Raw genomic sequence first — 122,089 nt, 5'->3', positions numbered from 1 at the left:
AGGAGGGGTGTTCGTTATTTGTTAAACTGATTATTACCTAAAACATCAACTGATGCTCGGTGTTTTATCCGAGACAGACTTATTTACGCCGTAAACAGATTTGATCTCTTCCTGTTGATTGTTGTGTTTTTGTTGTTTACAAAAAATGTGTGTTTACATGTCAGCTGATGTCTGACAAACAACAACAACACATCTCCATCTGAGTTCTACATTCTCACTGATCAGGATTCTGCTAGTTGGAACTTATTCTAAGGAGAAATGGAAAAAAATTCAAATGAACAAATTTGCACAATCTGTCTATCTGGATCCTCATTTGCCCGAAGGGGACAAATAAAGTTTTTTGAATTTAATATTAATAATTAAAAAATAAATTATGATTATTAATAATAATAATAATTAATATTATTCATAATAATAATAATTATTCATAATAATAATAATATATTGCTAATAATATTAAAAACGATAATAATAATAATGTAATAGTGGGAAGACCAACAACAGGGGGCGACATTCCGCTCAAAACCGTCCCGTGTTGATTTTAAACGAAGAAGAAGCAGCGGAAGTAGAAGAAGCGCTTCCGTGTGTGTCTGCGCTGGTTTGTTGTCCTCACACCAGCTGTTAGCTACCATTAGCATTCATCATGTCGGCCACAGAGGACGACACGGAGCTCACGGACCTGCTGATCCAGAACCTGGAGAACACTGGAGTCCTCAACAAGCTCAAGGTCCGGAAACGGTTCCACTCGGTCCCGCGTCAGCGCCGGTTCGGCACCGGGAGCTAATGCTAGGCTAACAGTAGCTAGGAGGCTGACAGGCGAACAGTAGCCGGTAAACGTTGACGTCAGCTCGGGTGTTTTGTGTTTTCCAGCAGCTTTAACACAGTTGTAGGTTTTATAATGACTTTATAATGTTCACTAGAAGGCAGGCCTAGCCGTATGCTAAGCTAACTGTGCTATCCAGCTGATCCTCTCTCAGCTTTACTGGCATTTAGTGGACAGTTAATTGATTTTCTGCTGTTTAACCCTCATATCAAACGCTTTGAGCTCTTTTCTGGGGTTTTTATTTGTTTGTTTACTTCTTCATCTTCTTCTCTGACTCATGTTTGCTCCTGCAGGCAGAAATGAGGGCAGCAGTGTTCCTGGCGATGGAGGAGCAGGACAAAGTGGAGGTGAGTACCGACATTAACCGAACAGAACCGACATTAACCGAACAGAACCGACATTAACCGAACAGAACCGACATTCACCGAACAGAACCGACATTCACCGAACAGAACCGAGCCGCTGGCCTTTCTCATGCTTGTTTCTGTCCTCAGAGTAAAACTCCTCTGATCAATGAGAACCTCCGGAAGTGCCTGAACACCAAAGAAGGTCAGTGGGAGCTGTTGTAGTTCACAGGTGTGTCCGCAGGGGGGCGCTGCGGCATTACGAACCATTATGATGGACGAGAAGCATCAGAACCAGATTCCAGTGTTAGACTTTCCAGATGTTCTCACGCTGCAGGAGCAGTCACGTGATCGTTAGCAGAAGTTTACGAACACGTCAGTAGCAGAAGAATTTAATAAAGTCTATTCCTATTAATTCGAATATAAATACGTCGTTTGAAGTTATGTCGTTCTCATTAAACGTCGCTTTAAAAAAGAAATAGTAAATGACATAAACTTCATTCATATTTTTCTGTGTATATATATCTCCCACCTATATTTGAATAAGCTCATTATTTTATCATTATTTACTGTACAGTGCACCTTTGCACATCAACGCCACCTCATCGCGGATGTTTGGTAGACAGTCAGGTGATACTGTACGCACATTCTATTGGCTGACGGCATCCTGATGTGTGCTACGTTCCGTCAGTCTCGGACTTTGGTTAGACACAAAAGTGTTTTAAACAGTCTATCAGAGTGTTTTCAAGGTAATACAGATAGAAGGTGGTTTAATATCAGTATGGGGGGCGGTCAGAAACGATTGAATTACCGTAAATACTAAAATAGTAATCTTCGGAATTCTATAATCATGTGGTTCCTGGAAGGCATTAACCCCGAGAAACTATGGCGCACTGTACGTCGGTTTAATAAAGAAAGACAGAAAAATACGAGTCGAGTTTGGGTCATTTTACTGTATATTTATATATATATATATAGTAGTAGTAGTACCACTACTATATATATATATATATACACACATATACATATATGAATGAATGTGAAGACATCCTGCTCTTCCTCCCATCAGGCCGTCTGGCAGCGAGTCTCGTCATTGACTTCCTGCAGGTCTTCAACCTGGACTTCACTCTGGCCGTGTTCCAGCCGGAGATCAACGCGGTGAGTGACCCCATGACCCCACCGCTGTGTGACTCTGTGGTTTGTGGGTGTTTAGTCGCCCTGCTTCCTGTTCCTGTTGTTCAGAAGGTTCACCTCAGGCCGAACCATCAAACTCAGGGGTCACGTGACCCTACAGGGCCTCCCCGCCTCCTCACTCTGCTGTCAGTCGCTTTGTTTTTAAGGTGATGTGATGGCTCCGCCCACCACTGACCTACCCCCCCGTCCTCCTGTGTTTGGTGCAGATGAACGGTCTGGACGGTCGGGAGCAGATCTGCAGAGAGATGTCGCTGTCGCCGTCGGAGATGAACAACAACTCCCCCCTGCTGCTGGAGCTCGTCAGGAGGGGGCGCCACAAACCGTCTGAGGTGAGCATCGACCAATCAGCTGCAGCGGCTGCTGTGAGCACTGACCAATCAACTGCAGCGGCTGCTGATGTCCACCAGGGGCTGTTGTGAGCAGATGCTCTTCTGATTCTGTTGTTATTGTTAGAGCGCTGTGTGTGTGTGTGTGTGTGTGTGTGTGTGTGTGTGTGTGTGTGTGTGTGTGTGTGTGTCTGCTGGCTCATCATTGGAGGATTGTAGCAACTGCAGCTCTGGTTTCCTGTTTGTCTGTGTTTTGTTTTGCCGATGGAGCTCAGACTCACACACACATAGTGTATATGTGTGAGTCTGTGTATAATATAGAGGTAAAATAAGGTGACGTCGTTAACTGGTTCCAGGTTAAACAGTAGATAAACAATCCCACTTCTGTACTGAACTTTATTTATGAATGTATTTTAATAATGTTTGAATAAAATGAATTTATTTTAAACTGACAAATAAATCATATTTTTTAATATAGAACAGAAAAAACTTGTCGGTCTCGTCTTCAGCTGCTTCTTCCTCATCGTGGGTCACGGGAGTTGCTAAGGACTAATAATATATGTTTTATTGTGATCTATTGTACAGTGACATGATATTATGTGTTTAATGGTTTACCAGTGATTTACTGATTCCACTGTTTGTGGCAGACAGACGTAAAGTGGAGGAAAATGATGTAAACCTGAATTTTATTTTTCTGTGTATATAATTTTAAACCGCCGTGACTAGTAACGACGTAAACCAAGGTAAACCTGTAATAACAATAATAAATAATAATAATAATGACAATAATAATGCTCTTCTAAACATAAGGACACTGACACAGCCGTGTTTTCATGGCCCAGGGTTTCTAGTAGTCAGTAGTATTTCTTGTATCTTCTTGGAGTTTTTTTCCGCTGCTTCTAGAAATAAATCAACGAGTTCAAATTGTTACTAAAATGATGAGAAATGTTTGTTTGTTTGTTGTCAGGCTTTGTTCACTGTTTGTAGAAGCATCAGGCTGGTGGAACACGGGTCTCCTCTTTGAATTCATTAAGAAACATGTAGAACTCTGAGTCTCTTGTGGTCGCCGTGACTTCGGAGAAGAATCAGTGGGCTCGTGTTCAGATGGAGTGTTACTGGCAGAAACAGGAAGTGATGTCATGACGCTGACTCGTCATTGGCTGGGCTCCCTTCATGACGCCTTCTAGGGTTTTGTTTTGAGGTCGCTGTCAGTTAAAGGGTTAGGGTTCCCCCCTCCTCCTCCTCACCTGGATCGAAGCAGCGGTCAGGTGACCCCGTCGTCATAGTAACGCCTCCAGTGGGGTGTGACTCCGTTAGCATCAGGAGCTGAAGCTGCTATCTGTGTTGTCGTAGGACCCGGCACGCAGAGACGATCCCCAGCAGCGGATCCCCAGAGGGGCCCCTGCCGTCGGGGCCCCTGACCTCAGGGCCCCCGGCGTCAGGGGCCCCTCTTCATCTCTGAAGATGGAGGCGCTGGACCTGGAAGAGGAGGAGGATGGAGACTCGTTCTTCGACGACCCGCTGCCCAAACCTCAGAAGACCTACGGCGGGTGAGCTCCTCTGACCTCTGACCTCTGCCTGTTGTCTCCTGCCTTACTGTGACTGCACACGGTCAGAGCTAATGCTATACAGGTGCTAACACTACAGTTAATGACATACAGAAGCTAACAGAACACAACAAAAGCAAGTTATATAAAATCACAATTTTAAAAAATTATAAAATTGAAAGTTAAAAATTTTATTTATTCTTTCTTCACAAACAAACTTTCTTTGTTTCCGTTTTTTGTGAAGTTTTCCTCTCGGAGAAAAGGATTGGTCAGAGAAGTCCAGTCAGAAAGAGTGAGTACCACCCATCAGAGATGATGTCATCAGGTAGGAAGTGATGTCATCAGTTGATTCAGACGTTCCTGATCTCCAGCTGCTTTTCAGTCTATTTCTGTCTTTCTGGTTATTTCATTGATGACATCATCCAGGAGATCAATAACCACTTCCTGCTACAGCAGAAGAGCCGACATTATAAATGGAATATAATCAAACGTCTTTTCAACTACAAGTGTTGAATAAATCTTTGATAACAATTTCACAATAAAGGTCTGCCTTCACAATAAAAGCATTTTTTCAGCCACGTACGATTCCAGAGCAGAACCCAAACCGTTTCTTCCTGTGTGTCCCTCTGAGCCTGCCGTACCTGCCTGACCTTTGACCTCAGCGTCTGTCTGGTTTCTGCTTTAACGTCTGATTTCTGCTCCACTCCTAGTTCTTGTCTCCTTGTCTCCTTTCCTTCATCCTTTCCCCTCCTCCTCCTCCTCACCCTGCAGTGTCGCCCCCCCAGGGGAGGCGTGTCCCTCTCCGCCCGTTGCGTCTCCGATGAGACGAGGCCGAAGCCTCAGCGAGTGAGTCTGGGGGGAGACGAGGGGGGAGGAACGAGGAGGAGGAGGGAGAGGATGGCCGCCGCCCATTTCTTCCTCCTCTCGCCGTTACCGTCGTGTTCGTCTGCCTGAAGAGGGCGACGCTCGCATGGCGCGTCCATACGAAGGACCCTGAACGTCACACGAGACCGTCCCATCAGACGTTTAGCTGTTAGCCACCGTTAGCTCCTTCGCTAACTGAGCTAATGGTCGCTTAAAGGCGGTGAATTCAGCCGTTGTTTGATTTTTCACATTTGATTTACTCTTTCGATCAAAATATGACAAGTTTGACCTAAACGACCTCAAACTAACCCGAAGCCTCAGGACGGAATGTGTGATGTCATCAGGGATGGCGTGATGTCATCAGGAGCCTCTGATCCCGTATCTCAAACCATTTCTGCATGATCGACCGTACTTCTTTAGCTCGCCGTGTTTCCTGGACCTCCAGGCCGAACGTGACTCTTCATCTTTCCTCCTTTGTGCTTCATCATCATCGTCATCATCACCCCTCCCCCCACCCGGGCCCACCTGACCCCCCCCCCTCTGTCTGGTCTCAGTTTGTCCGTCCTGGCTGTGGACTCAGAAGACGAACCAGACGATCGTCTGTCTGAACGCAGTCGGACGTCTGAGCCCAGGTGAGACTCGTCCGGCGTGCTAACCATTAGCGTGCTAATGGCTAGCATCGCTCCTGTTTGGGGATAATGCTAATTTGGATCTGGTTGAACGTTCTGGTTCCGCAGCGACGCCCACGATCTGAGTGTCAAAATGTTTTTATTGTTTACAAGGCTAAACAGTTAGCGTATGGAACGCTGCTGGTTTAGCATCTTCTTGAAGCTGTGCTGTTTGCATCCCAGGAAAGTGGAGACGCCCCACCCCAGAGATAATCCAGCAGGTTCCCTCTCAGAAAGACACAAACCAGGAGGAGGAGGAGGAGGAGGAGGAAGCACGACAGAGCAGAGCCACAGCAGGAACGGTCAGCTTCAAACATTTAATGTCGATGTTAGCATTTAGCATTTTCCTTACAACCATAAACATCATCCTGTCCGGTCAGAATTTCATTGGTTCTATGGAGAACGTCTAGTGAGTCATGTCCCCAAAGCTCCGCCCCGATGTGATGTTTGAAATAAGTTAGCTAAAGACAGACTGGAGGCTAATTCTTCACGCTAATGAGAGGAGAGTGTCATCTGCAAACAATTCATGAATTTGTTCGGATTGTCTTTTTACGTCCTTGTTCAGTCAGATTAAAAGACCAAACTTCACAAATTAAATTCTAATCCATGAAAACTTTGGTTTCCCAGACGACGACGTTGAATACGACGACGACTTCAACAGGTGAGACGAGACTTTTTGTCTTCCTTTTTGAAGGAGGAAATGCTAACTTAAACGCACGTCTTTCGCGTGTCGGTTGCAGCCATCGGTCGGACTTCTCCAAGAGCGAGCTCAGCATCGGCGAGGAGATCGAGGAAGTTTCCATCGAAGGACCCGAAACCAGCGACAAGGTGAGGACCACCTTCTGGCTGAGCGTCACGTTTGGTCGCTTGTTCGGCGTCTTCACAGGAAGTGTTTTCTGTCGTGCAGCTTGATGAAACCACTCAGGACCTCAGCGTCTCGCAGGTCAGTCAGAGCCACGGCGCCGACTACATGGAGGAGGTGGCCTGACCGCCGCCCGTTTGGATGCCCGTATTTATGCTTAGATCATAGTTTTAGTGAATTTGTGCTGTTTTGTTTCGATTGTAGGAACAAAATAAATGTTGATTACATGTTCAATGTGGGTTTGTTTTTATTTGTGACTGTTTAAACGTACGTTTAAATTATATTCCCTCCTAGGGCTGACACGATTAATCTCCTAGTCCTGATTATTTCGACTGGATTAAGTTATTTGCTGAAATTTCATTAACCTTTGACTGATGGTCAAAGTCAAACGTTTGACTCCTCCCTCCAGAGTAACAACCTGGTCGACATAAAACATGATAAAGTCCGCTAATGCTAAAGGGGAAGCTAACGTGGACCCAAAAACTTCATCAAAGTTCCTTTTTTTTCATCCTGAAGATAAAAACAAAAATGATTGACTTCATTCCAGAAATGTTCAAACTGAACTTCTTGAAACACAATCAGATCTCTGATCGCTTCTGACGCGTCCGTCGGTTATTAGAGGTGTAGAAGCGCAGATCGTCTGCATAACGTCCAACCTCGGCGTGAATGGAGCCGCGTAATTCTGTGCGACTGCGTGAGGAGAGCAAAGAGGAAGACTTGAGCTGAAGAGGAGTGCGTTTCCCTTTTATCAGAGTCGATAGCGTGCAGACGCCTCACCTCCACCTCCACCTGCACCAGCAGCCGTTCAAACCAGCAGCCATTCAAACCAGCAGCCGTTCAAACCAGCAGCCGTTCAAACCAGCAGCCGTTCAAACCAGCCAGCCGAGCATCAAACGTGAGTTCTGATCATTTTTATTCTTCTTTCTCTGCAGTTCTTTTTTTTTAATTTACGAGGGTTTTACCTTTGCTCGTTTCTCATCTCTGGTCTTTGACCTCGTTGAGGGAAACCAGAATCCGTCACACGAGCCGATCGTTCAGATAACGTCTCTACGAGTCGCTTTTTATGTCAGTTCATATGTGAAGTTTGAAGTAATGTTTGTGTCACATGACATGAAGACGAGATTAGAAAGCACAGATTATTATCAGGAAACAGACGTGCTCAATGTGTTTTAACCTCTTAAACACTTCAGGATAAATAGAAAAGACAGTCAATCAAAGACACCGAACATTAATTATAAAAACATAAAAGCGTTTAAGTTAAAGGGATAATTCAATAGATGATCTGGTTTAATCTGGATTAGAGAGATTAAAATCTAGACACGTGTTGATGAAAACGTTGCACGTTTTAATTCTGATGAAACTTTTCTCTTGTCGTTGATTTTTGTGACGTCAGCGTCTGTCATTTCTCGTAAGTAAAAACAACGTGACTTCTGTCCTCGGTCGGGAGCCAGTGTGAGGTCAGAATGGGAGTCGGGGTTAGTGAAACCCCAAAAATAGTCCTGACCCTGGCCCTGACCACAGGTTGCCTCTCTGATCAAGTGCAAAGATCACTAAGGCCGGTTCAAAGCCAGACCGGCGTCGCTTTGGACCGGTTGGTTTGACTCCAGGTGATATTTGACATACGGGAAGTCAGAGAGGACAAACTCGTCCAGTTTGAGTTTGGTGCAGCAAGCAGAAGTAAAGAGCAGGAAGATGAGGCGTTTGAGGAACTTTCTGCTCCGTTTTTTTGCACACATGTTTACGTACGTCCAGATACACAATGGACAGACTGACCAACCCAACCAGCGCTCGCTCTTCTCTTAAAAGTTTCCTTATTTTCTCTTTCATAGTTTCCGTCTGTTGTCCTTTCTCAGTGCAAAGAGAAGGTTGCAAGTTTCCAGCAGGAGCGGTGACACCAAACGCACCTTCAGCACTTGAATGTAAACCACTGAAGCATAAGAAACCACACATTACATGAACTGGGTCACTCTTGGTTTCAGACTGAGCTGACCTCCTTTTCTTTCTGCAAACTTCCTCTGTGCGTTCAAACACCTGAGAAGAAACACATCCACCAGCTCCGTCGACCACAACTGGAGCGTCTTTTTGCCAGCAGAGCAAACTCTGATCCTCCCAATAAAACGCTGACACTTACTCTTAAGACTGAGACTATTATACATACATAAAAACGCGAAATCTGTGACTCCAAAGTGGCTGAAAATTTTTAATTTGTGCGAGAAATTTTAGCAGAAATGGACACTATCGTAGACAGTTCCATTGGCAGGGAACCATTCCATTGCAGCTAGATGGTTCCGTACCCAGGTTGAGAGATTTAGTCTTGGCCTCTTTAGCGTTGAATGGCGTCGTTGCCAATGAGTCATCTCAACTTACCGGTGGAAAAAAAATAGGTTTTTGAACGGTTTTCCTCATATTTAACATCGAGAACTTCAAATGTCCTTCAGTAAAGAAACCCTTCAATCGTTTCAAAGTTTTGATAGTCTTCATGTTCCCTTCAGTCTTCAAGTTCTTCCTGACAGATGAATCCTCAACATTTACCAAAGTCAGACCTTTAACTTCTACCACTGTTCCGTCTTTGTTTGCAGTAGAAGATGGAGATCTATGAAGAGTTCAACCAATCGTATTACGACTACAACACTTCTGACGACGTCATTGGAGTTTGCCCTCATGAGGCCACCCAGCGCGTCGAGCTGGTGGTCGGTCCCTACATCCACTCCATCATCTGCATCCTGGGTTTCCTGGGCAACAGCCTGGTCATCATTACCTACGCCTTCTACAAGAAGACCAAGTCCATGACGGACATCTTCCTTCTCAACGTGGCCATCGCCGACCTGCTGTTCGTGGTGTCTTTGCCGCTCATCGTCTACAACGAGCTCTCGTCGTGGTCGATGGGACTCATGGCCTGCAAGATCCTCCGCGGTTCCTACAGCGTGAACCTCTACAGCGGCATCCTGCTACTGGCCTGTATCAGCACCGACCGCTACATCGCCATCGTCCGCGCTCACCGCAGCTTCCGGCTACGCTCGCTTCCCTACAGCCGCGCCATCTGCGCCGCCGTCTGGACCGTCGCCTTGCTGCTGTCTGTCCCGACCTTCTACTTCTACGACCGGTACGATGCGTCCCACAGCTTCGATGAGGAGGTGTTTTTGATGGAGTCAAACAAGACCTCCGGGCCTCCTCAGTACGTCTGCGAGTTCAAGTTTTTGGACAGTAACATGGCCCAGAACACCAAGGTGGCCGTTCCCAGCACCCAGCTGGCTGTGGGCTTCTTCCTCCCACTGACCATCATCATCTTCTGCTACAGCGGCGTCATCGTCACCCTCCTGAGGGCCCGGAACTACCAACGCCACAAGGCGGTCCGCGTGGTCCTGGCGGTGGTGGCGGTGTTCGTCGTCTGCCACCTGCCGTACAACCTGGCGTTGTTCTACGACACCGTCAACATGTACGAGGAGCAGTCGTGCGAGGCGTCGGACGCCCTGCACGTGGCCAAACTGGTGACGCAGACGGTCGCCTACCTGCACTGCTGCCTGAACCCGGTGCTCTACGCCTTCGTGGGCGTCAAGTTCAGGAACCACTTCAGGAGGATTGTCCAGGACCTGTGGTGTCTGGGGAAGAGGTACATTGCCCCCCGGCGGTCCTCCAGGTTCACCTCCGAGGTGTACGTGTCCACCCGCCGCTCCGTAGACGGATCCAGCGAGAACGGCTCGTCCTTCACCATGTGAGGCGGAGCCAAAACGTGGAGTCTTCTCTGTAGAAATCCCCCAGCCGGATGTCCAAACTCGATTTCAAGTCATGTGACACTCAATCAGTTTCTGTTTTGCTGTGAAACGTTATAAAAACTCCTGAACCTCCCGATCAAACCTGAGACCTTCTGACTTCCTGTCGTTTTTCTATTTCTTCTTTCCTGTTGCTGAGATGTTTTATTTACATTTTGTTCATTGAATCGATCGGTTTAAATCATTTTACTAATAATTGACAGAATCTCTTTTATTCATGTAAATCACAGAATAAAATTTTTTATTAAATCCTTCTAGTTTTGTAAACTTTATTGAACCAACCCAGACTCTAGCGATCTGCTGCCACCTAGTGGCCACAAACAAACTGCATCTTAAAGGTCGCCCGACCTTAATTTATGATTTATTTTGAGTTATTGTCAGATATTACTGTCGCCTCTAAAATTACAACTTCCTGTTTCTTCTGTTTTTTTCTTTTCAAACTCTTGAACTGAAACACAAACAGGAAGCAGAGGAGCACTTGACCTTTGAACCAGGAGCACCTTTTATTGAAGGAGTCCGTTTTAACCTCCTTATGACGTCACAGTAGAAAAAATTAAACACGAATAAAACTTTGGTGATGACATCAGAGCGCAGACTGACAGGGGCGGGGCTAAAACACCTGTGGTGTGACAAGCCATGACGTCACCTTTCATGCTTGTTTACTGTTAGTCTAACCTGTGTGTTTATTTTATATTGTCCAATCAGCGCGACCCTCCGCTGTCAGCCACGCCCCATCTAAATTTGTGATGACGTCACGCAGGAATCGATATCGAATCGATGACAAACCGGTTTCATCTCCATCATTTCTCATTTGCTTCTGACAGTTTCTGAATGTTTATTTCTTATTTGTTTGGTCACGTGATTAAAACACGTGTCTTCACAGGAAAAACAAAAACTGATGTTAAAAACAATTTAAACGTTTTTGACTTTTTTTTTTTTTCCACATAAATGGAGAAACATTCACAACAACCCGGATCCGAACCGGAACCACCGGATCCAGCAGAAGGCACGTGAATCCGTGGACTCGTCACTCCTTCCGGTCCAGACAGAGGACGAGGGGCACCAGAGCCCCCCCGGTCTCCGTGGGGGGCGGAAGCTCCTCCGGTCGGAACCCCTCCCGCCCCTCCAGCACCTCGAACTGGAGCGTCCGGTTCCGGTTGACGCAGTAGATCCGGTCCCCGATCACCGCGCACCGGAAGGGCGACGGGTTGGGGAGCGGGAAGAACCCCCCCCCGTGCCACGCCTTCACCACTGTGTTGTACTTGTACACGCGCACGCCCGCGCGCTCCCGGTCCACGTCGAACCGGTAGACCCGGCTCCGGTGCGCCACCATGTCGCTGGACCGGCGGCGGCTCTCGTTGAACGGACACTCCTCCCACTCGTCCCGGCGGGGGTCGTACCGCAACATCCGGTAGAAGAGCGACCCCCCGGACACGAACAGCTCCCCCCCGCAGGGCGTGGCCTCATGCGCCACCGCGAACGAGCCTTTCGGTAAGGGGGCCACCGGGCTCCACCGGTCCGCCCGCGGGTCGTAGCGCTCCACCGTGAACAGACACCCCCCCCCGATGGCGTACAGGTGGCCGTCCAGGGCCACCAACCGGAGCTGGCACCGGGGCTGTGTCATCGGGCGGACCTGGCTCCAGTCCCCGGTCAGCGGGTTGTAGCAGAACACCCGGTCCGACGCCCCGGAGGGCCCCCGAAACCCCCCCGCCACGAACAGGTAGTTGTAGAAGGTGCACATCCCGGAACCCTTCTCCGGGACCTCCTCCGGTAGGTCGGTCAACACCTCCCACCGCCCGCCCTCCGGGTCGAGGCGGAACACCCGCCGGGTGGAACGCCCGCCCTCCCGGTCCAGCCCGTCGCCGCCCTCCGCCACCACCAGCACCTTCCGCCCCTCCATCCTCCGGGCCAGGATGCGCTCCCTCTCCGCCGCCGTCAGCCGGCCGAACGCCCCGGGGGCCCGCAGCACCCGCAGGTAGTGGTCGCTCATGAAGCGGTAGAGCCGCTCCGCGTCGCCCGCCGCGCCGCGCCGCTTCGCCGCCTCCAGCAGCTCGTAGCAGTTCTCCGCGCTGATCTCCTGCGACATTTTCCTCAGCTGGACGGAGACCCACCGATCCGGTCCGGTCCGGTCCGGTCCGGGAGATCCGGTCCGGGAGATCCGGTGAACGCCCCTCTTCCTCCTCCTTTGTCCGTTTTTTCCTCTCCGCGTCGCCGCCTCCCTCCAGCGGGGCGCGGCGGCGGCTCCAGCCGGGGTTCCCCTCCTGCTCCCCGGGGACGTCTGCCACGTCTCCCCGCCGAGCGCCGGGACTCCGTGCTGCGTTCACGCCCCTCTGGTACCGCAGGACGCCCCGGCTCTCCGAGGAACAATGAGGTTCTGCCAGGAGTACTCCGTTACTGGAGAGTAATTAGAGTACAGAGTACTGAATACTACGTGTTTGTAGCATAAAACAGTAATTAATATAAACCCGAGTAGGAATAAAGCAGAGAAATAAAAACCCAGCCGAACCAGAACCAGACCTGGAGAGCATCCAGAACCTTCAAGCGACACATCGACCCGTAAATGCATCTTGATGGAGACCTGGAAGAGGTTCTGGTCCTGCTGGGGGTTCTGGTCCTGCAGGTGGTTCTGGTCCTGGAGGACCTTGAGGGGCGAATGGTTTCTAGAATTTATGCAGCCAGTTTTTAAAACTGTTGCACAAAAACGAGTTTAGTGAAATGATCCGACTTGAAGTTTTTATTGTTTTGTAACAGAATAAAATTTTAAAAATTCAGTTTGAAACATTAAAGTAATATTTGAACAAATCAGACAAACATTCAGGAGACCTGAAGGTTCAGGTTTGACAGAAATTAAGGACAAAAGGCGCCATCTAGAGTCAGACCCGCTAGATGGCGCTAGATTGTCATCACCTGCTGCTGGCGTGTGACGTCACCAAAACGTCAAGTTCATGTTCAGGTCTGTGTTCGGTGGTCCTGGAGGAGGTCCTGGAGGACCTTCAGGCTGTATCTCTCTCTGATTGGCTGCCGTCTGTCCATCGTCTCGACTCTGGACCAGATGGCGCTGGAGGAGGAGAGGATGGCTCCATCCTGACGGACGGTAAACATCTGAAGGTGCAACAAACACCAACAAGTAAACATGGAGCTGATGTTTCACTGACGTTTAACTGACTTGAGAAACGTTTGAGACGCGTCGGATCAACCTGAACGCGTCTGAACACCGACGGTAGGGGCGGCCGGTGTCCAGCAGGGGGCGCCGCGGGTCCGCCAAACCCTGAAGGTCTGACGACAGCAGTGATGACTCCATTAGTGGTGACGTCATCAGTACTGATGTCATCGCTAATGATAGCAGCTGAGCTGTATTGATCAGATTGATTTATAAGCTAATAATAAAAAATAATTTAATGTATTAATTTAATTCTATTAATTTAAAAAAAATTATTTTATTTTTAAAATTCATTTATTATTGGATTTTTAAAATATAAGCAACTTTATTTCCTCAGTGACTCGTCGTTGTCACCAGATGGCGCCACCAACATGCCAGCTTCAGGAACTACACTGCCGCTCTGGACTGACTCATGATCCCATCACGTGATCTGACGCCTGATTGGCTGCTGAGGTCTCATTAGGTACCATTAGCATGGTGCTAGCACTGAAGGGTTCTTACTTGTTGGGGAGCCTCGCATACATGAAGCCTCTTTAGCATTTAAAGCTACATCATTAGCACCTCATTAGCACCTCGTTAGCAGAAGAAGAAAGATTCTGAAAGATTTAAACAAATTAAAAGGTGTTTGATTTATTTATTTTGGAAGGATGGAAGAAGAGGAAGAGGAGGGTTCAAACAAAAGTCCTTGAAAGTCCTTGAAAAAACCGGAACTCCTCCTGGGGACTCCGTCACTGTTTCCAAACCTCAACCTGAGGAACTCGTCTTCATCATTGCAGGAAAGCGACGCCGAGACATCTTCATCCTCTTCATCCTCTGATGTCAAACACTGGAGAGGAAACAGGAAGTCTTCAGGGAACCAGTCAGGGATCAGAAGACGACGTCAGCCAATCAGAGAGACTCAGGAGAGACCGGGGGTTCGGGTTTCACAGAAGACGTCCTGGAACGTTCTGGAACCAGAGGGACCGTCTGGAGGCCCTCAGGCAGGAGAACCAGGACGGTTCCAGGCGTCTGTTCAACACATGGGGCGACCCTCTGGGGTCAAAGGTCGCCCGTACCAGCAGGGTGGATCTGAGGCGCCGGTTCCTCCAGGCGCGGTTCTTTGTTCTAGTCGCTGCAGCTCCTGTTTGATCACAACTTTATTTAAACCGACGACAGGTCGGTTCATCCGGAGTTCATCCGTCGAACGTTCGTCTGAATCCGACCGGGAGAAACCGACGAGAATGGATGGATCAAAGGGGGAAGCAGCAGGGGGCGGAGTCAGTCGCAAATCATTTTGTAAACAGGAAGTGGACAGGAAACAGGGTCACGTGTGTTAGCATGCTAACGCTATTAGCTCAGACAATAATTGAATTATCGAAATATTTTTCAGCTTTCTCCATCTTGTTACCATGGTTACAGCTGTCTCCAGCTTGTTGGTTGTTCTCTGTTGTTGCTGTCTCCTGTTGTCACGGTTACGTGCTGCTGGTGACAGGACAGCCTGCCCCTCTCTCTCTCTCCTGATCATGCTTTCCTTTATTAGCTTCAGCAAAGCTAGCTGGGATAAGTTGTTGAGTTACCATGGTTACGGCTGAGATGACCATGTGATTCCGAAAATAAAAACAGAACCAGTCTTAGTTTACTTGAACCAGAGGTTTTTATTGACGGGGACGATCCAACCTTTACTTTATAATCATTATAAAACTGTACAATAAGAAAACAGTCTGAACCTTTTATTGATCGATTATCAGCTGATCACATGCTTTAAAATCAGCAGGTTTGAGGCGCCCTGATGTGAATCTGACCTTCAGTAACTTCCTGTCGTCTTTCCTCTGTTTCCTGTGGTTTTATTTACATTTCTCTGAATTCGACGTTAAAACATGAAACATTTTGGAGACGTTAAAATGACTTCATCTGTGTGGAGTCATTGATCAGCACAGCTTCAGGAAAGACGTGATGGATATAAAAACAAACAGTAAAGGTAGTTTATCAGTGGAATCATGAAGCGGAAGGCACTTCCTGATCTGTTCATCATGAATCTGATCCAGGACCAGCAGGTTATTCCTGTGCTGTGATTGGACGACTCCAGACAAAACAAAACAAAGGTTTAGTTTGTCTTGTTGCTTAAGTTTGAATGAACCAATCAGAGCTGTCCACTGTAAAAAAAACCAAAAACAGTAAAAGCTGTTTCACTGTGTGAACCTGGACTGTTTCACTGCGTGAACCTGGACCGTTTCACTGTGTGAACCGGGACCGTTTCACTGTGTGAACCTGGACCGTTTCACTGCGTGAACCTGGACTGTTTCACTGTGTGAACCTGGACTGGACCTGTGAATAATTTAGGATCAAACTGACTCTTTGTGAACTGAGTTCCTTATTTTTTAAACCAGTCTAAAGGTGTCTGATGCTCTAAATGTGCTTCAAATGTTTTAAATTTAAAATAATAATTTTCGTTGTGCTTTTTTTTAATCATCTTACATTTAATTTTGACTTTGCGTTAAAAACAGAGGTGGGGGGGGGCGGGGGAGGGTTATCTCTCCTCTCACACCTCCACTTCCTGCTGCCCCTCCAGCGCGGCGCCGGCCCCTGCGGTCGTCACGGCGATGTCGAAGCAGGTCTCCATCATGAGGCGGGCCTTGCAGACGGTGACGACGTCCTGCAGCTCCGCCGTGACCTGAACCAGAGCCTCCAGGTGGTCCTGGGACTCCGGGTCCAGGTCCGGGTCCACATCGACTAGAAGAACCAGAGAATAGACGTGACCCCTCAGAAACAGACGGCGCGGCGGCGGTCTGGGGGGGGGCGGTACTCACATTCTCCGGCCCACTTGCTGGGGTCCAGCATCAGGCGGGTCTTGGCCTCGTTTAGCTCCGCCTTCAGCTCCTGGTGTTTCCTCCTCAGCTCTCCAATCCGCTGCTGCCGCTTCTCCAGCATCCTCAGCCGGGCGTTGAAGTAGAGGAGACCCTGAGGACCCGTCAGAACCCCGACAGAACCCCGACAGAACCCCGTCAGACTCAACGCCGCCGGACGAGCGAGGGGCGGAGACTTAATCAGGAGCTGGGAATAAAATTAGCATCGGCGCTAATCTGCTGTCTGGAGAGTTAATCTATGGGATTAAGGACAAACAGGTGACGGAGAGGCAGATCACCGGCGCCTCTCGTCTTCGCTTACAGGTGGATTAGAAGAAGCCACGCCCACATGATTAGAGGGCGGAGACTCCACAAAACTCTGATTTATTAAATTTATCCTGATAATATTCTGACTTAACTGAACCGACTTCTCTAACGCGGGTTCAGATAAGTCGGATGGAGGGGGGCGGGGTTTATTTACTCACCTTTTCCACGTCGTGGAACGGCTGCTGGGGGGGAGACACAAACAAAGACACGCCTCAGGTCACATGGTTCTCACGCTGGTCGCCGCGCGGCGAAACTTCGCACGCTAATTGAAAATAAATCAGGCCTCCCTGAAGGTTAGCGACACGCTAACACAGGGAGACGACGGCCGTTAACACTGTCCGGCCAAGGCTGCAGCTTCATTCATCATGCCCCCCCCAACACACACACACACTCACACACCCGGAACAATAGAGACGGAACCGTAATTAAGTCAGTGATAAACTCCACTGGCCTTAGGCTGGATCGGCGCTAATGGAGAAGCTAATGGAATGTCACGCTATACGCTAACAGAAATGCAAGTTTATTTAGGCACCAACGCAAAATAATTCAAAATGCGTTAAAATAAAAGAATAAGAGATAAAATATTCAATTGTGACAGACATAAACAACAAAAAAATGACAAATTAGAATAAAATAACATTTGAATAATATGACAAGTAAATTAGAATTCAATTTATAAACAAATTAGAATAAAATGACAGAAATAAATTAGAAAATAATAACAAATAAAAATAAATGTACAATAATAAATTAGTATAAAATTATATAAATAAATTACAAAAAAATGACAAAAGAAATTAAAATAAAATGACTTTAAATAAATCAGAATATCATGACATTAAAAAAATTAATAAAATTAATAATGAAAAAAATGTAAAAGAAATACAGGAAGATAAAAAAGTGCAGTGAAAGCTAAAAGAAAAGAAGCAAACAGACATTAAATCAAGAGAAGTACATGAGAATCCTTTTAATCTGACTATCTAATGGACCCAAAAAGAGGCGGGGCTTCATCTCTGCCTGACCGGTTCAGTCCTCCTGAACAGGAAGCTGAGCGCGTTGACTCCGCCTCACCTCTGTTGCCATGGCCGCCTCCCTCCTGCGCTGGAGGTGGTCCATGTCGTCGATCTCATACACCTTGATCTCGAATGGCTCCTTGAGGGCGCCGCTGAGCGCCGGCCGCTCCGCCCACTGACCCCCCGCCTTCCGGCCCAGAGAGGAGGCGTCTGGGAGGGGGGCGGGGATCAGACGGCGCCGCTGGAAACCTGATGGACGGAAAATGAACAATAATTATTTGTTTCGCCCAGATGCAAACAAACTTAATTCATGTCATGACTACGTGATGTTCCGTTCGATGTCGACGCCCATTTGTGTTACTGATGAGGTTCATCCGCCGCCGCCATCACCCTGAAGGAGGGGGCGGCGTGGGTGATAAGTGGTGTCGGATGTGTAGCTGCTGCTTCATGAATTATTCATGATGCTGAAACGAGCCGAGATCCAGTGGCGTATCGCCCGACCCGCGCGGTGCCGCTACCGGCGAACCTCATGAATCACAATCAGCCGCTTTAACGTATCGCCGCGGATACGACATCGATTCAGAAAACGCGTGGATGTAGATGTAAGGATAAACAACGGCGGGAGATAAAGACGTCAGGGCGGAGACGGATGTTCCCATGGCGATAATACCTGCAGCTCAGCCGTCATGACAACACGAATGTGAACAGATGCTTCTAGCCCATCATCACACCTCATGATGGATGGAGGAAGTCATAAAAATGCTAATTTCTTGTTTCTGGAAGAGACGAGTTTCATTTTTCCGTCTGAATCAGGACGAGAAAAACGTCTGATGTCATGTTTGAGCAAAAAACGTCACGTCAAAGAGTTGCAACCTGGCCTTTGGATCTGCTAGCTGCTGTGCTAGCATTCAGTAGCTAGAACACCACAGGTTTAGCCTCTGATTTAGCATAGCTAGAACCGTCAGAGGTTTAGCCGATACTCTAGCATTGCTAGAATCATCACAGTTTTGCCGCTGTCCTAACATAAAGTAGCTAGAACCATTACAGATATAGCCGCTGCACTAGCCTACAGTAGCTAGCATAGCTTGGACCACAGATTGAGGCACCGTCCAAGCCAAGCTAGAACCGTCACAGGTTTAGGCGCTGTACTAGCATGGCTAGAATCGTCAGAGGTCTAGCCGCTGTACTGGCATAGCTACAACATCACAGTTTTAGCCGCTGTCCTAGCATACAGTACCTAGAACCATCACACATTTGGTCAAGGTTCGAGCATAGCTAGGACCATCACAGATTTAGGCGCCGTCCTAGCCCAGCTAAAACTGTCACAGGCTTAGCCACTATCCTAGCAAAACCAGAACATCACAGATTTAGCCATTTTCCTAGCATAGCTAGAACCATCACAGGTTTTACTATTTTAGGCTGAACCCAAATTAATTTTTGTAAGAATATTTCCAAATGTTGTTAAAGTCATGACCATAAAGAGAAAAACATCGTCAGCATCGCTAATCCTTTTGAACCTGACCGTCTCTACCTTCAGGTGGACTCACCATTCCCCCTTTTCTTGGGTGACTTCGACACTCTGCCTCTATTGGACAAAGACGGCCCGCTCTCGCTCATGGAGTCGTGCGCTGACGAGGTGCTGCCGGTGGTCTCGCTGTCTCGAATCATGCTCTCGTAGCCACTGCTCCCCCCGCTGTGGTAAAACAAGGCGGTGCGACCCATGGCGGGTGGCAGCTCCCCACTGAGGATGCTGCTATTGTCACTGCCGTGCCCGCTGCTGTAGCGCTGCGGTCGACGGGGTGCGGTGATCTTGCTGTAAGGCGATGGGATTGGTTGGTTGATTGGTGAACCACTGATGGCGCTGTTTCCACCGTCAATCCCATCATTCCTAGCAGCAACAGGGTCTCTGCTAAGCTGCTTCCCTTGACCACCGGTGGCCAACTCACTAACTCGGCTGTTTGCCGCCCTGCTGATGGCCTGCCTGGTGCCCATGATGGTTCCTCTTCCCATCTTGGCTCCAGTGCTTGATCGAGCCGGGGACTTTATTGTTGGAAATAAGCTGCTGTGGCGTCCGGCTACATTATCAAGAGGTTTTGGGGACAAACTCGGGCTCTTGGTACCACCAGTAGACATAGACCGCACTTTATATCCACCAGAAACGGATGCTCGTGAGCTGCTGTTACCTTTGACCTGCCCCAGTGCCTTCATTGTAGTTGCAAAGACACAGGGAGAATCTTGACAAGATGAGGCAGATGTGGAGGGTGATGCCGGAACCCCGAGTCTTGGCACTGATCTGTTGGATCTGTTGGTACCTCCTAAGGTGGCCCTGATGTTCTCCCTGAAAAGTTCAGGCTTGGACCCAGTTAAGGTTGGACTGTCACATCTCTCCAGAGACATCAGACTCTCATAGTGCCTGAAAGACTCCACCCGGGCCCCTCGGGTCTTCAGGCTCGATGTCTTTGAATGCTCGATTTTGAGACTAGAAGTCCTGCAACTGAATGAATCTGCCCGATGCCTGGTGCTCACTTCTTCATCTGAGGTTGTTTTTAAGGCACTTGAAGATACAGTTCTTGTCTTTTGGTCTTGGTTTGACTGTCTGACAGGTGGAACAGGAGGAGAGATGTTTCCAAACTTGGACATGACAAGTCCCTTCTGTTCATTTGACCTTTTTCCCAAGGAAGAAAACCTCAGGGTTCCCGTCACCAAACTGGCCTCATGACCCCATTTGGATTCAGAACTTTGGGGAGTCGAGACTGTTCCTAGAGTTGTTGCACCTCGGGTGAGTCGTGGCAGCTTGATGAGAGTGTCTCCTCTCCTGTTGCTGGACTTTTCACAACCATCCACAACTCTATCGGATGAAGAGGACACCTGTACCTTTGGTGGCCGGGGTACACTGTTGCTGTTCCTTCCACTGCTTCCCTGAAGCAAAATGTCATCATTTCTGCCCTCCTGTCTGCTGCAGCCCCCAGTTGCAGATGAGGTAGGCTTTGTTTTCCTGGAAAGATTGGAATGACTGGCATGATGGGGGACCTGGGCTGACACTGAAGCATTTAACGTACTGGCTCTCCCCTTGAGGGAGGCTTTCGGAGATGCTTTGGCTGATTCAGGTGAGGGAGAACATTTGGTAAAGGAAGGTTTGCTTGGGGTAGCTTGGTTACTGTCCAGGTCTGGGAAACAACCACTGTCATTCAACAAGCTCTTGATGCCTTGTAAAAATGGCTGCTTGAGAAATACGCTTGGAGAGGTTGGTGTAGATGCGTTCTCCTTTGCCACGTTTGTGTCCCTCATGTAAAGGCTGCTCATTGAATGACTGCTTTCACTTTTGGCTGAATCGGCACTCACCTCACCTGGCCATGAGCCAACACTTGACTCCTCCTTGCCATGTTTGGGAAACGGAATTTCCCTGGACTCACCGCCAACATCAGCCCCGGATCCCACAGCTCCGAGTTGGGATGTGTACGCGTCGTACTCGTCGTTGATACTGCTGATGATGCTCACCGGCCTGGACTCAGTGGCTGACGCCTGCCAAGATCGTTCGTTGTTGAAGCTGAGGAGGTTGGAGGGGCGGCCGTTATCCGGGACAAGACCGTGAGGGAACTCCTCTACGACTGTGAACACAAGTTCATCCTCACTGTTCAGCTCCACAGGTTGCTGTAGCGTAATTGTGGTCCTCAGAAAGTCCCTCTCGAAGTACCTCCCAAACAGAGCAGCCCGAAGACTGTCAACCTCCAAGGGATAACCGCCTGTATCCAGCACCCTTTGGGATCCCGCTGGTTGGCACATGCCCACAGGTGGAGTCCTACCAACACCCTCCCCAGGCTGAGATGCCGCCTTGGATGTCCTGGGTATGGACGGGGAGGCCGATGGCTTGGGTACACCTCCTTTGAGGTAGACCTTCTCTCGGACCACAGGCCCTGATTCCTTTGAGAAATCCCCAAAGGCCTCCTCTGAACACGGCTGAATAGGGGTGGCTGAAAGTTTCTCCCCATCTGCACTGGTTCTTTTGGAAGTGTCCATGAGGTTGTTGGCTGAAGGGGTTTGTTTCTGACCAGGATTCTTTGTGTCTGTGTCCAAAGAGTTCTTACCAGAAGTGGGTGGAGCGGCTGCTTCCATGGCTTTAACCCCGGTCTGGTTACTGAGTGCTGCTGTTTGTGCTGCTTTCCCTTCTGTCCCAAACACAGCTGGACTCTCGCTGCCGTCGATGAAGTCGAGTCGCTCCTGCAACTCTGCAAACGTGTTACACTTAAAGTGGTCCCCATCAGTTCTGGGTGAGTCTTTGACTCTCTTCCTGTTCAAGGAAGGGATGATCGGCACAAAAGCAGGCGGTCCCTCGTTGTCGCTCAGTTCCCGGTCTGAGATCGCCGTCCCCCCGGGTCCCACGTAGATGACGGTGTCACAGGAGTGTTCGCTGCTAGAGGAGTAGTCAGGATCACTGGAGGGCAGTAGCGGTGTGTCCGGGTCAAGGGCCACAATCCGGGGGTGGAAGGGCTGCATGTGAGGAGGTCGATGGGATGGGCCTTCATCGCAGGAACTCTCGCCTCCGGATGAGCTGGAGGCGTACTGCACAACGAGAAACAGAACGTTAACATACCGAAGAGACCTGAACTACATCCTGAAGGCAAATCCATATCTGGAGCATTCTCTGTCGATACGGAGGAGGGTCGAGATTAATGCCAATGAGGTTTAGAAACATGCAACCCGTGTTTCTTTACGGCCTCTTCAATCTATAAAATAAAAAGACAGCCTCTAATGAGAGTGAAAGCCTTTTCTTTCTCACCACAGAGACAAACGTCCCCCCAGGATCACTGATATTGATTATCTGTCCATCTTAGTAGATGTAAGTCTCTGATTTGTGACTGCATGTCTCTCTAAGCTGGTCATACCAAAGACACGAAGAAGACCTCAGAAAGATGGACCAAACCCATCAGCAACATCAGTAATTAACCAAGAAAAATCTTTGCGTTCATTTCAATTGCTGAGAAATTCATCCTGTTTGTACAGATTTTCTTCGTATTTCTTTGCCTTTTCATTGTCGTGCTACGTCGTTCTCGATTATATGCTGGATTTTTTTTAAAAAGATACTCTGAATAATGTTACTGGACTTGTAAATAAGTTTTTACAGATAACATTTCCAATAGCTCTCAATCTTCTAAAGTCCTTCAAAATGTTTGATTGATCTCTGAACCTTCTGCATTCAAGCAGGAATCGACCCCCTAAAACGTGTATCTGTGGGTGACCTGAAGTACCTTGGACTTCTTCTTCCTCATGCGGTGGATGCGTGAGGCCAGCTGGACGGTGGTCAGTGTCTCCATGTAGTTCGCTGGGGCGTCGGAGACGTGGGCGATCATGGTGGTTTGACAGTTGATGTTTCCCAGGGATTCACTCAGCAGCATGGTGAGCTTACTGTCCCTGAATAATACATCAAGAAACCCCTCGTTAGCCAAAAAAAGAGGAGCGGGGCTCCACGGACGAGGAACCCCCCTCCCCCCACAGGACCCGAGAAACCATTCATTACCTTATGCACCAAAAGGAATAAGAATCTCTCATCCCACTATAATGAAACTCACTTTGAACATGCCACATGTGAAGTGTCGATGAAACCCCTGTTGTAGCACACGGATCACATACCCAATCTACATGAGATATTCTTTCATTACCACGGCAACAACGAAACAGCTTTCTGTTCATGGTAGAATGTAGGTCCTGATCACAAACTTCCTCACAAAGACTCGAGGGACCCCTGATTCTTGGGGCCTCCAATGTTTGGACTATTTAACCATTGGGGGAGAAGGTTGGTTTACAGGAAGTGTAATTTAAACAAATCCAATTTATGTGAGTCGAAATCTTCAAACATAGACATTACAAATCTCTTATCCAATTCGGAATTTCAATCACTTTTGAAACACGAATTGAACAAACGGCTCACAGGCTTTTGGAGAAAAAACAAATGAGATGGAATTAAAACCCGAGATAGAATGATTAGAAAAGTTCTGCAAACGAATAGACGACTTTAGGGTTCATCCATCAGACTAATCAGATTGACCGAAAGCTCATTAAAGATGCAGCGAGTCTCATCTCTCCTGTCCGTCCTCTAAGGCTGTTTGGCCCATCTGTTGTTTTGGCACTGTGATCTTTGACCCCTACTGCCCTCATTAAAATGCCCAGAGTGTGAGCCGGTACCTGTAGGGGACGTGCTTGGCCCCGTTGGCGAGAGCGAGAATGACGTTTCCCAGAGCGGACAGAGAAAGGCACTGACCCCCGCCTCCCTCTCTAGTCCGGCTGATGTCCGACTCACAGCTCCCCAAGTCCAGGAGGTGGAGACGACTCCGGCCGGACACTGAGACCCAAAGAGACAAACAGGACTATTAGTTCTGGAGTGACTGACTGGTTGAATGAGGAAAATAACAACTGATGGATTTAAGTCGTCAATCAAGCGAAAATACAGGCAGGAAAATGTTGTTCATACATTCAATATCTTCAATAAAATCAAGTAAAATTACAATACATCACTGCTTTGAAGCAGGATGTAATCAGTTGATAGTCAGGAAAACCCTGATTGGGAGACACATTACTGCTTTACAAGTCCCAAGTCAAAGCAAGAATGCTTCAATTCAGTGCCGAAAGAAAAGTAGACCCAAGTCAGGACACAGCAAGTCCCGGTTTACCTCAAGTAAATCAAAAATCAAGTTGAACAGGTCTTAATTCAAATCCAAAGTCCAGACTGGAAGTTCTAAGTCTAAACTCCTGAGTAAGTGTTCAATCCAAGTGCTTTCAGGGCCAACAAGTTCCAAATCAAGTTCAAAGTCAAGTCCTCAGATCTCAAACTTAGACAAGTACAGATTCAATGACCCAGTCAAGACCAACAAGTCTAAAGTCTATCAAGATTGAATCAAAAGTCCCACATCAACGCCAAATTAATCATTACAAGTCAAGATAAGACTGCAAGTCACATTTCAAGACAAGTCAACTCCCAACATATGACCAACAAGTCCAAGTCAACCTGAGTCGATTCTCCAGTCTGGTGCTGAGTCTGGACCGACAAGTTCCAAAGTAAACCTCAAGTCCCGAGTCATTACTCAATCCTGAATCAATGTCTAAATCAAGGAAGGCAAGTTGAGTTTGTGGCGAAACCAAACTCTGCGTTTGTCTGGAACCCAACCGGGTTCTCTTTCAGATCCGTCTGGTCTCCTTCTGATCACTTTAAGTCATTAAGTCGGAGAAACGCTGCTGATGGTTCTGAACGAACCGGCTGCTAGCGTCAGCATCATTTAAAAAGTGCTGACAACAGCTCAGTGTGCAGTTTTTCATGGGCTGGTCCATAAACACCAGGACACGAAGACGTCAGCCTCGTTAGCCATGCAGATTTATTCCAGCCGTCCACTGACGAGACACTAATAACAGGAAATGTCTCTGATCTGATACGAAACCGATCCTTGGGTCGTACCTCACGTCCTAGATCACTTCTTGTAACACAAGTCCCGATGCTTACGGAGTTTCCAAGAGGCGGCAAACAAACCGACCCCAGCGGAACCAATCGCTTTGGTCGGAGGTAGACTAAGACGACCAAATGATGAAGTTACAGTAGTTCTACAATCGTACTCGGGTTCTCCAAATATTCAAACTAAAGGTTTAGAACTTCGTGTTGCGTTGCCCACGGCAAGATTTTTCTCAACTGACTTGTTGCCTTGTGGGTCTTGTCCAGCCTCTCCTGGTAGAGGTGAAGGGTGAACAGGAAATGCGAGTTCCTCCTCATCTCCTGGTTGCCGGGCTCCTGGTTGCTCCTCGCCGCAAGGGCGGCGTCCAGGAAGAACGCGGCTTGCTTGGCGTTGGTCGCCTGCAACTCGGTCTGGTTCTGTAGCTGATGGAGAGAATGAGGAAGATGGAGAACAAACAGAAGACAAAGACGGTAAATGTTCCCATCAAATCAAAAAGGGGGAAGCGACACCAACGGCAGGCGAGACTCCTGTTACGGCTTTTTGAAGACGTGACCGACGAGATGGAACCCAGAGCGATAACAACGCGACTTTGACAGAAGGAGGTTTGATTAAAAACGAGCGACAGCAGAATAAAGGAAATTGAAGTGAGGGGAGATAAAGCAGGAAGTATGAGACAGAAGGAGGTCGGGGGAGATAAAACAGACAGAGGAAGAAGAAGGAGGAAGGTCGGGACTAATTGGACAGACATGAACCGGGATGAAGCCTCCGGGGTGAAGAGGAGGTCAGAGACGAAGAGCGGGAAGCAGGAGGAGAGGTACCGTCAGTCTGCATATCTTTAGGAGGAAGTCACTTTCCAGTTTTATCTCCTCGCCCTCGGCTGATTGGACGCTGCTCTGAAACGTCTTCTAGAACAACTGAAGACGATGGAGACGATTTTTAAATTTGTCTTTTCAAAACTCCAGAGACTCAGAGCTGGAAAGCACCATTTTATATTTATTACATGTGTGAATTTATTGAATTTCTTCACTCTTTAAAGGAAATGTTGCGACGCTGTTTTACCATTTAGCTCCAGAAACGTTTCTTGGATGAAGAAACTTGACCTGATTTTCCAACAAGAAGGTAAGTTGACGATTATTAATTCAGAATTTTTGGGACAACAATCCCTTTGATAAAACATTTCTTCAATGGACTTCTTTTTTTTTTACCTGTTTTTAATGTTTCAGGTGTGAACGACACCAAACACCTGACAGGAAATGATTTGTTTGCCCATTCAGTTGCTCAGTTTATGCTTTTATTTTGAAACTATTTTTGAAAAAGGAAATGCCTTCAGAGTAGGTGAACTTGTCTACCTGGGATCCACAGAGGGGGTCTTCTCGCAGCGCCACTGCGGGGCCCGGGGCCTCCTGGGGGCCCCCTGCTGGTGGGGGAGAGAGTCCCGCCAGGAGGTCGGTGAGCGTCTCCTCCCGACCCGAGATCTCCACGGCGGACACCCCCAGCGAGAAACGACCCCCCAACTTCTCCCGCCGCTCCTCGATCACCTTGAAGAGCCAGGAGATGGCCGTCGGGGCCACGCCCAAGCTCTGGGTGGAGCAGTCCCGGCCAATCATGGTGTACGTCTTGCCTGGGGAGGGCGGAGCCACCACAACAATGGCGTGACGTGGCGATAAACATGCATGCGTGCGTGTGTGTGTGTTAGTAAGAGTACCCAGGTTAGCGTGTCCGAAGCAGAAGATGCAGCCGTCGGCTCCGTTCACCACCGATTGGATGACCTCGGCCACCGTACCTGAACACACCTCAGCCTATCAGGAGCGAGATCCAGTTAGCATCATCCAATCACGTTCGAGGGAACATAAGCGGTGCGAAGGAGTCATCTCACCTGTGTAGCATCGTGGGAAAAGACCGCATTGAACGCGAAGGTCTTTGGCGTGGAGGCGGATCGTCGGTGGGCGGGGCCAGGGAGACCGCCAGCAGCGGACGGTTCGCAGAGCGTCAGCTGCTTCTTCCTGCCATCCACTCTGAGCGAGGAGGCGGAGTCCGAGGACTTGGAACAGATCCGGACCATCACTCGCACCTGGAGACGATGGGTTAGCATCACGTAGCTGGCAGCTAGTAGCAGTTAGCAGCTAACTCAAAGACAAAGCTAATAAATGGTCTCTCCTGACAGTTTTAATGACCTTTACTTTTATTTTGGCGGGATAAGGACTATAATATCCGTCAGAGGTTCGAAACTCACAACCTAGCAGCCTTTGCCCTGCAGCTTCTGCCTCCTGTGTTGTTTTGTGACCCCTGACTGTTTATTGGTCCGTCTCCGGGCTGCTGAGTCGGCGTTTAACTCCGGCGGACCGAATCATCACCTCTATGGTTGCCGTGACGGCAAACGACAACCGAAACACTTCATGACCAACAGGCGCCGTAAAACTGTTTATCGCCGTCAGGGCGGCTCTAAGGCGCCTCCCGTGCAGCGTTTAAGGACCATTTATAGAGTTGTAAATAATTGATTTATCTGCTGACGCTGAACTCTCTTCCCCCAAAGAGTCCGTTCAGGTTTTTATCTCCTCCAGACTCGATGACACCCGACCTTTACGTCCCGGAAGAAGAAGGTCTGAGGTTGGATCAGAACTGATTTCCAGCACAGATTTGTCTCTCGGCTCTGATGGAGCGTTCGGGTCCAGCTCAGGTTGTTGTTTCTGAGCAGCTGGTTGGTGATCACGACCGTCGTGACAGGGTTCACCCTCAGGGGAGCAGGACGGTCCGTTCTCAGGTCCTCATTGTGTCAGCAGACGTGTCGGATGCCATCTGTTCACCGGCACAGGTGTGACGGATTGTTCTCTGGAGGTGAACCTGGACTGTTTCACCGCGTGAACCTGGACTGTTTCACTGTGTGAACCTGGACTGTTTCACTGCGTGAACCTGGACTGTTTCACTGTGTGAACCTGGACTGTTTCACTGTGTGAACCTGGACTGTTTCACTGTGTGAACCTGGACTGTTTCAGGTGTGAACCTGGACTGTTTCACTGTGTGAACCTGGACTGTTTCAGGTGTGAACCTGGTTCTGATCCGGTTCAGGGACCAGCATCTCGTTGTAGTGGAACAGACACAGACGATCGTGTTGTTTTGTCACCCATCTCCTTTATCTGATGACCTCTGACCCCGCCCCTCACACACCAACCCCCTCCCTCCTCCACAACCTGCCACCCCGTTGACACATCAATCGGGCTTCATGAGATTCCAGCAGCCTGAGGACCAGCTGATCTCCTGCACGGCATTCTGGGTAGCAATGGGACCTCTTACCTTCCCCATCCCAGGCTTGTCCTTGACCTTTGACCCGGCACGGAGGAGGCATGGTGGGATGGCTGGTGGGGAGAGCTGCAGGGCGCCGCTGAAGCCGCCGGTGTAGAGGAGGGGCCCCAGGGCCTCGCCAGGGGGGGAGGCGGGGCCTGGCTGGGACCGCCTCCGGCGAGAGAGGCTGAGTTTCTGCGCCGCCCTGGTGGTGGACACATGCAACAAGGTGGTGTTGATGATGATGATGTCATCTTCTATTCATTTCTGCTGACTCTTGTGATTTTTCTGAAATCACGTTTTTTTAATTCAACTGAACCAAATCAGCCTTGGTCGCTGTTGCCATGGAGACGAAGCCATCAGACATCAACCCTGAATTTAAAACATTTCCTGAATTCACCAGGAAATTCAATTTAATCTGCAAATTATTTTTCCACGACATGTTGTAAGTTAGCTAGCTGTTAGCAGATGACATAGCATTTGGTGAAATGCACCATGGGAGTTGTAATTACCATCCAGGTTTGGGTTTTAAAACACCTGATCAAAACATACATGGAGCCATCGGAGCCTGACTCCGCCAACGGAAAACAGAGGTGGCGCCCCCTAGAGGTCGGATGTTTCAGATGCATCCAGCCTCACCGGTAAACGATGCTAACAATGCTAACGCTCCTCATCTTCTTCCTCTCTGGAGCTGGAGGAATGGATTTAAAATCTTCCGGCGTTTGAGAAGGCAAGACTCTGGAGAATATCACCAGAGGAGCGGCGGATCGATGGGGGGGTCGAGAGAGTGTCAAACTCAGATCTGACTTGATTAGAGAGGAGCCTGATCTCCTCTTCCTCATCCCTCCATCCTCCTCACCGCGTCCAATCAGAGCGCAGAGACAGCCGAGGCTGTAATTATAGCTGCCATGAAGGACAGGAGAGTCCAGCCCCTGGGGATCCGCTGGAGGCTTCATTTAAATGCCTGAGCTCCACCAAAAGCTGCCTCCCCCTTTATTTCTGCTCTACGCGACGAAATATAGGCTGAAAATACACACTTAGCCTGAATGCTAAGCTCGTAGATGGACACCGGCGTTAATTTACCACCAGGGGGGTCACTTCCTGTGATGGCGGTCGCTGGTTCTAGGGTGAGAAACGATTCAGAGGTCTAGATCGGCTTCATGTCAGACCGGTACCGGTCCACAACCCGGGAGTTGGGGACTACTGGTCTAGGGTTTAGGGTGAAGTGAGGATGTGTGGGACCATGTTAAGATACGTAACAACCTTCATAAAGCAAAACATCCTGTTGGGTTAAACCAGTTGAACTTCTGTTACTTGTATTTAATTAGGGGGGTTGGTTAATTATACCTTCAACAAGTTGGATCCCGTCAGATAACAACTCCCAGTTTAAATTTACCAGTTCGTAGAAGTTCTAAACATGAGACTCCGTTCAACCCAATAATCAAAGTAAATCTTTCATCTTTCTCCGCCAGAAAGAAGAATCTAGAAGATCTAGAGGCAGAAACTTTCATACTCACAGTTCCTTCCAGTCCATTATCTGATGAAAGCTCTCCACCTTGAGGAGCAATCAGGTCCAAACTTGTTCTCATCTTTATTCGTCATTGTAAAAGAACCAAATTCAATCCAACATGAATGAAACGTCACAGAGGCTCAACTCCGACAGCGATGGAACCAGAAGGGATGAGGATGAACCGGCGTCCAGAGGAAAGAGGTCCAACAACCGGTTCAGACCAGCCGTTTGCTCCGGGAGAGATGTTCACGGTCGTCCATCGTCACGTCTCAAACAATCAACAGCTTGAATCGACGTTCAGGTGTTTGTTTTCTACTTTGATCAAGTCCGTCAAGTCTCACCTCTGCGCCCAACAACCATTGAAGTCTCAGGATGGACGAAGTCCTCAGGAAACAAACAAGATGTCAAGACTCGTCAGTTCACCGACCCAACGGTCTTGAGCCGCTGAGAACAGAGGATCTGCCCGAACCCTTAGGTCCATCGTTCCGTCTCCCGACTCGACTAAAGTCTGGATTCACCCGTTACACCAACTCTATCTGAACGTCTGCCAACAAGCATCAAGTTGTCCTCAGGAGGACTATCACTTCTTCTTCTGGAGGGGAAGGCTGGGGTGGATTCCAAGAACGACAACGTCACCTGAGAGGATCCAGATGTCCAGAACTCCGAGGTCAACCGTCTCTGACCTCACCTTCCTGGACTACCAAAGATACTCCGGGACATTTTGAAGACTTTCCTCGTTTCCTCCTGAACAGAACTTTTCTAATCCATTTAGAAGGGATTCCGTCAGAACCTCCTCCGTTGGTCGATCACAACAACCTGCTTGGATTCAACTTTTAGGAATCTGTAAATTAATACTTTGATGTCTGATTACATTTCTGAGAAAGTTTTCCAACACTTTTCTCAGTCTCTCTATCAAAAATCCGTCAGTTAATCCGACGGCATCGGGAAACCGTCCGTCATCCCGTCGCCAGAGTCTTCAGGGGATTATTGGAAGCGTTCCAACCCGCTTCATCCCGTGACCAGATCCGTGTGTTTGACGGGATGGGGATCGCTGCAGGAAGTTTTCAGGGACTTTCAGTAGAAGAAGAGAAGAAGAAGAAGAAGCAGAAGAAAGTCCTGCAAAGGTTCAGTTCAGTTCCGCGGTTCAGTTCAGCCCAGAAAACCACAACAGGTCCTGGATCCAAACGCTGCACCACACCTCCACCTGAACACCTCCGTCCGTTTCACTCTCCTCCTCTCCTCTCGTTCTTCTTCTCCTCTTTGCGGATCCTTCTTTTCCATCCCTCCACTTCTTTCCCCCTGACCTCTTTTCATCGCCCACCCACCTCTGGGTTTTTACCACCTTTCCCTTGACTTTCAGTCTTTCCTCTCTTTCCCTCTCCTCCTCCTTTCTTTATCTTTCCCTTCAAATCTCCTTCCTCTCCTCCGTTCTGCCTCCTCTTCCTCCTGGTTTTCTCCTCCTTCCTCCACCTGTCCACCTCCTCCTCCTCCTTTCTCGTCTGTTCTCAGTCTGTTCCTGCAGCATCGCAGCGCTTCCTCTCCACCTCCGCCCCTCCCTCCTTCATCCTCCTCCTCCTCTAACTCACACAGAGAGGGAGGGGGGCGATGGGGGGGGAGAAGGGAATCAGCGGCGGAGGAGGAGGAGGAGGAGGAGGAGGAGGAGGAGGAGTGAAGGATTAGAGGTAGAAATAAACGATTGAATGAAGAGCGGGTGGATCCTGCCTCTCGCCGCTGTTGTTGCCGGGAAACACTGGCATCACTCCAACCCCCCCCCCTGCATCCGTCCGTCCATCCGTCCGCCTCACTCACCCCCCCTCCATAGCCCCGCCTCCTCATCGTGTCCACACACACACACACACACACACACACACACACACACACACACACACACACACACACACACACACACACACACACACACACACACACACTTGTACACTTGTACACTTGTGAAGCCGTGCCTCATGAATAGTTCATGTGGGGACCGACCCCCCCAGGTGACCCCCCCCCCCACCGACATGAAACTCGCCTGGCGTGTCGGAGGAGAATGAAAAACAAAAGAAGAAACTATTTCACTCCAGGTTTGAACCTGAGAGGTGATTTGCGTCTCGTGGTGTCGCCCCCTGCTGGCGAGTCACGGAACCAGCAGTTAAAATAAAGTCTGGCTTCGTTCTGAGGCCGCCGGACGTCACACTGAACCGGGAACCATCGTGTCACGCCGTCATGCTAACATCCATCTATCTACGCTGGGAATTAATAAATTGATCGGTGATCGGCTGGGAACTGATTCCTTTAAAAATCGATTGATCTTTAACGATTCATCCATTTAAACGTTCAGTCCGACAGCAAATATATAAAAAATATATTTCTGAACCCCGTCAGGATTCTGGAAACAAAACAGTTTGGTTTTTAGTACCCGCCCACTGTGGGACACTGCAGGATGCTAACATGCTAATATGCTAACCTAAAGCTGCGAACAAACAAACAAACAAACATGTTTTCTCGACAGGATCGTTTGTCTTCATGTATTAATCAGCGTTAAATAAACAACTCGCTGCAGCTGCTGGAGGCTAATCAATGCTAATTAGCGCTCATTTTTCCTGTCACTCCCGTTTTCAGCGTCTTCACCCGGAAAATACCAGACGTGACATCCGATCGAGGCGTCGAGACAGTCCGACAAAACAACTTCCTCTCCTCTTCCTCTTCCTCTTCAAACTGGTTCCTGCTCTTCTTCACCCTCCTCTTCGTCCTCTGTGCTCTCTGTAGCATGAACAGTCCTTCAGATGGGGGGGTTTAGGGTCTTGCTGCTGACGGCGCCATGTGGGGTTTTTTGTCAGCAATAATTACAACCGAACGCCCTCAAACAGAGACGTGGCAAAATTAGCCAATCACACCCCCTCCCCCGTCGCCACGTTGACCCCCCCACTGCTGATAGCTCTGACATGAAAGCAGAGCACCTCTCGGCGCCGTCCCTCAGGCTCCGCCCCCCTCTGACAGATGCATGTTGTGAAGGCTTTGAAGTGCATGCAGGGTAAGCGGGACCCCGACACTCGTCTGAAGGGGCTTCAGCTCAGGCTTTGGTTTAATCTCCTCGCCGTGTTTCGCTTAAATGAGGCGTTAGCTGATGATGTCATCCACAGAGGCCACGCCTCTGACCACACCCGTTTGGGGCGGAGTCGAGATAGAGTTTGATCAGTGAGAAGGACTCTAAGAATCACCTGAACCCGAAGGCGTCACTCAACATTCAACGCCATGAGACGCCGCTAGGAGGGCGGAGTCAGGCTGCAGAACAGGAAGTAGTTCTAGGAACACCTGATTCTACTTGTGTCACATTTTAGGCATTTATATGAAAATATTTCACACATTTTTTCAAAAACGAAGCCAAACAAATTTTAATTAAATTGTCTTCATGTTGTTTTTTAAATTAATTTGAATTATTTTCTGAATAAAGGTGGTTCAGGCTCCAGGTGTGTGCATTCACTCACCTGATGAAGAAGGAGGCGGCGGCGGACGGGGGTCGGCTGGTTTGGGTGGCGATGCTGTGAGCCGCCGGTCGGGCGTCCGGAGCCAAACTCCTCATGGTCACGTAAATGCCGTCCGACCGCGACGCCTGGCAGACGAGACGCAGGGGCTCAAAAACACAAGCGATCCATAACAGGAAGCAAACCGCTTTTGTCTCTAATTTTGTTTTCTTTTTTCTGTTGTCATGGAAACAAATGATTTATTCCCTCAACGAATTATTCTGATGGGACTTCCTGTTGATTCAGAACCAGAACTTCCTCCAGGAGATCCCAGAGGGGAAACATGGCCGCCGCCGCCGCTCTGCTAGCTAGGCGCTACATTAGCAGCAGGAGGTGGACGGACTAAATGAGAAGGTGATTAGCTAATTAGCATTGGTCATTAGCGACTACCGGCGTCCCATTCCGCTTCATTGCAGCATGGCCATGCTAACGACCGCCGCAGTGTTTTCTCATGTTTTACGCAGATGACGCTTTAATTTAAAGTTGCTGCACAAAGTCGGCGAGTTCTGTTTCGCCGCATCGGGACGTGTCTCTCCAGTCCAATCCCGGTTTAGATCTGTCGCCGGGATACATGGGATTACCGTGGCAACAGAAGGCGGCATAGCGGGGGCCCCACGGGGCCTCGCGCTGCCAGCTAATAGGATTAGCAGAGAGCTTCTGGTTCCGGTCGTGTTGCTGCTGCTGCAGTGGAAACGGATTCAATCCGGAGTCAAACCGGATCCAGATGTTGTTCTAGAGGTCATGTGACCATCAGGACCGGTTACCGGGCTGAGGGTTCCTGCAGAAACCATGACTCTGCAGAACTGTGACCTACAGGAATGATTCATCATGTAATAACGCAAATAACGCAAATAACGATGTAAGTGCTGCATGATGGGGTTCGTTTGCCCTTCATTTAGACTCTCAGGCGACTGTTTGTACTTACGGCGTAACGATCCCACCTCCTTAAAATGCCCACAGAAGTGAAATTAATTAATTATTAAAATTTAAAGGACCAGCACAGATTTGACAGATGGTGAACTTCCTGAAGTAAAGACCACCTGCAAGTCAAAGCCCAGGGTACAAACGTTTACAGCTGTTCATGGAACGTCACAGGCTAGCATAGCTTCACATATTAAAAGTTGCATATTAAAGCTACATATGCTACTTTATGAAGCTAAACTAAGGCTACATATGCTACATAGTAAAGCTACATTTAAGCTACATTTTAAAGCTACATATGTTACTTAGTGAAGCTAAATTGAAGCTACATATTGAAGCTAGATATGCTATTTTTTAAAGCTAAATGAAAGCTAAATATGCTATTTTTAAAGCTAAAGCTACATAAGTTGCATAGTACAGCTAAATTAAAGCTACATATTAAAGCTACATATGCTACTTTGTGAAGCTAAATTGAAGCTACATCAAGCTAATTGTAGGTGTTTTTTATATCTTATAGATCCTCGTCATCAATAACTTCCTGATTCTGACCGTACTTCATTTGCATGCAAAACCATGACTCGTTTTGGCGCCTCAGACACATGGGGGCGGGGCTATAGGGCATCACCGGACCAGCCTGACGCAGATTGTCCTTCCTGTTTACCGTAGCGTGCTGCTGGTCTTCGGGTCGGGGGCACGAGACCCTCCACACCCCCTCCAGGTGGTGGCGTGCGTCCAGTGGGAGGGGCGTGACTGTCGCCAGCCCCTTAGCTCCGCCCGCTCCCAAATACGTGCTCTGGACTCCTCCCCATCCCCACAGAGCCCCTGCCCCCATCTGCTCCTCATAGGACCATCTCTGCTGCTTCACGGGCAGCTTGTCACCTCCCAGAATGCACCCTGAGGCCTGGCAGCTGCTGGCGCTGGCGGTGGCGGCGGCGGCGGCGTTGGAGGGGCGAGGCGTCATCTCCCTGTTGATGCACAGGGCGCGGCACAACGCCAGACGCCTCAGCTGGTGGGAGGAGACGCCGCAGACGTCGCAGCGAACATCGATGGGAGCATGGCGGCCGCGGCGCGGCCACTGGGGGCGCTGCAGCTTATCAAACAGGAAGCAGGTGTAGGCGGGGTCCTGGGGCGGGGCAAGAGAGGATTGGTCAGTCACAAGTTCTGGTTAAACTGGTTTTATCTGCCTTAAAATAACCATTTTTGCTAGTTTGAAGTCTGATAAGCTCCACCCCTCTGAGCTCCGCCCCTGAGCTGACCTCGCTCATCTACGGCGGGGGCGGAGACAGATTTACGGGCTGCTCCGTCTGTCGGGGTCAGAGGCGCCACATGCGGCGCATTGCTTCACTCAGACGCCGTGACGACTCGCAGCCAATCACAGGGCTCCATTATCCCTGGAGGGCGGGGCTAAAGGTGCTCAGGGTGTATCAAAAGTCTACGCGTTCACGGATTCAATGTGAACGAATGACAAGTGAAAAAAAACAGCTGCCTAAGTCACGCCCCCTTGTCACTCAGCTGACCAATCACAGAGCACCGTGGGTTTACAATGGAGCTGCATTCATCAGGGTGTCATGGCAACGAAAACTAAAAGTTTGATCCAAAGTCACAAACAGCCAAGTGGACTTTATTAGATGAATGAATGAATAAATTATTTTTATGAATTAATTCGGTTAATCTGGAACAGATTTAATCCTGATCAGATTACCAAAGATTAAAATCTGTTTCTGACAAACGTGTGAAAACTCAGCAGTTTGGCCGTGAAACAGAAACACAAATCAGCGTCTAACAGTTTTACAGCATCTTTGCTTGACCTTTGACCTTTGACCTTTGCTTTTGTGTAGCGGAGCAGCTGCAGGCGGCGCTGGAGTTAGCGAGGGAGGAGGAAAGGAGTGAAGAAGGCAAAGAGGAAGGCAATGAAAAGGTTAAAATTCTGTTAATGCAAAGGCAAACAAACACAAACAAACAAACAAACACAAACAAACAAACACAAACAAACAAACAAACAAACAAACAAACACAAACAAACAGCAGCGTAACTTTAACCCCCAGAGACGACGGCCAGAGAACGACGGACAACCGAGAAACGCAGAAGTTCTTCGGTTCTTCTCGGAGACCGACCGTCTGGACGCCGCTCCACCGACGCCGTTTGTTTACCAAACATCGCCGGACGTCCTGATCCGTAAACAACGTCCGATCGGACGGAATCGTCACGACGACGGGGCCGGGACTAACCTGTGGCGCTCGCTCCTCCGGTTCTACGATCCCGACGCGGTTCGTGCCCCTGGTGGTCTGACGGCCGTCCGGTTCTACACGTCTGGAGATAAATCCCCGCCCCCTGATGGCAGGGGGGCGGGAGGGTGTCACGCCAGCTGTGAGAGCCACCCCCTCGCCCCCCCCCCCCCCCCCCAGGCAATAAACAGGATGCGTCCTGGAGCTGGGGGGTCCTGGTGGAGATCTTCATCTCCCACCATCCCCTTCAGGTTCTCCCTTTGAAGGCCCTCCAGAGGCGTCCCAACAAGATGCCTGACTCCTTCTGAGGACCCCAGCAGAAAGAGCTGTATTATTATTCTATGTGGATGATGTTGGTCTGTTTCCTGCACTCGCTGATCCACAAAGCTAAAGCTAAAGCTAAAGCTAAAGCAGACTCCATCCTCTGGATGCTCTTGTTGGGGACAGTTCCAACTTGTTTCACATCCTTGTTGAAACTTATTGCTGTCGTCTTTGTTATTTCCTCTTTCTTTGTGTTACTGAAGATTCATTTATTCCGTTAGCGTGTCCAGAAGTCCGATTTTTCCCGCGCTGGTTAGCATCTTCCTGTGTTTTTGGTGCTACCTTTAAGGTGCAGAACGTTTCTCCGCACTGCTAGCGATCCAACATCGATGTAAATGTGTCAAACTGAAGGCATTCTGCTCCGTCAAGGAGACACGGCACGGAGATTTGTTGATGGTCTGTAGCCAATCAGGAAGCAGAACACAACACAGTGTAAAAAAAATAAATAAATCATGCAAAATTGTCCCAAAAAAGTCTGCGAAACTGCGAAGCGGCGAAATGTGAACCACGTTACAGTGAAGGACGACTGTTATACCCATGTTCCTGTGTGTGTGTGTGTGTGTGTGTGTGTGTGTGTGTGTGTGTGTGCGCGCGTGTGTGTGCGTGATCTGTGTTGTTCATGCAGCTTCCTTAATTTATTTTGCGACAGGTAATTTAACTGTCTGGTCAGTACTGTCTCTTTAAGAGCCAGGTGTGCTGTGGACCCATGTGACCTCGTTGAACAGCCATCAGGAAGTGGTTTCACTAAACTCAGTTTCAGCCCAGCATGCAGCGGATTGGTGAGTCTTTACAACTCTCTGCTGTGTGTTCACACCTGTCTGCTGTGTTCACACCTGTCTGCTGTGTTCACACCTGTCTGCTGTGTTCACACCTGTCTGCTGTCACCTGTCCAGAATAATAAATCTAATTGAGAAGAAAAAGCATTTTTACATAAAAAAAAGCATTTTCTTTGTGTCAGACTGGGAGTCTAGACGCTGTTTAAGTTTAAAAAGCGTATAAAGAACAACAGTGTTCCAAAATAAATGAATATATTTAACCGAATGCATGAGTTGGTTGAAGACTTTGTGATGAGAGAAGTCTGATCATTGTGGGGGGAGGACGTTCACAAACCAAACGGCGTCGACCCGTCAGTGTTTGTCTGATGTTTCCTTTTATTGTCTGAGAAGAAAACTAAACTAAACCTTCTCTGATGTAGTTCTTTTAGTTTTACAAATGTTTGTTGGGTGTGAATTGCCTGCTGTACGTCCTGGTTTGCTGCAGGGCATCATGGGAGATGTAGTCTGTATTGTTGAAAGCTTGAATTCACCCTTTGGATTGATTTACTGATGAATTACTCTTTATATTTAATATTATTATGACATATATTATTTTAATTGATGCTTATTATAATGTTTGCTGCATTCTATATAAAGGGCTCATATTTTGGTGCATTTCTCAAATGTTTGGTTTTATTTCAGCTGCTGCTCTGAGAAAAGACAAATAAATCAAACAAAAGTTTATTTCTGAGGAATATTCTCGTCACACCGGGTTTTCCTGGCTGAAAAAACAAAACAGTGTCTTCTGGAAATACTACATTTATCTATTTGTGCTAATCGGGGTCCCAGACTGGATTAAAATGATCTACAGGATCATTCTGCGGCTCCGATTGGCCCCCAGGGGCCTCCAAATGTGGTCGATTTAAACGTGCAGCAGAGAGTTTTCCAAACGACGAGCAGAAGGAAGAGAGTCCATCTATCAGGCGTGAAACTGAACCCATAAACACCCCCCAGGGGCCCCCGGGGGCCACATTCATCTGAATGGAGGAAACGGATTCCTCCACTCAGTTCGTTCCAGCAGACGATTGCATTCATCAAGGCGCTAAGGCAGCGCCGCGGCTAGCTGCAGCGCTAACGCCAAGCCGCGGCTAGCACAGTGCTCAATGCTAATTACTCTGTGAAGGATGTCTGGATTTACTGAAGGTAAAAGCTGAGCCCCCCCTCCCCCATCACCACCCCGTCACCCCCCCAATATAATTATCTCATTAATCATGAGGGCTGCTGGGAAAATGTCACCAAACGTTCTCTATGGGATTTATTCAGAGACGCTGCATCCAACCATCATCCATCATCCATCCATCCATCCATCATCCAACCATCATCCATCATCCATCCATCATCCAACCATCATCCATCATCCATCCATCGTCCAACCATCATCCATCCATCCATCGTCCAAACATCATCCAACCATCATCCATCCATCATCCATCGTCTAACCATCATCCATCATCCATCCATCCATCATCCAACCATCATCCATCATCCATCCATCCATCGTCCAACCATCATCCAGCCATCATCCATCATCCATCCATCCATCATCCAACCATCATCCAACCATCATCCATCCATCATCCATCCATTGTCCATCCATCGTCCAACCATCATCCATCATCATCCAACCATCCATCCATCCATAGTTAACTCATTTATTTTAGCTGACTGTACAAAAGAGATGAAGGGGGGAGGAAGAGGAGGAGGTCCTTGACCAAGGTGGATGAAATGAGTCCCGGGTGAGTTTCCCTGGAGGACACACACACACACACACACACACACACACACACACACACACACACACACACACACACACACAGATTGTGGTTCTCCTCTGGGGGTCAGCGTGTCCTCCAGATCTCCTCCGTTAGCTTGTGCGTTAGCTGGGCGCTAACATCCTAACGTCCTCCAGACGGCACAGCAGCCGCCTGGATCCAGTCTCTGGTCCTCTGATGCTCGTTAGCTTAGCGACGAGCGACGCCATCATGAGGGTGATGAGTAGTGACAGACAACCCTGACCTCTGACCCCTAACCCCTGACCCTAACCTAATACTACTGTGTAGTGATAATACTGTGTAGTAATACTACTGTGTAGTAATAGTACTGTGTAATAATGCAGTAGTATTGTATACAGTTTGGTCTTAGCAGCATCTAGTGGACGTCAGTGGAACTGCAGCAAATTGCCTGATTTAATTGATTGATGATGGTCCTGATTGATGATGGTATTGATTGGTTTGAGAGAAGTTTTGAGGAGCCGACAGTTAATCCCGAGGTCACTGAGGCAGGAAGTGAAGGTCCCGCTGCAGTAAAAGCATTGATGAGCTGTGTGGTCAGCAGAAAGGTGAGCCAGTCAGCATCAGTTTGTCACCATGACGACGGGTCGGCCCTTCATCACACGTGATTTATTTTTAACCCTAATAACAAATAAACTTCCAGCATGTATCTGAACCCTTTCACAATAAAAGAACGTAATAAATTCTCCACGTACGTCGACGACACGCGTGTCTGATCGTCACCCTGGGGTGAGGGGTGAAGAGCGAACCCGAGCCGTCCAATCAGAGCGACGGCTGCGTCTCGCTGGCGTTTCCTCGCCTCTGATCCGAAACCCTGACAGTCGAGCTCAGCGTCAAATCGGAACGCTGGAACGCCGGAGCGCCGCGCCTCGAGGACTCGTAGGAAACTCGACGACACGCGAAGTGAAGGTTTTAAATGCTGCCAAGGCTCCAGAGCATCCCAACATCCCGTCGCTATGGCAACCAGCCAGGCGTAAATATTAAGGAGCACGCAGGTGGATTCTAGTTTCATCAGCAGGAAGAGTGAACTGAACATTTAGTGGAGTTAGATTTTCAAAATGAAAGCTGATCGTCTGCAGAGCAAATTTTTGTGTTTTATTTAATTTGAAAAAAATTTATTTATTCTATTGCATTAATTTTAATAAAATTAAATTCAAATGTCACAAATCTGATTTTGAGTTTTGGATAAACTCACAACTAAAATACTTTAAATTTGAGGACAAACTTCATCAAATTAATTTGAATTAAATTAAAATTGAAAATTAAATTTTGAAATTGAAATTTTTAATTTTAATTGTAATTTTTGGTTACATTTAAATTTTAAAATTTAATTCATTTAAATTGATTAATTAAAATTAAATTTAAATTTAAAATCCTTTCTCTGATTTCTAACCAGGTGGCTTTTAGCCCCGCCCCTCCTCACACCCAATCAAACGCGTCGACCAACCCCGTCTTTCCTGACCTTCTCCGCCGAGCTGTCAGCCAGGGCGGCAGCCTGTCGCTCCAGGTGTGATGTCATCGCGTGGCAGCGGTGACACATCTTCAGCTCCTCCTCTTCCTCCTCCGGCTCGCCGTAGCGGCTCAGCTCATTGGCCGACAGGGAGCCTTCGGGGTTGGGCCGGGAGGCGCAGCTCCGCCCCTCCTCGCCGTCTTCTCCGGCGGAGCGGAGTCGCTTCCTGCCGGCGGTTGAGCCGAGAGGAAGTGGAGTCGCTCCTTCCACCACCTGTAGGCGACCGGAAGGGAACGCCCCTTTTACACCTGGGCCACGCCCACAAGTTTTTTAACCTCATTTTCTAGATCAAAAATCACGACCCGACGGCTTCAAACAGAAATGGTAAAGAGTATCATTTTAAAATAATAAAAAATTCCATATAAAATAATAATTAAAATAAAATAAAATAAAATAATGAAAAATTAAAATATTTATTTTGAAATATTAAAACAGGTAGACTCCTGACTCCGCCTCTTTCACCTGACTCCACTTCCTTCCTGTTTTACTAAATTCTTTAGGTACCTTAGACCGACTCAGACCCCCCCCCCCCACACACACACACACACACACACACACATAAAAATATTACATGCTGTTTAAACCAACTAAAATTTTATTTCTCTTGTAATTTAATTTAAACAACTTCCTGTCTGATTTTTTTCAAATTAAGAGTCGTCCCTGTGACACTCACCGTGTACCTCCGGTAGTCCGGTCTGTGACCCCGGGCCGCGTTCCAATACTGTGAGTACATCTCTGCTCACAAACCTGAAACTCCAGGTTTTTGATGATATTGATTATAAATTGATTGTAGATTCACCGCGAACGTCTCTGTCGCCGGAGCTGCTCCAGCCTCTGAGAGCCGCCGAGGAAACTCTGTTCTCTGTGTGTGTGTGTGTGTGTGTGTGTGTGTGTGTGTGTGTGTGTGTGTGTGTGTGTGTGTGATACCACTGAAGCGTGACTTTTCAGCTCAGATGAGTTCCTCTGCTGTGACACTCGGTTACATAAAGGCTTTGTGGAAAGTAATCGAGTACATTTACTCAAGTACTGCCATGGAGTACCCACTGGGTCCGGTCCGGTGACATCATGACCTGGTTTCACGTGGACCCGCTTTCTTTAACACCCTCTTCCTGTTATCAATATGAATGTATCCGGAACTTTTCACATTTTTATCACCATTATTTATAATTCTATCTATCCAGATCCAGAACCAGAACCAGAACCGGATCCTGATCCTGATCCAGAAACTAATCCAGAAGCAGATTCTGATCCAGAAGCAGATCCAGATTCGGATCTGGATCCTCTTCACTCTGAGGTGAGGCTCCAGGAATGTATTTCTGACGTCCTTTAACTTTATTGTAAAGCCACGCCTTTTCTGGGCGGGTCTCTGGAATCTGGGGCGGAGCCAAAGACAATCTGGATGGGCCAGATTTAAAAGTTAGGATTATTAGACCGTGTCTGTGTGTGTGTGTCTGTGTGTGTGTGTCTGTGTGTGTGTGTGTGTGTGTGTGTGTGTGTCTGTGTGTGTGTGTGTCTGTGTGTGTGTGTGTGTGTGTGTGTGTGTGTGTCTGTGTGTGTGTGTGTGTGTGTGTGTGTGTGTGCAAACAAGAAAACAGGTTTAAATTTCTATTTTTTTAATTGAGAACACAAACATGTTGACAAACATGTTGACAAACACAAACATCACAAGCAGCCATTATCGACGCGGATCGTTCTGATAGATCGTTTCCATGGTAACAGTCTGACTGTCGCCGCGTTCCGACCCCGATCGACACGTGTGGACCCAAGCGGGTCGGACAGGAAACAAACAAACGACCGGCGTCAGCAGATTTAAAACAACAACAACACTTCACCATAAAAGGACTTCCTGTCTGACCTTTAGCGTTAGCGTTAGCATGGTGACTCCTCGCCGCCGTCGCGATCAAAACCCACGAAGAAGAAGAAGCAGCTCCTGGGGTCCCCCGCCGACAGGCCCCCCCGGGGCCAGTGGTCCTAAACATTTCACAAATATGGATCCACCACTGTTGAACTGTTGAGAACCACTGGACCCGGGGGGGCGGCGCCGCGCCGCCGTCTGACGCCGCCGTCTGACGGGCTGCTCGCCGCCCGCGCCTTTATACCCTCAGCCTCGTCTCCCAGGCAGGAATGAAGCTCCGACCCGTCCGTCTGGTTCCCGTCGGGGGGGAAGGGGAGGGGCTTACCTGTCGGGCCGGGTGGGGACACGCCCACCCTTCCCCGCTCCCTTCACGCTGGACTCACCTGCTCCACCTGTTCGTTCACCTGGCCCCGCCCCCCCTCTGACTCACAGGTGTTGCGTTTAAGAATCTTTCTAAATGCCGTTGCCGTGGAAACGTTTGCATGAATAAATTGTTTATTTGTTTACTTCATCTGATATTTTTTTCAATCAACTTTTTTCGTCACTAACTTCTTACATGCTAATGTGCTAGCATGCTAATTTGGCGCCAAACCGACTTTTCTACGTCATCAGTGTCCTCGATTGATTTGACCATCCAAACAACGACTCTTATCTTATACTTTTGTTTGTTTCCATGGCAACAGGCTGACTTTCAGCTTGTTCAAAGGGTTGAACCTGAGCTAACGTGCTAACGCGGCGTCGTTAGCGTCTCGGTTTCGTATCGGTTAAATCGAAGCTCGACGTCCTCGACTGATTGGATCGGACGCCGTCGGCCGATAACGTTGACGAGGTCATGCCAAGAAGAGGTCAAAGGTCAAGGCAGAGATAAAACATCACGAGTTTAGGATCAGAAATGTTTTTAACATTTAACGCTAAAGGTCAAATTAAATCCTAATTAAACTGATTTAATTATTAAATATAACCTTCTAGAAATAAACTCCTCAATAGAGTGAATTAACTGAATTAAATTAATCCTGATTTAATTTATTCATCTGAACAAACGGTTAACAGATTCAGATTTGAAACCGTTTTGATTTTCAGGTGATTAAAGTTAATTTTTATTAATTTTTTTAATCATATAACATCTAGTTTTATGATTTATTTGACTTTAGAATTCACGTTTTATTCTTTTCCGATGATTTAACCGTTTTTCTACCCTCTGCCGGTTCTGATCCCATGTGGGTTTCTGTGCCCTGCGCTCGGCTGTCAGGTGTGTTCGAGGTGAACAGGAAGTCAAACCGGTTGTGGATTGGCTGCATTCTTCTGCCCGACGACAGACGAGTCATCAGGTGAGACACGCCCGCTCCTTCAGGAGGAAACGCTTGGAAACCTTTGATTTAAATCACTTAGTCAAGTGTTTCACAATTAAACGATCAAAAACTTCCTCTTTAAAATGTTTGTGAACTAAATTATTTTTTTTTTTAAAGAAAATGAAACTCATTTTAAACCGTCGTCACTAAAACTATTTTATTTCAATGTGTTCTTTAAATTTTAGCATTTAAATGAATGTGTTTTTTAAATTTGTGAAGTTTAAAAAAAAAAGTTTAACTCCTGACGTAAAAAATATTTGTATCGTATTTATTTGCTCGTCTGACAAATGTTATTTACTTTAAATCGAATAAAGTTTTTGATTGAAAATATTTGAATCCAGTTTGAGGTTGAAACCGATCCGAGGTCAGAGGAGGTGGAGGGGGCGGAGCCAACAGGTGGATCAGGGGGAGGAGCTCAGGAACGACAGGAATGAAGAAGACTGGCTTCCCGTCATCTGGTCACGTGACTAGGTCGATGTCATGTATGGATCGATCGAACCCATCACCGGGAGATTCTGCCCGGAAGTGGACAAAAAAGACTCTGACGTCACCGGACCGCTCCGACAGGAAGTCTCAGGCCGTCACGTGACGCCGCAGGAACCCAGACGAGTGACTTTCCTGACCAGTTCCGGTCCCTGAAGTCATGTCCAGGAAAGAACAGGTGGGCGTGTCGCACGTGCTTGTGGGCGGGGCTTCACAGGTAAACCTTCACCTCCACCGCAAACCGGGTCCGAACGGAACCGGAAACCATTGCGACCCGGTGCAGGTCCGGTCCGGTCCGGGTCCGGGTCTGGTGTAGTTCCAGGTGTGACCACCAGAGGGCAGAAGATCACCGATAATCAAAACGATCAGAACCCGAACCGAACGGTGTGTGTACACACACACACACACACACACACACACACACACACACACACACACACACACACACACACACACACAGCTGACTGCATGAAAGAATCAAAAGTTTTCCTCTGTAGTGGTTCAAGACTTTTATTTTGACTCCAAGGGGCTTCCGTACACTTCCCTAAGCCCCGCCCACAGTAGTGACTACATGAACATAACACACACACTCTCTCACACACACACACACACACACACACACACACACACACACACCGCTGCTGCAATAGTTTTCCGTTAGTGCCTCTGGTGAGTTTTATGTTGTTGCTTCTGTCCGTTAGACCAAAGTGTGTGTGTGTGTGTGTGTGTGTGTGTGTGTGTGTCTGTGTGTGTGTGTGTGTGTGTGTGTGTGTGTGTGTGTGTGTGTGTGTGTGTGTGTGTGTGTGTGTGCAGCAGCAGCTGCACAGATGAGTCACAGCAACTTTCAGGCTGCTTTTTGGTAACGTGGCAGCTGTGTGTGTGTGTGTGTGTGTGTGTGTGTGTGTTATGTTCACACACACACACACACACACACATCTATTAAAAACTTTCTGCACAACAAACGGGAGCTGAAGTTGTTTTGCTCTCCAGGAACTTTGATTGTTTGTGTTCTCGTTGCCATGGTGATGTGTTACTGTAGGCTGGTTGTGTGTGTGTGTGTGTGTGTGTGTGTGTGTGTGTGTTCAGGTGTTTACTTTCTCACCATGTGTCCCCCCCCCCCCTCTCAGCCATGCTAACCTTAGCATCCCTCTCGCTCCGCCTCGGGGTCTCCGGTTGCCGGGGAGGCAGGCGCTCCATAGCAACTGTCGTCTCTGGCAACAAGACGTCCAGGTGAGTGAAGCCACGCCCCCAGGGGTTGGGGGTGGGGTCTGGACGGGGGGGTTAACGTGTGGCCGTGTGGGCAGGTTGGTGAGGGAGCGTCTGGCGCTGGAGGTGGAGCGGATGAGGAGCCGCTTCTCGGGGTTCCGGCCGGCGCTGGTCGTCCTGCAGGTCAGCGCCAGGGGGCGGAGCCTATGACATCACAGCCTGTTTGTTTACGTTTCGTTCCTGATGGATAACAACCCATAATGTGTTCACGCATAAAACAAATTAGATATTTTAAAATGATTTTCTCCGTTCGGTTCTGGTGCAACGAACCTGTGATGATGTCATCAATCCCCACAGCCAATCAGAATGCTGGGTTTTCTCTGTTTCAGGTGGGCGACAGAGACGACTCCAACCTGTACATCAGCTCCAAACTGAAGGCCGCCGCCCAGGTCAGACCGTCCTTTTGTACTTCCTGTCTATTCCGTGTGCACTTCCTGTCTATTCCCTGCATACCGCCTTACAGGCGCCTTCCTTTCCCCCCCAATCTCCTGCCTGCAGATCGGGATCGACGCCCGACACGTGAGGCTGCCCAGCTCGGCGACGCAGGACGAGGCGAGTGACCAACCTGCAGTTGATGACATCATCACAAAGGGACATCCGGGCGCCGCTCTGACCACTTCCTGTCTCCTGCAGGTCCTGCAGAACATCCTGTCGGTGAACGAGAACCCGTTCGTCCACGGCCTGATCGTCCAGCTGCCTCTGGACTCCGTTAATCCCATGGACAGTGAACTCATCACCAACGCCGTCTCTCCGGATAAAGACGTGGACGGGTCGGTGTCGACACCCCCTTTTCTGGTTATTTGTTTGCTTTTTGTTTTAACTTTCTAATTTTTTCTTATACGGGATGAAAATACGAAAGTAAAATATTAAAAATAAGAATTAAAAATATGAAAATATTCAACTCTAATCTACAAAGACAAAACAAAACAGTAGCATATTCAGAGATGATATTTTTGCATTTCCATGGCAACAAAAATGATGTGGAAACACATCTCATTGTGTGTGTGTGTGTGTGTGTGTGTGTGTGTGTGTGTGTGTGTGTGTGTGTGTGTGTGTAGTCTGAGCTGTATTAATGCAGGGAAGTTGTCTCGAGGCGATCTGAAGAACTGCTTCATCCCCTGTACCCCCAACGGCTGCATGGAGCTCATCAGACAGACAGGTCACACACACACACACACACACACACACACACACACACACACACACACTAACAAGGTAAACACCGACAGGTTTTGTCCAAATTAAATCAAACAGGATAAACAGAAGCTGATGCTGCATTCATGACACGTCAGAAAACTTGGAAAATACAATGTCAGATTAGTTTTTTTGACCTCCAGTCCATCAGACTCATTGATTAAAAGGTGATTAGTGATTGATTATTGATCAACTGTTGAACGTTTGTGTCTTGTGAGTTCACCACGTCGACAAAGAAAGCATCACAGGTTTCTTCCATGAAATTTTTATTTCTGACGCCCCCTAAACGTCTCATGGTGATGTCACACCTGGGACTTCCTCTTCCTTGTAGGCGTGTCCGTGGCGGGCAAACACGCGGTCGTGATTGGTCGCAGTAAGATCGTGGGCGCGCCGATGCACGACCTGCTGCTGTGGAACCACGCCACCGTCACCAGCTGCCACTCCAAGACCACAGACCTACCTGAGCAGGTGACATCACTCCTGATCGGCTCGTCCAATCAGATTACACCTCTGCTCTGATTGGCCCAACTGGGTCGAGATGTTTCTCACAGCTGAGAGCATCTAAAAGAAGCTGGACCTGCTAACCGTACTAATGCTATTAATGCTACTACTAATGCTGCTAATGCTACTTCTGCTACAACTACAGGTGCTGCTAACATGCTAACAGTCAGTACTGCAAACGCTCGTATCCAGATACACGGATTCAGTATCTTTTCGGCTGATGATGCGTTTCCTGTTGTGCAGGTGGGCAGGGCTGATATTTTGGTGGTGGGGGCGGGGCGAGCGGAGATGGTGAGAGGCGATTGGGTGAAAGAGGGAGCGGTGGTCATCGACTGTGGCATCAACCACGTCCCAGGTACACGCCGATGTTGTCACGGGACGTTGCCATGGCGATAAGGATCCCACTAAATGACATGTGACCCGACGACCAGCTTGAGCTTTGCAGAACAAACACGACCTTAAAACAGGTTCAAAGCCCATTGGCTCTGGGAGGGGGGGGCGGGGACTGGTGTGAGGTGTTTAGGCGCGGCTCTAAAACGTAGGACGTTGCAGCGCCGCTGCCTCAGATGGTTACGTGAGGTGAAGGTCGGTTCAGTTCAGGTCCCAGCAGAGGAGCGGCGCTCCGGGCAGCGACCGACCAATCAGAGCTCAGGGTTAATAATAACCTGTTTAACAGTTCCCCTTCCACCCGGTCCCAGAGGACAGGGACAGAGTCCACGGCTTTATGGGGGGGTCGAGTTTCAACGTCTCGTCAGCAAAGCAAATAAAATAAAACCAGCAGAAATAAAAAGAATGGAAATAAAACGGTGAAGAGAGACTGAAGCGCCCGGACTCTGTGATGCGTTTACTGACTGTCGTAAAACTCAAACCTTTACCTTTAGCTTGGAGGATGATGGTGATGATGATGATGATGATGATGATGATAAATGATTATAATGGTGATGATGATGAAGATGATAATGACACTAATGATGATGATGATGATGATGATGGAGGTGGTCGTCTGACAGATGAGACGAAGGCCAGCGGTAAACGGGTCGTCGGCGACGTCCACTACGCCTCGGCCAATGAGAGGGCAGGATTCATCACACCTGTTCCTGGAGGGGTGGGGCCAATGACGGTGGCGATGCTGATGGAGGTGATTTCATGTTTGCTTTTATTTATTCGACTACTTATGAACACTTACCGTATCGATTGATCGATTGATGATCGATTGAGAATCGTTTGTTTGAATAAATTGATTCAAAGACAGATTTATGTTGATAGAAGAAATTGTTGTTGCTATGGTAACCCATCACCAGCGCCACGTCGGCGGAGAAACAGCTCATCGCTGCAATATGTAAACAAAACGTGCTAAATAAACAGTCATCTACATCTTCACTCTGATTGGTCGGATGGAGGTGGGCTCTGCCCCCTCCGCCCTGCCCCGCCCAAAGCCTTAAACAGCTCTTCTGTTCCAGAACACGGTGCTGAGCGCTCAGCGGTTCCTCCTGAAGAACCCCGCCGGCAGGTGAAACCCTCGCAGGTAAAACGACAGGAAAACCGGTTTCAACCGGTTTGGTGTGAATATTAAACCCACGTCCTCGTCTCTCTACAGAGATCAATAAAGTTTGTCTCCTGGAGACAATAACAACAACAACAACCCGACTGGGGAAAGAGGAAGACACCAGATCCAACTGGTTGCCTTTCAGACTGAACTCAGGGCAGCGCAGCTGCAAACACTTTTCAACCTTTATACTCGCCTTTCTTGCTCTGTTTGTTCAGCGATCAGAGGTCGTCGCCGTGGAAACAGAAACTGACAAGGTGTAGCAACATACAGAGACCAAATATGTAATAAATACATTGATGATTGACGAGACGTTTGACTTTTTGTTTAATAGATGCTGAGATAACACGAGTTCAGAAGGAGAAAAACTTTATTTAAACAACTGGTGCGATCTTGATCATTAAACCAGTTTCACAGAATCACAAGAACAAATCAAAACGATCATTAAAAAAAAAAAATCAATCAAAGCCTTTGATGAGTAGAATCTGAATCGGAGGAAGTTTTGCCCTGAGCTGCGACTGCCAGGCAGCCCTTCTGACACCAACGTCGTCCTGAATCTGATCGCTAATCAATCACTCTGAACTGTCAGCGACCAATCAGACGACAGCTGGCGTGGAGGACATTAACCCCGCCTCCTTTCCGTCATTTCCCAGTCCTCAGAACGTCCCGCTAACCGAACCCATCGCCATCGAGCCCCTCGCCCCGGCGCCGTCAGGCGTGGTCCCGGCACCCCGGCGGCTCCCGGTGGACGCAGTCCGAGCCGCTCTGCTGCTCCCGGGTCAGCTGGGCCACGGCGGCGTTCATTGCGGCGCGGACCAGGGAGCGCGCCGTCTGCAGGAGCTGCCGCTCGCTGACCTCCGCCCCCACCAGCAGGAGGTGGTTGTGAGTCTCCGAGGCGAGGCTTCCCTCCCATGGCTCCTCCTCTTCCTCCTGAGTGACATCGTCGGGCGGGACCAGCTCGATCCGAATGAAGGGCCCATTGGCGGAGGGCAGCAAGCAGCGGGAGGTCGTTCCGTCCGACGCTTTGACGTCCGGTGGTGGCGGCGCGGTCGCGATCAATAATTGAGCTCCGTCATTCACTGGTGGCGAAACCGCCAATAATTCAGGAACAGGAAGATCTAAATCTTCCGCCACCTCTATGCGGATCATGTCGGATGTGATTGCGTCGTCTGCCGAGTCATCCTCGGCGGCGGCGGCGGCGTGAACCGGTTGGGGTTCTGCCGTTGTTCCGTCTGGACTCTCGTGCGGCCGGACGCTCACATCCGCCGCCACCGTCACCGCCTCCCCGCTGCCATCCGGACTCCAATCTGGGGGGAGTCCGGTTGGAGAAGACTCCGCCTCCTCACACGTGGCCACGCCCTCCACATCCACCAAAGGGACGCTCAGGAAACGGCTCCTCCCCCTTCTGGAGAAGAACTTGCGCATTCTCTTCCTGAAGGTCTTCGGACTTTCCTCGCCGTCTTTGACCTCCGATGTTCCGTCGGGTTTTGTCGGTCGGCGCTTGAACTTCGGCCACCCCCTCGCCATCAGCGCCCACTTCCCTCTGGCCCCCTTTCCTTCTGTGGTGTCTTCTTTCTCCCGCGGCGCCCCCTTTGGTGGAACCCCACCATCACCTTCGGGTGTCTCCAAACTTTCCAAGTGTTTCCTGGACTTCCTGTAGCAAACGACGACGGGCGAGAACCTCCTCCACCACCGGCGCCGGTTGGTGCCCCTGGTGGTCTCCACTTCTACTGCAGACAAAACCACGTCGGTGGATTCCGTTGGCTCGTTCGTAGAGTCCGTCGAGTTAATCCCGACGTCATCCGACATCGTCGTCTCCGGTTTGTCCTCCGCCGTCCTGGTGGCGGTTTTTCCCAGCAGCAACCTGGGCGGGCCCGTCAGCTTCCTCTTTAACGTGGCTTTCTGTGGTCGTTGGACGTCGGCGCCGTCCGCCGTCACCATCGTCCGTCGCCACGGGCGTTCAGCTCGTCCGTCCACCGCCGCCCAGCAGAGTTTAGTAACACCTGAAAAACAGAGAAGGAGAAGCTTCGTTTACACACGACGATCAATCACTCCACTGACGATCAATAAACAACAAGCTGAGTAATCGGTTTGACAGGAAGTCACGATGAGGAAGAAGGAGAAGAAGAAACAAAATTTAACACGAAAACTGAACTTTTTAAAGATTTAAATTTGGAGGTAAACTCTTCATCTCGCCGGTGAAGAAGAGGAGTCGATTGATCTATTTGAGTGATGTCATAATCAATCAGAAGTGATTTTTATCCAAGAGTTAATCCTGACCGCCGGATTAAAACAGAACTGATTAAACATAAATGGGTTGAATTCGAATCGATCGATCGGATAGATCACAGCTCAGCCGATAATAGTCGATTGATCCGATCGGTCACACCTGATGAAGACGATCAGGTGATCAATAGCAGCCGCTTTGATTCCACATGAACAACTGAGAATAAAAGACGGAATCTCACCTGGAGCTGCTTCCTGTCGGCGGTCGGATCTCAGAGACGGAGAAACGGAGAGATCGTCTCTCCTCTCTCTCTCGCTTCATCGCCCCATCGCCCCAGTTTCCATAGCAACCTCCCTGATTGGCGTTTTGTTTTAGAGAAATTGGCTCTTCAGCGAGGTGGTCGTGGGGGGGGGGGGGTGTTTCCCCTGGGGGCGGAACAGGAAGTAGGACTTGACCTCAGAGCGACGTGACGCGTCTATCTTTAGACTGTGAGGTCATCCGACCCAAAACCACCGACTAGAGCAGAGCCAGGACCAGAACCAGCGGCAGAACCAAGACCAGAATCAGGACCAGAATTAGAAACAAGACCAGAACCAGGACTAGACCAGAACCAGGACAAGATCCAGGACAAGAAACCAGGACCTGAATCAGAACCAGAACCAGGACCAGAACCAGGACCAGTTGGAGGAAGACCTCTGCAGCTGTACCAGATGTGAGGGTGAGTGTAAATGTGATGTCATCAGTGTGATGTCATCAGGATATGACCTGTGACGTAAAAAGACCACAAAAAGAGAAAAAAGCTTGTTTTTCCTTCTTACTATTTATTGTTTACTGATTAGTGTTTACTGATTAGTGTTTATTGATTACCGTTTACTGATTACTGTTTTCTGATTACTGTTTACTGATTAGTGTTTACTGATTACCGTTTAATGATTACTGTTTACTGATTACTGTTTACTGATTACCGTTTACTGATTACTGTTTACTGATTACTGTTTACTGATTACTGTTTACTGATTACTGTTTACTGATTACTGTTTACTGATTAGTGTTTACTGATTACTGTTTACTGATTAGTGTGTACTAATTTATGTTTTCTCATTATTGATTACTATTTACCATTCATACCATTCATACCATTCATTGTTTGCGGAATACTGTTTAATGATTAGTGTTTGCTAATTACTTATTACTGTTTATTATTTACTATGTTTGCCGATTATTGTTTACTATGACTGTTGGCTGTTTATTGATGACCGATACAGTGATGACTTCACTAACGCTCCACGTTCTTTCACAGGGACTTCCTCCGTGGTGATCAATATGCTTCATGTTCAACAGGCTTCTTCTTCTGATAGATTAATCACTGATCAGTTATTGATCTGCAATTTACTGTCTTCTGTGATGTCATCGTGTATCGTCGTCTATTTTTAAACGTGTGAAGAGGAACCTCAGCTTTTGTTTCTATAGCGATGGAGAGTAAAAATACATACATCTGTCACCAAGCAACAGAAGTGACCAATGAGAAGCTCTATCTATCTATCTATCTATCTATCTATCTATCTATCTATCTATCTATCTATCTATCTATCTATCTATCTATCTATCTATCTATCTATCCCTCCCTCCCTAATGATATGGTCTCTGACATGCCTGATAGAGTCCTGTATATCCTGGCTGGACATCCATGTCATCGTGCACATAGGACAACAACAATCTGACATACTGAATCCAGACTTGTGTGATCTGGTGAACACCGTCCTCCCCCTCCTCCCTAACTGATGCTGTGCTGGGTCCAGACTGTGGGGGCTGATGACACTTCTATCTCGTCCAGGTGAAACCAGGACCCAGCGTGCCGGTACCTGGCTGAATGACAGTCTTGTTAGGTAACAGAAGAAGTCCGTTCAATCTGCTGAGAAACAGGAAGCACTCGACTGCTTTCACAGATTTATCAAATTTCGCATCCATTCCTCATCACCAACAGCTTGGCTCAAAAAATTGGGTGTATAACACACCAATCACGTTAAATTTAGCTTTACTTACTATCAGGTCTTGTCAGGACTGACTGACTGACAGACCACAGCAGGTAACTCTACCATCTAGTTAGCAATGTCATAAAAACTATCACAGCTGCTTGGATGAATGCATGATGGGCTCCAAAGGGGACCATGTTCTCCCCTCTTCTCTTCACCCTCTACACCACGGACTTCAAGCACAACTCGGATACTTTTCACATATGGAAGTACTCCGATGACACCGCGATAGTGGCATGTATCCTGGAGGGTGATGAGGGGGGGTACAGGGCATTGGTGGCTGACTTTGTGGAGTGGTGCCAACAGAACCAGCTCCAGCTCAACGTCTCCAAGACCAAGGAGATGGTTCTGGATTTCCGGCGGGCACCTCCCTCTCCACAGCCAGTGATCATGGAGGGCAGTGAGGTGGGGGGGTGGTACAAAACTATCAGTACCTGGGACTGCAGCTAGACAGCAGACTGGACTGGTCACTCAACTGGGACTGTGTGTACAAGAAGGGGCAGAGCAGGATGTACTTCCTGAGGAGGCTGGCCTCCTTCAACATCTGTCCTAAGCTCCTTCTCATGTTCTATCAGTCCGTAGTCTCCAGTGTGCTGTCATACGCCATTGTGTGTTGGGGTGGGGGGGCCAGGAAAAGAGATATGGACCGTCTGAACAGACTCATCCGCAGAGCAGGCTCAGTGGTCGGGCTGAGCCTGGACTCTGTGGAGACGCTTCTGGAGAGCAGGACCATGTCCAAAGTCAGGACCATCATGAACAACACCAGGTAAAGGTGTTATATTATGATTATTTTATTCTATTTGTACTTTTAGTTTAGTATACAGTATGTTCTGTTAGTGTAGTGTATGTCTTGTGGTATGTCCTGTCCTATGTCGTCAGTATTTCTATTTTCTCCTGGTGTTTATCCAATCATTATGTATGTGTAGTGAAAGAAGACATGAAGGTAGTTGGTGTGAGAGAAGAGGATGTAGAAGACGGGGTTGAAGGGAAAAGCCGAAAGGAAAAGAAGATGATTTATTATGTATGTCCGAGCAGTGGATGTGTGCAGTTTCCTCTGGGATTAAGAAAGTATCTGTCCATCCATCCATCCCTCTCAGGTTCCTTCCAAACTAACAAAATTAAAGTATGGTCTCATTTTTTTATCTCCATAATCATTTAAAACTGTTAATTCAAACATCTCTACATGTTTTATTTTGAAATAACCTAACTTTCCATATCCTGTCCAGGTGACCAGGATCAGACCCTCTGCTGGATGCCTCCCACACTGACTGGACGTGGTTGACTTCATCAGGCTCCAGGTGTGGCTTTTCAGTTTCCCAGAATGCCTCTGACCTGATCCGTCCTCAGATCTCTGCTGACACCTGCTGGAGGTGATCAGTTACTGCGGGTCTGAACACGAAACGACGTTGTTTTGTCACCAGTGAGACTTAATTACCACATATTTGTGTATTTTTTACTGTAAAACTTTCAGTCATTCAGATAAAATGGCGTTTTGTAATAAATCTGTTAGCATGTTGCTAACGACAGATTCAGGTTTGGTTCTCATCTCTTTTGCTTTAACTGACTGAAAAAAAAACAGCGGCATTTATTTACAAAAACTTTATTGTTCCATCACTGAAAAACAGACGTTTATGTACAAAACATGTAAACACAAAACTTGCTGTTTGTATTTTTTTACAGTGAAACACAGAACGAAGACAAAGTCATCTGACTTTCACCAATCGAAGATCAATAACATCATAAATAACATCATTGTCTGGTTGATCGAGTGACGCCTACGGTTAGCCGTGGTTGTGCTAAAATTGAATTTGACACTGTAAAAAATGACAGCGTTACGAGGCCAAAGGTAAGAGTGTGAGGGGGTTTGATTCTTCATTTTTCGCGTTCAGAGTTTTTCAAAGAAAACAGGAAGTTGGACGACGCCTCAGACAGGAAGCTACGGTTCCAAGATTCTTCACGGTTCTAGAAAACAAAGAAGCATCAGGAATCTGTTCTGATCAATAATTGGACACATGACGATGGCTCTTCCTTGGATTGTCACGAAGCTGCAAAAAAACGGCGTCAAACGGGCACCCCAAGGCACCGTTGCCGACACACCCAAGGTAAAGGAACAGTCACACGATTGCACATGTGTGTGGGAGGGGCCAGAGGCGTTCGCTGTCCGCTGGTGAAGGTGGAAGATCAGGATTTCAGTTGGTACAGAACCAAGAACCGATCAATCGAGATCGGGAGAACTCTGAAGCGGACGACCTGATCGATGAGCTGCTGATTGGTTTCCTCGGAGATCGTTTGATCGCGTCTGACCTCCAGGTTGGTTTAGGTTCTAGGTCCGCTTTTGGGTCCTGCTTTACTTCCTGGTCCACTCGAACCCTGCAGCCTGTAGCGGGTCAAATGGATTCCATGAAGGATCAGGGGCTCCTGGAAGAAAACGTCTTTGTCTGTGAGGAAGATGAAGATGAAGAACTTCAGAGGTCCACCAAGACCTGGTTCCAGAAGGAGTCGTGGATTGTTCTGGACTGGAACCAGAGGAACCCTCTGGTGGACCAGGAGAAACGGGACCACATCCCTCAGGAACCAGAAGCTGGATCTGGATCGGGTTAAAGGGTCTCTAGAACAACTGGACCACCAGGGGCAGCAGTAAAAACCCTTTCCTAAAATCTGCATTGATCTGTGGAACCTGATTGATTGATCGGTAGTGGATCTCACCAGTAAACCGGATCAGACTGGAAGAGTTCTAGAGGAGGTCCGGGTCCACGTGGACTCAGGACGCCATTCTGTCGCCGTTTTCCCGCCTTCCATTTACCACTTCCTGTGATTGCCGTTAGAAACGAAGGCACAGAGCTTTGGAGAACCCCCACCCCACCCCCCCACGGGTCGGACTCGAGTTCGGTGCCGACTCTGGAACGAGTCGTGCGGTTGAACAATCGGACCCTCCCACACCGTCTCACACACACACACACACACACACACAAACACACACTTGCACAGGTACCGTCACACACCAGCAGGCACAAACAGAACAACAACACACACCTCAGAGTCCGCTTCTCCAAAACTACAGGACACTGCGCTTGGCGGCGGCGCCAGTGGTGACCCCGCCCCCCGTGGCGCCCGTCACTCCACGGGGACGCCGTCCACGCTCTCCTGGGAGATCTCCGAGTCCAGCGAGTAGCAGGAGCTCCCGTTGTCCTGAGTGTCCTTGTTAGCCTCCTCGGAGAGTCCGGTCGCTCCCGCGGCGGCGCCACCCCCTCCTCCGGGCTCGGCGGCGCCGTCGCACAAGTGGGCGGAGCCCTGGAAGAGCTGGCTGCAGAGGCGGTTGTAGCGGTGGTAGCGGGTGGGCTTCCCGGTGTGGGCGTACATGTGCTCCTGCAGCTGGCTCTTGTGCGAGAAGCGCAGGCCGCAGACGGCGCAGGCGATCTTTCGCTTGCGCGAGTGCAAAACGGTGGGCGTGACCCCGCCCTCGACTCCGCCCCGGCTCCGCCTCAGCTCGGCGGCCAGCTGGCTGGCGAGCGCCTGGCTCTGTCGCAGCGCCTCCTCCAGGCAGCCGGCGTCCAGCTGGGACTCCGGCCGCCCTTCCTCCACGCCGGCGTCCAACTCGTTGCCCCGCGAGAAACCCTCCATCAGACGGGCGGGGTCGAGGGCGTGGCTGAACAAGTGCTCCCTCAAGCCCTCGGGGGAGGAGCAGCGTTCGCCGCAACGGGGGCACAGCAGGACCAGGGCCCGGTCTTTGAAGAGGAGGCCCCGACTGGGGCTGCCCCCCCGGGGCGGGGACCCCATGCCCTGCGCCGCCTCGTCCACCTCGCCGTCCTCGCCTTCCTCCTCCTCCGAGCGCTCCTGCTTGATGCGTGCGGAGATATCCGAGTCGTCTCCGGACGCCACCGAGCACACGTTGCGGAGGGCGGAGCCCTGACGGTCCGACGGAACCCCTTCCAGTCCGATGGCGAGGGACAGCTGCGAATGGGACCGCCCGCCCCGGCCGGAGGAGCGTCCGCCGCCGCCGCTGCCCCCACCGTCGTCATCGGGAGCGCCGTGGGAGTCCGTGGCGGACTTGGGGACCCCGGGGGCGTCCTTGTTGGCCAGCTGGGAGGAGATCTGGATGCCATACAGGTTGGACATGCGCACCACGTCGGTGGGCGTGTCGGCGGCGGTCTCGCCGGGTTTCCAGCACAGCTGGTAGGCGTGGAGGAACTTGATGCCCTCCTGCAGGCGGGCGGGGTCCACCGGCTGCTTGGGGCACATCCCGGTGTACATGATGTGCAGCAGGTAGCTGAAGACGTCCGGCTGGATGTCCGTCGGTTGGATCTTGATGCACTCGCTGGAGGGGGGAGGAGACCACATGTTATTCTGGGTGAGACCCCCCCTCTGGACACCCTGTCATCAGCTTTCTCCAGATCTACAAAACCACGATGCAGCTCCCTCTGACCTTCTCTGGACTTCTCTACCAACACCCTCAGAGTAAAAACACCTGTAGAACTCTGTTTGACATGAAACCATACTGCTGTCACAGACGCTCACTTCTGCCCCCAGCCCAGCTTCAACTACCCCCGCCCACCTCTACCTGGACTGGTGGATGAAGATCATCTTGAAGTAGTTGGAGAAGGCGGCCAGGACGGCCCGGTGGGCCTTGAAGTAGACGTTGCCGATGGCGACGGTGCAGTCGCACAGGAAGCCGAACTCCCGTTGGACGTTGAGCTGCTGCAGCAGGAAGAGGCTGTGAGACGACACCTCCATGGCCCCGCCCCCTGTGGAACGCACAAGACACGGTGACGTCATCGGCGCCGCCGCCAGCTGATGCGTTCGGGATGAAAAACAGGTAGAGTCAGAAAAAAAATCTGAAATAAAATGTGGGGGGGGGTTGTGTTGGTGACATTCTGGAGGCGGGGCTGGAGGGGGCGGGGACCATGCGGTCTATGATGCGGTCTACCTTCACCTGGGGACACCTGTCCTCAGGTGAGAGGGGCTGACCTGCCCATCTCCCTGAAGGTCACCTGAGACACGCACGTGCAGGGAGTGGGGGGGGCGGGGCGTCCCCAGATGCTTCAAACCAGTCACTGAGCTGCCCAAAGCGGACACGCGCGCGGCCAGGAGACATAAAAGGCTGCGCGCGTGCACGCCGCGTCGCGCCCGGGAGGCTGCAGCCTCCTCCATCCTCCCGTCCCAATCCGGCAACACGCGCGTCCTCACGTTCACCTGCACTCACGCACGCGCGTGCGCCCCCCCCCCCTCACGCGCCCTCCGTCCGTGTGCGCGTGGCACGCGCGCGCCATGCCCGGCGGCCGTTAATCAGTGTCTTACCGCAGAAAGGTGCAGATGGTTTCCCGGAGCCGGAGCCGATTTGTTGCTGCGGAGGATCTCGCATGAAGCCGCGCGACGTCTCGCGAGAGTCAGGGGGGGGGTGTCAAAGGCTGGTCACGTGATCAGGAGGAGGCGACCCGGAGGAGGCAATTAATGAGCAACGGCAAGTCGATTGATCGATTTGGAACCGTTAAAACGTGAAGATGAGCGTAAGAATGGAAATGTAGGACAAAGATCAGATTGAATGTTTAAAAAAAACACAGAAAATGATTAAATGTGTTTCAACATTTCTGATAGAAATGAAATATTTAATCATATTTCAATTATATTTATATATTTACATATATTTATAAAGATATATACATGTATATAATAAAATATGAAATGTTTAATCAAATATACATGTCTATATTATATATGGGGGATGATTATATATATATATATATATATATATATATATATATATATACACACACACACACACACACACCAAGAGGTCCAGTTTGGTTTCATGACATTCCAAACCTTCTGGTTCTGATCCAGATGGTCCTGACTTGCTGGTTCTTCTGGGTCAGCAGTGGTGGAGGTCTGGATCCTTGATAAAGATCTGGACCTCAACTTGGTGAAGGCTAAGAACCCACAATAGACATGGTTCTGACACAACGACTCAAACAGAAACGGACTGGGTTAAACTGGGTTTCAGAACAAGTTCATTTTTATTCCAAGACATCAGATGTGTCGAATACAAAGTGAAGACGTGAGAAAAGCTTCAGAGCAACAGAACCACCTGAACACCAAGAACCCGCTCCAGCGGCGCCTGAGACCCAACAGCTGATCCGGATCACCAGCGGCGGACTGAGGTCCGACTTCGATCTGGCTCCAGTCGTTCCAGAAACCTGAACCGGTTTGGGCTGAACTGGACTGTCAGAACTGGTCTGGTTCTTGATTCTGTACTAGTATAGGAAGGTCCACACCTGAAACTAGTCTGGACCGACTGTATCTGACCTGGACCTAAACCACTTATTTTGGTTCTGAGGTATCCGAGTTAGATTTGAACGGGTTTGTACTCGCGTTGGCTCAGAACTGGTTTCAGTCGGTTCTGGTGTGTCTTAGTCTCTACAACGTTTAGCTCGGTTCTGAAATGTTAAAGCGGATCTGAAATGTTTGATTTGATTGAAAATGTTTCGGTCCAAACAATTTGATCCTGACTGGAACGGTTTGAAATGATCCAGAAGCTTCAAAAGAACCTTCATAGGTTGGTTCCTATTGGTTTTCACATGCCTGAGTGGGGCTGGCGCTCAGTTGGACAGGTGGAGTTGGTTCTGGTTCAGGACTGGATTCTACAAGTATTTCTACGACTCTTTTCAAGACTGTCTTTCCAGAAGTGATTCAGGTCCACCTGAAACTGCCGCTGGAGTATCTGAAATGGTTTGGACTGGTTTTGAAATGGTTTGGTTCTTTACAGTCCCATTCACTTCGGAACCATTCGAAATTTTGCATTCAGACCTTCAGAAACGAAATATACCAGGGTGGGCGGGGGGTGTCCGACTGAACCAGACGGAACAGCAACAGTTTGAAGGCACCTTTAAGAACACGCATGTCGTTCTGGTCACGCTTAGATTGATTCTAGTGTTTCCTTATTTCATCTTTTTCACAATCTCCTGTCCAAATCTCTTGGCCTGACTTCAACATGTTCGGATCTCGAGACGCAAGCAGGAGGGATAAGAACCCGGCGCCACCGCACGACCATCGGCGTCAACCGACGCTACAGTAAAGGCACCAAACAGAATGACTTGGGGAACGACCATCCAGTCACGCGGCTAGCACAGAGCCAAACCACAACTAAGGAAAACACGAATCAGCAAAGTCACGAAACAAAAGATGAAAAAGCCGACGTTTCTTCACCCAATGTGCTCGATGTGTCCACGATAAAATCCACGATTCGTCTTTAAGTGATTTAGTATCTTATGACATCAGCTAACCCCAAACAGGAACTTGACTGGACCGCCCAACGTCCATTCGTCCCGGTAGTCGTTAGCTTTATTAGCTTTACACCCTGACCCGATCCTGACTCAAAGGCTTTAGCCCAGGAGCCTCAACAAGTCCGTGTACTTTGGGGAAACACCAGTCCAGACTTTTTCTGGAGTTCACACTGCGAGCAACATGATTGCCAACTGGATTCTTCCGCAGTTTTACGTCACCATCCGCCAATGGAACTTTGGTACAGTCTAGCGCTAACAGGTTTGGTACCTGATGAAATTTCAGTTTTCTCTCTTTGGGCTTTTAGAACTTCAGAACGAACTTTCATCAAGGTATGCATCTGGTTGTGATTCAGCTGTTTGGGCGTGACTAGAACACTACTCTCTCAGAAAGGGACGATTACTTGCGATGGTCTCCAAAAGTCAACGGGTTGGGTCGACACCTCAAAGCCTTCTGGCCCAGTCCTGGAGACAAACACCTCCCATAAACTTACAACTTTCCTTCCTGGTGAAGCGAGAGCTAAAGCTAAGGCTGGCTGAGAACCCTCCTCATTCCGGGGTAACTTCCCATGATGCACTGAGCTTTTCTCCTCCTGATTCATGTGAGTTACTCAAACATTTCCTGGGAGTCTTTCTGGATCACGGCTGAGGTTGATGCTAGATGTTAATGCAGGATGCTTAATGTATCTTCTCATTATTTTCCGTATTATCTGTACTCCTTACATCTAGTCGGATAGATGTTGTAGACAAAAATCGATTGTTTTATTGACAGAAATCGATTTGGACTCGAACCGAAATGCACTGACCTTTTTTACGGAAACGGCGCCGGCTGCACGCAGTGCGAGCGCCCATTAAGATGATGCATATACAGAAAAGTGCTGATTAAAAAGTTTTCTTTTTGGTGTTCAAGTGCATACATTTGTTCTCACATTTATGGCTTTCTTTTTCTTTTTTTAGTAACAAACTACGACGGAGGACCAATGGAACCGTTCCTATAGTCTCTTTGTGTGCTTGGAGTTATAGTGGCTCCTCATGTCCTTACGGAGGCGGAACTTCTCCCCACAGACGCCACAGATGTACAAGTGGACGTCCATGTGCTTCTCCAGCTGCTCCCCGCCGGGAAAGATCTGGAAACACACCTGGCAGATGGTTTCCCCTGCCGACAGGTGGGAGATCATGTGTCGGACGTGGTCGTGTTTGAGGAAGGTGCCCTGGTCGCACACCGGGCAGACGTAGCGGGCCATGCCTTTGTGCATGTCGGTGTGCAGCCGGAGTTGACGCTCCCGTAAGAACTGCTTCCCGCAAGTCTGGCAGGTGAACTGCTTCTCCTTGGTGTGGACGGTGTAGTGCTCCCGCAGGTGGCAGCGCTGGTAGAAACCTTTGCCACAGATGCTGCAGAAATGTTTGCGCCGGTGATCCGGTTCGCCGCCCTCGTCCAGCAGAGCGGGCCGGAACAGTTCCTGGTCGTGGCAGGACAGGGCGTGCTCCAGCGCCAGGTTCTCGTTCTGAAACAGCAGACCACAGTGAGAACAGGCCAGGTCGGCCGCCTCCAGCAGGCCCTCCTCCATTCCCTGTGGCTCCTCGAGCAAGGACGCCTCGTCCTCCCCGTGGGAGTCGGACTCACCGCCTTGAGATTCGCCGCAGCGCTCTGCGTGTTCCTGGAGTTGGCGACCTTTAATCAGAACCTGGCCGCACCTCCCACAGGCGCATATGTGGCCCATGTGGTTGGACAGATAGTGTGTCGACTTGTCCTCCTCCGTTAGCAGAGTACCGCACAGTTCGCAGGGGACGCCGGGCGCGTCCTCTTTCTCATCCTTGACTTTACGAAGCTTCGTCGGGACGCCCGAGTCCTCGCTACTGGACATGTGGCCTTCAAAAGGCTCGTTGCTGTTATCCAGACCTGAAACGCCCGGTTCTGGTTCGCGGTCTGATCCCGTTTTGTCCCTTTGTGAGTCTTTCGATGCAGCGTCGCTAAACCTCGCGCCACAGTCTCGTTTGCCGTGCTCGCCGACCCGGACCATCTCTATTTCGGGGAATACGCCTTCTTCCGGTTCCGTCTTGATGGAGATGCTACGGGTTGACCCCGGCTCGCCGTCCGTCCCGGCCGCCACCGATCTGATGGTGAGGTCAGAGGTCATCTTGGCCTCGGGCCAGTCCTCCTCGCCTTTACACATGAGCCGGTGCTCGTCGATACTCTCGGAGGCAGAGCTCTCGGCTTTACTGGAGTCATTGTCGGCTTCGACGTTCCCCCTGGGCTGATGGAAGGCCTTCCGGTTTGTGCAAGTCAGGATGTGTTCGATTAAAAGCTTCTCACAGCTAAAGACGAAGCCGCAATCGTCACAAGTGTAGGTGCGGCCGAAACGGGGGCGGTCTTTGAGCGTGGAGCTCTTCCCGCTTGGTCTTTTTCTCAAATCACACGGCTGATCAACTCCTCCGTCCACCGCCAGAGGAGCCACAATCAGAGGCGCATTGGCTACCTCCTCCACCGCTACCGGTCTGGCGATGGTTGCCGAAGCGGGCGGACGCCCGGAGGTGCTGTTGACAGCTTTCGGCAGGCGTTCTGCTTCCGACACGGCGGACCGCTGTTGCTCGTACATGCGGACGCCAAACATCATTTTCCCACCACCGACGCCGGTGGAAGAGGAGGAAGAGGCGGAGGAGGACGGGGTGAGGTTGGAGCTCCGGATGTCTCGGAGATCCTCCAGCGAGTCGGGGATGTAGTACATCTGGAGGTACGCCATGGACGCCTTGAGCTCCTCGAACTCATAGCTCCCGACGACGATGCGTCCGAGGTACATGAGCTGCAGGATGAGGTCGAAGCACTCGGCGCTGATCTGCATGTTGCTCAGGTCCAGACGCCCCGCCCCCTGCTGGTCGCGGATGAACATCATCCTGAAGTAGGAACTGCAGGCTGCCAGGACGGCCTTGTGTGCCCGGAAGTAGATGTCGCCGATGGCGATGAGGCAGTCGCACAGGAAGCCCCACTCCCGCTGGTTGTTGAGCTGCTGGAGGACATGATCGCTGTGGCTCGGCCTCACCATCGCCTGCAGACGGCAGAAACAAGACGGTAGTCAAAGAGATATCCAAAGCTGGTGTCTGTGAGAGTTCTGCTGAGACTCATCAAACCCCGTGAGAATAATCCAGATATCTGAATATCATTTTCACGGAGGAAACTAAGTGTTTTCAGTCGTATTTAAAACGACGCCAAGGTCTCCAGAGTCAAAAACTGGAGAATGATGGGAAACTTTATTGGAGATTACAAATAAAACCTGACCAAGATTGGAGGGGTCTACTTTAGGACGTTCAGCCTTGTGTGATTGATTGTTGTAGTTCAAGCATTTATGAGAACTCTGGGGGGCAAATTTACATAAAAAAAATAGAACCTCGAGATATGAGTTAATTGAGATACGAGTCGTGCTTCAGGAGACCGCTAGTTGGCGGAAGGATACATCAGTGAGACCGGATCTCGTTCCACCACGTGTTGGTGGATGGATACAACATCAGTGAGACCGGATCTCGTTCTTTACCACGTTGGTGGATGGATACAACATCAGTGAGACCAGATCTCGTTCTTTACCACGTTGGTGGATGGATACAACATCAGTGAGACCGGATCTCGTTCTTTACCACGTTGGTGGATGGATACAACATCAGTGAGACCGGATCTCGTTCTTTACCACGTTGGTGGATGGATACAACATCAGTGAGACCGGATCTCGTTCTTTACCACGTTGGTGGATGGATACAACATCAGTGAGACCGGATCTCGTTCTTTACCACGTGTTGGTGGATGGATGCAACATCGGTGAGACCGGATCTCGTTCTTTACCGCGTGTTGGTGGATGGATACAACATCGGTGAGACCGGATCTCGTTCTTTACCGCGTGTTGGTGGATGGATACAACATCGGTGAGACCGGATCTCGTTCTTTACCGCGTGTTGGTGGATGGATACAACATCGGTGAGACCGGATCTCGTTCTTTACCGCGTGTTGGTGGATGGATGCAACATCGGTGAGACCGGATCTCGTTCTTTACCACGTGTTGGTGGATGGATGCAACATCGGTGAGACCGGATCTCGTTCTTTACCGCGTGTTGGTGGATGTATACAACATCGGTGAGACCGGATCTCGTTCTTTACCGCGTGTTGGTGGATGGATACAACATCGGTGAGACCACATCTCGTTCTCATTGGTGGAGTAAGGACGTAGCTTGTGTGTTCTCCTGACTTTTGCATTACTTTTCATTCTCTATCATTGTTAATAAACTTATATACAATTAATAATACACAGGTAAAGTCTTTGTGTCTATTGGTTGATAAAAATGTTGTTGTTTTTTAATAATTTAGGGCTTTGGGGGCTATATTTACCAGACTGTAACGGATTAAAATGATTTTATTTATTTTAAATGGGGAAATCTTTGACTTACAGTTTAGTGACGGAGCATATTTAACTGTATTTAGTAATTAAGTGGTGATGTGGGGCCGGGCTGGGACACACCTGACTTCAGATCTCCAGGGCATCGCCCCCGCTCTGACAGCGGCCGTCAGGTCGCTCTCAGTCGGCTACTGGAGCCGAGCTGCAGCGGGGAGCTCACACCGCCCCCGCTCCGCCGCAGCGGGCGTGCGGGGATCCATTCACCGCCGGTCAAACACCGACAAACCCGGAGGGAGAGAACCGGCGGTGAGTCGGAACACCGACTGTTAACACATAAATAACGGACAGGTCGCTAACACCGACGAGCTAAAATGGAGTTTACGGCTCCCGAGCGGCTAGCAAAGTCAAGCTAACCGCGGCTAGCATTGTGAAACAGGAAGTTACGGATGAGGCGCCAAAATAAAAAATATAAAAGACGTCAAATTATTAATATGACATCTAGATCTTAGAATGATTGTTCAAAAGGAGACAGTTTATTACTTAAGAACGTATCTATAGTAAATAAAATCCCCACTTCCTTTTTAAGTTGATTATGAAGTGATCTGTCTTTTATTTTGAAAAGCCCACCCGGATGAAGTGTTTGTAAACACTGCCATCTTGACGTATTTCAGTGATATCTCTCCCGCAAACAGTCCCGCCACCCCCGCACTGCCACCCGCATTCGGCTAACACCGAGAGCAGCAGGCCGCGGGGATTTTTTTTTTTGCTCACTCTCCCGGGCCTGGAGGCTCAGAGGCCGCGGAGAAGCCCGTCGACTCACCGTGGGTAACCGGAGGCCGGCGGAGGAGCTGCTGCTGCTGCTGTCGGCGGCGCGCGCGTGGATGTTCCCGCGAGTCAGGAAGTGTGGAGGTCTGGGCGCGCGGCGGAGGAAAGTTGAGACGAAGGAGAACCTCCTCTTCTTCTTCTACTCCTGCAGGATGAAAGAACTTCCGCACAGTCCGCCGCTCCGTCAAGCGCCGACCGTTTGGCGAGGAACCACGAAGAAGAGAAGAATAAAGCACTTCCTGTTTGCACACAGAAACAGAAGCGTAGGAAACTCCTCCAGACATTTTATCTTTCCTTTAAGTTATGAATTTAATTCATCATTGAAAACCAACAATTAAAAATAAAAAGTTGCCTTTTTAAAAAAATTTAAATCGATTTCAAGGCGATTGGATTTTCAGAAGTTGCCACTAAAACATTAATATCCATATTTTAATGAATCTGATTGACAGTATTTATAAATGCTGGTATTTACGTATCGATTCAATCTTAAACTAACGAAGCTTTTGTTACTAACTGTTCAATCGTTCCCATGTATTACACATTTATTATCGTATTATTGGGCTTGCAGTTCAACTAAGTGTCCACATGAGTACGCTGTAGGATTAACAATATGCTTCAGATCCTCAGAATCTCGAGATAATCACAAAACCCCATTTGGTATCAGGTGCCTTATTCTGAAAAGGACATTAGCATGCTCATATTTTCTTGCTTTGTTAGCTTTTTCAGCTACATTACAGATGTTTGCTACGTCTGCTACTAAAACTTTCACCACACTTTAAGTACACAAAGAAAGAAACTGGAAATAACCGATCAATCTTTTATTTGATTGGGTGTCTCACAGGGACTGTCGACAAACCCGCCTTCTGTTCAGTCCAATCAGAATGCTGGTTTTTAAATCTTCGTCTACATGGGGTAGAGGAGGAAGCCACTGAAGGTGCTGAGCCGACTCTGGTCGAAGATGCTCTTCTCCCTCCAGAGGGTGATGGATAGCTGGTCTCCCTGCTCCAGGACCAGCGTCATGCCGTTGGACCCGCTGCCGTGAGACCCCCTGGTGTCGAATACGGCAAACATGACCTCCCCGTTTTTCGTCAGCGCCGTGTTCAGGCTGCCCGAGTCTCCAACACAGGTGGTGTAGCGGATGTAGTAGAGGCCCTTCCTTGGGGCCGTGAAGATACCTGCAGTCCAACAATGGGAGGGAACCAAACCCACAACCCATCAGAGTGAAGTTCTACCTTCAGTTCCTGAATCTGAACCGGGGGGGTCCTACCTGTGCTTGGGTCGTACGCTTCTCCGATGTTTGTCGTCACCCTCCTGAACACCAATGTGGCGTCTGCGACAAAAGGTCCGTAGGTGTTCCATTGTTCAGCGATGTTGAGGGAGGCTGAGAATGCCACGTGAGATTTCTCTGCAGGAAGACACAGCGGTAAACCTTGGTCCTGACCTTCAGAGGAAGGTATGGTGGCCTTTCAAGGACAAACAGCATCAAGAACAGTCCGCAAACTGCAAGAGTCGAACGGCTATATTGAAAGTTTCACAAACCTCTTTCTTCGTGTTCTCTTTCCAGGTTCTCCACTCTGGTCATCAGCTGCTTGACCAAGTCTTCTGACGACATCTTCTGGGTTACATCCGAACCACCTTCACCTTCTGAGATGATGATCTGAGCCCCGACCAGGCCACATACAGCCAACAGGTACACCAACTGACCGGACACCATCTTGACTCCAGGACAACTAGACGGCAAATGACTGCGAGGCTCAGGTGGCTTTAGAGAGCTCTGGTCTGTACCCTGGACCAGAAACTTCTGTTTGAACAGCAGTCTGCTGGACTTCAAGCCGTACAGTCAACACTAATCCGATCAGGGCTGGAATGTCGAAACTCTGACCCCATCAAGGTTCACCTCTGAGAAAACCACCAGAAATTAAAGCAACAGTGTTTGACAGGACCTCACCTGGTCCAACCCTGCCTGACTGGGTCTCACTTGGTCCACCTCTGAGGAGGTTCTCACCTGGTCCACTTCTCTATTGGAGTTTGTTTCTTTTCAAATGTTTTTTTTAAAGTTGTCACAACTTAAATTTTCCGGTATAGAAGTTGGCAAAAAACAATGTTGACAATCAAAAACAAACACACAACATGAGTCAGTGAATCCAGACGGGACATCAGTGACAAAAGAAGCTTTAACAAACACAAATTATGAATTTGTTCATTTTGATTTCACTTGTTTTGATTATTCTAGAATTTTTTTGAAGTAAAAACGTCTGACGTCAGATTTTGTTGTCATTGTGTCGTGAACGTTTGTAGAGATCTTACAACTTTTATTAGTGGCTCATCAACTTTAATCGTCATCAGAAGAAAAAAGGATGAACAAGAATGAATAAACAGCACATACTGATTTTATTTCAGGACAGTTTCTGATCTCATGCAGCTCAATATTGACTGCGTCGCATTCAAAATTTCAGTTAAATTCATTTTTGGGATAAATTTATTCTTTGCTTTTCATAAAACTTGAATCTGAGTTCAGGAATTTGAAAGATGAATTTCAATTAAGATGAATTAAAACATCAGATAAAACAACGAAAACAAAGTCAGTACATTTGACCGATTTGCGTATCAGAAGATTTAAAAAGCAAATCGGAATTCTCTCATGAAATAATAAACCAACAAAAATTGTCCAAATGTTACCCTTCATAGACTTATCGTAGAAAGAGACAATAAAAATCAATGTTTGGTGAATTTTTTTTGTGTAAAGAGAAAAACAAATCTAAACTGAAAACGTGACTTCAATTCTAAATGTTAATAATCCACACAACTAACTATTAATATCGATGAGATGACATATCTGTTTCTGGCTGATCGCTGATTCCACTTTGATGTCAAACTCCGCCCCGGTCACCCGGCAACTGGAACACCTACCAATCAAAAGAGAGTAGTGATAATGAGACTAGAAGACCTCTAGAGCCCCAAAGCCAACAGCAGATCGCTGACCCACCTGTCCTTCTGACGGTCTTCTCAATCGTCCAGGCCTTTCTTGGAGGATCCGTCCCTGGTCTTTGCCCTCAGCTTGTTCACCTGGGACTCGGCAATGTCCGCCCTCTCCTCCGCCTCCTCCAGCTCATGCTGAAGCTTCCGGAATTTGGCCATGTTGTTGTTTGCCGCCTCTTCGGCCTCCTCAGCTGTGTGTTTGTAGGACTTGACCTTCAGCTGTAGCTTGTCCACCAGGTCCTGGAGGCGAGCCATGTTCTTGCGGTCTTCCTCCGTCTGGTAGGTGAGCTCCTTGATGCGCCGTTCGTACTTGCGAATCCCCTTGATGGACTCGGTGCCCCTCCTTTGCTCTGCCTCCAGTTCGTTCTCCAAGTCTTTGATACGAGCCTCAAGCTTCTGGAGCTGCTTCTTGCCGCCCTTCATGGCGATCTGCTCGGCCTCGTCCAGACGGTGCTGCAGGTCCTTGATGGTCTGCTCCATGTTCTTCTTCATGCGCTCCAGATGGGCGCTGGTGTCTTGCTCCTTCTTCAGCTCCTCAGCCATCATGGCTGCATCTGTGATGGCCTTCTTTGCCTTCTCCTCGGCATTGCGGCTCTCCTGTATGGCCTCCTCGATCTCATTCTGCAGGTGCAGGAGGTCCGCCTCGTGCTTCTTCTTCTGGTTAATCAGGCTGGTGTTTTGGGAGTGCAGGAGTTGCATGCGCTCCGTGGCGTCGGTCAGCTCTTGTTCGGCCAGTTTCCGACTTCTTTCCGTCTGCTCGAGGGCGGCCCTCACCTCCTCCAATTCCGCCTGGATCAGGTTGTGTCTCCGTTCCAGAAGAGCCACGTTCTCCCTCAGGTCATCGTTGCCGTGTTGGGCATCATCGAGCTGCAGCTGAGCATCTTTCAGGAATGCCTGGAGGCTCTTCAGCTGTTTTTGGGCATCGGCCGCCTGCCGGTTGGCTTTGCCGAGCTGGATCTCCATCTCATTGAGGTCACCGTCCATCTTCTTCTTCACCCTCAGGGCCTCATTCCGGCTCCTGGTTTCAGATTCCAACGAGGTCTGAAGCGACTCAAGCATCCGCTGGTAATTCCTCTTTGCCTGCTCCATTTCCTCGTCCTTCTCAGCTACCTTGCGCTCCATGTCCGCTTTCACTTGGTTGAACTCAAGCTGGGCTCGGAGGATCTTGCTCTCCTCGTGCTCCAGAGAACCTTCTGCCTCCTCCAATGCCGACTGGAGCTCTGCCTTTTCTTGCTCGAGCTGCTTCCGGATCTTCTCCAGTTCGTGAGCGCTCCTACCACCCTCCCCCAGCTGGTCGGTGAGGTCTGAGATCTCCTCTTGGAGGTTCTTGTTCTCTCTCTTCATCGTCTCCAGCTGATCCAGGGACTCCTCGTACGCGTTCTTAAGTTTGAAGAGCTCGGTGCTCAGAGACCGAGCCTCCTTCTGAGAGGCCTCCAGCTCACATTGGGACTCCTCAAACTTTTGCTTCCACTCTGCCATGACCTTGTCAAAGACTCTTTGCTTCTTGTCCAGCGCTGCAGATGCCGCATTGGATCTCTCCAGGTCCAGCATCAGGTCTTCAATCTCATTTTGGAGGCGGTGTTTTGTCTTCTCCAGGGATGAACACTTGGCGTTCACTGCCTCAATGGCCTCCTCGGCCTCCTGCAGTCTCTGAACCAGTTTCTTCTTTGCTTCTTCCAGTTCCTCTGTTCTTTGAATTCCATCGGTTTCGTATTTCGTCCTCCATGCCGCCACTTCTGTGTTGGACTTTGACAGAGCTCTTTGCAGCTCTGCCTTCGCCTCTTGCTCTTCCTCAAACTGTTCTCGGAGCAGATCGCAATCGTGACGAGCTGATTGTACAGCGTGGGCGAGGGCATTCTTTGCCTTGACTTCTTCTTCCAGCTGCCTACGTAGGTCCTCTACCTGCTGGTTGTAGGAGTTCTTCCCTCTGGTTAGCTGTGATATCAGACAGTCTTTCTCCTCCAGCTGCCGCCCAAACTCACCGTTTTCCGTGAGGAGTTTGGCCCGTTGGGTCGTCAGGTCATTGATGGTTCGCTGAGCTTCTTCGTTTTTGTTCTTGTACTCATTCATGTTGTCTTCCATGGAACGACACATCTTCTCCATGTTGGACTTGACCTTCACCACACTTTCCATGCTGGAAGACAAGTCATCCAGCTCCAGCTTCAGCTCGCTCTTTTCTTTCTCCAGCCTCTGCTTCACACGCTGGAGGTTATCAATCTGTTCTCCCAGTTCAGCAACGCTGTCAGCATGCTTTTTTCTCAAGGAGGCAGCGATGGACTCGTGTTGGAGGGTCGATTCCTCCAGTTCCCTCCGCAGCTTCTGAAATTCAGCATCTCTCTTTTTGTTCAACTCCACCTGTGCTGATGTTGCTCCACCTGCTTCCTCCAGGCGCTCGCTGATGTCCTCCAGCTCACGGGAAAGATCCGAGCGTTGCTTCTCAACTTTTGCCCTGGCTGCCCGTTCAGCATCCAGTTCCTCTTCTAGTTCTTCGATTCTTGCCTGGCTTTCTTTCAGCTTCTTCTGGAGCTGAACTGAAGCAACCTGCTCATCTTCTAGCTTTGAATTTATTTGCGCAACCTCAAAGTCTTTCTTCTTCAGTTTTTCCTCCAGTTGCTGCTTGTCATTCTCCAAGTCCATCAAACTTTCCTGGGTCAGTTTCAGGTCACCTTCGAGCTTCCTCTTTGAGCGCTCAAGATCCATCCTGACTTTCTTCTCTTGCTCCAACGAACCCTCCAAATCATCCACCTGCTGTTCCAGCTTAGCTTTAGCCTTCGTCAAGCTGTTGGCTTTGTCTTCTTCGCTCTGGAGATCGTCCAGTGTCTGCTGGTGAGCCTCTTGCAGTGCCCTTTTCTCTTTGGTTAGCTTCATGATGTTTTCATCCTGGGAAGCCATCTCCTCTGTCAGGTTCTTTACCTTATTTTCTGTCGCATGTTTCTCCTTCTCAACTTTAGCTAAAGTCAGCTCCAGATCATCGATATCTTTCTTCAGCTCAGAGCATTCGTCCTCCAGCTTCCGTTTCTTCGCAGTGAGATCAGCGTTCAGCTCCTCCTCATCCTCCACTCTTTCTGTCATCTCTTTCAGCTTGGCCTCCAGAAGAATCTTGCTCTTTATCAGCTGTTCGCAGCGTTCCTCAGCATCTGTCAGCGTGTCCTGTTCTGACTGGATTTGCAGAGTCAAATCATTCTTCTCTTGGAGAAGACTCACTATTTTCTCCTCAAGTTCCTTCCGCCTGGTTTCAGATTTATCCAGAGCCTCCTTCAGCTTTTTGAACTCATCCTTCATGTTGGCCATCTCCTTCTCAGCCTCTGCGCTCTTCAGGAGAGGTTTGATCTTGAAGAAGAGCTTCATCCAGGGCCAGTTCTTCACACCTAGAAAAGAGCGAAGGTTCCACTGGATGACCATCAGGGCATCTCTGCGTTCCACAAGTTTAGCAAACTGGGCCCTCATGAGGATTGCCCGAGCATTAGCCTGGATCCTGGTGATGATTCGAGACAGTTGCTCGTCTCGCATTTCCTCCAACGTGCCCAATAGCCCGGCCTTAAAGAACACTTTTGTGTGGCCAAACTTGTACTGAGTATGGTCGATGTCCAGGGATCCCAGTAGCTTTTCGGCGCTCTTCTTGCAATCGATGAACTGGCCTTCAGGGATAGCCGAGGCATTCAGTATCCTGTAGCGCTGTTTGAAGTCGCCATAGAGCACCCTGTTTGGGAAACCCTTCCTGCAGATTCGAATACCCTCCAGGACGCCGTTACAGCGCAGCTGGTGCATCACCAGACAGTTGTCCATGGCCCCGGGAGTCTTTCTCTCGTTCGGAATCAGACAACGCACAAAGTGAGGATGTGTGGTCTTCAGATTGGTCATCAACTTGTTCAGATTTTCCCTGTGAAGTGCGGACACGGTCTGGAACGAGGATCCCTTCTTTTTAGATCCTTTGCCACTTCCTTTGTCTCCCCCATCGGATCCAGAATAGCTCAAGAAAAGAAGACTGAGAAGTTTCAGGGAGGATTTCTGGTAAAGACCGGCCACAGTTTCGTTCAGGGGGTCTTTGTTTTTCACCAGCCAGTTGGAGATGTTGTAGTCCACTGTACCTGCATAGTGAACCAGGGCAAAGTGCGCCTCTGCTTTCCCCTTTGCAGCTCTTGGCTTTTCAAACATCTTGTTCTTGCCCAAATGATTATCATAGAGCTTGGACTTAAAGGTCTGATCACTGGCTTTGGGAAACATGCATTCCTCCTCCAGAATTGACAGGATCCCCAGGGGCTTCTCAATGAGGTCAATGCAAGCTTGTAAGTCCATCCCGAAATCAATGAACTCCCAGTCAATACCTTCTTTTTTGTACTCTTCTTGCTCCAGTACAAACATGTGGTGATTGAAGAACTGCTGCAGTTTCTCGTTGGTGTAGTTGATGCACAGCTGCTCAAAAGTGTTGTAATCAAAGATCTCAAATCCAGCAATGTCCAGCACTCCAATGAAATACTGCCGGTGCTGTTTGGTGTCCAGGGAATGGTTGATTCTCACCACCATCCAGTTGAACATCTTTTCGTACACTGACTTAGCCAGAGCACCGATGGCGTAGTAGACTTGATCCACACTTTGGCCTTTGGTGACGTATTCGTTTCCTACCTTCACCCTGGGGTGACACAACCCTTTGATGAGGTCAGCGGAGTTCAGCCCCATCAGGTAGGCGGATTTATCCGCCGCCTCCGTTCCGTCGGGTTCTGCCTGCTCTTCACGCTGCTTCTGTTTAAACTTCATGTTGCCGTAATGCATGATGGCTCCTGTGAGCTTGTAGACGCCCATCTTCTCATCTGCCGTGAAGCCCAGTACGTCAAAGGCACTATCGGTGGCCATCAGCTCCTCCGAGTCGTTAATGGAAGGGACGGATACCTCTCCTTGGGAGATGTAGGAGTAGTCATAGGGGTTGTTGGTGACCAGCAGCATGTCCAGCAGCTCTGGCTTCTGATTGGACAGGATCTGGTAGAAGATGTGATAGTTTCTCTCAGCCTTGAGCTGAAAAGTGACGCGAGACTTCTCCAGCAGGTACGTCTCAATGTCCGCAGAAGACAACTTGCCGCTTGTCCCAAAATGAATTCTGATGAACTTGCCAAAACGGGATGAGTTGTCGTTCCTCAATGTTTTTGCGTTGCCAAAGGCCTCCAACGCAGGGTTGGCCTGAATGATTTGATCCTCCAGGGTCCCCTTGTTGGCGTCCTTCCTGCCTCCACCGCCGACAGCAGCAATGCTGGCGAAATACTGGATGACTCTCTTGGTGTTCACGGTCTTCCCGGCTCCGGATTCTCCGGTGATGAGGACCGACTGGTTCTCCCTGTCCGTCAGCATGTACTGGTAGGCGTTATCAGAGATGGAGAAGATGTGAGGGGGAGCCTCGGTTCGCTTCTTCCCCCGGTAGGCCGCCACCACTTCAGCGTCATAAACAGGAAGCCACTTGTAGGGGTTGACGGTGACGCAGAAGAGCCCAGAATACGTGTAGATCATCCAGGCAGCGTAACGCTCTTTGAGGTTGAACAGCACGGCGGGTTCATGGAGGAACGTGAACATGGCCATATCTTCGATTTTATCGAATTTGGGCGGGTTCTGAGGGTGGACATCCGAGTCCTTGACGGTTACGGTCGTCCCATCCTCTTTCTTGACCGTCACCATCCCTCCATCTTTGCTTTGGATTTGTCCCTTTGTGTATTCGACCTTGTCGTCGACCACAAAGCATTCAATCTTGATATCAAACGGTCTGGTCTGAGCTTCCAGGCGCTCCTTGTCCGACTTCCTCAGGTAAGGAGCCGCCTTTCCAAATTCGGCCATCAGAGAGTCACCCATAGTCGAGGAGGAAGTTCGCGGTGGACGAGTCGTCTCTGGTGGCTCTGAAGCAGAAGTCTGACTCTTTATAAAGGCTCCCTGTGGACCAAATTAGGAGATAACTACTCAGAAGATAAAACCAAACACTAAATTTGTCCCAGGAGGGCAGTTTCATGACCTTTGGCTGTTAATGTCCATTTTAGGAAACGTACTGTTGAAGGACTTATCTACCCACGGATAAGAACACCTGACGCCTCTCCGTGTGGACTCTTCTTCTGCATGCTAACAGTTAACACCGGTACAAGTTCACCCGACATTTATGCCGGTAAGTAATTCTTTAACGCTGCTTAAAAGTAAAAGAACGACATAATTATAAATAAGGTAAAATTTTATATAATTCTATGTAACATTTTACTCCATATTTCTAACTTTGACTCAATTATTCAGTCCAAAATAGGCTCATGTTGTCAAGACCAGCCACCTTCAGAACTGAAGAAGCCTCTTGGATGAGAGGAGAAACGTCTTCAACAAACTTTCCTAAAGTCCAGTGGATTGATTTTAACAGCGTTGGATTTGTTTCCCGTCGTTTTTTTTCACAATACTGTTTCATATTGACTATATTTAAGGATAATTCCTTTTTTTTAATCATTAAATTATTGTTTTTTCACCATCCAGCAGTTTAAATCACTACAGTTTTCAGTCAGGAAGTTAATTGTAAGCTCGGATTCTTGTGTTGCAGGAAGATCTCTGAAGACGTGGATCAGTGGTTTGGCTGTGATGTGATGAAGAGTGTGGTCTGACGGGTTGGAGTGTTCGTCTCTTTATCTCTGACAGTCCAGAATCATCAGCCTCCAAAATAGAAACCAGAGACGCTGGAACTCGATTTTATCTCCGGACGAACGTCCAGAGTCAGAGGTTCTGACTGGGTTCACTGGAAAACTGGATTCTGATGCTTTGTGGTGAACACGCACACACACACACACACACACACACACACACACACACACACACACACACACACACACACACACACACACACACACACACACACACACACACACACACACACACACACACACACACACACACACACACATATTTTCCTGTTAGGGGAAACAAAGAAATAATTGCAATTCATTTCAATGGGATTAATTTATTTTTTTATTTAAAAAGTTTTTTTTTTTGTTTAGAAAAAATAAAGCATCAAAACTTCACAGTGACATTTATATTTTACTTTGGCACCAATAATATATGTTTATAATGTTTTCTGTACAAACTTATTGCACAAAGTCGAACACAGTCTGACTCAACATTGGAGAAAACGACTCACTATTTACATTTGTGTTTTATAAAAGGACAAATAAGAACTTTTGAACATGTGCAAAGTTTTGTTTTATGTTAAAAATGTGCAGGTTTTCCAAAAATACATTCACTTCGTTCATTTAAAACAAGCAAACAGGAAAACAAAAGGTTTTTAACATTCAGCATCAAAACAACAAAACACAGAACAAAACACAACATTTTTAATTTTAAATTAAAATTAAAAATTAAAAAGATTTTTAACATTCATCATCAAAACAACAAAATACGACAAAACAACAAAACAAAACACAAAAAAACGACAAAAAAAACAAAAACAAAAAACAACAAAACACAAAAGAATACGACAAAACAGAACCTGCGTCATGCTAACAGATTTGTTGAGCAAACAAATTAAAAACCATCTTAAAGTGACCAGATTAAATAAAATACTTGTTTGTTTCTATTATATTTTTCTCCCAGGTTGGGGGTTAATTGTCACGGCGACTGGCAAGCTAACTGCTAACAAGTTACCCAGGTGTGAACATGCTAATTCTAGCCAGATGTTTTTTCTATTTTTGTTTCTTTTCTTTCATTCAATAGAGACTCTGCAAAGGATGGCGCTAATGGGTTAGCTCGTGGCTAACAGGACAAATTTGTTCAGGGGTTAATGTGTTGCCTCGGTAACACAAAGGAACCTGAAATGTTAACATATTAATGTTGGAAACTACAGTACAGGAAGTCAAAGGTTTAACTGTGGATGAATTAGCTTTAGCTTCTGCTACGTGTTAGCAGAACAGCTAAGACGGCTAATGTTAGCATCTTTTATCGTTGGGCTCCTCTCGTCTTTAGAAAACTTGTCGGACTGATGGAATGAACTTTTGGCGGTAAAGCGAATCCCAACCAACGTCCAATCACCTCCGTGCGTTCAGGCTGCATCCTGTGGGGGGGGGGGGGCAGCAGACTTCTCAAGCAACCAATGGTGACCTGAGGGCTCAGGTGCGCTTCAGGTGCGCTTCAGGCGCTCAGCAGAGCGACATCCGTTTGCGGTGCTGCTCCACCAGCGGCACCAGGCAGCGCGGCGTCCCGGCCTGCAGCAGGAAGGGGTGCTCCAGCAGCGCGGCGGCGGTGGAGCGCCGCTTGGTGTCGCGCGTTAGCATGCAGCCCAGGAAGTCCTTCAACACCGGAGACACCTGAGTGCAGATGAAAGCAGGTGGGTTAGCGTTAGCGGCGGAGCGTCCTCAGCTACGTGGACGTGGTCTGACCCGTTGGGGGTTCTTGACGCTCGGCGCCTTCTCGTCTCTCAGCTTCTTCATGGCGGCGATGGGCGTGTCGCTGAAGTACGGCGGTTCGCCGTCCACCATCTCCACCACCATGATGCCCAGAGACCAGATGTCCACCTGGAGGACGCAGGATGTAGCTACCAGCCAAGCTAACACGCTAACAAGGTAAGCTAACATGTTGGGGTTGGGGTTCTTACCTCCGTCCCGTACGGGATCTTGGAGATCACCTCAGGAGCCATCCAATAGGGCGTCCCGACTAGAGACTTCCTCTTTGGGACGTCTTTACTGATCTGAGCGCAGAAACCGAAGTCTGACAGTTTGATCTGCGGCGGAGAGACGAGGTCATGTGATCGCTAAACGTGCATCAACTCGTTTTTGCTTCGGGCGCTTCGCTCAAAACGTTCCGAACAAACGAGGAGACCTGGAACCGAGTCTTTCCTCGGAAGTGGCGTCCGGCGCCCCTTACCCGCCCGTCCAGCGTCAGCAGGATGGAGTCGCTCTTGATGTCCCGGTGGATGACCCCCTGGGCGTGAAGGTACGCCAGCGCCCGCAGGACGCCCTCGCAAACCGTGGCGATCTGCTCCTCGTTCAACCTGAGCAACACCCAAACGCCAGTCAGACACCAACCGACCGCCCCCCGAGCCGACGGGCGCCGTCGACTTCCCCGCTCACCTGGTTTCGCTGACGATGTGGGTGAGAGCGCCGCCCTGCAGGTACTCCATGATCACCCAGAGTTCCTCCTCCACCTGAGCGCTGCGGTACATCTCCACCACGTTCTGGTGCCGGTAGTCCCTCATGATCACCACCTGGGGGAGACAGGTGGACGGTTGAGGGGCGTGACGCGGCGATGGCCGGCGGCCGCCGCTCCGGTGTCGGTGGGCGCCGTACCTCGTTGAACAGCAGCTCCCGGCGCTGTTGCTTCCTCAGGTCCATCATCTTCACCGCCACCTGGCGCCCGGTGTGCCTCTCGCGGGCGATGCAGACCACGCCCGTGGACCCCTCCCCGATCTTCACGAAGTTCTCCAGGGTGGTCCGCGGGTCTCCCGGGTCCACCACCATCTGCAGCGCCGCCTTGAACTGCTCGTGGGTCACCTTGCCGCTCCCGTCGGGTACCGTCTGCTGGGCGGCGGAGGAGGAGGGGCAGTGGTGGGGGGACGGGTGACCCGGGGACCCCGTGGGGGAGGGGCGACGCGAGGGGCCGTTCTGGTTCGGGGGAGTCGGCGCTTTGGGAGGGAGTCCGGCGTTGAAGCTGGACGACGGGCGGAGCGGGCGTTGAGGTAGACCCCGACCCGTCATGATGGGGCTGCTGGTGCTGTTGGGCGGGGGCAGCAGGAGCGGCGAGGACGGCGAGGACATCTGGGGAAGAATCGGACAACGCCGTGAGTTAAACGCTCGCAAGTCTTCACGCCCGGAAGCCACGCCGCCTGACCTTGACGTCGTAGGCGGAGTGCGGTCTCTTGGAGGTCGCCAGGAGGTCGGGCAGGTGGGCGGCGGCGTGCGGGGGCCTCAGGTTGGCTCGGCTGTTGAACTCCACCATCCTCACGTTATACTGACAGGAAGACGGCCTCTGCTTTAGTCCCGCCCCCTCGCTTCGGGCGTAGCATCCACCCGCGGGACTCGCAACCGTCCTCTGGGGCGTCCTGGATGGGGAAGGCGCCACTCTAGGCACCGCCCCCACCTCGCAGATGGACTTGGCCCTCTGCAGCGACCCGTTCAGTTTGGGGCTGCCGCTCTCGCTGCGAACCTGTCGCATCCGGTCCTGCCGGTGGGCGGGGCTCCCGACCGTTTGGCGGTTGAGCTCCTCGTACGCGTACGACTCGTCCTCCACCAGCTCGCCCAGCCGGCCCAGCGATTGGGCGCGTTTCCGCGCCGACAGGCTGCTGCGGCGCAGGGAGTTGGAGCTGGTGACGGACAGGCGGCTCATCTCGGCGATGGCGTGCGAGATGTAGTCGCCGTGGCCGATGGCGCTGCCGCGGACGATCGGCTGCGGGGAAAAAACAGTCGTGGGTCATCCAGATGATGTCACAATGATGTAATTGTGACATCATCTGCTTCCTGTGGCGGGTTGAACGAGTCGTGTTTCACCAATACCCATTCTTACAGTTTCGGGGTCACGGGGGTTGCTGGTGCCAATCCCAGAAGCGTAAAACATCGAAATTTAAATTTAAAGTTTAATTCCTTGGATGAAAAAAATTCAGTGACAAACAGTTTATCTGGATTAAATCTAAACTTGAACTCTGAACTGTTTTTGAGGTCATGTGACTGAAACACCTGAACGCACCTGCATGGAAACATCAGCTCAGGTTTCATTTGAACGTCACACGAACTTGACATTTACAGAGGACCATGAACGCACCGCCAGCAGCTTCTGTGTCGCACGGAGGTTTAGCCGCTACGCTAACCCTCAAGACACTAGAACTAGCATTAGCACTTTATGCTAATGCTACTTTAGACTCCTTAGAAACTACAATCCTCTGATGCATAAGGAAGTGCTTCAAACTTGTATTTGACCTTTGACCTTTCAGGAATTTGTCGCACGTGCGCCTTTGTTTTCGTCGTTGACGCCACTTCCTGTTGGCTGGCGTTGTTTCACGCTGAACAAACAAACCTGTTTGTTGTGTTTTCAGTCACATGACTCATACTGATGCTTTCTGACGCCTGATTGGACGACGAAACCGGCGACTCCGGCGTGACCCGACATGAAAACGGATCCGGAGGGTTTAGAACCCAAACGTGAATGCGACGCCGTTACCGCGACGACCTCCCTGCTCACCTTCTTCAGCTCCACCTCCGTGATCCTGGAAGGGTCCACCAGGGGGCGTGGCCTGCGCAGGTTGTCGATGACGCTCTGCCATTGCGGCGGCAGACCCACGTAGCGTCCCGTGTCGGCGTCGAACGAGGTGTGAACCCTGTGCTGGAAGTCCTGCGGCGGCGAGATCTCCGGCCTCCGCTTCTTCTTCCTGCGGCGGAACATCGTCACGGCGACGCAGAGGCAACAGCTACCGGACGGTGAGACCTGAGGGAAACAACAGGAAGTGGGCTCAGCGCCGGACGGACGCCGCCGCCGGTTGGGTAGAGACATGATGGAAAGGCGAGTCGCACAAACACACACTCAACACACACTCAACATATCGGTAAAACTGGAAGCGTCTCTTCCTGATCTCAGGGAGCTCACCTGAGTCACATGACCTCCTGATCGACCAAACCGCCCAAACAGCCCAGGTGAGAACTCACCTGGGCTGACTTACTGCAAGAGTCGACTCTTTGAAAACGACAGCGGAAATAAATATTGAGCGGGAAAATTTGAAAGTTATTAATTTTAAATTGAATTAACAAAATTCTATTTAAAATTTAATTTAAAAGAAGAATAAAAGAATTTAATTTAAAAGAAGAAGAAATTTTAATTTAATTTAGAATTTGTTTATTTCATTTAATTTAAAATTTAATTCAATTTTAAATTTAATTCAATTTAATTTAAATTAAGAATTTAATTTAAAAGAAGAAGAAAAAAGAATAATTAAATTAATTTAAAAGAAGAATCGAGAAAAGTTTAAGAAAAAATTGTATTTTTTTTTCAATTATTTTGTTATTATCTCCGAACCTTTATTTTGAAAATCAGATTTTGATTGTGATCTGGATCTGATGACATCACCAGAAGATCCAGATCATATGGTGTATCTGGGATCAAATGGGAGCCGAATCGGATTCATGAATCCAGTTTGTATCAACTTTATTGGCAACGTCCTCGTAGCATCATGCTAACGTTTGTTTCTTGTTGGTTCTGTTAGCTTGGGAGTTTTAGTTTAGCGGTAATGTATTCTGTGTTAGCAGCCGGCCCGGCCCCTTTAAGAAGGTGGTCATGTGACCGAGGCAAGCATCTCCACAAATGTCATGAGTGACTCATAGACAGAGAGGAGGAGAGAATCCATCATTTAAAACAATCAGATCAGAAAGAAAACAACCATTAGCAACCATTAGCAGCTGTTAGCTGCCGTTAGCACCGTTAGCATCCATTAGCAGCTAACTCAAAGAAGAAGCAAACCAAATCAAAATCCTTGTCATCTGATTGAAGTGGGAATTCCTGGAATTTACATCCTCCTCCTCTTCCTCTTCCTCCTCTTCCTCCTCTTGCTCCTCTTCCTCTTCCTCCTCTTCCTCCTCTTCCTCCTCCGTCCTGTTTGTCCAGGGAGCTCAGTGGAGGATGTGTCTCCAAGGAGACGGTCATGTGACAGGAAACAGCTGGTCCGGCGTTGGGATGTTTGCGTAGGGAGGGTGAACCGGGTCCACGCTGTCCAGCTGTGGTTGAATCCCAGCCAATCAGGGAGCAGCATTGCGGCCCCTCCCCCTGCAGGTCGCCTGCAGGCTGGGCGGAGCAGAAACCGGGATTCAAACAAACAACCTGCTTTCAGATCCACCGTCCTTCCTCTCCTGGCCCCGCCTCTTCCTGTTCGCCCCGGTGATCCGAGCGGAGTCGGGTTCTCCCTGGGGGGTCGGTCCAGGTGTGATGGGGGCGTGACCTGCATACCTGAGGCATCAAACCGACGCCCTCATGAGCAGACAGCACCCCCCCAGCCTGAAACAACAACGGGGACTCGTTCCGACACGTCACCGGACGCCGCGAAAGCATCAGAGTCACGTGACCACGCCCAGACGGCGCCGCAGACGGCGTGATGCCTTCAGGGACCCCCCCCCCGACCCACTGACCCGGGATCGGTTCACACCAGAAAACACCTCCATTCACACGGGATCGGGTTCCCGTTCCCGGACGCGGCGTCGGGTGTCCGCTACTCCGGTTTCCTGCGTGTCCCTGAACGCAGCATCGCTCTCCACTGGCTGGACGTGAACTCAACGTGCGGAACACAAGAACAGCTGTGATTGGTCGGGACGGGGGGAGAGCAGAGTGAGGGACACTCACCTGTCCTGCAGGTAAAGGTGGGTCCAGGTGTTTAGGGGTCCAGGGGGGTCCAGGTGGGTCCAGGTGTTCCTCCTGCTGCCGTTCTCCCCGTCGGACTCTCCCTCTCTGCTGTCTTATCTCCTCCCCCCTTCCCTCCCTCTCCCTCTCTCTCCCGCCCCCTCCCCCCGCTCTCACCTGGTTTCAGACACGTGGGCGGAGCCTCGCCTTTATTTGGTCGCTCACAGCTGAGAGCGAATCGCTCCATTAGAATCAGACATGGATGAATGATGAAGATAAATGTTGATTCTGAATTTCTGTGAAAAGGTTGTTTTTCTGACAGGAAGTGTTTCCGACGGCGACGCGAAAAACAAACGAGAAAAACTTGTCAAATCAAACCCAGAGGGTTTTTCTTATTATTATAATTATCATAATAGCTGTTAATTAATATTAATTCATGTTAATTACTGCTGAGGCGTCAGAAATGAATTCTCTTCTGTTTGTCTCGTCTGTTAAACCTATGTTTTAAACTTTCATTGATTATTGATCAGTGAACAGAAACTCCTCAAACTGTTGCGACTCAGAGACAAAGGAGCGCTGGAGCCTCTCGTCTCTGCAGGCCGAGACACGCCTCGCCCCCCAACCCCCACACCCCCGGGCGCCGGTGACTCACCCGACAGGGCGACGCCCTCCTGCGATGAAGGTTTGATGTTTGAAACGTTTCATCTGTTCTTTAAAAAAACAAGAAAATGATTCAAACTTAGAAAATCTGAATTGAGATGTTTTAGAATTTTTTTCTAAATTCCACTAATTTTTTTGCAGAAATTTCGGGGTTCCGTTAAATCGAGGTTTTGGGGGGTGGGGGATGGAACCCGTCACGCCGCCGTGCTAATCCGCTCACATGACGTTCTGTCACGTGTTAGCCACTCCCACTCACCCAGATCCCTTCAGGCGTCTTCGGTTTTCCAGTTTCATTTCCTGTTAGCTCCAAAAACCAAATTATTTTTAAGGTAATTTACATTTAATTTTAAAAAATTAGAATTTTTAGGCAAAAGTTATAAAAATATTCCAAGAATATTTATAGTCACCATCGAGTCACTGTTTTTATGTTTACTGACTGATCAGCTGTCGTTGATTAATGAGGCAGAAGCAGTAAAAACACAACTTTATTAATTTATGAACAGGCACAAACGAGGACGACCGAACGGCGTCACTGGTAGAGTTCCCCCAGCTGCTCCTTCAGCTCCAGCAGGACGGACGACGGCGAGCGCCGCCCGGCGTTCAGCAACGCCCGGAAGAACCTCCTCCATCCCCGCGAGAAAACGTCACTGTGGAGACACGAGGAGTCAGACCGCGGCAGAACCGGACCCAACGTGATCCAACCGGACCCAACGTGATCCAACCGGATCCAACCGGACCCAACGTGATCCAACCGGACCCAACGTGACCCAACCGGATCCAACCAGACCCAACCGGATCCACCTGGGTCCAACTGGATCCAATCGCCTTCAGAACAAACAGGAAACAGGAAGTTTGGGGGCTGTACCGGCATTTGTCTGCGCTGAAAAGTTCAGCCGTCCATTCGCCGTCGTCGCCGTCTCTGATGATGACCATCCTCTCATTGGTCAGGAGGAGGTGAACCGCTTCGGCCACGCCCACCAGGTCCACCTGACGGAGGGAAACAAGGGGGAGGAGTCAGGAGCGCGGCGACACCCTCGTCGGATGCGGTGTGTTGGGTCGTACCAGCTCCGGCGGGCCGTCCGGCTGGAGGACCCCCAGGCGGACGTACTCCCGCGCCGACGGGACCCCCCCGACCGCGGCGACGTCCCGCTGGAGCTCCAGGTCCAACGAGGACGACCAGTCCGCCGGGAAGCAGTCGGACCCCCCCGGGGCCCAGGTGAGGGCGCCGTGCTGCAGCGCGGCGTGGACCAGCCCGCAGGCGTGCAGCGCCAACGTCAGGTCCAGGAGTCCGGCGGCGTGGCGTCCGACCAGCGCCACGTCGGGGGGGACAGCACCCCCCGTCGGCTCCTGACACCCAAACACACCTGTTCAGCTCGGAACCACGTCTGGAAACCGTTGAGGGTGGGGGGCAGGGGGCGGGGACTCACGGTGAACTTGAGGTGGCGTGTGGGCGCGGCGTAGACGGTGACGCACCCGTCCAGGAACAGGAAGCAGCTGATCCGGGGGAGGGGCCCGGCGGACGGCGAGGACAACTTCAGGCGCCGGAACTGATGGAAGTCCCAGGGGACGCGGCGGCTGTCCACCTGCAGAGGGGGACAGGCGTCGCCACGGCGACCTCCCGCTGTGACATCACTCGATAAAAACGCTGGCTAGCCCCGCCCACAGGGGGAGGAGGGCGTCGGCCTACCTTCACGCGAACGTGGACGTCGTCCGCCGCTCCGGCGTAGACAGAAAAACCGTCTCCAGCCGCGACCCTGGAGCGGATGAAATAAGCCACACCCCCTGGTGGACACCACCCCCCACAATCAATAATCAATACCTGTGATTTGTTCAGACTCAGGTGACGCTCGGGTCAGCAAAGGGTTAAAGGAAGTAGAACGGGCGTTACCCAGCTGCAGGAAGCTGTCCGTCTCCACGGGAGGAAGTGGGCGGGGCTCCGAGTGGAGGTCTGCAGAGGAAGTGATGTCACAGAGGGCCAGCAGCCGCTGGCGGACATCGGGGTCACAGGGATCTGGTGGGGGGCCAGCAGGGGGCGCTGGAACGATAAAGACAGGAAGCAGGAAGTGACCTTGTGTCGCTACGGCAACCTGCGTCTTCCTCTGGTGTGGCCCCGCCCACTAGCGGTTGGGAAACCAATCAGTGAGCGTTTAGCTGTTAGTATCTACCCTCGCCAGGGGGAGGGACTTCCTGTCTGAACGAGGCCCGCCTCACCAGGTGAAGGGGCGTGGTCCATCTCCTCCAGCTCCTCCCCCAGAGAGGTGAGGGAGGGGGCCTCCACGCTGGACTCCTCGATGGGACTCAGCGTGTTTTTGCTTTGAGGGGCGGCGTGGGGGCGGGACTCCATCGCAGTCTGGGCGTGGTCTGTGGCCCCGCCCAAGGACTCATCGTATATCTGGAAGGGGGGGGTAGCTGGGGCGCAGTCACTGATGTGAGGGGCGGGGTCTTCAAAAAACACCTGCAGGAGGAGGGGGAGGGGTTTAAGGGCAGCAGAACGCGGTGAGTTCAGGGTCATCCTGTAGATCTGAGTTCCCACCCTCTGAGAGCTCCTCAGACGTAAAAGTTTGGTTTTCTCCTCCAACTCCAGACTCAACCGCTCCTCCACCGCCGTCAGACGCCTGAGCGTCTCTACAGGAAGCACAAAGAACCGTCGGTCCACGGGGCAGTGAAGGCAGCATGGGGTCAGTGAAGGCAGCATGGGGTCAGTGAAGGCATCATGGGGTCAGTGAAGGCAGCATGGGGTCAGTGAAGGCAGCATGGGGTCAGTGAAGGCGTCCTGCGGTCAGTGAACTCACCATCCAGCTGCTCCTGGTTCTGCTGCTTGTATTTTTGGGCTCTCAGCTCCTCGAAGCTGAACTCCGTTCTTCCTCTCATCAGCAGCTCTTTGCAGTAGGCGCTCGTCTGATTGGCCCCGCCCTCCTCCTCCTGAAGCCCCGCCCCTCTGCTTAGGCGTGTCTGTGATGGTGACTCGCCCTGACCTTTTGACCTGCCACAGGTTGGGAGTGTGTGTGTAGTTAGTCTTCACGCACGCATCACATGACCTGCTGTGAACCAATAGCAGTGCGTCTTACTGTGTGTCTGCAGACGACCCCCCCGGCATCAGCAGCCCCTCATCCATCACTGGACCTGGTTCTAAAGGACCAATCAGAACACACCGATCAGTCTGAAGCAGCCAATCATCAGAGACAATCACGTCACGATCAATAACCATCAATAAACTATTGCCTTACATTAATCCTGTTTTATTTATATATGTTTACATGTACTGTATATTTATATTGTTATTATGTTTATATCATTACTGTTGTTGGTGCTAAAGCTAAAGCTCCACAGGCGAAGTTAATTCCACCACATGACTGAAAATAAATATAAATATAAATATAAATAAACATCTTTTACCAACAAAGATTTAATATTGTATCCGGATGAAGTTAACTTTCTGTTCCAAACCGATCTGAAGAAAATGTGACGTAGAAACCAAACAACCGCACAGTTTAGCTAATGAAGCTGTTAGCTCACCTTTATATTTATATTAAACATCCTTTAAGGCTCGCTGGTAATATTTTTACCTTTTTCTTTACAATCGATCGATTTAAAGTGAAAAAAAAAGTGGTTTTCTTACTTTAAAGCGCAATAAAGTCCCAGAAAAACACAACAGAAAATCCACCGGAGTCAAATTCGGTTTCAAACTTCCTGCAATAGTTCTGATTGGTCGGCTGGCGATGATGTAGGCAACGTCACTTCCTGTATGGAATGGACGCTGTATTAGCGCCCCTGGTGGTTGAAGAGGGAACCGCTTGAAGTTTGACAGTAAAAAGGACAACGATCAAAATAATTAAAACCTGAAACTTTTATTTTACAATTAATGATCTTGTTTTGATTACGTTGTTTTTCTTTTGTATTTATTTTATCTTATTTACGTCCTAACGCTAATTTTCCTGTAAAACATCCAAACATTTAGTGTATTTATGATACTTAATTTAATCTTTTTTTATAAGTGCCTCGACTTTTACTTTATCTGCTTTATAATTAAATGAAGAATGAAACAAATGTTAAAAAAACTAATACAGCACACAAAATACTTTCAGTGTGTATTTTAAAAAGTGTTAAATAGACAATGTTTCCCATACCTTCCCAGATACCATTAAAATATCAATACACAAGTATAAATAATTATTCGAATTTTATATTTACAACCTGAACACTTTCATAAATATGTGTTTCTTTTACTTATATAATGTGGTGTTTTATTTTACTGTCTGGGTGCACATGAGAACACACATTTTTATTTTAAAAGTGTTTTTATTGTCATAAATGACAGTGTTTTTATGTCACGTGTAAAAACATGGCAGAACGATCCAAACCGCTTTTATGTTCCGGTGGCGACACACCTGAGTGACGTCAGCGCGACGACGGACTAATAATTGGTCTGTTGGGGGCGTGTCTTCCTGTACTTCCTGTATGTGAGCAGGTGAGACATACCTGAGGAGGCAGAGGAACAACAGGGCAGACGCGGGTCAGGCTGACCGACGTTACTTCTCACAATCTACCGGTTTAATCACCGAGCGAACCGGGAGGCGCGTCCGATTCCTCCTGCTGACGGGGGGAACTTCCAGAAGCGGCGCGGTAAGACGCGTCAAACGCTTTCCTCCAGCTCCTCTCACCTTTGACAATGCATCCATCCTCCTCGCCCTTCCTCCTGCCGCCTCTCCTCCTCCTCCTCCTCTTGCCGCTCACGCCGCCCACCGGCGCGGCGGTGGACATGGAGTGCGGCGCCGCGTTCCGCCCCGGGCGGGAGAACTTCGTGCTGGACACGGAGGACGCGGTGAACGAGGGAGCGGTGCTATTGGCCACCGCCTACGTGCGCTCCGCGGAGGCGTGCGAGCGCGCATGCTGCGAGAACCCGCGCTGTAACCTGGCGCTGCTGGAGCCGCGCGGCGCGGCGGCAGGAGCGGCAGGAGCGGCAGGAGCGGCAGGAGCGGAAAACCGCACATGCGTCCAGTTCAGCTGCGTCCACAGGAACCGCTTCGTGTGTCGGTTCGTGGTCAAAACCGGATACCGGAGCTACATCAGAGAGTCCGTGTTCATGAAACACCTGCAGGGGCCACAGGGGTCAGGTGAGACCCCCCACCTCCTGATTGATTGATTACTGATCAGTGATTGGATCAATAATTTAAATCTTAATTTAAACTTTAATTCTTTGTTGTTTTTAACAAGTGATGATCAATTTATCATAGGCACTGTCTCCTTTATGTCACATTCTGATCGGATCAATAACCGTATGGATCAGGAAGGCCGACCGGTTCCCCGGGATGAGCCCTGATTGGCTGACCCTCACCATGTGACCATCAGAACCCGGGTCATGTCGGTTTCTGTTCTGTCTCTGACGTCCTGATGAACTTGTGGTGATGTCGTTGCGGTCCAGGTGAGCAGGCTCCGCCCATCGCCATCGCGGGCCATGATGTCGTCGTCCAGCCGGGGCAGGCGGTGACACTCAACGGGATCGAGAGCCTGGCGCTGGGCCAGGCCCAGATCACGGCGTACCGGTGGGCTCAGCTGAGCGGGAACACCAGCGCAACCATGGAGGTGAGGACACGCCCCCCAGGGGGCGGGGCTTAACACAGGTAGAGGGAATGTATGTCTCAAAAAAATGAGATCATCTTGGGTTTCCTCTGACCTCCGTCTGTGTCGATAAAGTTTTCTTTAAATGTGGTTCTTCAGGAGACCGACCTACCTGACCAGGTGCGACTGTCACACCTGCTGCCCGGCTCCTACGTGTTCCAGCTGACCGTCACCGACTCCAACGACCAATCAGACGACACCAAAGTCAACGCCCTGGTGCTCAGCCCCGAGCTGTCCAGCCGTGAGTGCTCATGGGAAACGTAGTCCATAAGCGGAGCTATATTAACGGTTTATTAAGGGGTTAAACTGTCTTATTGATGGGTTATCGTCAAACTGATCAGATTTATTGGTGCATTTACTGATCGTCCATCACGTGATCGATCGACCGTTAGAACCAGACGAGTGTTTCAGCGCCGAGTGACGAGAATTTGTGTTGGTGTTTTTCTCCCTGATGATCCACACCTCAAACTGGTCAGACTGGAATACCCGTCTCACACACACACACACACACACACACACACACACACACACACACACACACACACACACACACACACACACACACACACACACACACACACACACACACACACAGCGAGGCCCTCAGGGTTTGTGAATGTTCTCAAAGTCCAACAGTCGTTGATCTGACATCAGTTCCAGGCTGTAAAACCACACCTGACCCTCCGCCGGTACCTGAACACTAAACACCGCCGGTTACCATGGTAACCAGACACACCCCGCACCCAGTGTTAATGTTTACATCATCACACACACACACACACACACACACACACACACATCTGCAGTGACATCATGTGACGGCTGGGCGGGCTCAGAGGCGTGTTCAGCGTGCTTATTGTGTTGTTTAGCATGTTGTTTAGCGTGTTGTTTAGCATGTTGTTTAGCGTGTTGTTTAGCATGTTGTTTAGCGTGTTGTTTAGCATGTTGTTTAGCGTGTTGTTTAGCGTGTTGTGCTCCCTGTCCAGTGTACTGCCGGGCGCCGCTGAAGGTGGGGCCGTGCCGCGCCTCCTTCCCCCGCTGGTACTACGACGTGGAGACGGAGACGTGTCAGCACTTCCTGTTCGGGGGCTGCAAACCCAACAAGAACAACTTCCTGTCTGAGGAGGAGTGTCGGATGGCGTGCGGCGGCGTCACGGGTGGGCAGTACACACACATAGTACACACACATAGTACACATAGTACACACACATAGTACACACACATAGTACACACACACATAGTACACACACACACATAGTACACACACACACTTAGTACACACACGCATAGTACACACATACATAGTACACATACATAGTACACATAGTACACACACACACATAGTACACTCACACACACATAGTACACATACACTTAGTACACACACACATAGTACACATAGTACACACACACACACACACATAGTACACATACATAGTACACATAGTACACACACACACACATAGTACACGTAGTACACACACACACACATAGTACACATACATAGTACACATACATAGTACACATACATAGTACACATAGCACACATAGTACACACACACACACAGTACATAGTACACACACACACATAGTACACACACACATAGTACACATACATAGTACACATAGTACACATACATAGTACGCACACACAGTACGCACACACACACACACACAGTACACACACACACACACACAGTACACACACACACAGTACGCACACACACACACACACAGTACACACACACACACACAGTACACACACACACACACACACACACACACACACACACACACACACACACACTGGTCTCCCTGTGATGTGTGTGTTTTTTCTTCTCAGCAGCAGCACTGAGGAGCATCCCCCCGCCCGCTGGTGGTCAGTTCCACAATGCATTTCTGTTCATCTGCCACATGTTTAGGGTGTGTGGGATTCACTCGTGTGTGTGTGTGTGTGTGTGTGTGTGTGTGTGTGTGTGTGTGTGTGTGTGTGTGTGTGTGTGTCAGAGGTGTGCGGGTGGGCGTGTCCTCCCGGTCAGCTGATCTGCGGCAGCGGCTGCTGTCTGGACCGGAGCCTGGAGTGTGACGGCGTGTCTCACTGCAGCGACGGGTCGGACGAGGACCACTGCACCAAACGTGAGTCGCACGCCGTCGTCATGACGACACGCACCATACCAACACAACCCTCCAGCGGTGACCTTCCTCCTCCTCTTCCTCAGTGAACAAGACCTTCAACCGGCTGCTGAACATCGACGTCAACCTGAGGAAAGGTGTGGAGACTCCTCCCACCAGAGCTGAACGCTAACTCAATGCTACCTCAGTGCTATCAGGCTACATGCTAACAATGTTCCCGCCCCCCCAGCTCAGTGCTCAGAGCCCCCCTACACGGGACCGTGCCGGGCGAGCCTCAACCACTGGTACTACAACCCCATGAACAGGAAGTGCCACGCCTTCACCTACGGCGGTTGCCGCGGAAACGCAAACAACTTTGACACGGAGGAGAAGTGCAACGGCGCGTGTGACGGCGTCACGGGTACGAGTCACACGTGTGGATCAGCTGATCAGCAGGTTTCAACCAGAGCAGAGGAGCGATCTGATTGGACGGTTGATCGGCCAATCAGATCATGAAGGACTAGCATGTAGGGCTAGCATGTAGGACTAGCGTGTAGGACTAGCGTGTAGAACTAGTGTGTAGGACTGAGGAGTGTACTGCCAGGTGCCGCTGAAGGTAGGACTAGCGTGTAGGACTAGCATGTAGGACTAGCGTGTAGGACTAGCGTGTAGGACTAGCGTGTAGGACTAGCGTGTAGGGCTAACACATGTTTTCGTGTCTCTGCAGAAGAAAACGTGTTCTTCAAAGGTCTGTTTGAACGTTTTGAGAAAGAAGAAGAAAGTGACTCAGGTAAAAAAATAAAAACGAACCAATCAGAGCTGCTGACGCCACACACAGGAAGTGACCTCACCCTCTTCCTGTCAGGTAACATCGCGCTGGCGGTGCTGCTGTCGGTGGCCATCTTGGCGCTGCTGGCGATCCTCACCTACTGCTTCCTGAAGTCCAGGAAGGATCGCCATCGACCCGTCAGCGCCGGCCCCCCCCACGAGACGCTGCCGGAGCAGGACGTGCTCGTCTACAACACCACCACCAAACCCATATGACGTCATCGCCAGCATCACCACGGTCGCCATGGCGACGCCATAAACACTCTGATAGACCTTCAGGCTGTTTGTTTTGTTTCAGCTTCCTGTTTTCCTCTGCGTTCTGCTCAGATGTTAGCATCTGGGGAATTTATGCTAACACCTAAAAGTTCACCTAATCTGAAATTATCTGAACTTAACTTGAACTTAATCCTGAACTTTAGCCTAGCATTATCCAACAACAAATCTTCACTTCATCCCAAATTACATCCTAATTTCTTCAGTCACCATCGCGTCAAGACTTCGATCTTAAAAAATTCCCATCAGCCTTAGTGTTTCGTTGCTATCTTGTTAACATTAGCATGCTAACATTCCGCGTTTAGCGGTTGCAACTAAACAAACTTTCAACATGTTTTTACTGGTTTAGAGTTTAGCAGCTAAACCCGCCAACAAGGAAATAATTTAAGAATATAAAACATTGAATGTTGAATAACACCAAGAAAGTGATTGAGTTTTTGTTGGAGATTCCTGAATTCCTTTCTCATGATTTTTTGTTTCTTGTTGTCATTCCTGCAATGCATTGTGGGATTTTTCCGGCGTTGAGTCCGACGCTTCTTTACTGCAGTAGTATTTTAGAGAACCTGATTCATATTGAGGTTTCACACATCCTAGAAAAGTACCGTAGAATACTGTTTTAGCGTGCTAACTAGCATGTAGCCTTTGTTACCATTGTAGCATGGCGGTGTTAGCATTTAGCTCAAGGAAATCATTTTTCTTTTCCTGACTTTTTGATTCAGTTTAATTTTAGTTTCTTCTCCTCCACGTCAGCAAAAAAAAATTTTTTTTATCAATTATGATGAAAAATTCATAAAATAAAAATAAGCCATGTTGAATATTTTTTAAATGTATGTTTTTGTTCATTTTGTGTCTTCAGAGAGTTGTGGGTTCCGTTGCGCACATTGTGTTTAATGTATTTATGAATTTTGCGTGTTTGGGTTTCGTTCAGATTTTAAATGACAAACGTTTGTTTTCAGCTGCTCAAATGTAAATATGAAGTTATTTGTGTTGGAATCATTTTTATATCTGCTTCTTTGTTTAAAAAGTTTTTGATCTTTTTCAATAAAACTACTGAAGGGGGAGGAAAAAGACGTCGTCTTGTTTTTTATATCATATATTTCCGGTAGGAGAACCTGGGATTTGTTCTGGAGTGAAGCGACATTCCAGTTCGTTTGTTCTCCAACAGGCTGGAACTTGTCGTCTGAACTGTTCTTCAAACCGGTTTTGTGTTGACTGGTTTTTTTTACAGTAACTGTTTCAAATCCATCAATCACTTTCACATTCTTCTTTCTTCCCTCCATATTTTCCTCCCCTTTGTATTCAAGTTGATTTATTTCACTTTAATTCAGATTAATCCGAAGTGCTGTTGTCTTTATGTCCAGCAGGGGGAGACAGTTTTTAATACGACTATCGCTTTGTTTAAAAATGAATAAATGTTATTTTATTATTTTTGTTGTTGTTGTTATTATTATTATATTATGATATTATTTAACATGTCAACATTTTTGTATTGAAATAATCCCAGAAAGCAGATCCATAATCTGATCTGTACATTTACTCACGTATATAATTAGTGTTTTTACTAAATATTTTATTCACGAAATTGCATTAAATTTTTTCAATTAAATTCAATTAAATTTGTTTTTTCAGTTCACTACATTTATTTAAAATTTAGTTTTTAAATCAAGTTTGAGTTAGGAAAATGTGGAGACTTTTAAAATTAGTTCTCATTAAACTGACAAACACATCTGAGATGTAATGATTTATGATATAGAAAAACAATAATCAGAAAATTAAACAGTTTGGACTTTTTTAAATTTTCATGACAAAGTGATTGACTTGAAATTTGAACATCTGTCAGCAGCTGTTGGGGCTCTGCTGCCCTCTAGTGGTCACAAAGAAACGAACGCCCCTCCAAATTCAAACCGAACACCACAAACCACTGTGAACACAAAAGTCAAAATACAACAAAACTGAAGAATAAAATCCAGAAGAGGAATGAAAAAACAAATTACTTCTGAAAATAACAACTCAGAATTAGATCGTGTGTGTGTGTGTGTGTGTGTGTGTGTGTGTGTGTGTGTGTGTGTGTGTGTGTGTGTGTGTGTGTGTGTGTGTGTTCTGTGTTATATGGTTTGTGCAAACAAATTCTATAATGACACGGAGATAATTAAGTTTTTTTTAAACTTGTCACGTCTTGCGTGGATTTTGGCGACACTGCCCCCGGTGGTTCACAGCGGTACTGCATCTGTACGTCCCTCCCATCAGTTTCACGTGTTCTCCACAGACGTATGTTTGGTCCAATTGCACCCGGATCTTTAACAGAAATCATAACCTAACCTTCGTTGTATTTGCTCAACAGTAAAAACGTCCCTCCATTCATTTCCTACGCATTTATGTTCTGTGAACGCAGCAGTACCACCACAGGCCTGTGGGGGCAGTATAGTAATGACCACTGAAAAATATCCTCGAACGCACCAAAGCAGAAGAAAGGGACGAACCTCAAAACGTCTCAGACCAGCTTGTGACGTCATTACAACCTTCACTCCGTCACTATTTCTGTTGCTGTGGAAACCTTTGTCTCTCCGTTGCCCTCTAGCGGCTGAATCGATCACACACGTGTCAGATAATCACAGACACACACACACACACACACACACACACACACACACACACACACACACACACACACACACACACACACACACACACACACACACACACACACACACACACACAGACGGTGGGGAAATAGATGATGGATCTGCTTTGAAACGACGCGCATGCGCAGAGCGGAGCCGCGGATAGAGAGGCGGACAGACAGACAGGCGGACTGTGGTGCGGGATAGGGTGCGGGGTTCACGCAGGAACCGATCGGGAGTCGGTGTGGATGGAAGTGGACTGATTGATCCGGGACTCGGACCCCACGAGGTGAGTTCAAGTGTTTCAGGAAAAAAGAGTGAAAGTTTAAATCTGTGAACGTTTGAATCCCGGATCAGGAACTGTTGACTGGACCGATGGAATCTCTACGCGGAAGTTTGTTTTCAGTCCGATTCGGGTTCTGTTCGGGACTCAAACTCAAACCAGGTCCCCCTCAGGTCCAACGGGATCTGAGTCAGTTTTATAAACTGGAGGAGCGTCGGTGCGGCGACGGACGCAGAACTCCGTAAAGAAATCCTCTAATTTAAGCTTGTCGTGATGTTTCCACGCAGCTTTTTGCTGGAATAGGGTGAAATAATCTGTTTTTATAATCGGGAAGGAGTTTAATCTAATTCGGCTGTGCTGTTATTTTAATCCGGGTAGGTGTTTGTTGGGTATTGAAGCTTTTCCCGGATTGTTTCTCAAGCCAAACACACCCCGACCGGAGGCAGAACGCCCGAATCTCCTGACCCGATTCAGAGATGCTCGGTGGGACATCTGGTACCGGAGAGACCGGAGGGTTCAACCGCATCACGACACGGAAGTGGGGGTGTTTGTGGGTGTTTTGGCGTTTTTATAAAACACACAATTCGTTTAAAAGTAATTTTTTTGATGGGAATTCGTTTTTGAAACGAGAAAAAAACTGAGATGTCAAGTCATTGTTGCGTGTGTGTGTGTGTGTGTGTGTGTGTGTGTGTGTGTGTGTGTGTGTGTGTGTGTGTGTGTGTGTGTGTGTGTGTGTGTGTGTGTGTGTGATTTACTTCACTCCCACATTGTCGGTTTTTTGCAAATTTGAAAAAAAAAAACCTCATCAGAAATGACGTAATACCCGGGGCGACCGCAGGGGGCGGTATAGCCAAACGTCAATCAAGAAACGACAGTCACAATGAAGAGTTACTGAAATATTTGTCGCATTACTACTTTTTTTACTTCCTGCGTTCCTTTCCAAACTTCCTGTTATCTTGACCTTTGACCCGTCACTAACCCTCGTGGGCGCGTTGGCGCCAAACAACGCCGGAAGCGTTAAATTCCTGCAAAGACGGGAATAATTTGTCAGTATTTTGTGTTTTGGCTTCATTTTTGTCGCTGGGTGACGACTTTGAACGCACCACAAAACACGTCCAAAGATTTTGATAATTAATCCAGGAAGTAAAATTTTTGAGTTGTAAATAAATTTATTCATAGTATTTGTTTTAAAAAACAGCTCATTAAGTTTCTTAGGACTATAAAACAATACAATTGGCTGCTTTTAGCATCCTTAGCATGTAGCATGTCTAGTAATCTGGTGACGTTATCTGATAGTTGTGTGTAAAAACTTTTTTGTGAATTTTTTTTGGAAATATTTTAAAAGTAGTCTGATTACTTGTTGTTGTACTGCGTTACTCTGCGGGTCTCAGATATCGGTGTGTGTTCAGGAGGCGGTCGATCCGGTTCTTCATCCCGGATTTCCGTCTCCACAGCAGCTTCACTTTCGTGTTTTGCCCTCATCGCCGTCTGTCAGGCACAAACACCGATTCAGGTTTCGCCTCAAACGCTTTTTAAAAATCGCTGATGGAACAAAAACAATCCAGTTCGGAGGGAGTTCCGGCTACACAGATAACTTATTAAAATAAAAGAAAATTCGACTAATTGTCTGCTGTTAGACTTGCTGACTCATGATGGCACCTGATTGGACGGATTGTTTGTTGTTCTTCTGAATAATTAAAGTAATTAAAAGCCGATTTAAATCCTTTCACCACGAAGCTGCATGACACCGCTGACGTCCCTGAACGCATCGCGACCTTTACTGACGGAGAACTGGAGCGTTATCTCAGGTGTTCACGACTCGCCCGTCTGCGTTCGGCTCACCTTTGACCTCCTGAGGAATTCGTTTTTATTTTTCCTGTTTTTTTTCGGTGATAATAAAAGAAAGACGAGCAGGAAGTTCGAAATGTTTCCCTCAGAGAAACGTCCGTTTGTTCAGCAAAATACTTCACTGCCTCATGAAACCATCAGTTAGCAGCACGTACGCAACACGCTAACATGCTGCTAACGGTTTGATAAGTCATTATGAATGTCCCATAGTCTCGTCTCAGTCCCCTTGTCTCAGTCCCCTTGTCTCAGTCCCCTTGTCTCAGTCCCCTTGTCTCAGTCCCCTTGTCTCAGTCCCCTTGTCTTAGTCCCCTTGTCTCAGTACAGTCCCCTTGTCTCAGTCCCCTTGTCTCAGTCCCCTTGTCTCAGTCCCCTTGTCTCAGTCCTGTCCCCTTGTCTCAGTCCCCTTGTCTCAGTCCCCTTGTCTCAGTCCCCTTGTCTCAGTCCCCTTGTCTCAGTCCCCTTGTCTCAGTCCCCTTGTCTTAGTCCCCTTGTCTCAGTACAGTCCCCTTGTCTCAGTCCCCTTGTCTCAGTCCCCTTGTCTCAGTCCCCTTGTCTCAGTCCTGTCCCCTTGTCTCAGTCCCCTTGTCTCAGTCCCCTTGTCTCAGTCCCCTTGTCTCAGTCCCCTTGTCTCCGTCCCCTTGTCTCAGTCCTGTCCCCTTGTCTCAGTCCTGTCCCTTTGTCTCTCCAGCTGACGCTGTGATGCCTGAAAGATCTCTCGGCTCCGCCCACGACGTCCCGATGGACGACGGTAGGACACGCCTCTTCTTCCTCGTCTCTATCAGGAAACACGTTGACGATCAATATGTCTGATCGATCGTCCATCCAGAGCCCGATCGATCAGACAGGGTTCAGCTCTTCCTTCAGGGTTTTGGGTCTCGACTAGGCCACGCCCACTGAACCAATATTAGTCCAGTCCTGACGGCGCCTCACCTGTCAGCAGGTCGATGACATCACACCTCATTTAAATATCAAACAGACGATCAGAACCTGTTCTGTTCTGTCGTCTTTGGCTATTGAACCGGATTTGCATTTGAATGGGAATCAACCAATAGGAAGGAGGAGGTGATGGCCCCGCCCACCTCAGAATAGGCTCCACACCTTTTTCAGCCGTCCCGCGTCGATTTGGTTTACTTCCATCTACTTCCTGTCACACAGGAAGTAGATGGAAGCTGGCGTCTGGCTCCGCCTGCTGGTAGCGCTGAGGCTAATTGGATTAAGCCCCACCCCCTCACACACACACACACACACCCCAGCGCTCACACACACATCCCGACGCCGTCAGGACTGAGCAGACCCGGGTCCTCCGTCCGTCCGCGCTGCGTTTAAGGTAAGCTGGGATTTCACGGCGTCCTCGCAAAACAGGTTGTTGTTATTTATCTTCTGTCGGCATTGGACTAACGAACCAATCAGGATCCGGTAAGCTGGGCGGCGTTCAAAGAGCAAAACGTTAAGAAGCTGTCGGGGAAAAAAGTTCCTGAAAGTTTCCGGAACGTTTTTGTTACGTCACAAAACTTTATTGAACGTTTGCAGCCTTTACTTTATTGATCTGGAGTCCGTTAACAATATATCACAGCCAAGGCCCCAGAGGCTTATGGGTAGCGTGTTTCACTTAACATTGTCGAATCCTGTGGCTCCGCCCATTGCACCTCTGGTGCCTGCTGCTGATTGGATGTTGAGCTCGATGGGCGTCGACCCGGTTACATAAGAGACAAGTCGTTACCATGACAACACGTCAAGCCATCTTCACGTCACGTGAAGCCCGAAGCCGTCGGCATGACGACGCGATCAGTGTGTCCTGACGGTCGGAGCAGCTGATTGGTGGGATCTGAGGGGGCGGGTCTGTTTTGGTTGTCGGTTGTAATCTCAGCTGGTTCGTCTGTCAATGTGGCGGATTAACCGATGAGGTAATCCTCATTATCACAGATTAGAACACACACACACACACACACACACACACACACACACACACACACACACACCTGTATCCTGTGTTTGCCAGTCGGTATCAGGTTGTGAAAGGAATTCTGGGAATCCTGCGAATGGGCAGCGAGCCCCAGCGGGCCGCTGGGAGACAAGAGGTTAATCCTCCCGTGGCGAGGCGTTCGAGGCACGCAGGATCTCCCGCCGCTAATCCTCCCCCCGCGGAGCGGAGCTGATAAGAGATCCGTCAGACAGGAAGTGATGTCGACACCTCCTCCTGTCTGAGGACCGAAGGTTGAGAAATCAGACGCTTCCTGTTGCATCATGGGAAATTTTTGTTTACTGACTCATTCATGACTTCATGCATGAACAAACAAACAGAGAGCTGTCCACATACTTCTGGCCACGCGTGTTTGTTTTGCACAGCCTGCTTGTTGTCCTGCAGCCGGGGGGGCAGGGGGGGGCGGGGCTTGCGTGTCGGGACGCGTCGGTTCGTCACAACATGTCGCATCAGGACGAGACGCCGCCGCCGCTCAAGAGCGCGCCTGTGTCTCCGGAACACTCAACCATTATCCTGCACGGCCCCGCCCCCCCGGGACGCTCAGTGACACAAACAAACGCACAATCGCTGCGATTCAGACAGACACACATCGGAGAGCCGCCGCCCCTCAGGCCAGGGGTCAAAGGTCATGCGATCAAACTTCTCAATTCCGCTGTTCTGTTTGATTTATGATATATTAAATGTTAGCATTAGCTTTAGCGACTGGGAGCCGGATCCATCGCTCCTGTGGGCGTCGCCCGCCACCTGCAGCGTTTAAAGCTTCCTGTAGGTCAACCCTCTGAAGGTCGCGCCGCTTCAAACGCTCCTCCACCGCTGCGCGCCGTCTGAAACTGATGCATGATGGGAAGCCATGATGCAACCCCAGGAGGATTCCCCCGCCCTCAAACCCGGTGATGCGTTCACTGACTCCCGTTCAGTTTCATCTAAATCAGGGAATAAAGTTAGAAAATGTGCGTTTTTGGATGCTATCTTAAGCCCCGCCCCCAGAAACGCCTCCTTTTCACCACTTGATGCTTTTTTTTAGTGACCTGCGCCTTTAAAGAATCTGATTGGTGGATGAATGCTGTGAAATTATATCTTGAAGCTGATTGGTTCAGCTGTTGATAAACATGACCGCCCTCCTTAGCTCCTCCTCCTTTATCTCCTCTCATTCCTCTCCTCCTCTTCATCATCTTCATCATCTCTTCCTTCCCGTCCTGACTCCTCCCACCCTGGTGGCTCCTCCCCCTCCCCCTCCTCCTTTGTCTCTCCTCTTTTTCAATCTCTTCTAACCCGTGAAGCCTTCAGGTGCCTCCAAAGCTGTGGGAAAACTTTTATTGCTAGATTTTTTTAGATGTGCAGATAGCGTTTTTTAGCTAAGGCGGGGTAACTGTTGAGTCGATGGGGTATCAGAGGAGTTTGAGGCGGAGTCTGGTTGGAGGAGGAGGAGGAGTCGCCGTGGTGAGGCGTTCAGGTGCAGAGGAGGAGGTGAAGATCTCTTTCAGGAGCATCAGGGAGGAGCGGCGGCTCAAGCGAGTCTTCGCCCTCCGCCGGTTCGGTGAGTCGCCGCCGAGCGTCGACGAGTCGGCAGATTTCACTCCGATTTTTTTATTGATTAATTGATTTTTCGATCGTTAGTTGTGATTAAACAGATATTAGGTTTTATTTCTCTACGTGTGTCTAATCACAGAAAACATCTTCCTGTTACTACAAACGGCTGCAGGGGTCAAAGTTCGCCCATGTGTTTGAATGTAGCGCCGAGCGCTAACTGGCTAGCGCTCCTCTTATCATGTTCAAGTGGCCAGAGTCCATAAATGTCCTTCCTGCTGTGAACGCCTCGCTGACTTCACACTGGCAGGAAGCCAAGTGGCTAACGGCCTGAGTGTGTGTGTGTGTGTGTGTGTGTGTGTGTGTGTGTGTGTGTGTGTGTGTGTGTGTGTGTGTGTGTGTGTCCTGCTGTTTGCAGTTGTTTTCATTCAAACTCTTGTTTCCTCGTAAGAAAGTGATTTAACTCCACCCCCCCCCACACACACACACACACTTCATTTAGCTTAAGATGCTAATTTTGCGTTCAGGTTTTGTTTTCTGACACTTGTGTAAATCATTGTTCACAATAAAAATAATTTTAAGTTCATGCAACATGATTTTAACGACATGTTGAAGCAGAAACAACTCGAAATTTAAGAAAAAAATTTTTTTCTTGACTCGGACAATCTAAGTTAGAAATAAATATGCTAAACTGTTGAATGCTAACGTGATATGTTTTAAGCGTGTTCAAATTGTTCGATGTTTTGCTATTATTAGCTTGTAGCATGTGAATTTACATTTCTAAGGTTGAACATATTAGCATAACACTGAACATATGGTGTTTCTAGCGACGCTTGAAGATTTTCTCACGGTTGACTGTGTGACAAAAATCGTAGCGTATTTACTTTGAGCTATTTTCGCTCAGACTTGACAGGAAGAGGATTTATTTTCTCCCGCCGTTCCTTTCGGCGGTAATAAACCTGTTCTGATGGATTCTCTGGATTCCTCTGCTGACATGTTCAGCTGATAACGGAGCCTGAAACGGTCAGGGTGTCTGTGATTGGCTGTCAGCGAGTCAGATTTATTTCAAACGTAATCAATCAGTTAGATTACATTGCATCACATCCTCCATCGTGCTCTGGAACAGAAAAACAAACCCCTTAAATTCTCTTCTTTCATGATGATGTCATACTGATGCTTTTATTGTGAAAGTCTGGCCTCAGCGCTGCAGAAGAAGCTCGGTCATCACACTGTGACTCTTATTGTGAAGGGCCTCTGATCGTGACAGGACTCTTATTGTGAAGGGCCTCTGATCGTGACAGGACTCTTATTGTGAAGGTTTTCTATGGTTGTGACATGGCTTTTATTTTGAAGGTTCTCTGTGATCATGACAGGACTCTTATTGTGAAGGGCCTCTTTGGTTGTGACAGGACTCTTATTGTGAAGGTGGTGACAGGACTCTTATTGTGAAGGTCGTGACAGGCCTATCACTGTGCTGCTGAGCACTGATTGGCTCCATCTGGATAATGATGATGTCATCGATGACCCCACCCCTCCTGTCTTCCCAGAACCCCCCCACCTGTCCACCTCCCCCCCCAGCAGTAATGAGCGCGCTCCGTCGGCCACGCCCTCTGACTCCTCGGACCGCCGCCCGGCGAGCCTGATCTCCACTCTGTCCTCGGGGTCCGGCTCCTCCCGAGACAACGCCCCCGGCCCCGCCCCTCCGCCGTCGCCCCTGAGCTCCGAACCCGACCCGGACGCAAGCCCCCCCGACGGCGCCGCCGAGGGCGAGGGGCGGTCCTGGCTCCACCCAGGGCCTGACAGGAGGGGGCGGGGCCTCGACCACAAAGACACCAACAAACAGAACAACAACAAGGCGGAGGCCACGCCCACCCGGGCCCCCCAGGACCCTCCCCTCCCCAGGACCGGCAGCATGGCGCCCAGCCCCCAGCTGACCTACCTGGACCGCGTCGTCCTGGAGATCATCGAGACGGAGAGGACCTACGTGAGGGACCTGAGGATGATCGTGGAGGTGAGTCATGTGACCCGAGGGCGGGGTCAGTTATTAATAACTATAATCAGCAGCAGGAAAACGTTTTCTATCTCAAACTGAGTCATGATTGAACTCTAATCAATCGATCAATCGATCAGTGAATCTGGAGCCAGCTCTTGACCGGTGGGACCAGCGGTTCTATAATTAACTGGTTTAATCTGGATTAACCGGTGATGTAACAACTGAACCTGCGTCAGACGCAGCAGCAGGAACACGCTAAACTTTATTTAAACTTCATTTAAACTTTATTTAAACTTCATTTAAACTTTATTTAAACTTCATTTAAACTTTATTTAAACTTCATTTAAACTTTATTTAAACTTTATTTAAACTTTATTTAAACTTCATTTAAACTTTATTTAAACTTCATTTAAACTTCATTTAAACTTTATTCAAACTTTATTTAAACTTTATTTAAACTTTATTTAAACTTTATTTAAACTTTATTTAAACTTTATTTAAACTGTTGTTCAACAAAACTTTATGTTTAAACACAAACAGGAGAGAGAACCGGATTCTGAACTGAAATTAATTAAACCTGAATTAAACCGGACTAGTTTAAATTGAACAGCTGTAACTGATCGATTATCGGTTATTGAACCGTCAAACGTGATTAAATTCAGTTCTAATGAGATTCTTCTGTCGGGCCGACAGGAGGTAATCAGATTACTGGTGATCAGTGTGATGCCAGTCCGCCCCCTGCTGGACAGACGCAGACATGACAGAAAAATAAAACCGATCGTTTGATTTAAATGTTTTTATTTTGTTTATTTGCAGACATTCTGATGATTTTCTTCTCCACCTCCTCCCCCATCTCTCCATCCTCACCCCATCCCCCCGTCCTCCCCCTTTCTTCTCTCCCTCCTTTCTGCTCTCTCTCTCGCCCCCTTCCTGCAGGACTACCTGGCTCACATCATCGATCAATGTGACGTATTGATCCGACCCGATCAGGTCTGCGCTCTGTTTGGAAACATCGAAGACATCTATGAGTTCAACAGGTGAGATTCAAATTAAACTTTATTAACACGCACAATCATTCACAGACGAGCTCATCCAAAGACGACACCTGCTGGACAGGTGGAGTCATTACAGCCGGAGCTTGATCAATGCCAATACATAACCGATCGCTGTTCATTCAATGAGTTGCTGTTGCTATGGTAACCATGTTCCCCTTCGACAGCGAGCTGCTCCAGGCTCTGGACCTGTGTGACAACGACCCCGTTGCCGTCGCCAGGTGCTTCGTCATGAGGGTGAGAAGTTTATCGTTGTTAATGAAATAACAACAATGTTATTTTAGCGTTGTTATTTTATTAATACTATTATTTGTATTTATTTTCTTTTTATTAAGATATTTATTTGTTAACATTTTTCATATTATTTTATTAACAGTTAATTAAAAAAATTTCAAATAATATTTTTTAACTATTTTATTAACATAGTTAAAAAATATGTTTTGATTTAACTTTTTTGTAATTTTGTTAACATGATTATTTTTATTAGTACCATTGTTTTCCAATATAATTTTATTAACATAGTTATTGTATTAACATTATTATTTTATTAATAATAGTATTTTTATTGATATTCTTTTCATTAATAGTATTTTAGTAACATTGTTATTTTGCTGACATTTATTTATTATTTTATTAATATTGTTTTTTTATTAATATTATTTTATTAATACTATTATTTTTGTTAATATTATTTTTTATAACTTAATGTTTCTAAATAAAATCCTTCCCTTGTTTTTTCTCCTTTCAGAGTGAATACTTTGACATCTACACACAGTACTGCACTAACTACCCAAAGTAAGTCGTTCTTCCATCCCTCCTCTGTGCACCTGTTCCACACACCTGATGGAGGCGGGGCTTCCGTTCACACCTGTGCTCTCCCTCCTCCAGCTCGGTGGCGGCGCTGACGGACTGCATGAGGAACAAAACTCTGGCCAAGTTCTTCAGGGAGCGTCAGGCGACGCTGAAGAGGTCGCTGCCGCTCGGATCGTACCTCCTGAAGCCGGTCCAGAGGATCCTCAAGTACCACCTGCTGCTGCAGGTGGGGGGGTGATGATGGTGATGATGATGGTGATGGTGATGATGGTGGTGATGATGATGATGATGATGCAGGAGATAGCGAAGCACTTCGACCCGGAGGAGGGGGGGTACGAGGTGGTGGAGGAGGCCATCTACACCATGACGGGCGTGGCCTGGTACATCAACGACATGAAGAGGAAACACGAGCACGCCATCCGGCTGCAGGTCGGTCACCTGTCATGTTGGTCATACCGTTACCCAGAATCCTTTGTGCTGAGGGTGCCCCCCCCCCTCCTCCCCCCAGGAGGTGCAGTCCCTGCTGCTGAACTGGAAGGGGCCGGACCTGACCACCTACGGCGAGCTGGTCCTGGAGGGAACCTTCAGGCTCCACCGGGCCAAGAGCGAGCGGACGCTGTTCCTGTTCGAGCGCATGCTGCTCATCACCAAACGCCGGGGGGAGCACTACGCCTACAAGACACACATCTCTGTGAGGAGCCGCCCCCCCAACCGGATAAACAACGAAAAACATGTTTGTTTACCTGTTTGTTTGTTTTTGTCTCCTGCAGTGCGCCACCCTGATGCTGATCGAAAGCGCCAAAGACTCCCTGAGCTTCAGCGTGACTCATTACAAACACCCCAAGCAGCCGCACACCGTCCAGGTACAGCGCCCCCTGGGGGCTCGTTTACAACACAAACAAACAAGCACCCAGTAAACAAATGTGGGATGAACGACTGTTTGTTTCCAGGCGAAGACGGTGGAGGAGAGGAAGCTCTGGGCTCATCACATCAAACGCATCATCCTGGAGAACCACCGCAACATCATCCCCCAGAAGGTCTGGTACCACCAGTATGACCAGTACCACCAGTATGACCAGTACCACCAGTATGACCAGTACCACCAGTGTGACCAGTACCACCAGTACCACCAGTATGACCAGTACCACCAGTACCACCAGTATGACCAGTACCACCAGTACCACCAGTATGACCAGTACCACCAGTATGACCAGTAACACCAGTATGACCAGTACCACCAGTATTACCAGTACCACCAGTATGACCAGTACCACCAGTATGACCAGTACCACCAGTATGACCAGTACCACCAGTACCACCAGTATGACCAGTACCACCAGTATGACCAGTACCACCAGTATGACCAGTACCACCAGTGTGACCAGTACCACCAGTACCACCAGTATGACCAGTACCACCAGTACCACCAGTATGACCAGTACCACCAGTACCACCAGTATGACCAGTACCACCAGTATGACCAGTAACACCAGTATGACCAGTACCACCAGTATTACCAGTACCACCAGTATGACCAGTACCACCAGTATGACCAGTACCACCAGTATGACCAGTAACACCAGTATAACCAGTATGACCAGTACCACCAGTATAACCAGTATGGTCACGTCTGCTGTTCGTTTCAGGCTAAAGACGCCATCATGGAGATGAATCCCACCTGTGAGTAAACGTTTGTTGTTTATTTTTAAGAAGTGAACATTATTTGTTTACTTGATGGATGTAAACATCAAACCTGTGGTGTGATGTTTACAGGAGAAACAATAAACAAACCGTTCATCAGTCAGTGAACCTTTTGTTGTGTCTGATGTTGTTTATCTTATTGTTTATGTTGTTGTTTCTGATGTTGTTGTTTATTTTATTGTTTATGTTGTTGTTTCTGATGTTGTTGCTATTGTTGTTTACGTTGTTGTTGTTGTTTGTCTCCCCGTAGACCCTCCCCGGTATCGTTTCAGTCCTGAGCGGTTGAAGAAAGCTCTGTCCTCTCATTCTGATGTCGGTCGTCAGGGGCGACGACAGTCAGGTAAACAACACAAACAACATGGAACACTTCCTGTTTACAGGACTGTTTATCTCTTCTGTTGATGTTTACATGTTTGTTTACTCCTTCAGAACCGATCAAGCAGGTGACGAAGAGCAGCAAAGGTAAAACTGTCCTTCATCTCTGGAGCCTTGACGAAGCCGATCGATCAATGACGTGATTTATTGATCCCAACATGTTTGTTCTGTTGTCAACTAATCATCATGTCTGCTCTTCATCATGTCTGCTCCTCTTCATCATGTCTGCTCCTCTTCATCATGTCTGCTCCTCTTCATCATGCAGACAGTTTAAAGGTAAGAGACGAGCTTTGTGTGTGTGTGTGTGTGTGTGTGTGTGTGTGTGTGTGTGTGTGTGTGTGTGTGTGTGTGTGTGTGTGTGTCTGTCCTGGGCGTCGGCCATCGTGGGGTCACCTTGGTTGTGGTGAAGTGGTTCTCACCACAGTCCCTCTCAGAATGTGAGGATTTGTCGGAATGAGCCGGAGTAATGACATCATCGAAATCGTATATCGTCATGGAAACCAGGATCTGATGTAGAGCGACCTCCAGGAGGTCTGAGGAGCAGCTCCTCCCACAGAAACCCAACAGGAGTCTTTGGCGTCTTGCAGCATTCGGCTGGTAAAGGGGCGTTACCGGGTAGACGCTCCCTGCAGCCGGCCACCGGCAGCAGCACACCGGCAGAGTCCGAGGCCACCGGGGAGGAGGAGGAGGAGGAGGAGGAAGAGGAAGAGGAAGAGGAGGAGGAGCTCGACAGGAAGGACTCACTGGAGCACCTGATCTGCAGTGAGGACGAGGAAGAGGCAGGGCCTCATCAGCCGGTGGTAGAGGACATCGAGCTCGACGAGTTTCTGCCGGAAGACGAGCAGGTAGACGACTTCGCCACTTCCGTTCTGGCTGCCATCTCCTTCTGGCACTACAGGGTTACCATGGTGACGGTGAGGCTTTGCCCTGCCAGGCTTGTTTCCTCACCCCCCAGCGTTTGGTTTGGCTCCCCGCCATCGGTAACACATCGGCGCCACTCCGCTCATTGACACCTGACCGGAGCACTGAGTTTCCTGTTGCATGAGCTTCCTAACAGCGACCGGCGAGTAGCAACCACAAAGAAGACTCTCAGTTCATGGTGCGAGTAAATCCTCTGACAGGATTTATTTAGACGATGAACTGTCCGTTAATAATCTTTCCACGTATGTTCCCCCGGTCTTGGAGCTTCGATGGACATCTGACCTGCAGCTTTAACAGTGTTTTGTTTCATTTCAACTTGGGGGCCAAACATACCTGAAAGTCTTTGGGTGATGTTTGATTGCCAGACGTTTGCTGCTGCCTCTCCATCTTTGGTTGCTGCATTGCTTCAGTTTAGTTGCATGCTTTCCATGACTGATGGCTGCACTTGTTTGGGTTTGGTGTGAAACTAAATCTGCACTTCAGTGTCAGTATAACAAGGTCGCCCCAAGTACCTTTTCAGGACATCCTGGCAAGTAAGGCAAAGTCTTCCATTCACGTCCGCTTTTTTGGTTTGTTTACATTATAATCTGTCTTTTTAATCTCCATCTGATCTGCTGGAATTAAAGGTTTTATTTCTTTTTTGAAGGAGGCGAAGGGAGGCGTGGCCTCCTCCAATGGTTGTAGCAAAGAAAATGGCCGACTTCCTGTAGAGGACGAGCCAGGTGGAGCTGAAACACCGGGCAAACAACTGAAGGTAAAAGTCAACATGTTCTAGTTTTCCTCATATTAAAGTTAACCTTTCAAAAGCTGTTTTTCAGTCTTAATTACATTTCCTGTATTTGATTTTCCTCCTCTTTGCTCCTTTGCTCCTGCGGGAATAAGTTGCCAAAGGAGACTGTACCGGATTCTGAACCGACAGAGAACCCTGAACCAGAATCGCCCTCTGATCCCGACAGTTTGTCTGCTACACCTCCGAGGACATCTCCTCGAAGTTCAGGTCAACTGACACCTAGAGGAGACCCAGAGTTCCCAGGGAAGCCGTCTTCTGCCGCAACTGATTCAGATTCAAAGACCTTGAGTAGCGAGGAGTCTTCGGAGGATGAGGATGGGAAGGATACAGCAGAGAAAGAGAGTCAGGTGACAAGCATCCTTCCCTCCTCCGTCCTAGATAAAGCCAGCGCCATCGCTCAGCACTTCACCAACAGCATCAAACGGGGCAGCCTGCCCCAGGATGACAAGCGCCCCCTGAGCTGTGGTTCACCACGGCTACCAAGCAGATCCAGCAGCAGCCTCAGCATGGGCGTCGAAACTGCCGATCGACCATTGCGGCTCAGTAGTGTGGGTTCTGAAACTGAGACCGCTGGCGTAGCAGATCTGACTCTGCTCTCTCCTTGGGAAGACAGCCTCTTTGAGACCAACCGAGGGATCAGACGGAGGCGAGACTCCACTCTATCCAAGCAGGACCAGTTGCTCATCGGAAAAATCAGGAGTTACTATGAGTTGGCTGAAAGCCAGGACGCAAACTTCAGCTTGCAGCGCAGAGAGAGCCTGACATACATCCCAACCGGGCTCGTCAGGAGTTCCGTCAGTAGGATCAACAGTATCCCAAAGGGTAAAACCGTCAAGACAGATTCCACCATTACAGCAACAGCATCCAGTCTTGACCCTTTTCCAACAGAATCTAACCTACCCACTGAGGGTCTCATGTTCTCCAGTGACTCCTCAGAGTGTCTAAAATCTGATCAGAGAAGCACTCTTCCAGAAGATTCAAGAGAAAGCCAATGGTCTGGATCTCAAAACGTACAGGATAATCCATCTGACGAAGAGTTTAGACCTTCGTCCGAAATGATCAAGATTTGGCAAATGATGGAGCAAGATATCACCGGATCCCAAAGTGAAGACAAAGACCAAGAAAGTCAAAGAAACACCCAAAACAAGAGCGCTGAAGTCAACACCACCATGGAGGTATCATCCGGTTCTCCATCCCTCATGCAGGAATTCTCCAATGCGAATCAAACGGAATGTCAGACGGACTCACCGAAGGCACCGTGGGAAGATACCATCCTCGTCAAGGCTCCGCTTCCCCGGGTTGCCCAGCTGAAGGCGGAGGCAGCGGACGAAAAGCCAAGGGGGGATCCCAAAAGGCTGGATGAGGTGGACAAGTCGCAGAGCAAAGTCTTCAATCTGGCTCGTCAGTACAGCCAGCGAATCAAAACGGTCAAACCGATGGTCCGACAGAGGAGTCAGGGCTTGCTGTTCAACAAGACGACCTTACCGTGTGTGGTGGAGGAGAAGGAGAGTTCAGGTAACGTGGAATCCTCTGGTAAGCAGCATTGTTAGCATTGAACCGTTATTGAACCGTTGACCCAGAACACAACATGAACCGAATCAGACAGGTTGTAACTAAAGCTCTGTTCTACTTTCCAGGTAAAACAAACCCGACTCAACCGCTGCCGTCTCAGGATTCCGTAGACCCGATCCGATCTCTGACTTCAGGCCTCGCTAGCAGCACGGAGAGGACAGTCTCTCGGTCCCACAGTCCGCCACTTTCCTCCTCTAGGGAAGGTTTCAACTGGCCTGACGTCCGGGAGCTTCGCTCCAAATACTCTAGCCAAAGTCTATCCCACAAGACTCCTGTAAGTCGGACAACCTCTGTCCCGGACCAGATGTTTGACAGCGGTCTTCGGAGGAACTCCGCGACGTCCAAGCCTCAAAGCAGCTGGGACGACAACAGAGAAGAACGCAAGAAACGGCTTCAGCGATCCAAATCTCTGGAACCTCGGCTCAGCAGAGCGCAAAAGACGGATCTGCAAAATCTCCAGGAAAAGGTTGCTAATAGCAACACTGATGGTTATTACATTGCAGCTGAGGTACCGCTGCCTACCGACCCTGAACACAAGATGGTCATCGTGGAGAAGATTCACAAAGCACAGTCTTCGGAAACGGCGAAAGAACCCAAAGAAGAAGAAGAAAACTACGTTCAGATCCGCTCGCCGACCAGCAAGGAGAAGATATCCATCATGGCGGTCATTGACCGCTGCCGGGCCTATCAGGAGTCTGACGAATACAAACAGAGGGAGGATGTGAAAGCAAAAACTGAACTCGACTCCACGACGGTGACCTCGAATCAGCAGGACAGCGCAGGACAGAAGACGGAGGCCGGTCCACAGGGCATCGTGAAAAACCTGAGGGAAAAGTTCCAAAGTCTGAGCTGAAGGAGCGTCAAGGTGGAGACGACGCTAACAGCCGAGAAAAACAACTGCGTCCTGTCTTTTTTTAAAATTATGTTCTCAGAATCACATTGAAACTGTCAGGATGTTGTTTTACAAGCAAGCATTTACACAACAAATTATTCTTATGATTACAAAAGCTCAACTTTCTTAATCCCAGATTCGTGTGTGGCATCCTGGAGGTCAAAATCTGGAGTTCTGTACATATCAAACACTAACTACTGTCAGCCAGATTATTCATCAGAAACATAATTTATTTACAGGATGTTATGTGTTTCACTTCTGTGTTCCTCTTTAGTTGCTATGGAGACATTTTATTGCGTTGTATCGACAACAAGGGATCGGTTTTTTTTTATTTCTGGACTTTGAATGTTCCTCCAGCCACAAAATTTCCCCTCTGAAGAGTCCAACTTGTTCCTATTTTTGCAGTTGGGCAAATTTTTGCACCGACAGTGACTGATTACAAAATCTGCAGCTTCACAACACGAATAAAGTCTTAACAAGAAAAAAACGTCTCAAAGGAAACGTAGAAAACACTTTAGAAGATACAGAAATAAGACGGCGAGTCTCTGAAGTGAGGAAAAATTCAGCTTTTTGGCTAAAATGTTATAAATATACAGTCTAATTATTTGAGTCTTAATCTTTGGAGGCTGTGGACACGCTAATGCTAAACACTCGCCTTAAATCAGAAGAACGTGAACACAAAGTTTGACTGTTTGAAATGCGTTCAAAGGAAGAACAGGTCACCCTGTTCCTGGCGCGGCCCCCGAGGTCCAGCATTTCAAAGAGTCCAGTTCAGGAATCCGTTTCATCCAGAACTGATTCAGGATGCAGATAGCCTAGCCTAGCTTAGCACAAGCATGGGGGAGGGGTAGCTGCTAGCATTGTATCAAAGTAGAAAAACACTACGCAAAACTTTTAGGAAAGCTAGTCTGTGCCAAATAAATTATCCTCAATTATCACGTTGCGTTAGGGAATGTCTAATGGTCTGACATCATCACCTGTAGCGTGAGGGCGCCGCCCGTTTTTCTCTTTTAACCGAACGGCATGCTGACGTCACTGAACTCGGTTTGGACGCGGAGCAGGAGGGTGACCCACGCCGGGTTTTGCCCTTCCGTGATTTGTTTTATTTGACCCTTGACCTCCCTTAACCACTACCCCACACGCCGCTCGCGTGTTCTTCCGCCAGTCGGACTCAAACCCGCACCTTTTATTTATTGGTTGATCTGACGTAAACACAAACGGCGTCTGTCCATCTGTGTCTGTGCTTCTACGTGTGTGTTGTATGTACAGACATGTTTATATGACCAGAGGACGTCCGCATTAAAACCAATTATCTGTGATGTAAACAACAACTTCTTGTTTATTATTTATTTATTTTACATTTTAAAGCTAATTTGTAAGAGAAAAAGTCGCTGAATCATAGAACTGTAGTTATAGTAGTAACTTTTCCTGCTGCGACCTCTGACCCCGCCCACATCATGCGGGCGAGGCCCGCGGGCAGCCCCGGGGTTAGCCGGGAGTTCCTCCACAGGAAGCGCTTCTTCTTCTTCTCCATCGGCGCTCACCGCCGGAGTTTGACTCCGAACTAAACCGGAAAGTTTTCCCCGTGGAGACGGAGACGAGCCTCCCGCCCGCCGGAGAGCACGGTGAGGATAAACCTGAGCGTTCACCGGACATGAGATGGGAGAGGTCGCCTTCCTGTTGAATCCCATTTAAAAAACGATTAATTTAGATTTACTTGCATAATTAGAGAAAGAAACAATTTAATTTACTTAAAAGATAACAGAACCCGAATTTGTTGACGTCACGCTATCATTCGGCTTTAGTTTAATCAGGTTGGTGATCTTTTAATGAACTTAAAAACACTTTAAAGACTGTTTTCTCCGCTGTGTTGACGATGGGAAAACCACCACGGACAGCTACGTCAGTCACCGCACCGACGGGAAACATTGTCGTTCGCTAGAATTAGAAACGTTTTTAGGTCAACTTTTTTATGCCGATATGAGCAGAATAGTTTATTTGGCATAAAATGAATAAAAATTTTGTTATAAATTGTGTGCAATTTTCTTTAAGTGCGGAGAAATACTAAATTGGAAGAAATTTAAACGAAGGCTGGTAGAAAGGAGGTTTGAGAAATCAAACTGGTGTTCATTTTTTTAATGTTTGCATTCTGTTATTCATTAAATAAACAGCTTTTGTTAAGACACAATATATTCTACATTAAACTCCAACATCCTGGGACAGCAGTTCAACCTACTGGATATTTAAATCAATGAGTCAACAGAAAGGAATTCATTTAACATGAATATTGTGACATGAGTGTAATTTATTCATATTTAATGAGCTTATATATGAGAATAGTGTCTTTAATTTTGTTCATAATTTATGTGTCTTTAAATTCTGTCAGTTTCCAGATCGAATATTGATCAGATCCATCTCTGATCTATATTTGTATAATAATTGATGATAAATAATTGATTATTCACATGTATGATCTCTGCATGTATGTATCTTTCGGGCGTGTCGCTGGCAGCAGAACATGACTTTGATTGTTCAAACAGTTTCCTTGTCGCTGGGTGGATCCGACTGGAGAACCAGACGTGGGTCGGGTCCAGGTTGGCTGACATGAAGGAATGTCTCCACACCTGTCCCTGGGACACGCCTGAGAGACGCAGCGCTGGGCCCGTTAAACCTGATCGTGGGCTTAAATTTGTTGGATCCCAGCCAGTTTACACTGAACCGAATGTTCAGCCTGCGGCGACTCGTTCTAACGGGTTCCAACATCGTCCCGCTGACGGGTCTCGATGGGATGCGACCATGGAAACGGTTCCTGTTGTTGAATCTGACCTGGGATCTGTTGTCCGTTTGTCATGAATCAGCAGAATTAAAGCTGAGTTGCTGACAGAAGCTGAACATAAAGACTCTTTCATAAAGAGGCACAAACAATCGGCGCCTGTGTCTCGTCACCGGAGGTCAGGCGACGCAAATATTCACCATCTTTGCTGTATTTTTGTTGGTCGTCTCCCTGGGAGCTTGTTTATCCCATAATGTCATCGCACCTGAATGCATCGCATGGTGTTGAATGCCAGTCATGTGACTACTGCACTATTTCTATCCAGGAAGCGCGAACGGGTTGATGGACGGAAACTTTGCTGAAATGAAATGAAATCGATTGGATGTATTGAAACTTTCTCTGCAGGCTTGTGTCGCCATGGCAACCAAAACGAAATGGGAAGCGATTAAGGAGCGTGTGACGGGAAGTCCCGCCCACGACCCGGACGCCACACTGGAGGCCAATCTGGAGAACGCCGACCCTGAACTCTGCATCCGCCTGCTCCAGGTAAGAGTGCTGACACCTAGTGGTCGCTTTGGGGTACCGCGACATAACGCTCAGTCAACGCCTCTGGACTCCGCCCCCTGCAGGTTCCCACGGTGGTGAACTACTCGGGGTTGCGGCGGCGGCTGGAGGCCAGCGATCAGACCTGGATGGTGCAGTTCCTGGAGCTGCGGGGGCTGGACCTGCTGATGGAGGCGCTGGAGCGCCTGTCGGGGCGTGGCTGCGCCCGCATCGCCGACGCCCTCCTGCAGCTCACCTGCGTCGCCTGCATCCGCGCCGTCATGAACTCAGCGGAAGGTCTCCACTTCATCCTGGACAACCGGGGCTATGTCAGGACCCTGACCCAGGGTGGGTTCATCAGGTGTCAGCGCGTGTGGTGGCGGCGCTTCCTATTGGTCGTTGGGGAGTCATGTGACTCTGTGTGTCCCTCCCCCCAGCTCTTGATACGTCGAATGTCATGGTGAAGATGCAGGTGTTCGAGCTGCTGGCGGCTCTCACTGTGTTCGACCCCCAGGGGCATCGCCTGTGTCTGGACGCCCTGGACCACTACAAGGTACCCCCCCACTGGGTCACCACGGGGTCGCCAGGGTAACCGATCTGGATCCGAATCCAACCGGTGATCCGGAATGTTTACATTTGTAGGATAACGTTATTTCACCCAAACGTCAGTGTTGAGTTCAAGTCCATCAGGACAGGAGAGCGCTGGAGTGACGCCAACGTGTTTGTGTCCAGAGTGTGAAGAAGCAGCAGTATCGCTTCAGCGTCGTCATGAACGAGCTCCACGCCACCGACAACGTCCCGTACCAGGTGGCGCTGATGAGCGTCGTCAACGTCATCGTGTTGGGACAGGAAGACCTGAGGAAGAGGAGCCGTCTGCGCCAGGAGTTCATCGGTACGAGGAGGCAGTCCAGGTCCACGCAGTGAAACGGTCCAGGTCCACGCAGTGAAACGGTCCAGGTTCACACAGTGAAACGGTCCAGGTTCACACGGTGAAACAGTCCAGGTCCACGCAGTGAAACGGTCCAGGTTCACACGGTGAAACAGTCCAGGTTCACACAGTGAAACAGTCCAGGTTCACACGGTGAAACAGTCCAGGTCCACGTAGTGAAACGGTCCAGGTTCACACGGTGAAACAGTCCAGGTCCACGTAGTGAAACGGTCCAGGTTCACACAGTGAAACAGTCCAGGTTCACGTAGTGAAACGGTCCAGGTTCACACAGTGAAACAGTCCAGGTTCACACAGTGAAACAGTATTTTCCTCCATGTTGATGAAATGAATGTGATCAGAGTTTTTCTCCGTTGCCGTGGATACCGTAGAGTTTGTCTTTTCTTTGCAGGACTGCAGCTCCTGGATCTGTTACCCAAACTGAGGTACTTATTTTATTGGTATAATTAATCAATGATCGATGAGGCCATCGGGTCCTGACCTCTGACCTCTGACCGTCTCCAGGGAGACGGAGGATGAGGACCTGAACATCCAGTGCGATGCGTTCGAGGAGTCGCTGTCGTCGGACGAGGAGGAGATGGAGCGGCTGTACGGGGGCGTGGACATGAGCAGCCACCAGCAGGTGTTCACCTCCCTGTTCACCAAGGTACCGCCCACCTGACCCGTCACACCCTCACGCCTACCTGTCACCCACCTGCCCCCCCCCCGTCCTGTGCTCAGATGTCCAGCAGCCCCTCCTCCTCCCAGCTGCTGTCCATCCTCCAGGCGCTGCTGCTGGTGGATCCGGACCGGGCCGAGCTCTGGTTGGCTCTGGAGCTGCTGGCCGACCGGGCCATCCTATTGGCCCAGGACCGTAAGTCCGTCCACACCCACCGGTTCCGTTAGAGACGTTAAAATGACCTCAGCCACGCCCTCACACCTCCACCTGCTGCCTTTCAGCTGACATTGACTCTGCTGACTCCCTATTGGAGAGGCTCCTCCCACAGAAGTCCCTCTCAGCCAATCAGCGGATCCTTACTGTAGACAGGGCGGTGCAGACTCTACCATACAGTTCTCCTGGCCAATCAGAGCTCAGCATCAAAGACACCTCCACAACAGCATCTGCTCAAGCTCCGCCCCCCACACCTGTACTGCCCCCTCCCCTGTCTGATCAGGGCGTCCCTCCCCCTGCCCCTCCCCTACCTGGTGTGGCTCCTCCCAGTCCTCCGCCATTACCCTGTATGGCCCCTCCCCCTCTTCCCCCTTTACCTGCTATGACTCCTCCCCCTCCTCCCCCTTTACCTGGTATGGCTCCTCCCCCTCCTCCCCCTTTACCTGGTATGGCTCCTCCCCCTCCTCCCCCTTTACCTGGTATAGCTCCTCCCCCTGCTCCCCCTTTACCCGGTATGGCCCCTCCCCCTCCCCCATTACCTGGTATGGCCCCTCCCCCTCCCCCATTACCTGGTATGGCCCCTCCCCCTCCCCCATTACCTGGTATGGCCCCTCCTCCTCCCCCATTACCTGGTATGGCCCCTCCCCCTCCCCCATTACCCGGTATGGCCCCTCCCCCTCCTCCAGGGGGCACCACTGTAGCCCATACAGCTCAAGGTGTCGGCAGTTCGTATTATAGCCCCGCCCTCCATGTGAGCCCCGCCCCCTGTCCCACCCTCCGTATGAAGAAGCTGAACTGGCAGAAGCTCCCGTCCAGGGCGGTGACAGGTTAGTGTCTCACCTTCATGGGGTTGGACAGTAGTGGATTGGGTCAGAACCAGGACCCTGATGGATCACTGGGGTTCTGAACTGGTTCTGGACAGGTTCAGAACTCAAACTGCCGTCTCTCTGCAGCTCATTGGTCCTTGTGGACCTCCGAGTCCTCAGACTCGGTGGAACCGGACTACCACAGCATCGAGCAGCTCTTCAGTTTTCCTCCCACTGAGACCAAGATCAGAACCAAAACCAGGATGGAGCCTAAAGAGGTCCAGTGGTCTTTACCCCCCTGACTGTTTAAAATGTCTTCGCTGGTCTTCGTCTCATCTTCTCTGAACTTCTTCCTCAGATCTCCTTCATCGATGCCAAGAAGAGCCTGAACCTCAACATCTTCCTGAAGCAGTTCAGATGGTGACTCCAGGAATCTGCTGTCTTTACCTTGTCTCTGCCTGGTGCTGCACCTGTCCACACCTGTGCCTCACCTGTCCACACCTGTCCTGTGTCTCACAGTTCCCATGAGGACTTCGTTTCTCTGATTCTCAGAGGAGACCGGTCCAAGTTTGACGTTGAAGTCCTGAAACAGTTGATCAAACTGCTGCCGGAGAAACACGAGGTCAGCATCCCTCACCTGTCTCTCACCTGTCTCTCACCCGTTTGCCTGGTTGTTCTCTCCCGTGATGAACCCCCCTTCCTGTCTCGCACCTGTCCTCCTTCAGGTGGAGAACCTGAAGTCTCACCTCTCAGACCGGGACAAGTTCGCCTCTGTGGATCAGTTCTACCTGCAGCTGCTGGAGGTCCCCAGGTGGGATTAGAGCGCCGCCTACTGGTCAAACATGACTCACCTGATGGATTCACCTGGGCGGGGTCACAGCGACACCTCATTGGTCGTGATGTGCTTGTGTCGTAGTTACCCTCTCAGACTGGAGTGCATGTTGCTGTGCGAGGAGAGCAGCTGTTTGTTGGAGACTCTGAAACCTAAAGCGGAGCTGCTGAACCGAGCCTGCCAGAGTCAGTGAACGCACCACACCTTGGAGTACGGAGCTCTGGGGAACCCCTCCCTGGTTCAACGTGTCTTCTCTCCTCAGGTGTGAGGGACAGCAGTCGTCTGCCCAGTTTTTGTAAATTCATCCTGAGTGTCGGAAACTTTCTCAACCACGTGAGAACCTTCACGCACCACGACTTCCTGTCAGTTGCAGATCGACGCCCTGTTGACTGATTGGTCTGGTTGAATCTTTTCATCAGGGGACTCACACGGGGAACGCCGAGGGCTTTAAACTCAGCACCCTGCTCAAACTGACAGAGACCAAAGCCAACAAGTCCAGGATCACGCTGCTGCACCACGTTCTGGAGGTAACGCCTGACCCATCGCAGGAAAGTCCGATCCGTCTTCTGTCGTCAACTTTCATCAATCATTCCAGGAGGTGGAGGCGAACAAGCCGGACCTGCTGAACCTGCCTGATGATTTGGAGATCTGCGAAAAGGCTGCTGGGTGAGAGATCACAGATATAATTTGGACTGAAACACTTGAACTAGGAGTCCGTCCTAGAAAACATCTTTGACTTGGTGTTGATTGTAGTTTTTTTCCCTGCAGGTTGAGTTCGGAGTCCATTCAGTCGGACTGCAGCACTCTGGTGAAACAGCTGCAGAACTCGGAGAGGAAGGTTTCATCTTCCTCAGAGGAGGTGAAGGAGCAATATCTGACCCCCATACAGGTATTGACAACGCCCCCTGCTGGAGGACACATCAACCTTACTGGTTTATATTCCATTCAGAAAACACGTTTGTTGGATTAGACGACAGGAGGTCGGGAGGGATGAGTGCTACAATGTGCTTCTTCTTCGGTGGTCTTTTCAGGAGAGCCTGCGGGCGTGTGAGCAGCTGCAGCTCCTGTTATCCTCGCTGGAGGACAGGAGGAAGGATCTGTCCGTCTACCTGTGTGAAGACCCCAACCGCTTCTCCATCGACGAGCTGCTCAACACGATCAAGACCTTTAGGGGACTGTTCCTCAAGGCTGCCAAGGTCAGGGGCCAGTCACAGTGTAGGGTAGTCAGGGGCCAGTCTCAGCGTATAATGGAGCAGTAAGGGGCCAATCACAAGATAGGGTAGGGTAGTCAGGGCCCAATCACAGGGTAGGGTAAGGCAATCTGAAACCAATCAGAAAAGCAGGTTAGGGTAGTCATTGGCTAGCCACAGGGCAAAGTAGTCAAGGGACAATCACTGTTGTGGGGTAGGGTATTTAGAGGCCCTTAATCCCAGGGTAGGGCAGGGTAGTCGGAGGCCAATAACAGGGCAATCAGAAACAAACGCTCCTCTCAGAGACGTTCTAGATTTCAGATTTGCGTTTTAATTTTCTGATTTTTGTGATGTCATCACTGATTTCATCCGTCAGGAGAACGACAACCGTAAACAGCTGGAGAAGAAGAGGAAGCAGAGGGAGGAGGAGAGGAAGCACCAAGGAGACACCACCAAGATCAGTGAGACCGACTCTGTGACTCCACCTTAAAGTCAGTCAGAGACCTCTGACCTCTGCTTTTGTTTGTTTGTTTGTTCCAGTCAGGAGGGGCATGTCGGGCCAAGACCAAGGCTGCATCATTGACAACTTGCTGGCGGAGATCAGGAGGGGCTACAACCTGAAGAAGACCGGCCCCCGGTCCGAGCGGGTCCAGGGTGAGGCCATCTTCCCTGCAGCAGTTGGACGTTCGTGAGACTCTTTTTGACATAGTTTTCCTCGTTAGATCGTCCCGCCGGCGTGCCGAGGTCCGCCGCCGTGGACCTGCCTGACGAGTCCGTCTCCAGCCAGTCGGAGAACCTCGCAGAACCACAAGAGACCATCAAGACCCCCACAGGACCACCATCTGAACCGCTGCTAGCAGAGACTGGCCCCTCAGACACCCCAAACCCCAATGGGCCCCAAACCTCGGTTTCTGCTGCCGTCACCGAGGGAGACCAGAATCATACAAGGGTCCAGGACCTTGAGGTGAGTTCTGGACCAGAACCAGAGACCGCACACCAAAAGAACGAGGAGTCTGAGTTTGAAGAGATCACATCATCAGATGGAAGAACACCAGAAGACCAGGATGATCCGGATCCTGATTCAAGCAAACCAGCAAAGGAGTCCAGGGCGGGTCCAGCAGGTAAAGTCTGAGTCGGAACCGGTTCTGGATCCTGGTTTCAGAGCTCAGAATGAGATGAACATTTGTGTTTGGCCCACAGGTGCCGTTGGATCTAAACAGAAGAAAGGATGTGTGCCGCAGTGAGGTGAGTCCTGGTCCTGGTCCTGGTCCTGGTCCTGGTTCTGGTTCTGGTTCTGGTTCTGGTCCAGGTTCTGGTCCCGGTAATGATCTGATACCAGCTTGTTAACACCCTGATAATATCCTCTTTCGCTTGAAGTTATCTCTTAGTGCTAACATTTACTGATGAAATGATTAGCATGCTAACGCTAGCATGGTGCTTTGAGGGAGCCACTTGATTGGTGGAGCTTTCTGGGGGCGGTGCCTGAAATCAGGTTGACAGTCGTCACTTTTTCTTTTGATTCAGGTTTTGCTTCCAGATGTCCTGGACGGAGGACTCGTATCCATGGCAACAGAAACGTGATCAACAAACGACAGAGGAAGAAACGCAAATAAAGAGATTCCAAGTTAAATATTAACATTTATTTCTACAAATGAAACGGAGTAAATAAATCAGGAGGAAAAATGTGCTTAAAGCAAAAAACTAATTATCTAAAAGACAACAAATCAAAAGTGATCAATTAATCTCTTGTATTAAACTAAGACATTTCAAAATAAAAGCCTGCATCTTATTAATCACCTGCTAAATAAACGTCAGAAAAACCATTTTAATGTGTTTGGGAAAAAATTAAGTTTATAGTCAGTAAAGTGTGTGTGTGTGTGTGTGTGTGTGTGTGTGTGTGTGTGTGTGTGTGTGTGTGTGTGTCCTCATAATGACTGTTTTGTGTAATTGTATGTAATTAGTGCTGATGTCAGCGATCAGCCTCTAACGACCCGCCTTGACTTAAAAGAATTTAACTTAAACACTAACTACCGGTTTGGACAATCGCTTCTAAAGTCTCACTCACGTCACCTCCACCTGCGTGTGTGTGCGCGTGTCTGTGACGTCATCACACTTTTGAAAGAAAATGTTTTTAGTCAAATTTCGAGTGGCTTCATGTTTTTTTTTTAAACTTTTGTTCTAACATTTTTATTTTCATATTATTTACTGCTTTGCAAACAGTCGTGTGTTCTGGATTATTATCTTGTATTCTATCGAATTGTGTGTGAGCTCTGGTATGACGTCATCCCGAGCCGAAGCGTCGCTCGGCGAGTTATCGGAAGGTCAGGTCACGTGACTCCACGAGGAAATAAATGCTAAAAGAAATAACGAACAATAGCGAGCATCAATAATACTATCGATGTTAATATTGACGTTTCAGCAGGTTGATCATCTGAAGATCCATCAAATTACCGGCATGCAGCCCGGAAACCGGTCGGCCTTCAAAATAAGAGCGCAGTCGACAGTATTTTAGTCTACGATGTTCTGACCTTATTTCTGTCTATAAAACCAATAAACGAACGCCTACATTGAAGCTCACCACGTGTTTCTGTTAACTGAATGATGAGATGTTTATTTATTGTGTTTACTGATATTTATTTTTCACGTCTGTTCACTGGTCAATGACAAAAGTTACTGTCAAACAAGTTGAGAAAGATTCTGTAAATGTCGGCTAACCACAAGTAAATGGACGGATGAATTTAAAATAATTTATATTAATTAAAAACTGACGTTCCGGGTGATTTAATCGGACTAAATTTGGACCGGAGGTTTTATTTTGAAAGTCTCCCCAGACTGCTTCCTGCGCGCTACCGCTGCCGCGGCGCGTCTTGACGCAGCGGGTGGCCGCTGGTGCGTCAGGAGGAGACGGGGATGCCATAGCAGCATCACCGACCGACCGACTCACCGGAGGATTGTTCTCGGTGGCCGCTCCCATCCCCGGTACCGGCACCGGAACCGGGACGCCTCGCGCCCGGCAGCGCGTCGGACCGGGTTTCGTTCGGCAGCGGCGAGCGGCGGCATCTGGAGCGGAGGTGAGGCGGCAGGTTGAGGGAGGAGGGAAGGGCGTGGAGGAGGGGGCCGACGCGTCCGTCCGTCCGGTTATCCGTCGGTCCTTCATCCTGTCCGTTCTCTCCGTTACCGGCTCGTTACCGCGGCGTCAGGCCGGAGCGGCTCCCGCCGGCTGGCCTGACGCCACGGCGGCGGGGGGACACGGTGAGGCCCGGCGGGATGCTGGACGAGCCGCTCCGAGGGAACCGGAGACCGGATGTTGTCCTGGGTGGGACCCCGTCCAGGTGGATGATGAAGATGGTGATGGTGATGATGATGATGATGATGGTGATGATGATGATGGTGATGATGGTGATGATGATGGTGATGATGGTGGTGATGATGTCACAGGGGTGAACAGGTTCGTCTGTCAGGTTAAAAGAGGAGCTCTTTAAACTGACAGGTCACGTGATCTGATGACAGGTGAAACGGACCGCCTGGATCAATGTGATGAAGATGTTTTATATTTGTTAAAGAAATGAAATCAATAGATTTATTAACTGACCTATTGATCAGCTGTTTGGAATAGACAAAAAGAGTTTAAATTGATCAGAACAGCAGAAAATCTATTTATTGATGACAAGAATGATTGAACCCTCTGAAGATCACCATCACTATCATCATCACTATCATCATCATCGTCACTATCTTCATCATCACCATCATTATGACCATCATCACATCTTCATCATCCCTATCATCGTCACTACCTTCATCTTCATCATCACCATCATCACCATCACCATCATCACCACCACCACCATCATCACCATCATCATCATCACCATCTTTATCATCACTATCATCACCATCTTCATCATCACCATCATCATCATCACCATCACCATCATCACCATCATCATCACCATCATCATCACCATCATCATCACCATCATCATCATCACCATCTTCATCATC

General features: G+C 49.1%; 15 protein-coding genes and 4 long non-coding RNA genes across 38 annotated transcripts; 10 read left to right on the top strand and 9 right to left on the bottom strand.

Annotated features, from left to right (window-relative positions):
• The first annotated feature begins 555 nt into the window (after nucleotides 1-555).
• Nucleotides 556-6,873, top strand: cep43 (centrosomal protein 43). 4 transcript variants are annotated; one of them, XM_068342207.1, is made up of 14 exons: nucleotides 556-727; nucleotides 1,117-1,170; nucleotides 1,318-1,372; nucleotides 2,237-2,325; nucleotides 2,568-2,690; nucleotides 4,041-4,079; nucleotides 4,137-4,237; nucleotides 4,479-4,526; nucleotides 5,006-5,080; nucleotides 5,653-5,730; nucleotides 5,950-6,068; nucleotides 6,394-6,427; nucleotides 6,507-6,594; nucleotides 6,674-6,873. In XM_068342207.1, the coding sequence occupies exons 1-14, from the start codon at nucleotides 644-646 to the stop codon at nucleotides 6,752-6,754; spliced, it is 1,068 nt and encodes a 355-aa protein (XP_068198308.1). In that variant the 5' UTR covers nucleotides 556-643; the 3' UTR covers nucleotides 6,755-6,873. The 4 variants fall into 4 exon arrangements, with proteins under 4 accessions (XP_068198308.1, XP_068198307.1, XP_068198309.1 ...); XM_068342206.1 differs by having other exon boundaries at nucleotides 558-727; nucleotides 4,041-4,237; nucleotides 6,674-6,872; XM_068342208.1 differs by lacking the exon at nucleotides 5,006-5,080 and having other exon boundaries at nucleotides 560-727; nucleotides 4,041-4,237; nucleotides 6,674-6,871.
• A 417-nt stretch (nucleotides 6,874-7,290) lies between these two features.
• ccr6a (chemokine (C-C motif) receptor 6a) lies at nucleotides 7,291-10,527 on the top strand. The gene is made up of 2 exons (XM_068342923.1): nucleotides 7,291-7,523; nucleotides 9,208-10,527. Exon 2 carries the CDS (start codon nucleotides 9,214-9,216, stop codon nucleotides 10,342-10,344), a length of 1,131 nt encoding a protein of 376 aa, XP_068199024.1. The 5' UTR covers nucleotides 7,291-7,523; nucleotides 9,208-9,213; the 3' UTR covers nucleotides 10,345-10,527.
• Nucleotides 10,528-10,727: 200 nt separating this feature from the next.
• LOC137613371 (kelch repeat and BTB domain-containing protein 11-like) lies at nucleotides 10,728-12,709 on the bottom strand. The gene has a single exon (XM_068342542.1). It carries the CDS (start codon nucleotides 12,482-12,484, stop codon nucleotides 11,426-11,428), a length of 1,059 nt encoding a protein of 352 aa, XP_068198643.1. The 5' UTR covers nucleotides 12,485-12,709; the 3' UTR covers nucleotides 10,728-11,425.
• Nucleotides 12,710-16,066: 3,357 nt separating this feature from the next.
• kif26aa (kinesin family member 26Aa) lies at nucleotides 16,067-41,901 on the bottom strand. Its single transcript, XM_068342539.1, has 17 exons — nucleotides 41,723-41,901; nucleotides 41,002-41,262; nucleotides 35,049-35,510; nucleotides 33,431-33,555; nucleotides 28,448-28,640; nucleotides 27,033-27,227; nucleotides 26,862-26,955; nucleotides 26,506-26,777; nucleotides 25,398-25,578; nucleotides 23,901-24,057; nucleotides 22,967-23,129; nucleotides 21,597-22,280; nucleotides 19,268-21,551; nucleotides 17,779-17,969; nucleotides 16,866-16,889; nucleotides 16,345-16,495; nucleotides 16,067-16,267 (listed from the first exon to the last, which is right to left on the bottom strand). Exons 1-17 carry the CDS (start codon nucleotides 41,780-41,782, stop codon nucleotides 16,077-16,079), a joined length of 5,688 nt encoding a protein of 1,895 aa, XP_068198640.1. The 5' UTR covers nucleotides 41,783-41,901; the 3' UTR covers nucleotides 16,067-16,076.
• A 331-nt stretch (nucleotides 41,902-42,232) lies between these two features.
• On the top strand, nucleotides 42,233-49,550 carry mthfd1a (methylenetetrahydrofolate dehydrogenase (NADP+ dependent) 1a, methenyltetrahydrofolate cyclohydrolase, formyltetrahydrofolate synthetase). 3 transcript variants are annotated; one of them, XM_068342541.1, is made up of 14 exons: nucleotides 42,233-42,343; nucleotides 44,154-44,232; nucleotides 44,595-45,120; nucleotides 45,864-45,966; nucleotides 46,041-46,125; nucleotides 46,332-46,391; nucleotides 46,501-46,554; nucleotides 46,636-46,772; nucleotides 47,061-47,161; nucleotides 47,528-47,664; nucleotides 47,941-48,052; nucleotides 48,708-48,835; nucleotides 49,158-49,222; nucleotides 49,295-49,550. In XM_068342541.1, exons 4-13 carry the CDS (start codon nucleotides 45,866-45,868, stop codon nucleotides 49,209-49,211), a joined length of 969 nt encoding a protein of 322 aa, XP_068198642.1. In that variant the 5' UTR covers nucleotides 42,233-42,343; nucleotides 44,154-44,232; nucleotides 44,595-45,120; nucleotides 45,864-45,865; the 3' UTR covers nucleotides 49,212-49,222; nucleotides 49,295-49,550. The 3 variants fall into 3 exon arrangements, 2 of the variants coding, with proteins under 2 accessions (XP_068198642.1, XP_068198641.1); XM_068342540.1 differs by lacking the exons at nucleotides 42,233-42,343; nucleotides 44,154-44,232; nucleotides 44,595-45,120 and adding an exon at nucleotides 45,302-45,405; XR_011038931.1 differs by lacking the exons at nucleotides 42,233-42,343; nucleotides 44,154-44,232; nucleotides 44,595-45,120; nucleotides 47,941-48,052 and adding an exon at nucleotides 45,294-45,405.
• Nucleotides 49,551-49,787: 237 nt separating this feature from the next.
• On the bottom strand, nucleotides 49,788-51,827 carry si:dkey-1h6.8 (uncharacterized). Its single transcript, XM_068343210.1, has 2 exons — nucleotides 51,712-51,827; nucleotides 49,788-51,246 (listed from the first exon to the last, which is right to left on the bottom strand). The coding sequence occupies exon 2, from the start codon at nucleotides 51,182-51,184 to the stop codon at nucleotides 49,955-49,957; it is 1,230 nt and encodes a 409-aa protein (XP_068199311.1). The 5' UTR covers nucleotides 51,185-51,246; nucleotides 51,712-51,827; the 3' UTR covers nucleotides 49,788-49,954.
• A 67-nt stretch (nucleotides 51,828-51,894) lies between these two features.
• Nucleotides 51,895-54,967, top strand: LOC137613636 (uncharacterized). Its single transcript, XR_011038963.1, has 4 exons — nucleotides 51,895-52,188; nucleotides 52,771-54,269; nucleotides 54,430-54,626; nucleotides 54,730-54,967. It is a non-coding gene; the product is annotated as an uncharacterized lncRNA (long non-coding RNA).
• Nucleotides 54,968-56,617: 1,650 nt separating this feature from the next.
• Nucleotides 56,618-58,234, bottom strand: zbtb25 (zinc finger and BTB domain containing 25). Its single transcript, XM_068343225.1, has 2 exons — nucleotides 58,062-58,234; nucleotides 56,618-57,818 (listed from the first exon to the last, which is right to left on the bottom strand). The coding sequence occupies exons 1-2, from the start codon at nucleotides 58,232-58,234 to the stop codon at nucleotides 56,618-56,620; spliced, it is 1,374 nt and encodes a 457-aa protein (XP_068199326.1).
• A 1,103-nt stretch (nucleotides 58,235-59,337) lies between these two features.
• Nucleotides 59,338-66,635, bottom strand: zbtb1 (zinc finger and BTB domain containing 1). Of its 2 annotated transcripts, XM_068342003.1 has the most exons (3): nucleotides 65,974-66,635; nucleotides 62,402-63,821; nucleotides 59,338-62,282 (listed from the first exon to the last, which is right to left on the bottom strand). In XM_068342003.1, the coding sequence occupies exons 2-3, from the start codon at nucleotides 63,816-63,818 to the stop codon at nucleotides 61,816-61,818; spliced, it is 1,884 nt and encodes a 627-aa protein (XP_068198104.1). In that variant the 5' UTR covers nucleotides 63,819-63,821; nucleotides 65,974-66,635; the 3' UTR covers nucleotides 59,338-61,815. The 2 variants fall into 2 exon arrangements, with proteins under 2 accessions (XP_068198104.1, XP_068198103.1); XM_068342002.1 differs by having other exon boundaries at nucleotides 59,339-63,821.
• Nucleotides 66,636-66,781: 146 nt separating this feature from the next.
• On the bottom strand, nucleotides 66,782-67,819 carry LOC137613122 (complement C1q-like protein 2). Its single transcript, XM_068342020.1, has 3 exons — nucleotides 67,518-67,819; nucleotides 67,246-67,383; nucleotides 66,782-67,153 (listed from the first exon to the last, which is right to left on the bottom strand). The coding sequence occupies exons 1-3, from the start codon at nucleotides 67,690-67,692 to the stop codon at nucleotides 66,882-66,884; spliced, it is 585 nt and encodes a 194-aa protein (XP_068198121.1). The 5' UTR covers nucleotides 67,693-67,819; the 3' UTR covers nucleotides 66,782-66,881.
• A 959-nt stretch (nucleotides 67,820-68,778) lies between these two features.
• myh6 (myosin, heavy chain 6, cardiac muscle, alpha) lies at nucleotides 68,779-74,840 on the bottom strand. The gene is made up of 2 exons (XM_068342021.1): nucleotides 68,965-74,840; nucleotides 68,779-68,884 (listed from the first exon to the last, which is right to left on the bottom strand). Exon 1 carries the CDS (start codon nucleotides 74,787-74,789, stop codon nucleotides 68,985-68,987), a length of 5,805 nt encoding a protein of 1,934 aa, XP_068198122.1. The 5' UTR covers nucleotides 74,790-74,840; the 3' UTR covers nucleotides 68,779-68,884; nucleotides 68,965-68,984.
• Nucleotides 74,841-74,854: 14 nt separating this feature from the next.
• On the top strand, nucleotides 74,855-76,606 carry LOC137613126 (uncharacterized). The gene is made up of 3 exons (XR_011038916.1): nucleotides 74,855-75,093; nucleotides 75,216-75,727; nucleotides 76,551-76,606. It is a non-coding gene; the product is annotated as an uncharacterized lncRNA (long non-coding RNA).
• Nucleotides 75,951-82,753, bottom strand: pak6b (p21 protein (Cdc42/Rac)-activated kinase 6b). 4 transcript variants are annotated; one of them, XM_068342005.1, is made up of 9 exons: nucleotides 82,266-82,753; nucleotides 80,124-80,366; nucleotides 78,780-79,334; nucleotides 78,239-78,706; nucleotides 78,023-78,156; nucleotides 77,817-77,943; nucleotides 77,548-77,673; nucleotides 77,333-77,467; nucleotides 75,951-77,260 (listed from the first exon to the last, which is right to left on the bottom strand). In XM_068342005.1, exons 2-9 carry the CDS (start codon nucleotides 80,322-80,324, stop codon nucleotides 77,093-77,095), a joined length of 1,914 nt encoding a protein of 637 aa, XP_068198106.1. In that variant the 5' UTR covers nucleotides 80,325-80,366; nucleotides 82,266-82,753; the 3' UTR covers nucleotides 75,951-77,092. The 4 variants fall into 4 exon arrangements, with proteins under 4 accessions (XP_068198106.1, XP_068198107.1, XP_068198105.1 ...); XM_068342006.1 differs by lacking the exon at nucleotides 82,266-82,753 and adding an exon at nucleotides 81,443-81,459; XM_068342004.1 differs by lacking the exon at nucleotides 82,266-82,753 and having other exon boundaries at nucleotides 80,124-80,432.
• Nucleotides 77,120-80,130, top strand: LOC137613125 (uncharacterized). The gene is made up of 3 exons (XR_011038915.1): nucleotides 77,120-77,280; nucleotides 77,375-77,515; nucleotides 79,978-80,130. It is a non-coding gene; the product is annotated as an uncharacterized lncRNA (long non-coding RNA).
• Nucleotides 80,307-85,999, top strand: LOC137613124 (uncharacterized). 2 transcript variants are annotated; one of them, XR_011038914.1, is made up of 4 exons: nucleotides 80,307-80,441; nucleotides 81,537-82,276; nucleotides 82,793-82,944; nucleotides 85,797-85,999. It is a non-coding gene; the product is annotated as an uncharacterized lncRNA (long non-coding RNA). The 2 variants fall into 2 exon arrangements; XR_011038913.1 differs by having other exon boundaries at nucleotides 81,537-82,282.
• bub1ba (BUB1 mitotic checkpoint serine/threonine kinase Ba) lies at nucleotides 83,427-87,529 on the bottom strand. Of its 7 annotated transcripts, none has more exons than XM_068342012.1 (9): nucleotides 87,402-87,529; nucleotides 85,991-86,051; nucleotides 85,715-85,905; nucleotides 85,134-85,547; nucleotides 84,811-84,957; nucleotides 84,610-84,704; nucleotides 84,350-84,505; nucleotides 83,985-84,269; nucleotides 83,427-83,909 (listed from the first exon to the last, which is right to left on the bottom strand). In XM_068342012.1, the coding sequence occupies exons 2-9, from the start codon at nucleotides 86,035-86,037 to the stop codon at nucleotides 83,523-83,525; spliced, it is 1,722 nt and encodes a 573-aa protein (XP_068198113.1). In that variant the 5' UTR covers nucleotides 86,038-86,051; nucleotides 87,402-87,529; the 3' UTR covers nucleotides 83,427-83,522. The 7 variants fall into 7 exon arrangements, with proteins under 7 accessions (XP_068198113.1, XP_068198112.1, XP_068198114.1 ...); XM_068342011.1 differs by lacking the exon at nucleotides 87,402-87,529 and adding an exon at nucleotides 86,542-86,666; XM_068342013.1 differs by lacking the exon at nucleotides 87,402-87,529 and adding an exon at nucleotides 86,439-86,532.
• A 59-nt stretch (nucleotides 87,530-87,588) lies between these two features.
• On the top strand, nucleotides 87,589-93,085 carry LOC137613121 (kunitz-type protease inhibitor 1-like). Of its 3 annotated transcripts, XM_068342019.1 has the most exons (10): nucleotides 87,589-88,036; nucleotides 88,345-88,505; nucleotides 88,641-88,782; nucleotides 89,528-89,698; nucleotides 90,385-90,420; nucleotides 90,549-90,677; nucleotides 90,761-90,811; nucleotides 90,904-91,074; nucleotides 91,381-91,443; nucleotides 91,519-93,080. In XM_068342019.1, the coding sequence occupies exons 1-10, from the start codon at nucleotides 87,592-87,594 to the stop codon at nucleotides 91,695-91,697; spliced, it is 1,548 nt and encodes a 515-aa protein (XP_068198120.1). In that variant the 5' UTR covers nucleotides 87,589-87,591; the 3' UTR covers nucleotides 91,698-93,080. The 3 variants fall into 3 exon arrangements, with proteins under 3 accessions (XP_068198120.1, XP_068198118.1, XP_068198117.1); XM_068342017.1 differs by having other exon boundaries at nucleotides 90,388-90,420; nucleotides 91,381-93,085; XM_068342016.1 differs by having other exon boundaries at nucleotides 91,381-93,084.
• A 1,445-nt stretch (nucleotides 93,086-94,530) lies between these two features.
• LOC137613662 (pleckstrin homology domain-containing family G member 3-like) lies at nucleotides 94,531-111,382 on the top strand. 2 transcript variants are annotated; one of them, XM_068343044.1, is made up of 18 exons: nucleotides 94,531-94,664; nucleotides 97,195-97,254; nucleotides 101,562-102,025; nucleotides 102,944-103,044; nucleotides 103,227-103,296; nucleotides 103,808-103,854; nucleotides 103,948-104,098; nucleotides 104,170-104,301; nucleotides 104,381-104,563; nucleotides 104,643-104,735; nucleotides 104,823-104,909; nucleotides 105,519-105,552; nucleotides 105,824-105,913; nucleotides 106,003-106,035; nucleotides 106,214-106,224; nucleotides 107,516-107,623; nucleotides 107,752-109,174; nucleotides 109,297-111,382. In XM_068343044.1, the coding sequence occupies exons 2-18, from the start codon at nucleotides 97,206-97,208 to the stop codon at nucleotides 110,082-110,084; spliced, it is 3,864 nt and encodes a 1,287-aa protein (XP_068199145.1). In that variant the 5' UTR covers nucleotides 94,531-94,664; nucleotides 97,195-97,205; the 3' UTR covers nucleotides 110,085-111,382. The 2 variants fall into 2 exon arrangements, with proteins under 2 accessions (XP_068199145.1, XP_068199143.1); XM_068343042.1 differs by having other exon boundaries at nucleotides 107,752-109,192.
• A 225-nt stretch (nucleotides 111,383-111,607) lies between these two features.
• On the top strand, nucleotides 111,608-119,678 carry LOC137613663 (inverted formin-2-like). The gene is made up of 24 exons (XM_068343045.1): nucleotides 111,608-111,748; nucleotides 113,302-113,442; nucleotides 113,526-113,787; nucleotides 113,877-113,992; nucleotides 114,172-114,331; nucleotides 114,777-114,810; nucleotides 114,890-115,031; nucleotides 115,106-115,238; nucleotides 115,325-116,083; nucleotides 116,210-116,340; nucleotides 116,421-116,482; nucleotides 116,582-116,684; nucleotides 116,788-116,873; nucleotides 116,979-117,079; nucleotides 117,157-117,227; nucleotides 117,314-117,421; nucleotides 117,490-117,560; nucleotides 117,663-117,783; nucleotides 117,926-118,090; nucleotides 118,461-118,545; nucleotides 118,625-118,738; nucleotides 118,807-119,205; nucleotides 119,285-119,329; nucleotides 119,609-119,678. The coding sequence occupies exons 2-23, from the start codon at nucleotides 113,314-113,316 to the stop codon at nucleotides 119,326-119,328; spliced, it is 3,396 nt and encodes a 1,131-aa protein (XP_068199146.1). The 5' UTR covers nucleotides 111,608-111,748; nucleotides 113,302-113,313; the 3' UTR covers nucleotide 119,329; nucleotides 119,609-119,678.
• Nucleotides 119,679-122,089: the final 2,411 nt, after the last annotated feature.

This window comes from Antennarius striatus, chromosome 19, assembly GCF_040054535.1.
Source record: "Antennarius striatus isolate MH-2024 chromosome 19, ASM4005453v1, whole genome shotgun sequence".
Taxonomy (NCBI): domain Eukaryota; kingdom Metazoa; phylum Chordata; class Actinopteri; order Lophiiformes; family Antennariidae; genus Antennarius; species Antennarius striatus.
Note: the sequence above shows the minus strand (reverse complement) of the source record. Positions and strands in the feature narration are given on the sequence as shown.

What these genes read in the sequence shown, in the direction of transcription:
- LOC137613662 (XM_068343042.1), top strand. Translation starts at nt 97,206, where the DNA reads ATGCCTGAAAGATCTCTCGGCTCCGCCCACGACGTCCCGATGGACGAC. An exon ending in TACTGCACTAACTACCCAAA is followed by an intron (nt 103,855 to 103,947) that starts GTAAGTCGTTCT and finishes TCCCTCCTCCAG; the next exon opens with CTCGGTGGCGGCGCTGACGG. An exon ending in CACCGGGCAAACAACTGAAG is followed by an intron (nt 107,624 to 107,751) that starts GTAAAAGTCAAC and finishes TGCGGGAATAAG; the next exon opens with TTGCCAAAGGAGACTGTACC.
- zbtb1 (XM_068342002.1), bottom strand. Translation starts at nt 63,818, where the DNA reads ATGGTGAGGCCGAGCCACAGCGATCATGTCCTCCAGCAGCTCAACAAC.
- LOC137613663 (XM_068343045.1), top strand. Translation starts at nt 113,314, where the DNA reads ATGGCAACCAAAACGAAATGGGAAGCGATTAAGGAGCGTGTGACGGGA. An exon ending in TGCTGCACCACGTTCTGGAG is followed by an intron (nt 117,422 to 117,489) that starts GTAACGCCTGAC and finishes CAATCATTCCAG; the next exon opens with GAGGTGGAGGCGAACAAGCC. An exon ending in CCGGTCCGAGCGGGTCCAGG is followed by an intron (nt 118,739 to 118,806) that starts GTGAGGCCATCT and finishes TTTCCTCGTTAG; the next exon opens with ATCGTCCCGCCGGCGTGCCG.
- si:dkey-1h6.8 (XM_068343210.1), bottom strand. Translation starts at nt 51,184, where the DNA reads ATGGTGACGGCGGACGGCGCCGACGTCCAACGACCACAGAAAGCCACG.
- LOC137613122 (XM_068342020.1), bottom strand. Translation starts at nt 67,692, where the DNA reads ATGGTGTCCGGTCAGTTGGTGTACCTGTTGGCTGTATGTGGCCTGGTC. An exon ending in AAGAGAACACGAAGAAAGAG is followed by an intron (nt 67,384 to 67,517) that starts GTTTGTGAAACT and finishes GTCTTCCTGCAG; the next exon opens with AGAAATCTCACGTGGCATTC. An exon ending in AGCGTACGACCCAAGCACAG is followed by an intron (nt 67,154 to 67,245) that starts GTAGGACCCCCC and finishes GTTGGACTGCAG; the next exon opens with GTATCTTCACGGCCCCAAGG.
- myh6 (XM_068342021.1), bottom strand. Translation starts at nt 74,789, where the DNA reads ATGGGTGACTCTCTGATGGCCGAATTTGGAAAGGCGGCTCCTTACCTG.
- LOC137613121 (XM_068342016.1), top strand. Translation starts at nt 87,592, where the DNA reads ATGCATCCATCCTCCTCGCCCTTCCTCCTGCCGCCTCTCCTCCTCCTC. An exon ending in CATCCCCCCGCCCGCTGGTG is followed by an intron (nt 90,421 to 90,548) that starts GTCAGTTCCACA and finishes TGTGTGTGTCAG; the next exon opens with AGGTGTGCGGGTGGGCGTGT. An exon ending in CGCGTGTGACGGCGTCACGG is followed by an intron (nt 91,075 to 91,380) that starts GTACGAGTCACA and finishes GTGTCTCTGCAG; the next exon opens with AAGAAAACGTGTTCTTCAAA.
- bub1ba (XM_068342009.1), bottom strand. Translation starts at nt 86,130, where the DNA reads ATGGTTATTGATCGTGACGTGATTGTCTCTGATGATTGGCTGCTTCAG. An exon ending in GAACCAGGAGCAGCTGGATG is followed by an intron (nt 85,548 to 85,714) that starts GTGAGTTCACTG and finishes TGCTTCCTGTAG; the next exon opens with AGACGCTCAGGCGTCTGACG. An exon ending in ACGTCCACGTTCGCGTGAAG is followed by an intron (nt 84,506 to 84,609) that starts GTAGGCCGACGC and finishes CCCCCTCTGCAG; the next exon opens with GTGGACAGCCGCCGCGTCCC.
- cep43 (XM_068342206.1), top strand. Translation starts at nt 644, where the DNA reads ATGTCGGCCACAGAGGACGACACGGAGCTCACGGACCTGCTGATCCAG. An exon ending in CCTCAGAAGACCTACGGCGG is followed by an intron (nt 4,238 to 4,478) that starts GTGAGCTCCTCT and finishes TTTTTTGTGAAG; the next exon opens with TTTTCCTCTCGGAGAAAAGG. An exon ending in AGTCGGACGTCTGAGCCCAG is followed by an intron (nt 5,731 to 5,949) that starts GTGAGACTCGTC and finishes TTTGCATCCCAG; the next exon opens with GAAAGTGGAGACGCCCCACC.
- mthfd1a (XM_068342541.1), top strand. Translation starts at nt 45,866, where the DNA reads ATGCTAACCTTAGCATCCCTCTCGCTCCGCCTCGGGGTCTCCGGTTGC. An exon ending in TCTGGCAACAAGACGTCCAG is followed by an intron (nt 45,967 to 46,040) that starts GTGAGTGAAGCC and finishes CCGTGTGGGCAG; the next exon opens with GTTGGTGAGGGAGCGTCTGG. An exon ending in TGGCATCAACCACGTCCCAG is followed by an intron (nt 48,053 to 48,707) that starts GTACACGCCGAT and finishes GTCGTCTGACAG; the next exon opens with ATGAGACGAAGGCCAGCGGT.
- ccr6a (XM_068342923.1), top strand. Translation starts at nt 9,214, where the DNA reads ATGGAGATCTATGAAGAGTTCAACCAATCGTATTACGACTACAACACT.
- pak6b (XM_068342004.1), bottom strand. Translation starts at nt 80,432, where the DNA reads ATGTCTCTACCCAACCGGCGGCGGCGTCCGTCCGGCGCTGAGCCCACT. An exon ending in CGGAGGTGGAGCTGAAGAAG is followed by an intron (nt 79,335 to 80,123) that starts GTGAGCAGGGAG and finishes TTTTCCCCGCAG; the next exon opens with CCGATCGTCCGCGGCAGCGC. An exon ending in GCGTCAAGAACCCCCAACGG is followed by an intron (nt 77,261 to 77,332) that starts GTCAGACCACGT and finishes ATCTGCACTCAG; the next exon opens with GTGTCTCCGGTGTTGAAGGA.
- kif26aa (XM_068342539.1), bottom strand. Translation starts at nt 41,782, where the DNA reads ATGTACTCACAGTATTGGAACGCGGCCCGGGGTCACAGACCGGACTAC. An exon ending in CAAGACCCACAAGGCAACAA is followed by an intron (nt 24,058 to 25,397) that starts GTCAGTTGAGAA and finishes TTTGGGTCTCAG; the next exon opens with TGTCCGGCCGGAGTCGTCTC. An exon ending in AGGCGGCCATGGCAACAGAG is followed by an intron (nt 16,890 to 17,778) that starts GTGAGGCGGAGT and finishes TCTCCCCCCCAG; the next exon opens with CAGCCGTTCCACGACGTGGA.
- LOC137613371 (XM_068342542.1), bottom strand. Translation starts at nt 12,484, where the DNA reads ATGTCGCAGGAGATCAGCGCGGAGAACTGCTACGAGCTGCTGGAGGCG.
- zbtb25 (XM_068343225.1), bottom strand. Translation starts at nt 58,234, where the DNA reads ATGGAGGTGTCGTCTCACAGCCTCTTCCTGCTGCAGCAGCTCAACGTC. An exon ending in ATCTTCATCCACCAGTCCAG is followed by an intron (nt 57,819 to 58,061) that starts GTAGAGGTGGGC and finishes TCCCCCCTCCAG; the next exon opens with CGAGTGCATCAAGATCCAAC.